General features: G+C 38.3%; 2 protein-coding genes across 13 annotated transcripts; one reads left to right on the plus strand and one right to left on the minus strand.

Moving 5' to 3' along the window:
* Nucleotides 1-18,364: 18,364 nt before the first annotated feature.
* Nucleotides 18,365-53,060, minus strand: ACOX3 (acyl-CoA oxidase 3, pristanoyl). 11 transcript variants are annotated; one of them, XR_013950440.1, is made up of 20 exons: nt 52,858-53,043; nt 50,662-50,735; nt 49,675-49,858; nt 47,346-47,579; nt 46,105-46,176; nt 44,824-44,913; nt 44,052-44,195; nt 43,246-43,334; nt 35,103-35,199; nt 34,488-34,670; nt 32,978-33,100; nt 31,474-31,594; nt 30,864-30,983; nt 30,073-30,186; nt 28,294-28,409; nt 25,393-25,567; nt 24,770-24,837; nt 24,055-24,141; nt 21,520-22,707; nt 19,911-20,049 (listed from the first exon to the last, which is right to left on the minus strand). XR_013950440.1 is itself a non-coding variant. In XM_080590091.1 (19 exons), the coding sequence occupies exons 3-19, from the start codon at nt 49,840-49,842 to the stop codon at nt 19,930-19,932; spliced, it is 2,121 nt and encodes a 706-aa protein (XP_080446217.1). In that variant the 5' UTR covers nt 49,843-49,858; nt 50,662-50,735; nt 52,858-53,043; the 3' UTR covers nt 18,365-19,929. The 11 variants fall into 11 exon arrangements, 4 of the variants coding, with proteins under 4 accessions (XP_080446217.1, XP_080446215.1, XP_080446214.1 ...); XR_013950443.1 differs by having other exon boundaries at nt 47,346-47,574; nt 52,858-52,985; XR_013950444.1 differs by lacking the exon at nt 52,858-53,043 and adding an exon at nt 51,774-52,851.
* A 50-nt stretch (nt 53,061-53,110) lies between these two features.
* TRMT44 (tRNA methyltransferase 44 homolog) lies at nt 53,111-71,798 on the plus strand. Of its 2 annotated transcripts, none has more exons than XM_080590092.1 (11): nt 53,111-53,498; nt 55,501-55,618; nt 56,467-56,686; nt 57,930-57,998; nt 60,317-60,424; nt 61,343-61,414; nt 64,650-64,756; nt 65,338-65,521; nt 66,639-67,029; nt 67,973-68,089; nt 70,151-71,798. In XM_080590092.1, the coding sequence occupies exons 1-11, from the start codon at nt 53,114-53,116 to the stop codon at nt 70,381-70,383; spliced, it is 2,004 nt and encodes a 667-aa protein (XP_080446218.1). In that variant the 5' UTR covers nt 53,111-53,113; the 3' UTR covers nt 70,384-71,798. The 2 variants fall into 2 exon arrangements, with proteins under 2 accessions (XP_080446218.1, XP_080446219.1); XM_080590093.1 differs by having other exon boundaries at nt 64,650-64,755; nt 65,394-65,521.
* Nucleotides 71,799-116,339: the final 44,541 nt, after the last annotated feature.

A 116,339-nucleotide genomic window follows, 5' to 3' on the forward strand; every position in this document is an offset into this window, starting at 1 on the left:
TTTAAATTGCAGAGTAAAGGGGTAGTAAGCCACTAAGAGTAGTTCTCTCATGTGCCTGTAGCTGCCTAAAAGTCTAGTCTTACCTAATTTTCTCTGTCTATAATCGTGGAAAAAGAGAATTAATCTCCTTAACACTAAGATGTTGAGTGCTGCCTATTGCAATTTTACCTCTCTCTACCAGTTAAAAAGCCTGGATTCCACTTCAGGGCAGCTAAAACCAGAAGGGAAAAATCCTAACCTAATGACAGAATAACACATAAAAACTCAATATCAAAAATTAACATCAATCAATAATTAACTTGAAGACATCCCTTCAAGAGAGATTTTTGTACATTTTTCTTTCCAAAATAAATAATTTGGCTAAAAATAACTGCACTGCTTCAGTTCAATCTCAACAAAAATAACAAACAAACAAGAAAGTTTTTCATTAAAGACTGCAATTACTGAATAACAGGATATGACTTTCCACCACATCCTATTTCTAGCTGTAGGCTTTTTGAAAAATGCACCAGCAGAACTGGTGTTGACTGAGCTTGTTGGCAACTGAGCTTTCCAATGACAGCAAGTTTTGCCTTTACCTCTCCATTAAGTCTGCCAGTGGCTGAGTTCAGAATTAAGTCAGGAGAGGCAAAGACATCACTGCATCATCTTTCAGCCCTTCGAAAAAAACAAAGAGCACATACTTGGCAGTACTTTAATTTCTATGGTTACTGATGAATAACAGCACAGCTGGGGAACTGTTGCTACAACCCACTAGCAGAGATAATTTAAGAGGTCACACTTAAGCAGCAGATCCTTTATAAAAACACTGGTGGTTTCTTTCAAAGATAATAAAGCTGAAGACTGTATGTTGTACTCTTTGGATTAGTATCAAGTGGACTACCCGGATAGTCATAAATTTGTCCTCATTACTGTCCTTGTTTAGAAAGTAATAAAAAAAGGAGGGATGGCTCTTTACTTAAGATGCTAAACCCCTGGTGGTGGTCTCTGGACAAAATCTTGACCAGGACCATGATTTTCTTGGATTTTGTCATGCTCTCAGATGGTGGTATCTCCCATGTTAACGCAGGCAAATGCTCCAAGCAGCCTGGAGAACCTGTCTGGCAGGGGAGACCTGTATCAAAGCTTTGCTTGCTACCAGGGAAACAGTGATACAAGTTTCCAGGAAAACACAGAAAAATTAAGTGAGTAAACCTGAATCAGAATGGTTTGGGAGTTCTGACATAGACTTACTGCATGACCTGAGTGAAATGGTTGTTTTGTGCTTTCAATTTTGATCTGTAATCCCTTTTTTTATCTATTAGGGTACTAGTCCTGCAGCCATGGTGACTTCACTGCAATAAAACATATCTGTAAATAATTGAGGGATGGGAATGTAAAGGTCTTTAGGGCAGGGAAAGCCTATTAATTTTTTCATACAATGCCCCATTCAGGAGGGAAATGAAGGCAAAATTCATCCTTCTTTTGGCCTACCATGCCTAGACAGGGCCTTGGCTGAAGAAAATCCATTTGTAAAACAGCCAGTGATAACAAAAAATATTTTTGTTTTTAATTTTGCAAATTCAAAAGAAAAAAAAAAGTATGTAGCCAAGGAATAGAACAAACCTTATTTTATGAGTCTGTAGGTATAGTTAGAAAAGACCCAGTTACAAATAGAAATCTGTTGTTAATGGGCTGAACTTTTGATTTGGTCCACTGAAAAGCACTTTTGCTGTCAAAGCAAATGTTGCAATTTTGCATTTCATTCAGGATTAGTGTTAGAAAAGACAAAGGAAATCCATGTAAGTCCTTTTGCAAGACTTCTCTTTCTACATGTTGTCTACACGCACTGGAACAAACACATCATTGAGAATAAAACCATTGACATCAGTAGTGTTTCACCTGGGATGGATTTGGCCTACTTCTGCTAATTGCGTCATTACCCTCTAGCTACGCTGAACAATTCATTAGTGGCAGACAGCTGAGTTTCTAAAAGTATGTGTAACCTAACTCTAACCACCAGCACAGTAGAAACTACTCTCAGTAGCTCCTCTGGGCAACCAAGGACACAATGAGAGTGAATAAATAAATATAAACAGAGAATGTTTTTCAAGTTGCTCTGCATCTGGAGTACTGGATACTTTTCCAGCTCTGAAACCAAGGCACGTTTGCAGACTATGAACAGCAGTTCTCTTCGCCTTCTCCCGTCTCTGATGATCCCAGTGCATTTGACAGCGTTCTTTCTTTCTATAGGCAAGAGATTTTCATTACGTGCTGCCACTTCCAAAGAATAAGTCAATATGCCATTGGCTACTCCATTTTTGAAAATTTCTGCTGAAATGTCTTTTTGCAGCCTCAGGCAGTCCTCTCCAGCAATGTCCTGGCTGCTCCTGGGGCCGTTCCTGGCAGGTGGTGGCTACAGGCAGCTGCCCTGTCTGGGAGGTGACACGAGCAGACAGGGCTTGCTCTGTGCCAGCTGGCTTGGGTGCCTGACAGCTCTCTGAACTTGCTTAATTTACTAGCAGAGGTGCAACAGAGTCTGCAATAGCACCTTTTGCTGGCAGCTACAGGTTGGCTCTGTGTGCTTTCTTTCTTTTGTTGATAACACATCTCAAAAAGGAATGGAATTGATTCATCCCTCCTATGTTAGACCCTGGATAAGCAGGTTGTGTCCTACCAAGCTTGCAGTTCTGCACTCCCAAAAGTCCAATACTCAATATAGGACTTCACTAAACAAATAAACCCCCACCCAAATAACCTGATCTGTCACCTGAAGTTTCATGCCTTGAGATATACTTGGATTGAGTTAATCTGAATTGCTTTCATCTTCTTCCTCTCTCTCTGGTTCGTGTTCATATTTTTGCTCAGTAAAGGTGCTTCAGGAGTGGAGGGAAGCTCATTCCATCTGTGGGATATGTGGGTGGATATTCAGAGGCTTGTCTCTGGGTCTCTCTGGGTCTGTCTGGCTGCAAGTGCAGCAGATCTGGGGACATGTAGATGTAGACTTAGAGGTACTTCACCTAACAGATATTCCAGTCCAGAAATCAATACCTTTCTTAGTGTCTTTGATCTTCATATGCAGCAGGGAGTGCTATTCATCTCACTCCAGCACAGAAATCTGAAACAGGTGTGACAAACCGTACCATTTAAGTGCCTGTTTCTATTCAGTAATTCTAAAGGGAGTTGAGAAGATCATCTCGGCCACACTATTTGATCAATATCTAAGGTCAGGAGAGGCTGGATCAGATGTCAAATCACTGTGCTAAGTCTACATGGAAGGTTGTTCATCTTGTACCTTGAAGAGGTATCACAGAACTTAGGTGATTTCCTTGCTCCGACACTGTCCATAAAACAAAAATCTGAGATTAAATCTTCTCATTCTTGTAGAAGTCCCTCCACACCCTAGTGTGTTCAGGGCCCTTTGGCCGATGTCCAGCTTGCAGGCCTAACCCAAGTTTTCCTTCAACCCTGACTCGTATTTCAGGAAGACCTCCTTTTTCTTTCCACAGAATTAGCAGTTTTGGCAGTTTTTCAGGAGATGGAGTCATGCTCAGAGCAGCATATTAATTCTGGAGGTGCTGGGACTCGAGTTTGTGAATATTCCTGATAGATGCTGACTAACGTGCACCTGCTGCTCCAGCAGGCCCCAGTTAATGTACTGGTTGTGGTCTTGGTTTGCTGTTGTCTCAGATGTGCTGATTCATCAAAGCCTCTCCCCTTGCTTGGTGGTGCTGTCTTCCCCTTTCTCCTGGATGTGAGTCCAGACCTTACTGCTTCCAATAACCCAGTGTTCCCAGGAAAACAAATCATTCTTCCCGAATCACCTCATAAGGCAAGCATTTAATCATCCTCCACCTCTGGTGATCTACAGAGATTCTCTGTAAATAAATGAGCTGATTAATCATTTTCACAAATGTTTAAATCTCCCTAGTCTAAAAAAAAAAAAAAAACAAAAAAACAAACAAAAAAAAAAGTATAAAAAGATTTTTATACTGTACGTGGCCAGTTTGTCCTGCTTCAGCAAAGTGAGCAAAGTGTATCCATAGGCTACAAAGATGCTCATCAATAAGTGGAAGAAAGCTTGTTCCTTATGTATATATCCTTTGTGTTCATGCATACTATATACCCTATATACCTAAAACTCTGGTAAATCAATTAAGTTTGGTGCCAAAGAAAAGTTCACTAAGGGCCCAATTAAGGAGACAACAGTCTAAAATTTAGTTGAGGCCTCGAGCAAGCAAGTATGCAGGCAGCAACTGCACAGGGACATGCTGTAAATCCTTAGCAAACACATGGTGAAGCTTTATCACCAAGTGTTATCTTTTCATTGAATTAGTGGAAGAAATTGCATGTTGATTTGACTCCTCTTTTCTCATTTTCTTTATATCTCTTTCCTTCCTTTGCCTGCCAAGGATGTAAAATTGCTGGTGACAAAAAGCAACTGCAACGTCAGTTTCTCACTTACTCTAGTTCTAGGAATAAAGGCCATGCCTGATGCTGTCCTGCACCTCCTGCCTGCCCATTCACCCCAGCTGCTGCAAGTCGGTCCATTTTAATGCTTCTCTGCATTTAATAATCCTTTGCCAATTCTTAAGTGCTCAAGCAACACATTACTTCACAGGTGATCAGTGAAAATCACAAAATATCAGACTGAGGCTGTTCCAAATTTTCTGAAATACATGGAAAGTTTCTAGTCTAGAGGAAACGGATCATTCTTCAAACTGCAGTAGCTCTTGCAGACCCTGGTGGGAAGCGTAGCCTCACAGGAGATGTGATGCATTTACACAGCTGATGGCACTCCTCCTGCCAGGCTTCAGCCTGAGCATGGGGCCTGTTGGGAGAGTCTTCCTCGCTGCTGCCTGGGATATTCCTGATCTCTGACACACCAAACACTTAATTTTAGGCACTGATACTGGCTCTTTCCAGTGTCTCTGGATCTTTCCGGAGATCGCTCTGGATCTTTCCTTCTGGTCTTTCCTCTGCCATTTTTGTTTCCATTTTATATGTCCAGGCAGATGAGATGGTTCACCTTTTTGCTCAGATTTGAAATGCTGTTTCAAAAAGGGTGCTCCGCTAAGACAGCACCATCTCATTCCGATTTATAATAGATACATATATATTATAAAAGCACATTTACATGCTTATAATACTTATGTTTGTGCTTTTGCATATTATACCTTTTCCACCCATAGTTGTGCTAAGAGGTTTTGAGTAACATAACTACACTGAGTTAGATTAACACTTCAAAAATAAAGTCAGAATGAGCATTGGCATGTTCAAAAGGTGCAATGGACAGTGTAGGTTGGGACAGTAAACAGCTATCCTATTTAAAGCAGATCCCATGCAAAGCTATGTCAAGGAAATATTTTTGTCTTGCTCTGTGAAATGGCTAAAAGGTTTTTGGGACCCTTTAAGTATATACAGTCCAAGGAGATAAACAGGACAACAGAAAAAAGAGCTCTTCAAAATTCAAGGAATTGTAGCATGCAGTAACGGTAATTTGGCACAGAGCTTGTACAATAGATTTCATTTTTTCTTAACAGAATTATAATTGAAAACTGACTTAGCTTCTTAAATAAACCAGTGACAGCTGGGAAAATCAGCAGATTGGCCCTTTGTGCCTGTTTATAGTAGATTTTGGCAGCAAGATAGTTGATGCAGTCTCTATAGGACACAGCCATTATGTCTTCCAGATGTGCTTGACCTTTATCTTGGATAAAAAAACATCTTGCCATAGAAACTATCAATTTATATACTCCTAGCCCAAGTCATCAGCTACTTTAAGATGCTTGAAAAAGCCCTCTTGTGATGGTTATTCTTCCATTGCCATTCAGTACAGGTGTCTAGTGTACACGTGAATATTTAGGTTTTCAAATGTGGGGATATAGTTTCAGCTCGATGTGCCAGCAGAGCTCCTAATATGAGGAAGATCTGTAATATGATAGGAGTTGTTCAGTGCTTACAGGATATTCAGGAAGTTCTTCCTTGGTTAACTACTCACTGTGGGTGGAAGGAGAAAGAAAAATTGCGACAGCTTCTTCATGTCTTGTCCTTTTAGTATTTACTTATGTGTACAGGATGATGCTACTGTTCTGTCTGCCTCTTTGGGGAAACTATATCAAAGGCAGTTTCCAGCAAAGAGTTAAGGTACAGACAGCTGAATGCTACCATGCCAGGGAAGCTGCACTGAGGCATATGCAGTGTAGCTGAGGTGGCATGGGCACCACCTCATAGCTATTGACTCCAGGGGACTTCAGCAGGAATCCCACCAATGCCAAGCCTGCATCACTTTAAATGTCCTACTGGTAAAACCCCAGAGCCAGGAAACAAAGAAAAGGAGCCTTGAATTGAAAGAGGATTTTCAGTATATTCGTTTTCAATTAGAGAGGGACAGGTTGAGAGGGTCACATCATAGAATCACAGAATGGCTCGGGTTGGAAGAGAGGACCTGCTGTGTTGGGAAATAAAACAAGGCAAAGTGTTAATTAAGTGGTTTGCACTCACTGCCACATGTCCATGTCTCTGGAATGGTAGCTGAAAAACCATGGTGCCCTGCTCCTACTGGAGAGTCCCATGGTTGTTCTGGCGTCTGAGTAGCTTGGTTAACCTTATGGTGAATGAAATTCTTGGCTTTCCTTCTCATATAGGCCAGATGTGAGAATTCCTAAGGCAGAATACATGTTCAAAAACAAGAAAACAGAGGGAAACACTACTCTGAAGAGTCATGCAACCTGGTGAGGACATCCCAGACACCCTCATTGCAGCACTGCAGATATTCTACCACCCCCATATTCCCAGTGTAGTAGATCATAAATCTTTAGACTAACCGAATCTAGCTCTGCATCCTAATGCAGGACCTGAGCATGTGTGGCAAGCTGGTTATGCACTCAGAGATGCCTACGGACGGCACCTATAACATTTTACTGCAGTCCTTCCACCATCACACGAGCCGTATCTCTTGGCCTCCTGTGATCAGACAGACTCAGAGATGTGTATCCAAGGCATAAAGCTCCCCCAGGGCCACCTCATTACATTAATTTGAATACAGATGCCTTGTGTTGGGAATTTGAAGGTCTGGAGCGGGCATGACAGGTTGGGCTACAGTTATGGCAGAAGAAACCTGGCTTAACAAAGTAGAGCCAGGCTGCATGAGTGAGTGACCCACCGGTACGGCCCACAGATGGCAAATGTGGTTGTGACCCTTCCATCTACAAGGCTCTGGGAGCTTATACAAAGCTAGAGTACAGAAATGCTGAGGAGAAAAGACAAGAGAGGGGCTGAGCAGCTTGCACTCGTGTCCACATTTTACCCAGAGATAAAGTTTTTTGAGATCTTGTGACACGAGAGTAGGCCAGTTTCAAAGGAGTAGGAGGATTCTGGAATGCAGTGTCTGGAAGACCACGTAACAGTGTTTCTGCAACTGATTTTCTGAGGAGTTGTTTGTGGGAAATAAGAAAAGAAAAAAACACATTGTAATTGTTCAAATTGGACCAAAATTGCATGCAAAACAGAAATCTTGCTTTTCAGCCTCCGTGGCTGTCTTCTGGCTTTTCTACTGAGACTAAAATGCTAGCTGGCAGCAGATGGACAGTGGTTTATCTGATGTTTTTTCCTGGAGATCGGAATATTTTTAGGCGAGGTGATAGGCAAGGCAGAGCCCTGCTCCATCATACTAAGCCACTGGTGTAATGTCCTCGGAGGGCACGACTTACATTTGCAAAGTGGCAGCTCTGAACAGGGCTTGCTCTCTGTATGTAGCAGAGCCCCCCCCAAGGATGAATTCTGTCTGTTCTTTCACAGTTGAGGAGGATGTAATGGTACACATGGTGATCTATCTATGTTTAAAGCTTTAATCATTTCACAGTATCTTTAAATCAGGAGGGAAATCAGGAAAGTCAGGAAAGCAGAAGGGTAGAGTATACTTAATCAAAATAATGAAAATATTAATATAACCAAAAATAAAATTAACTTTCACAATGTGGGAGGAGAAAACAGCTGTGTCAGCTGTTGCACTGCTGTGTAAACAATTCAGAACAATTATAAAGCTGCTTCTGGTCATACTGCAGCACAAATAAGATTTTTTTTTTTTCATTTTTTTTCCCCATACTTTTTTCCTCTGTTTTCAGAAGCCCTCCTGCCAAATCACAGGCTCTTTCGGTAATTTGGTAACATTTGGTAAACTGTGTTTGCAGAATGATGTGCAGACACTTCAGCTTGAGCCTCCGCAGATGTTGTTATTGTCTGGACCACTGGGGTGGGCAGGTGCAGCCACAGCATGCTGCCAGGGATGCTGCTCTCAGGCCATGTCTCAGCTTTGTGCTTGGGCTGAGGAAAACCACAGACTGCCTTCTCCGTACCCTTTCTGACTCTTCCAAAATCCATAATGTGGCTGCTCAGAATTAGCTTGTATATATGATTTTTGCCAGCTTTAACCAGTTTGAGAACAAAGAAACGACATTTCCCAAACTGTGAATCCACCTGTTAAGAGTCCATGGACACTTCCTAGCTGAAAACTTGGCTCTGGGGCTAATGCCTGAATACAGATTATTCAGCACTTTTTTATTTTATTTTATATTATTTTATTTTATTTTATTTTATTTTATTTTATTTTATTTTATTTTATTTTATTTTATTTTATTTTATTTTATTTTATTTTATTATTTTATTTTATTTTATTTTTTATTTATTTTATTTTATTTTATTTTTTATTTATTTTATTTTATTTTATTTTATTTTATTTTATTTTATTTTATTTTATTTTATTTTATTTTATTTTATTTTTAATTTTTGTTTTGTCCTACTTTTGTTTTGTTTTGCTTTGTTGTTTAACTGTTGACTTGCTTGCTTTCCCACTCACAAGCACTGTAACATGTAAGAGACATCGCAACGTTTTTACTGGTGTATTTTTTACGGGTGTATTTTGACATTTTTTGTACATTTTGCAATGTACACTATTACTGGTGTACATTGCAGTGAAATTCATATACTTAGTAAGGAAGGCTTTTAGAATGAGTTTGCCTTTGAAGTGTGGAAATGGTAAAATGTAATTATTTACAATTAAATGTGCTTAAGTAATTAGGTGTGAATGCATTGAAATGAAGTTTGCATGAAAACTTCGAGCTTTTATAAGCATTCAGAATTTACATAGCTATATGTTAATCCACAGACATTATATAGTTTCTCGTAGCAACCGGAGAACAACAAATGATTTCCCTGGGTTATTTAGGCATACCTCTGCTATTAGGTCCTCTGATTTTTAATTAAAATAAAATAGCTCATTTCTGAGCCCTATCCATCTTGAGGTATTTAAAACTGTAATATCTTCTGTAGGATGCATTTGTAACTGTAATTCCCCTCTGTGACTTTATTACTTAAAAGTAAAACAGCAACTTTGTTGCACAAATGAGATTATTTGAATCTTTTTCATAAACTTAAAATGTAAAATATGCTTGCAGTTCTGCTGCAGTTCTTGAATGTAATAAGAGAATTTCCTCTCCTATTTTTTATAGTATAATTCTTGAGATAATAATCTTGTTAACCTTCATTCTAATTTACAAGTAATATTCCATATCACAAATTGCTCCTTATTATCTCTCTGCCATTCATAATGCTTTTATAAGGAGTTAAATACTGTGCTAATGTTGTGACTCCTTGTTAAAAAAATATCTGATTCAAATCTACACACATACCTAGCTTTACACTTTCACTTCTGGCTGAATTCTGACAAGAAGAAATAACAGCCAGAGGGGAAACTGGCTAAGCCATTTTTGTACAAGCACTTAAAAATTGCTTACTTTTTTGTCTGTACACACATGCATGGATTGAGTTCTGTAAACGTGAGTGTGCGTCCATGTGTGTATGAAATCTGTATCTTTAAAGTAAAAATGTTGCAACATGCTGAAACAAACCACTGAATTTTTAGATGTTTTCAGAGAATAATATTATTCCAGGTGTTGCCTAGATACATATGGAAGCAAAGAATAACTGAAAAAAAAAAAAAATGCCACAGATGCAATTACTTAAAGTAGCGGTTTAAAGAGAGACTTCCATTGTGGATGAAAACCTACTGTCAGATGGTCTGTTCCCTATGCCCAAGCTCTCAATCATTATTTTTTTAAGGAGTTTTCTGCAAAAACTGTTGACTTTACTCTCTCCCACATGTTAAAACTTACTCAGTCTTTTCTGTACCCATTATTTCTTTTTGTCTGGCCTTGATAAAAGCAGCTCTGTCCACATCATTTCCATGCCAAATACAAGAGATTATCTGTACGTTCTCTTAGCACAGGAGCTTGGCACTCTTCCTTGTTCTCTGTGTCTTCCCTCTGTCTTCTGCACTAGATTAAGCATATGTTCTTGGTCTTCACTCTCAAGACTCCTCATAGCCTAACCCTAATCTTGAAATCTTTCATCCACTGATAATATACTTACTCAAACATGATGCCATCCTTGTTGACAAGTTCTGGCTAACTATTTTCTCATAAACTTCCATTCAAATCAGGAATTCTCATAAAATTTCCAGAGAAATCTCCCAGTATCTTCTTTTCCATCTCACATTTAAACTACCCTGACACTCAGTTTATAAAAAAATAAAAAATAAAAAAAGGCCAAAATAGGCAACTGGAACACTAAAATTGCTGTGTATATTGCTATCCCGTACTGACACTTATCTGCTCGTAATTAATTATTTCTTGTCTTCTTTTTAAATTGCAAGGGTTTGAAGATAAGGGAGCCTATATTTGTGAGAGCTTTGTACAGTACTTAGGATGGTGGGATCCTGGCCTGTGACCTCATCTCCCAAGCATTCCAGCAAGTCCTCTCCTCCAAGAATCCCACAAAAACATGTGAGGAAAAAAAACTAGGTTTCTAGAATAACAACCATGCTTGCTTGTTCCAGAATGTTAATTAGAATTTAACATTGAATCTATATTTGAGAATATGTCAGATTTAAGGAGTAACACAGATATAATTAATGCTGTCTTGAAGAACAGTTGAGCAGATGACATCTTGAGTCACCATAAGACTTATGGTGTAGGAACACCTATGTATGAGTCTGTACAGGACCTTTTAATAGTTTTTGTCCATCCATTATCTTATACCTGAATTAGAATTTGAATACAGAAACATTCTGGTCATTCTGAGGCAACGTGATGGTACTGAGACGTGGTATGACACACCCCATTACTAACGACAATGCTACCATGTCCCTCCCAGACAAAACAAACACTAATCCATCATGTTCTAAGCTGAAATCTCAGGAATGTACCTATTTGCAGAAGTTTTTGCTCTTGAACCTCAACTGGAGTAAAACTTTGCATGATTCTTTTTCAACTTTGAGCTTTCTTAGGTCAAAAAGAAAAAAATCAAGAAAGTTTTTTTTATTATTTTTCTCTAAATGTCTAATATCTTGTTTTGTGAGATTAGTTTGTGAATCAAGATTTGGATAATATTATTATGGGAGAAGTCAAGCAAACAGAAAGATGACTCAAACAGTTTAGTGCCAGGACTATTTCTTAACACACCGGAAAATCATCCTCTGGTTGCATATAGAATCCTCCCACAATGAACAGGGAGCCTGGCAACAGAAGTAAAACTGCACATTGCCCAAATTTTGCTGCAGAATTGGACTCACAGTGGAAGTATAATAAGAAGAAACCAGAAAAACATACACTGTCTGAGGACAAGAAACCATGACATGGCTAAGTAATGCTGTGCCTATTTTGTTGCTTGTCAAAACAGACAACCTAGTAGACAGAAAGGCAAAATTTTCTTTAATTCTTCCTCCCCCCTTCCTTCTCTCCTTCCTTCCCTCCCTACCAAACAAATCAACCAACCAACCAACCCCCCCAAAACCCCACAAATGAACCCCTAAATCCAAAAGTGAGCCAAAACCAGAGGGAAATAGCCTTAACTCATGCTCTCCCTGTCACCATGATGGACTACATAGGCTAAGAGTGCAGAACATGGGAGGACAGCACTGCTGCAGCTGGTGACTGTCGCTGGGCCACCCTGAGTGAGACTAAAAGGTGGCTCTGACTGCGTCCATACAGACGGATCATGCCTTGCATGAGCCACACTTGGCGCAAGAGACAATTGGGAAAACAAAGAAACAAACAAAAAAACAACAAAAAAAACCTGTTTCCATCCGCTGTATTGCATAGCTCAACTGAAGGAGTGCTTCTGCATTGAATGAAGAACTGGACTTCTTGTTGCTCAGTGTCTTATGCACTTCAATGTTTCGTCTATGTTCTTGTCAAAAATCAGATGGTGGTACCCTCCCTCAAGTGGTTAAGGAAGTCTTCCTACAGAAGTACTGTGTGAAAATTGCACTGCCACTGCCCCATGCTGCTAGCTGTGGGGTTTATGGAATAACAGCGTGGCTATGGATAAATAGCTTTGGACTGGAACAGAATATACAGTCTCTCTGAAGTTGGAACACATCCTTTCAACAAGAACTTGTAAAGAGATCAAAACAAGCACAAAAACCCAATTCCACCCTATATGTGTCAAAAATAAATTTACAAGTGGGAATACTCCCCAGGAGATATGTTTTTCCTGGCTCCTGCATCATGCTAGTAAAATACAGCCAGCACTCAGTTTTGAACTTTTCAAACAGTCATCATTGATAAACTAGATGGAAAAGCCAAGAGTTTGTGTGGGCTTAAAAAAAAATCATTATTTAATGACACTCAGAGAAGTGCATTTGGGGAGGGCAGTTCAAATGGCACCAGCTGTTCTGAAAAGGAGATTTAAAAGATCTTTGTACAGCATATAACAGAACTATAGACCATTGTTTGGTTGTCCCAAATAATGTGTGTATAAGCACACACTTTCCTTCAAAGTAAACCATTTCCTTAAATCTCTCCCTAGTGATTGGACACAAATTAGATTTGTTTTGACATTCAACATTTTGTTCCAGTTTTGGACAAGCCAATAATACTGTAATCGCATCATATTTTAATCTCCTCTTTGACATGCTAAACATTGAGTTCCTCCAGTTTCCTGTTGTACCACACTTTTCTCCAGCTTTGAAGTCAATATTGTTGCTTTTTTTTTTTTTTGCATCCTTTGCTAGTTTTTAAAAGGAGGCAGCAGTTGTCTGGAATCTGGTATCTGTGAGCACGGACAGACACAAAATGGCCCTCTTCCACCCTATTCTCCTAAGTTAAGCACATCTAAAAAGGGTTACATGAGTCTTTGTTACCACATCACGCTGGGTGATCACACACTAAGTTGCCTGTCTGCCTCGACCGCCTTAAGTTTCTCTTATAAATCTTTGTCTTCCACACTAGTTTCCATTCCCCAGGCAGGCCTGCATTTTTATGGGGTGAACTCTTGATGTGTTCAGGCAAGAAAAAACTTCCATTATGTCAAGGATGTTAGGATCTTTTGTCTTCTTACTCTTTTTCTGACACTCCTGTAACCTTTGAAAAATTGTAAAACACATCCTTCTCTCCCAAATACATCAAAGCAGGTCAGTTGTTGATGAGAGCAATCAGTTAATGTGGAGGGAAAAACATTCACCTTATCTCAGCCCCATCTGACTTAGAATGACAAAACACTTCTCTAGCCCTATATTTCTGAAGGAGCTCTTTGCATAGTAGAAATCAGGAAAAAAGACTGGTTTAAACTTAATAGCTATTTCAGACTATGCTGTATGTCAAGTCTGTTTTCAGCTCTATTTACCAGTCCACCAATTCTGCACATTTTAATAAAAGAGATTTTGCAATTATTTCCAGCTCACTTGTGAAAATAATGAGCACTGGCAGGTCTAGCATTATCCCTAATAACATCCCTAAAGCAACACAATAATTTCTTCACTGATAGCTTTCTAAGATCTTGTCAGTTTAGCAAATGCTTAATCCAATTCATGTATGTGCTACTGATAGATAGAATGCTGAATTTTTATAACACAACTGAACGTAACGCTAACTATAGTGTCTTAGACATGTGTGTGCACATTGTGTGTCACATATACTAAAAAGAAATAAAGAGTTTGGGAACACCTGGGAACTCCTCCAAGAATGAAATCATGTTAGTCTGAAAAAGCCTATTTTCTATGAACCTTTTCATTGATATTTATGGTACTGCTATATGCTACTTATTTTCTTAATTGAATTCTGTTTCAGATTCTACATTATTTTGCTTATGATAGCATCACATTCTCCACTTTTTTGTCCTTTTGAAATATTGATATCATATTCCGCAAACTCTAGTGGAATTTTGTTGATACGCTTAAATGTAACAGAAATCAGTAGGCCACTGATCCTCCTAGTCAAGTCTTCACAAACTTTTGTTGCTGGTTGCATTGGTCTGCTGATTTTGAAGTGTTCACCATAGCACACGTCGCTCAACATCCTCCCTCATTACTACTGGACTGGAAAGTACTCCACCACATCCCAGTGACAAAAGCATGTAAGCACAGTGCAGAATCACTTGAGTTCTTTTTTGCCCTTTTTGACTCATTATTAACAATTATATATATATATATTTATATAGCTCATTTTTGCTATAGGGAATGATGTCTGCATATAAATTCCTGTTTTGAATCTGACATTTTACAAAGATATTATTACATTGTTAAAAGGTTTCATGCTTCATTGCTAATGTACAGGCTGCCCCCAAACAGCTCACAGAGGTGGCAGGTTCAGTGTGCACTATATATTGGGAGGCATGCTAGTAGTAAGTTGCTGCTCTCTGGATGCCTTAGAAGGTGTCCTGGCCTATGGATCACCTGCTGAAAGCACGAGGCATGGCTCTATCACAGTCTGACCAAAGTAGAGCTCCATGTTGGTCCTTACACGGGCTATTTCAAACTCCTGCTTCTCTCTCTGTGGCAAATACACTGCAAGAAATTGCCCCTTTAAATGGAATTACCATTATCAATTGAGGCATTTTCTCTTCAAAGAACTTACGATTTAAAGATTTCTTTGCATAAAAGGAGGAATAGAAATGGGCATTTTAGGATTTGGCAAACCACGAGTTTTTAGCAAAGCTGTGAAAGCAGAGAAGATGAAAACCAGGTGACACGAGTTGGGGAGGGCACTCTGCAGGAGGATGGAAGAGCACAGGCAGACTGGGGGTGATCGACCACTGGCACTGTGTCTTTGGAGGCTTCTGCAAATCCCAGCAGATGCTGGGTACTGACGTCTACCATGGTCAATTTGCTGCAGGAAATCCACTGGAAATTGTTCCAGACACATACTCGCTGGACTGTTCTTTGACACGGTGAAAGAAGTTGTGATGGAAGTGGCATTTACTCAAGACAGATTCATGCTGAGGGCAGACCGAACAAGTGCAACCAGACCGCAAAACTTACGGAGAGAAAATGGCAAGGTGACCAGCAAAACTGTTGCTTTCAGCAAAAAATACATTCATCCCTTGTTCTGCCTCTGAAAAGAAAAGATGTGAAGTGCTCTGCTTGCATTTGATAAACCAGTGACCTGACTTGCTTGGGGAAGGGTGAAGCTTTGTGCTTCTGTTCCCACTGACAGCATTGCAGGCTGCCTGCTGTGCTCGCAGCTGACCCTCCCTGGCTGGAGCTGTCTGTCTCTGATTATGCTGTCACAAGGCTGTCTCATGCGGCGAGCTCCCCTCTGCTTATGGTGCTCCTTAGGCCAGTGAACCGAGCTAAAATGATCTGGAGCCTTACTCTGACCTCAGGCTAATGAGAATTGGGAACAACAAAACAGTACCAAGACCCGTGGAGTTATAATGCTCCGAGAGGAAACACGGGCCCTGGGATGTTCACGTTGTTGCATCTGAGAGGGAACGGTCACGCTGACAGCAGTGTGTGCTAGCATTAAATCACCACTCAGGTCTGAAAACACATTATGTCAGTAAGGAAAATACATGAATAAAAGCAAACAGAAGAGAAACTTGCTACACTGCAGAATGCATGGTAAAACATTTATTACAGTGGGAAAGAGGCTTACAGACAGAAATGGAAGAGCATGAGTCTACGGCTCTATGCAGAAAACAGGCACCTCTGGGAAAGCCATATCCCCAGATCTGAAGCTGTAAAGCTGGTAGGACTTCCATCTGACACCCTGATCCTTTCTTCTGACACCATCGCTCCTACCAAAGGTGACGTGAAATATCCACGTATGTATCTTGCCACACCAACAAGGGAAGTGTGTACATTCAGTGTCCTCATGCACGGGAACAATTTGATTTTTTTTTTTTCCTGATACAAAAAAGACTTTTTGCTCTAATTGACTCACATCAGCAGAAATATCACATCACAGAGGACAGCAGTTTGAAATACCCTTGGTGGGGAGGCAGCATAACCAAGTCACAAGGAAGAAAAATGCCACTACCCAGGAGACAAGCCGCCCTGGGCACAGGGAAACCTTGTCGATCAGGGATCTTGCAGGCGTCTACTTGAATTCAAGTTTCTGGTGACAGACTTAGCTGCCTTCATGTGGCAGCTCGAAAGGACAGATTCCCATGGCCAAATTGTTTGGGGCTGAAGCTATTTGACAGCCTTTGACCCAGCTCCCTGCCCAAGCTAAAATGTCACATCCAACCTTATTTGGCTTTTGAACTGGGAAGGAAATGACTTTTCTGTTCAGCCAGAAGTCTCTTTTATTTAATGTCCTGTGAAGAGGAACAAACTGCATATAACAATGACATCTTGTGGTAAGTGTTGAATTATTGACCTATGATTTAGTAGAGAACTGGATGCCAAATTTCATTACATCTTTCTCCCTCCATGCTACTCTGCACACAACTTCTGCCCCTCTGACATACTGGATATAGAAGACCTCTAGAACCTCTGGCTTGTTGCTGACTTCAGAGGAAAATGATATTTTGCTTATTTGGTTGTGTTGTGTTGTTCTGGCTTAATATACAGACCAGAAGTTCATAGTGGTAACTGATTAAAGAACACTTATCCAGATATTCATGCAGAAAATATTAAGGCTTTGGTAATCATTGAGTGCAGAGTGCCTTGGAGCCACAGAGTGAGCCTGCTGCACTGTGGCTTTGCACTGTGTGTGAGAGTAAATGGACATAGCCTTTGCTGGCAGCACAGAAAGCCCAACAGCTGCCGAACACCTGGCAGAATTTGCAGAGTCTTGGTGAGCTGCCACCATCACCCCCTGGATGGGGTACAGAGATGTTGGGTGTTACAAACTCCCCACGGTCCCCCATACACCTGCTTCGTTTTTACTTATTTCAGCTTTGGCACTTTGTCATCCAAGGTGTGGTAAAATGTGCAGGTGGCCAACTCCTCCCGTGAATGTATGGATATTCAAAGATCCCACAAAGCTCTAAACTTGGAGCAAGCCGCATGAAAGACTTGCACAGTTCATATTAGCATCCATAAGCATGACATTTTACTGAGTATCCAATTCTGCCTGTCCAGAATCATATTCTTGCTGGCAGACTCTGCAGTGCTTGCTTTAGTCAAAGTTAGGAGGTTTTCAGTACAAACAGCACACTTCCCTGTCAGTTTGTAGTCCTTATCAGCACGGAGGGGCTCAGCTTTTATCAGGGATTTTGGATGTTGACTTAATAGTAGTCATAAATAAGATTAGCTGGAACTGTTTAGGGATATATTTCTACAGAAGTGATAGGATTATGTTTTTCCTGTCATGTTTGGTAGATAACTTTGGGGCTCAGCGTGTCTTCAGTTCAGTTCTAATGCAACACAGCTGATTTTTCAGGAGTGGGTTTTTTTAATGAAAAAAAAATGTGCAAAACACTCTTTTTCTTCTGGGCTGCAAAGGTCTCACAAATAAACTTCTAGTCTATACACAAGATTTAAATACAGCTCTGTTATGTTTCTTCTTCCCAGATGTGGATAGAGGCAGGAAAAGACTGCATCGCTCACAAAGAGCTGAGAGGTGACGGTGAAATCCCACACGTGTAAGACAGTAAGACATAACGTTGCTGTGATCAGTTGGTAGTAGTGAATGTGGAGTGGCAGATCAGTGCTGCTGCTTGCTCCATTTTGTGCAGCAGGGCATCTCTTCTCCCTTTTGCCCCTTTTGATACCAGAAATCCTGATGTTCACACCGGATATAAGGCACAATGCGCTCTACCTACTACCATCAGGTCTGCACAAATGCAAGTAGTAGACAGCTGCTGGATTTCCCAGTGACACAAAAAATAGATGAAGATAATCATATGACTCCATAATTCTATACAATCTAATCTAGCTGTAGTGATCTAATATGTTCTATGGGATGATACCACCTATTGGACATCCTTAAAAGAAACAAAACAGTTCAAAGAAAATAAATACTTAATACTGATCTGTTTTTCAGCAAAGATGGCTAAACTTTTGACTGTTTCATACAGATCAATAGCTAGAAAAAGATCTTGTGTTGGGACATCCTGAACTGCGGTATTCATTAGAGAAGAATAAAGAACTGAGACAGAAGAAGAAAGAATAGTTCCAATGGAACTACACAAAATATATTTTTTTATTTGTTTTTTACTAAAGTATGTTGAGGGTGATCTTCTTATAGTTGACCATGAATTGCTCTTAAAGCCTTAAAAAAATCTGTTTGGGAAATAAAGGTAAATAAATGTACCTTGAGGTCCTCTGAGAGATCTTGACACTGCCCTTTCAATGCATTCTCCAGCAACGAAATGTTTCCTGAACTCTGTGAGATTTGCATGGAACGGTAGAAGCCTCTACAGAACTACTTGATCATATTGTACCAGTCTGTGAAGACTTACTTTCAAATATTGACATTGCAGCTATTGAGGAAATTGTAAAACTCCACAAAGACAAGGGTCTGATTCCGCTCAAGTGGAATTCAACACTCAGGTATTGAATTCACATTCATTTAATAGCCTGAGTCAAAAATTATCCATAATTAGCCATAAATACTCAACTTTTGAACTGATAAATAATCTCTTTGGCTTGAAATGATTGTTCATAACAAAAAAAAAAGAAACAAGATTTAGGCGTAACAGTACTTCAGTTCATAGACACAATAAAGGAAAAATTAGTTTTTAACAACATATCTGAAACAAAATATTCTGAATTTTCAAAGCTCTGTTAGTCTTTTCCATTTCTGAAGAAAAATGACAGTTAAAAACATTTGACAGTTAATATAGCTGAAAGTGAAAAATACTAATACATTTAATAATGCCTATCACTGTTGTATGTACTTTTAATTCTTTATTTATAATAATTCGAATATGTTCTGACCTAAAACAGTGCAATTTCTGTGCATCAACATATACAAGACTTGATACTAGTTATGCAGCAGCGAAAATGTTATAATCATCAATGAAAATATATACAAGACTTTTGAGTTTGTACTACTACATCAAAAAAAGATGCATGAATCATGTTTGATTTGTTGTATGTACAGATATACACACAATTCAAAGGCAGATTATCTAAAAACCCAATCCTCTTCTTGCATTGGAAGAGCAATTAAGCAGTTTAACACAGAGGTGCATGAAGTAAATCAGAAGAGCTTCATGGTTGTCAGGATTGAATCCTATCTCTTATTGCAGGTTTACCACTGCTGATGTTCTTGTCTTTTTCCTTTTCTTCTTCCGATTCTCTTTTATTTTGCTAATATTATCCTAGAACCTTGAAAAAAATAATTTGTTCGGTTTGTTCATATGCCCTGGAGGAAATGTTTTTTAACTATTTAACTTCTGTAATATGCCAGTGGTCAAGAGAGCAATTGGAACACTTCATTTACAGAAACTTTGCAAAGCAACGATCATTATGAACCTTCATTCTTTGTATTTAACTGAGTAAATATGAATAGTGTGCAGATGTGTTGCTCCCACTCCTGTCATTATTATGTTAAGAGTCCTTGAGACCAAGTTGGACCTGATTTCAAAGTTATTTTAAAACTTGGCACTTCTATATGAAAATCTTTCTTTTCAGTGTTTGACATATGGTCTCATTTCCTCCTGATGTTTGAAATATGGTATCCATCTCAGGCCTATCCGGCCTTTTACAAGTTGTTTGGTTTACAATCTTGACCTCAGCCTGCCTGTAACAGGTTTATTAATACAGAATTCTGCCCACCACGAAGGTCTGTTCAGAGCTTTGTTGCCTTGAAGGATCTCTGACCACATATTCTTGTATAACTGAAAAGAAAAAAGAAAAAAAATTACACAGAAAATAAAACCAGGAAAATTTCTACAAGATAAATTACCAAACTTACTGGTTGAAACAAGTCTGTGACTGAATTTTTAGGTAATGAATGTGAACAATTATGTAGATGTAAGAATAAATACAAAGACGAAGCTCAAAATTTCAAAGTACTCTTAACATCAAATATCCATACAAATCATTTAGACCATCTTTGGCATAAGAACAGGGAAATAGTAATCTTTATGATTTTTTTGTTTTATATTTTACAGTAGTTGTATTACGAAAGGTAGAAATTTGGAAGCAAGCTAATTAAGCTAATCTTTGCTCTGTCCAAACCTGAAGACTGTCGGAAAGCACTCATGCATGTCTGTTTTCACCTTTATTTCAACACATTTCTGAACAGTACTGCAACTTCTCTCCCAGATGTGCACTGTTCAGTCCAAGCATAAGAAAGTTGTCTCTTATAAGCAGATTGTTAATTTGTCACTCTTCATCAATTTGCAATTTAATGTGGAACAGTTAAAAAAGGTACATGAGAAGTTAATTCTGTAGAAGTGTAAGTTCAGAAACATTTGGCAGCTCATAATTAACTTAAGCTTAAACCTTTAAATAACATTATAGAAAGGTGAGGAGGGCTGTATCTTCAGCAGTAGAGCTGAATACAGCACAATACCATATTAATTTAGTATAACAGCGGTCTCATACAAAGTGAAAAGCCTTTCATCCACATCAAAAGAAGGCTTGACCCTATATATTTGTGGTGATTTAAATAAATACTGACATAAATCCTCTGAGTATTAAATATATTTTCACCTTGATTATGTTAACTATTTCACCCATTCCAAGCTTGGCTTAACATTGTCTAACAATTTTTAATTAACCTTGAAATAAACACAGAGATAACTTCACATACTTAAACTGAGATTTTCAAAGTTTCTTTTAAATAAAACCTGAAATCTTAATCATTGCTTAAAGCTGCCCATAATAGATTTGGAAGCTTTTCTTCTGCTTATGAACTGTGGCTTGTGGTGAAAACCACTCCACTTCAGTGCACCATAGGTAATCCTGAATTAAATTCATTTTCCTGTTATGCTTGGACAATCTATTCTGTATCATACTGTAATTTGTACTAAAATGATTGCATTGGTTTTATTAAGTTGCAAAGATGGCACTGAACAAAGAATTAAATATAGACAGTCAGGAGACAGGGAGCTTTAAGTATTTTCTCTGAGTGCGGGATTGGCAGACTTTTTCAAACTAGAGTTGAAAATATATGCACAAGTTATAAACCACAGACTTTGAGGCAGTTCAGAAAACCTCCCTGAATTCTGTAGAACATGGGTTAGATATCACTGCTTGAAATTACTTTCCCAATATAACTCAATCATTTTAGAAAAAACTTAGCAAGCATTTAGTATACTAGGAAGTCAGTAGGGTTTACAGTCCTAATCTGCTTGTCTCACATTGTTCAAGGTCTGTACTGCAACTGATGCTGTGGGTTGTCTGATGGTTTCCAAAGTCTTAATTGCAGGGCTCTTGAGCTGAAGATACAAAGTTGCTGGAATAAACTGACATCATTCTTTTGTGATAGATTTTCTAAACAAAGGAAATTCTGTAAGAAGGGTGTAAACTGCATTAATTTCAGTGATGTATATGGAAATAAATCAGTTCCAAATTCCCAATATTCATCCTTAATAAGTCTACATGGCTTCTGTATTTGTGTGAGTAATCAATCCAAACTTCTTGTTAGAGTGCACAAAATAACCCCAGGTTATTATAATAATAAATAACCCCAGGTTATAGCCAAATCCACCACATGACAGTTTTATCAGCTAGTGATAAGCAATCTCCAGCTGACTGGTAGAAAGGGAGTAGTATTCTAGGAACAGATCACTGTGTACTAGCCATGTATTCTTGGCTATAGCATCCACTGTCAGCTTCTGTTAGAGACAGAATATTGGGTACCAATGGGCTTTTGGCCAATACAGATATTTTTACAGTCTTAGAGATGATGTTCCTTCCCTTAGAATTACATTGGGAGGTTCCCTCCCATAACCTCTTTCATTAATTTAAGCCTCAAAAATCCACAGGAAGGAAAACAAAGCTTCCTATCACAATTACGGTCCTCTTGTTGAGGTGGCTTGATACATAGAGCAAGCCCTTCCTCCTTTATTTGTAGAGACTGTGTTACCAAAGTAATCATTCTGTGAGGTCAGCGTCTCTTTAGAAACATCTGGGCTGCCTTCTGTATTGCTTGATCACCATGGGAACGATGGACAACTTGAGACATAAAGACACAGACAAAGAATATTGAAAAGCATTGAGTACACTTGACTCAGCAATCCTGTCAAACTTCCTGGCACTCTCCCCAGGCTCTAGTGATTCTCTGCAGGGTCTCTCCACACTAAACCAAACTGCTGTATTGTGACACCAATCTCCACGTAATAGTTATCCCACAGCTTGGCTCTGCTGAGTAGGGCTGGCCAGTAAGCAAGAATTTTTGGTTTACTGAGGCTTTGGAATGAAATACAGCTCCTTAAATACGCCAAGAAAAAAAAAATAAAAAAAATCAGAGAGGAACCATGACCTAGTAAAGCCAAATCCATGGTGCACCCACATCCTGCATCCTGCTTGTAGGTCTGGTGACACCTCTGAAAGGATATAGCAGATATAGGTGGATATATAATTTGTATTATATATATAATATATATAAATAATAATATATTCATTTAAGCAAGGAGAGGTGCTCACAAAACACTGTCCCTCACATTTGTATTGAGATCACTGAGACCCCTTGGGTAATGCTGGGTAATGCTTGTACTGGTTAGCAAGGGACCCAAACTGCTACATACTGCTTGGTACAACACTTGGGAAGCACTTCATGACAGGTTGTTCCTACATGCTCAAAGCAGAGTAGAAAGGTAAGAGTAAGGAGGAGATGCTGGCTTCTACGAATCTATCATAAATGAAGTAAACAAAACCAGAGTTTCGTAACAACTTATCTGTCACCTTGTGACAATTGCTGCATATATTCTACAATTCTAACAATCCTTAACCTTTGGGGCTTGTGTTTCCTAGGCTATGAATTATGTAAACACACACACTTACATTGAAAGGTTTCTAGGAGCTATGATTAAGTGGGATTTTTAATTATTCCGAGATTGCTAGATGAAAGACAGTGTAAAAGTACTTGGTGAGAATTATTGACTACACAACTGCCAAGGGTTAGAAACATACTGAGTAGATGAATTAATCTGATTGCGGTGTGTGCCAAACTCCCCTGATTTACTAGGAGAATGATGGGAAACTTGAGCGTCAACTTCCTCGACCCTCCCATATATGCAAGAAATTCCAAACAGAGCTAATTTTGGCGTCAAAATGTGCTGGCTCTAATTGTACCTTGGAATATGTGACTTGTTGCTGGATGTATGATGCACTGCTGGTGATATCATACCAATTTATTTTTGTCTTGAAAAATACTTACATATTTGAATTTTCAATTTTCCTTTCTCCTATTAAAATTAGTATTTTATGAAAAATTAAGAGAAGGAACTGATTTCTACACCATTTATAGGTACATCACACAAAACTGGGTGTTAAGTGAATACCAATAAATGCAGCACAATCTTATAAAAAGTCCTAGGCAGAATACATCTTACTAGCTCTCTGAGGTATTAAGCTATATACTAAAGATATTTTACTTCCTAATTAATCTTAGAAGATGGTACAACTTTTTTTTTTTTTCCAGTTCAGCAGCACAGGTCCCCAAAAGAGCAAATTCAAACAATACTGTAAAACTTTCCGACTGAAGTGTATCTCCAGCAAATAAATTCAAAACGTCAAGCTTTGCTGATGTCAATTTAACTAATATAATTTCTGCTAACAAAGGGTCATCTTTTCTTGCTTAGCTGTGAAGTGTTTTGAATATGTTACGGCTATTTACAGGACACATCATTCTTAGTGATTAGACTCACTAGTACTAAAACAGGTTTTCTTACCTCACCACTAGCTTTACCAATGGGAGAGTTGAGAATGAAGTCAGGAGGAGCAAAGACATCAACAAGGGCAACTGCATCATCTTTCAACTGTTTAAAAAAAAAAGACATACATTTGGCAACTTCTGCAGTTGTCTATGGCTATCAGTGAACTACAGAACAGCATAAAGATTATTTTCATAAAGTACCAGTTAGTGGTAACTTAATAGAAAAAATAATAGTGTAATTGCCAAAAAGAGACTGTATTCTAAAACATATTTCAACCAAGATCATACTGTTTATACACATAAAAACATAGAATTTAGAACTTTAAAGACATAACTTCTAAATTCTTCTTCTAAATTTTATTTACCTGGGAAAAATATGACCCACTCTGAAAAGCTTTTGTGCTGAGAAAAACAATTCATGAGCTAACACAGTAATGAATTAAGTAGCAGTGCATTACAGTATTTTGATGTCTTTCCAATGAAGACTGCAAGACTACAGGTAAAGAGATCATTATTTTGTAAGTTATACCATTTCTCATTTTCTGGTAAATAAGCTAGGACTAGATTCCGGGTCAATGAGTTACTAATCTCTTTACATCAGGTTATTCGGAAACTACTGAGGCAATGTCCTGCTAATTTATCCCTTCAAGTATGGAATATATGCCACATCTCTTTTTTAGTATCTATATACTATATTTTTTAAACACAACAAATAATATTGATTTGCTTACCCTGTAGCAAAGCTCCAGAATAGCATTCTGAATAAATCTACCAGCTTGTTCACCTGAAACATAGCCACCTGCAAATACATTCACAACAAAATGATCAAAGAAACTTAAAGCGGTTAAGATTACACTGATAAAATCCTTTTAGTAAGGAGTTAAAAATCCTTTTAAAAATCCTAAAAATTCTTTTAGTAAGGAGTTTATCAGTTCAGTATTCAAGAGATCAAATGCTCCTATGTAATTGGATTGACTGTCATTTATTAATGAGCTGACTGCAAAACCATTAGGCTAAGACACTGGGAGACTTTTGCATGAACAGGCATCTACTATAACATCTGGCTTCCTATCCTGCTGTCTCCCCCAAGCACTGGGCCACATCAAAACTTGTGAATCCTCCATCACCTCAGAGCTAAGAGAGAGTCTTCTGGGTTAATTTGTAGCTTCAGATCCATGCTCCTGAAAATTTTGTCCAGAATGAATGTTCTACATTACAAAGGCAGTAAGAAAATGCTGTAATCATGGCGTCCCTCCCCCTGCTAAAATAAAACTTTGGAAAAAAATCCCTAACCTTTAGGTTAGGGCTTTTATAAAGTGACATGTATAATATGTAGTCAGGGAGCTGATCTCACCTTGGTAGAGCACAGCCAGATGTTTACTTAAAGACCAGAGTCCATACAGAGCACTGAGATTCTTAAGCACTGTCTGCAGAGCAGATGGTACGTTGGGATCATGAGTGTAGTCATGGTATCTTTGTAAGACTGTTTGTTCAATAAAAGCAATGGCTAGTGATCGACAGTAGTACACCTTAGGAAAGAGAAGAGAAGGATATTGAGTAATGAAATACAAGGAAAAAATCCTCAGCTGCTGCAAAATGGCATTGCTGTGGTGATGTCAGTGCAGAACTGTTTAGATCTGCTGTTGCAGCTTGAGATTAAAGAAAGTCTAAGAAGAAACTCTAGGAGAAAAAACTCTACAATGTCTTTGCAAAGGTTAGTTATAAAAGACTTCATGAAATGCCCCTTTAGAAATAAGATCCTGATTTTCTACTGTTCCACTTTGAGTAGTCTCTTATACCAATCTAAAGGGAGCACAGATTGTATACCTAAAATATACACTGACTTGGCAGTGCATGTTGCACCGAGACTGTATGGGAGCAAGTAGTTACATTAGACAGAAGACCAAGCAAAATCAGGACTGCTAACTTCAGGGTCATTAATAAACCCATTTAACTCTAAAACGATAAAGGATGGTTTACATTTATTTAATATTATGCAGAATTTTATAACGAGGATAAAAATGTCAAAGTTGTTCAGTAACCTACTGAAAACTTACTACAGTCCATTCAAATAATAAAATCTGATCGTGTTAGCATGAGTCTATTCAGTGCAACATGCTTTGAAAGAACTACCCAACTAATCCTTGCCAACTATGAGATCAGAAAGGCAAAAGTCACCACTTAATAGTCACTGTTAGTATGGAATATGAAACTTTAAGTGATTGTACTCATACAGAAAGGCTTGTCAACTTTTTTGTACTTCACCTTTGCTGTATGATGGTGCATATATGTCCTGTCATCAAACAGACTGCTGGCTGAAAACATTTTAGTTGGTGAACAGAACAGGAACATAGAACTGTAATGGCTGATTTGTTGCACTGATGTAAACTGATGTTTGCTCTTATCCCATTTGTTGAATTTGTTTCATTTAGAATTAGTTGATTAGTTTTCCTTTTTTAAAAAATACTTTTATCATCTTTGCTTTTAAATCGATTGTAGGATTTAAAAAAGGCATATTCCAAAGATCACTGCATTTCTACTGATAACTGTACAGTGACATACTTACGACCAAGCTCGGATACAAGTATAAATTGCAAAATCGCTACTATCTGCAGGTTTAGGGATGACTTCCCCCTTAATAGATAGACTTTTTAATATCAGAATATTGAAATGTCAATTCTTTAGTCAGAATGACATAGGTTTCAATATCCCAAATGCAATATTAACAATTAATTCCCTATTCTTCTCTCCTATAAATTCTATTTCCTTCTTTACCTTTGCTTGCAATTCTGTATTGTTTCTATCAAGCTCCTGGCTGAAAAGAAATGGACCTTCTTGCTTCCTGAAGTTGGTAAACTTCCAACCAGTGTGAGACATCATAGACAAGTAATATAAAGTACTTTCTCCTTTCTGCCTTGGGACCTAAGTTAGGAATCTCTTCCAGATTTCCCATAGCAAGAAAAAATACTATATATTTGTCAGCCAGTGGGCTGACAGAGAAGTGTTTCTTCATGCCCAGAAAGTTTTAAATCAAACATGTATTAAAGCACAGCTTGTAAATCATTTTCAGATACTTTTGAGGCATGTCATTTAAAATAAGAAATCCCTCTGTTCTGAAGATGAATTGTAGGGAGAAAAGAAAACCTAATGACCTGAGGTATATCAAAGCCTATCTCAAAAGCAGCTGTGTGCCTAAATTTCTTTAAATTTTAGCATACTGAAGAGAAGTGAGGTGAGTAATCTTAATGCCGCTGTGCAAACTATCCTCTCTGGCCCTGGCACAAGCCTCCCAGGAGCTGGCCAGCTGACAAGCAATCAGATTCAAATTTCTGAAACTTACCTTGCATTCAACTGGAGGGTAATTCTCATTCTGAATTTCACCCTGACGGGCACCTCTAATAGACTGCTTCTAGAGTAAAAAGAGGAAAGTTTTCCTCTCCTCTACCAGTGGTTTTACATAGACCATCCCTTGTTGAAGCCAGACTGGATCTTTCTAGGTGAAGAGTTGAATTTTCCTTCCTGCTGCTTTTTAACGAGCTTTGCAGATAAGGTAAACCACATTGCCCATCTTCAGGGAACAGATCTCCTTCCTCGGTGACAAATGACAAGTCTTATTTTCTTGGATACAAGCCAGTTTCTCATGAAGGTACCAGAAGAATTTGGGGAGCATGGGGATATAAACCAAAATTTGGAGTTAAGCCATTACTAGCTGTTAGAACTCTCTGGTGAGAGAGTGGATCTGCTATTTGTAGATTGTCAACGTTTCCTTTTCAGGTTCCAATGCTTTCAGTCTGGTATCTTTCATGAGTACTTTGCACTATAGAAACTGGAGATGGAAAAGACCTATTAGGTCATCTAGTCTACCTATCTGCCAGAGCAAGATTCTTTCCTACAGTATGTATTTGGCCAAAAGAGCAGATGGAGATGTAATAATCAGATGCCACAGTAGATTTAATAGTAGCAGATTTAGTTTTCAGAAGTTGTGATAACAAACTTATATACACCATCCAGCACATGCCTGCAACTTTTCTGAAAGGAAATATATCCTGGAAGACTTCTGTTGATCATAATCGTCCTCCTTCAATCATGTTCAATACGATTCATATGGACAGGAATTACATATTATAAGTTATATGACTCGCTGCTTTTTGCTTAAGGAAATTGTACGTCCTGAGACAAGAAGATAAAACTAAAATGATCTGGCAAACCTGGATGAAAATAAGTAAACAAGATAAGAAAGCTAAATAAGCATTACCTGACAGTTGTTTTTTGCCTCAAAATCACTTTGCCCTGACTGCTTCTCCTTTCTCAGCTTTAGGTCACTTTCTCGGAGCAGGTAGCAAACCAGCCACTTATATGCTGCTAAAGGAACTGTGGAAAAGAGAAGAAGTCACAAGCAGATTCTCCTGCAGTCTAGGTGTTTTTTTGTTATTTACCTAAGATGAAAAGTGAAGATGTTAATTGATCCATTAACATGACACTTTGCCCATTATTGTAGCTGCAGTAAATAAATGCTGGGTAAAATAGATTAAAACGATACAGTGAAGACCTACCGTACCTGACCATGCACTAGTTCCAACTGTTCCCAAGTTAAAAGACAAGATATGTCTACAGCTCAATTTAGATGCAAGTATTTTCTGATTCGATCAAATTTTTTACCTTGTTATACTCTCTCCCATATTAAGTCCTAGGTCTATAAGATACTCATTCTCTTCTGAAAATACAAGAACAGAAGAAGGCACACAATCTGTGGGCCCACCCTCTTCGCAGGTGTGATGTTACATGCTTGCAAAACACATGATTTCTAACATTGCAAAGGTGGCCAAATGTAATTGTATGTGAATGTACTACTTTGTACGCTTGTGTTACATTTTTTACAGCAGCCTGGAACTATTAAGGGGAAAAGTACTTCAGCATAAAGTCCTTGTAATAAATCCTGACAGCATGTGTGTCAGCTGAAGATTTTATGTAGGATATTATCTAGGCAATTATGAGGGTTCACATGCTGCCTAGGCACCTGTTTTAAAATCCCAGCTTCTAACAGAATGCAACAATAAACAGATTCATATATTTTTTAAACTGTAATCTGGTTCAGTGGGAAACACAAGAGAAAATGTTTTAAGGTATCGGTTTGTGCTCTGCTGGACTTCACAAGCTGGAGACATACAACAAAGAAGAAAGCATGCAGTCATTCTGAATTAATCTTTTTCTTATAAGCCTTTGTATTTTGAGTTTCTTCATATTTTCCCCATATCTATTATGGTACCATATCGATACTCTGCATCACTACCTAAAGCACAGTTTTTCTGCAATCATTTGAGCACTGAAGTGGTTACTGAATTTTAGGAACCAATATTATTGTCCCTTATGCATTAAGACTGGAGTTTCTTAATCTAGTATGTTCTCAGTTTCACAAATCCACTTTTGCTCATTTCCTTGTCGTTATCTCATTATCTCTTCATTTCTCTGTTAATTTTTGCCTCTAAGGGCCAATCTAGGCTCACAGTGATACAGAAGTGGGAACAGCATGTCATGTCATACTTGATTATAGTACAGTAAGCCAGGAAAACTGCAGGGAGTTTTCTTTCACCATTACTCTTTTTCCTCCATGCACTCCGAAGCAATTGTCAAGAGTGTACACACTTAAAGCCCTTCCCAACACATTTCTAAATCATGTGTATCTTTTCCTAAAATAAGAAATTTTAAAATTCCAAGGTACTAACAATCCGTGTCCCTCACAACAGTTTCACTTGAAAACAATGATGCAGTGGCAAAAAAAACCTAGATTATAAATTATATTTTAGAAGAATGAAAATGGAAGAAAAACAACTGATGCTATCTTTGATTCCAAAATTAAGGCTGGGGATAAAAAAGCACTATTTTGAAATGAAAACTGAAATGCATTTAATACAAAGAAAGTCAGCAAATAGCAATGTGAAAAATATGTAATAAATAGTGGAGAGTGAATCTCCGATCTCTAGATCTGGAAAGAATTTAAGATTCTAGAATGAGTTTAACAACAACAAAAGTCTACCTGAGGAGTCCATGCAGTCTTCAACACTAATGGCTGTGAATTTCCAGCCAAGGATGTGATGGTAGTCTTGCAAGAAGTTTATTGTTCCAAGAGGGGATTCAAAAGGCACTTTATCTGAAATACCAAAGAAAATAAAACTGATTTATGAGAAGATAAATTAGACTCTTTGGAACTAAAAGCCTATTACAAAGCCATGCATACCCTTGAAAGGCCAGATGCAATTAGGACATAATATTTATTTTATTATGGCCTAGTCCAGCCAAATGAGATGGCCGACAAGTGCTGAAAAAAATGACATCACTGCCTATAAGTCCCATAAGATTCAACTCCTATTGCTGAGTTTTCCAGCTGGTGAAAATTACTGCTAGAAAACTGAAACAAAATCATCTGTCTGAAGAACTACACCATGCACCGATGAAGAAGACTGCTACCAAGTTAGGTGGTATGAACTGTTTTAAGTATAATGAACAGAGCATACCCAGACTTAGAATGACTTCAGGAGTAGTTCCATTGAACTAACCTGCACTTCTCAGGGAGTAAAATACTGCTTAACATGATTAAGAATGGCAAAACATCTAGTTAGCTACTGCAAGACACATGAAAAAGTGTATTTCTTGCAGCAAGTATCTGTGTATTTGTGAATGTATCATATGATGGAGTCTGTAGCACATTATTTATGCTCTACAGAATGAGTAAATGACTATCAGTTGCATTCAGTATGAAATTACCTCCTAATTCCATTACCTACTCACTGCTGGGTCCAACACATGATGCCACAATAAAAAACTTACCTCTTATGCAATTCATCCAGCTCATTAAGTAGTTGCTGGTTTGTTGAAGCAGGACATTGTTATCTCCCTCATATGTGCAGTTTGGATCATTGTCATTTCGGATTTCACCCAGACGATTCACTTAAAAAGAACAAGTGAACACGTTAATGCATCAAAATGCAATGCATCAAAAGGAAGCTAAGAGGGATTAAATAATTATACTGTAACAAAATTTAAGAGTTGTCTGTTCCTGTATATACAGGTATTCTTACAAACGTGTCAGCTTGAAAGTTCACTTGTTAGCTTGTGAAAATGTATACTGTGAAGACTTTAGAGAAGTGTGACATTCAACTGAGAAGAGGAACTTTCCTCTATAAAATCTGCATCTTTACTTCTGGAATTGAGACTGAAAAAGACAGTCTTATTTTGTCCAAATGCTGCTGCAGATACTGCGCAGGTTTAGTTCTTTTTATGTGGTATCAGGAATAAAATTTTAAAATATGAATGTGAGGAAAAATCCCTTTCTAAATATATTCCTAAAATTCGGATACCATGATGCAACAACAGTTAAAGTACATGTGAATATAATCATTTTATTTCTTATTAGTGCATGCAATAGTTTGTGACTTACTTGCAAGGTAACCATGTCCTCCACAAGCTTCTCGACACTCCTGGGCTGCCTGCTGAGCAGTCCAAGAAGACAGTGGTTTGCTGGCAGCACATAAGGCATGAATCTCACGTCCCAAATCAGCCTTGTAAAAACAAGCTACAAGTTAGTAATCATTTTCACGCAAAGTAGGTTTGTGACCAATTAAAGCCATAGCTAAGTGTACTGCTTTTGAAGAAGAAAAAGACTAACCTGAAATACATACATACAAGTTTCTGAGATCTATGTAAGCGCAGAACCGTTTTTTTTTTTTTTTGCTGTTCCTCCCCCAAAACAACAAACAAACAAACCAAAACCACACAAAACAAAACAAAAAACTGCCATAAAAACCTTAGAAACTAGCATTCTTATAGGGAACAGGAAAATTTGGGCCAGGTAATGGATACTGAGTACATGGCTCTGCATTGACACTAATGCTGTTGGCCTTCCTTTGAAAGTGTGCTTGGAACTTCCACACTACACAGATTTTCTAGAGATGTTGGGTTAATACCACCAAAATTGTTTGAGAGCAATTCCCCATTTTTTTTATTTTATTTTTTTCAGATCTCCCATACACCAAAAGAAGTTCATAAGGATTACATTCTTCACACTGTTAACAGGCAGATTTTTCTGTTACAATCTGAGTTTTGCCTAAGATTAGTGACTGCACTGGAGACCTCTAGAGATAAAATAACAGATCAAATAATCAAACAGACTCTTCTGTGGTTTGTGCAAAGAGGATAAATTACAATACCCAGCCACTAGCACAGAAATCTATCACAGGCTTTATTTTAGCTGGAAAAAACTGAATGTTTAAGTGAGATCTGAGCAATATGTAGCCACTGTGTAGGCCCTTACAGTAAAAAATGTCAAGATTTAAATATATATATATATATATATATATATATATATATATAAAATTTATATGCTATAAAAAAACATACTGCAGTTATTTTGGCTGAGAATCAGTCCTTGCAGAGACTGATAGATCAAACTACTTTATAAAGGGGTAACTTCTGACGGTCTGTGAGTAGTTGAGAAATTCAGCATTAAAACTCAAAAATATTAACATTTTTCTCCAAAAGCATATTTCCTAATGCATGAATATGAATTGCAAACTCAAGCCAGACTTGCATAGTTTGTCCAGTAATTAAGAATAGCATCATTTTGGAAAGTGTTTGATATATGCCTCCTGCAATATCATTTTTATAACAGTCATGAACTGAATTTACATTATCATATACTTATGATAAACAATTTGCAAGGGGACATAGTCTTAAATCCCAGTGAAACCAATAAAACTTTAACCACTCCATTAAAACTCATTCGGGAGCTTTTCCAAATGCAACTTTATTAATCCATATTTCTGAGACATTGCTCTATCATTCATGACCGTAAGACAGCCTACTTCTAAGTAGGTCCTTCACTTAACAATTTCCAGTCTGTTGAAGTAACAACGCAGCTAAGAGGAAATGTGCAGATATCTCACCTGCCTCTGACTCCTTTGCTTTGTCAATAAGCCTGCAAAAAATTCTACGAAGTTCTCAAACAGTGATTTGGAGAAATAATCTAAGACATACGCAGCAGCCAAATAAGGAAGAAGACGCCATTGCTGGAATAAAAATTAAATAGATTTGATTGAAAACTGATATACACTTTATAGTTATATATATATATAAACTATCCTATAATTTTGAAAAAAAAACATTATTTTTCATTTTGTTCAAATTGGAGATGTATGTGAAGTTATGGTGAAGAGAAGTTAGCAATAATCATTTATAAACATATAGTTACACTGTTTCAGTCCATGGATTTTATGAATTTGTGATAAACATCCTGTTAGGCCAGTGCAGAAGTTCACTGCAGCTTTGGGGACCAATGACATATTTTTGCTCCATGTTTACACGATATCTGGCATACCACAGTCCACCACCATGGCAGAGGATGTAACTGTTCCACTTGCTTGTTCATTGCTGAACGTTAAATTAGTAGTGCTCTTTGCATTTTGTGAGGAAAAAAAGGAAAGGAAAAAAAAAAAAACAGGCCTGCAAAGAAGAGAAAAAGCATCTTTATATGCAAATCAGATGGAAGCCCATGAAGGAGAAGGGAAACTAATTAAAGAAGCTTTTGTAGTGGAGAAAGAAGGGAATGAAGGTTCAGCAAGCAAAGCCTACAGAATAAGCTGAACCTGAACAAAATAGAGGTTCACAAAGTAGTGGGAAGTAGAACCAGGCTTATTTAGATGAGGTGGAAAGAAGGCAGCTTTTGCTAGAGTTTGTTGAAACACATGAAAACTTACAAAATTGCAAGATTGAATGCAAGCCTGGAAAAAAGGCACCTACTTTGCAAGGACAGAATGGGTGGGTTTGTTATTCTAGCACTTCTTATGTAACAACCTTTCTCATTCAACTGGTCTGAGTTTTCACTATTTTCTAGTTTACCATAACTACTCATTTTATTTTTTCAGACCAAAAGTTTATTTTTCATCTGCATATTCTGTGGAAATAAAGGTTGGCTATATTCCTCTCAAAATTAGTGCTGGCTTGAGGTTCGCTACAATGATTATCACTGATTTGTATACTTTTAAAGAATAAGGTCTAAAAAAGAGAAAATGAGGATAATAGCAAAAGATACACTGACATTTTTTATGCTAGTTTCTTCATCAGTACTTCTTTGTGCACATAGAAGACAGCCTTTCTCAGAAACGGTTACTATTTTAGAAGACACATGGTTCTAGGTACTTCAGAGAGACACAAATATATTTATTTATTTATTTATTTATTTCGCTAGTCCAAGAACTTATCTCAAAACTCTGATCAAGCCAAGAGAAGTGCTAAGAGGTCTTAAGCTGCGATGAACACCCAAAACTGCACTGGATCTACACCTCAGATGAGAAAGACAACTTTAATTTCACTAATTTCTGTGTCACTATTTTGATTTGCAGTAGCTTTGAATCTGAGTGTCACTACATAAAAGTTTATAGATGCAAAAGTTTTTACCTGTGTTTGGTATTCAAGAACAGGTATTTCCTCTTCATCAGTTGGTCCAAACTGACGGCGAGTTGCTGAGAAGCGAATGGCTATTGATAAGGCAAGCTTTAAATTGGTCGCAGAAACTGCTGTGATCAGAATTCTGCCGATGGACAAAGATCCAAGAGATGCACTAAAACGCTCTTTAACATCCTAAATGGATAAAAGACACAGAGTAAATGAAGGAGGCTAACGTTTCATTTGCCTACCCCATAAAGATACAACTCTGGAGCATGATCAGAAGCCCAGAGGGCTGGACAGTTTTATTTACTGATACAGACAGTTAAGGTGTTCAGAAAAGATCCAAAGCAGTTTCTTTAAAATACTTTGGGACTGATGAGGTACCTCAAAAAGCAAGAAGTCAGTAAAATCAATAAGGTGAATTTAGACATCACTGAAAGACGATTAGAAAATCAGCATTCATGTTGACACTGTGTCAACAATCATTGAGGTCAAGGTATCTAGTGCTTACCAACATATGAGGCTCATGCTCTCTCTCTTAACCTACTTGTAGCTTTGTATACTTACATTACTATATTAATAGAAAAAAAAACAAAAACAAAAACAAAAAACTTTGATTCATACCTTGAAAGAACTTGAGTATTTCCCCTCAGCTGTGACATCTCCAGCTATATTCAGTATGTTTTCTTTAGGTATCCTGACGTTGTGAAACATGGCAAACCTGGTCAAACAAACACACAAGTAATGTAAAATCTACCTTGATATCATGCATATATCAGTGAACCCATCAAGCCAGGCAGGTAATTTTTGGATAGTATGTATTCATACTCAGGCCAGTAAAGGAAATTCAGTATGAGAGATTATTTGCTGTCACTCTTCAATTTGTTTTTCAAAAATTAAGGTGATGCTTAAAAAAACAAACCCTCAGGGTACCCTTTGAGCAACTCCATAAGAAAATAAGTAAAAAACAAACAAAAAAAACCCATACTAACAGAAGGAAGAGCAATATATTCTCTTGGAGAAGAGGGACAGCTTTCTGTGTAGTTACAGAGGTACAGCTTTCTGTGTAGAGACCTTATACAGAGTCAGTGCAATAGACACTTTCAGCGACAGACCATATACCTCTCTGTCTGCATGAACTCAGGAAAGTGAGTTAGCTTGGTATCTCAGTTATCAAAAAGCTTGGGAAGATGAACAATTCAATTCTCTTCTCCTGCTAGAATCAGGCTGGGCCATTCTGATTCCAAAGAATTCCTTGCCACTGATAATTCTACAAAACCAAATGTCTTACTGGTGTACTGAGGGGTTGCTCATTGCAGTCTGGAGATGTAAATGCATTGGAATAGGGGGACACTTTATTTGTGTGAGTCTAAAATATAGATCCGTGAGGGTCTTCCATGTTTCTTTAATACAAATGAGTACACAGCTGAATTAGTGCACTAAGAAGGAGCAGAAACGAGAACCTTCCTTTGCTTGAACTCATACTAGGACTGCTATTCCCTGGAATGTGGCATCTTAAGAAGGAATGACTGACATTGTCTTTTCTAAATTGTGGCACCTTAGCAGCAATAAAGAAGGAAGCTGTTAGAATAGGCAGACTGTCCTAAATATTCATATTCTTCAGGAAGAAAGTGTATGAACTGTTTCACCAAAACGGGCAGTACAACTTGGCTCGATAGGGGTAGTATCTGCTCAACTCACAAATATCTCAGTATCTAATAGCACTTGAAAAGCTGCATATGTAATCAAAGCAAATTCCTTTTGCCTGCCAATACAGGCTGATCTACTTAATAAGGCCCATGAGAGCCAGGTCTTTCACATTAATAAATTACATAAGGGCTGCATTGCTGCATGTGCTTTAAAATTACGAGTTGTTTCCAAGGAAACATATCTGCATACTGAATTTATTCAGCCTTAGAGATACAGGCTATTTTCAAACTTAGCCACAGAGAAAAGCAGGCTATCCTAACCAAGAACCAGCTGCTTACTGGCCTTATACATGTGCTTTATTAAGTGTGAGTTTCAGTGAGACAACGCTACATAATAGAACCAAATTCAGAATTTCCAAAAATCTCATATACATCTTTGTTTGTATTTCGTCTTATCACTGAAAACAAAAAATCTCATTCCAAAAAGATCTTTTGGCTAAATTCACTTTCTCTGCTCCCTGTACACCAAATAAAATTAATCACATTTAAGAATGTATAGCAACCCTATTATTTTTAAGCAATAGCACGCACACTAGATAGAATCTGAACTTTTTAAAAATTATTACTCATTACTTTAATTACAAGAGAGTGTGTATGGCAAGGTTTAGGTCCCTGTGAGGCAGACACTAACTGCTGCAGAATACTTGCTTGATATATCTGCCGGTCACAGTAGCTAATCATTGCCATTTCTTACAAGCCATTAGAACAAATGAGAATTTTAAGGAAGAATATGAGTGATGAAAGGCAGCCTTGCAGATTTTTCTAAAGGATCCCTCCCAAGCAGGAAAATATGCATGGAAGAATGCAATGAAGTATCATTTAGAAAAGCTACTGAATGGTGATAAAAACTGGACTCGTGAGCCAGGTTACAGGAAAAGTTGACTTAACAAAGATATGATACACTCTTTGGGCACAGTTTTCGAAGAAATTTCAAAAGGCTCCAACTCTTGGGACTTCTCTTTGCAAATATATATCTGGAGTATGTTTAGACCTGTGTATGATGACGGCAAGATTCACAGTAGCATTAACGATGAAGACGATAAATTGTCCTTTACAGTTTTACACTGTAGTGATTAGTTCAATTCATTCAGCAAAGCTGTGCAATTGTAGAAAGTCATTATATTGATGTGTGCTTGAAGCTCTGTATCTACTAACATATACATCTTCCATGTAAAAATAACCTCCTTTTAGGAAATGGAAGCCTACTAATATTGAACATGTTGCAGACGTGTGCCAAACAAAACAGCTAGCAAAATAACCTGAACAGTTTTACTCCATTTCTCCAATTGTAATATAAACCCAAAAAGCTAAACCTAGAGCAAGTCTTTATGGAAAGAGAAGATCTTGTAGAAAGTTTTGTTATAATACGTCAGCCATAAGTATAAGGTAGGTAGTTCTGCACCTTATAAAGTGTTACCTAGAATTATTTTGATTAAAAAGTATACCTTCTTATAATCACTATTTTTCATAGCTAGTGAACAAGAATACTAAATTTCCAGTCATTATATAACAACCTATTTTCTTATTGTGAACATTGATTCAAATAATGCACACTGAGTTTTTAAAAGTTCAGATTTTTTTTTTCAGGTTTTAAAAGTTCAGATTTCTTTCCTTGATATTGGCCATTAAATATACTTTATTTCCTTATTTTTCTGTAAGCTGCTATCAAAATAGAGGCATGTAAAATGGCAAAAACTTTAAGAAGCCAATGAGAGAGATAAAATTAGCAATTAAAAAATCCACAGAAAGCTCCCGTGTGTTAAGAAATATGATATATTGCTTATAAGCACCAATGCCGAAAATAAAAGCAGAACCTTACAGGATCTGGGAGTTAGCCGACGTTACAAAATGACTGCCAACTGCTGTTATGCTCCTTCTCCAAGAATTTTGCTATTTGAAATTATGAGACATGCTGGCCAATTTGAACTTGATATCGGAACATATTAAAAATAAATAGTAAGCTTTAATGAAGTCAATGATTACATTTCTAATGGTTATTAGCCTAGGAAGCATAGTGAATAGACACGGACCACATCTGTCAACGCATTTAGGAGAAAATCTCCTTAAATAATTGAAGAAAAGTAGAAATATCTTACGATAATGGAACTGTATATACAGCCATGGGGATATCAAGTACCAGCAAGTTTGGAAAATGTCTATGTTTCACATGGTGATGACAAGACCATAGGTTTGAAAACTACCCTAATTAGGGACTCTTCTGCACAGCAATTAGCGTGTCTGAGATTAAGACTTCTCTGCAAAAAAGACAGATAGCTGCCACTTTAAATATGTTTCATAATGCTCTAAAGAAACGTGGAATTTTACAGAATCTAGTACACAGGTAAAACAACTGTATTTCATACACTTCTACCAAGATTAGCTGAGCACAGTGAAGCACTATTCCAATAGTAACATTTTTGTTTGGGTTCTTTGGCCAGTGGTTTAGGGAACATTTCAAGCAGAGTTAATCTTACTGACTTTAAATCATGCAAAAGTAATTCATCTGGTGTGCAGTAATGCTGATAAAAAAGAAAAAAAAAAAAAGAGCAGCTGGAAAAGCCATGAGCTCTTTTTGCCAGTACTAAATTAATAAGCTGTTACCTATGGTACAAATAGCTCAAATATGCTTTCGTGAATTTCAGACCCACAAAAATGCCTGTCCTGCCAGCTTTTATTACTGACTATGTTAGAGATGGTGCAGTGACAGTTCCGTCAATCCTTTTAGCCAGAAACAGAAAGCAGGTGAATGGTATTGGAAATCTGCAAGTCAAGTGATCTCACGGCTGTTTATGAGACACAGTAAACCTTGGGAAGAATAACATTTAAGAGGTTTGGTGAAAAACTTGTAGAAGAGAAAGAAAACAGCCGCGTATTCCAGACTGAAACTCACAGAAAGGTTAAAGTTGAGAAAAGTTACAGAGAGGATGGGAAAAACTGAAACACAGTATTTTAGCTCCAGTTTCTATGAACAAGACTAATCTAAGAATGCAGGTCTGTAGAAGAAATGCTCAACAGCAGTAGTAAAACAACAGAGGCCTCCTAATCCTATCTTAATGGACTTCATGGAGACACAAAAACCCACTCACCCCACAGTTCTTATAGGTTAAGTGCCAGTCTGGCAAGGAGTTCCGGATGGTTAGACCCCTGCAAAAGTCAAGAGCAGACACAGCTCTGCTAAGGAAAAAAAAAGGCTGTCTGAAATGTACTACAGATGTGAGGCCCTGTTTCTGCAGGTGATAAAACAACTTCGTGACCAGATCTGAATCCACCTTTCCCCATTAGTACCATCAGTGCCTGTCATTGTGACAGGCATCGCAATGCACTGGCTGTGGCTATGCAGTTTTGAGGTACTTGCAAGTGACAAAAATGAGAAGGGGATAAGGCATTTCTCTTTAGCAATGTGACCACATCTTAGTGATGTGCGCAGCACTGAATGTATCCATACGTCTCACCTTGACCATAGAAACTAAGTGGAGAGGGTGAAACAGGGAAATATCAGTGAAGCCACTGGAAAATCACTGTTTTGACTTAAATTGCGATATACAAGACATGTCTTAAAAAATATTCCTCACAATGACTAACAGTAGAATATTCAGGTAACTTAAGTTCATGTACAGGTATTTTAACAATTATTTGTATTTTATAGCTGCTTCATCTGTTCTCTTGTTTGTGGCTCTGGTCAGTGGCTCAAAGACAATAAAAACCTCAAACAAGCACGAGCTTGTTATTTCTAGATAAGCACAACTGATCTCTATGCTTGCTTTCTTATTTACACCCCTATACTGTCACTTTCCCTGTACTGGAACAGCCTCTACTGTGGCCTTGCAGTGAACCAGACCTGACAAATGATCTACTTGAAAACAGACTTTTTTTTTGGTGAGATTAGTTTTCAGACAGTTCCTGTTCCCTAGTTGAGTCCACTGCACAGCACAAATGTTCGTCCCAGCACAATGAAAAAGGCTGTGTGAGAGTAGAAACAAACAACCAAAGGAGCATAGCGTGCAACTTATCTTCAGCAACTACTGCTTTGGATTGTAAAATGAAGCTCCAAGAGACTACTTAGGCTCCAACAGTGTACTTCAGCTCCAGCCTTCCAAGTGAAATAACTGCAAATATTGGGAAATCTAAGTAAGATTTAAGGGCATAAATTCTGGGAAACAAAAATCCTTTGAAGGACTAGGCTTTCATTTGGTCTACACTTAAACTAGCAGTAGCAGAATATTAATGAATTACTGTCACTGAAACTGAAATACTAACAAACACACAATAAATTAACCGATAAATAAATTAGCCAAACATTTAAATGACATAATACAAAGGACTTGAATCTGTATGATGTGTGACATCTCTAGTATGCAAGGAATTGCAGGGAGGGCTTTCAGAACCCGCAGTCTCTTTCCAGGAGGACTTCTTTTACATCACTTACTGCTTTTCTGCCCAGCAAATCCCCTTTACCCTTTTCCTCTTGGGTGTTGTGTTTGTTTTTTGGTATCCAGAACACTGAATCTAGCTTTGTTGTTAGGGAACACACTGAATGTCGCAGCAGGTTGTATGTGCAGAGAGATCACATGCATTTAATTGTATATGAAAGGTTGTTAAAACTGCTAGTAAAAACCCTTCAGTTTTCTGAAGTCCATCATTAAATTAGATACCACTAACAATTCCTCTTCACCCAGAAGGCCCTTTTTTCCCCTATAACAATTCAGTTCAAATAAACAGCTTTCTCTTTGGCAGTGGTTTGCTGTGTTGTTGATAGCTTCATTTCACTAGTACTTCCCTTATCATAGGTTTTGTCTGCTCAACAGACCGTATACACGCTATCAATGTATACAGCTGAACGAACTCCGAGCACGTTTTATAAAGACAGGCATGTTCAGCACTATTTAAGAAACACAATTAAAACTAATTTTCAAACTCTTTCCTACATAGATTCAGCTAAGTATGTTTTCTTTTTCTGAATTGGGAAAGAAGCAGTTTACAGCTAGTTACAAACGAACATGAAATTGTTTCACCACTGATTTGGTGGCAATCATTTACTGATGTGCACTGCATAATGGGAAAGTTTGGTAATGTTACATTAACCATGGTAGACAAAAACATATTAAAAGGGGGGGGGGGGGGGGGGGGCGGGGGGAACGATAGAAATGCCCATCAACAATTACCAAAGCTCTTGCCTTATGTTCCTCCTTATGTTCCTCTCCTGCACCTCCCATGCATGTTATCGAAAAGCAAAGACCCTGGATCCTAAATACCTTTTTTTTTTTTTTTTGTGCTTGTTTTTTTTCCCTGATATTTCAATTTTGGGACCACAGTGAACAGCGTATTTCACAGAGTGCTAGAGTACTAGCAACAGGTGGACATTTTTGTATTATAAAAATAAAGACTGAAGCACTTGCATCCCCTAGTGGCAGCCCGATTTATTTTTTGGTAACAAAACATAAAAAAGAGTCTAAATTTACCTTAAGAAAAAATGTAGTTCTATCTTTAATCACGTATGTATTTATTACACTAAATTTTGTGAATGACAAAAACAAAGGAAAATAATTTAAAATAATTTAAAGTGATTTTTTTTTAAGGGGTAGCTGAAGTTACAAAGATTTGCAAAAAGCATGATTTTAGGACGTTCTAGTTAAGAAGCTATAGGAATTACTTGGAAAGACAGACTGTGAAGGAGCAGGTTAGTCAGTTGAATTCACACCGCAAAAATTCCCACATTACTTCTGCAATTCTTACTTTACAATTTTTTGCAATTCTTACCTCTTACATTACACTTTGCATTAGCATGAATCAGTCAAACTTCAGCCAAAGGACAGAGGAGATTAATTTTCTACAACCAAAAGGGACTGCTACAATCACCTTCTCTGTTCTCTTACATAGCATAAATCAATTACAATATCCAAGCAAACCAGATTTTTTCTCCATGCCCTACATATATGCTTGCGAGTTTAGATCTGTATACCCACGTCGAAAAGACATATCATAAACTTCTCCAAGTACAGGAACAAAATCTGACATCTCTATCAGTTTCCTTGTACTCTGATCTTCACTCTGACCATTTATCCTAAGCGTAACTCCACAAAAATATATCTGATTTACTTAAATGCCCATGGTAGTTGAACCAGACTTCACACGTACATACAAAAAAACTGGCAAAGTATGAGGTAGAGACTAACGCTTTTAATAAAAGCATAATGGGATCTAATGCTTTTTAGATGAACATATATACAGATTATATGCCAAATTTTCATTTCGTTCTTTTCCCTCCTCATGTTGTGCTTAAAACAATGCTGCTCATTAAGAATGAGCAGCAGAATTTGACTATTTCTACTGAAATATGAAGCTGAATTACATTTGGAATACTCAAGCCCATGTTGCTGTGCCATCTGGTGGCTACAAGTTTGTAATGCAGATGCAGGCAAATAAAATCCCAACAAAAACTCCCAAAGCTCTTTTCCATGCCTCTTCTCACATCTGTCCTCTATAAAACTTCATTTGCTGTATGCTATTTTTTTCTTTCATCCATGTCTTTACGCAACAGAGCATCAATGAGAATTATGTACATACACAGTCAGTGCCATTGTTGACACTACTGGTTATTTGGGATATTAGGAAGAAGCTGGTAAAGACAAAAACTACAGAACAACTACGTCCTGCTGGAAAGCCAGTCAAAACCATTACATTACAAAGAAGGATACCTTATGAGATCTACATTTTGCTTACTGCAATGGCACACTATGTAGGACAACAATTGAACAATAAACAAACTGAATCAACAGAAAGAAGTAAATTGGAGGCATAAAGAAGTGACACCCACTAACACACCCTTTACTATTTCAGATTTATTGTCTTTAAACAGAGCTATAAAAATATTTTTTTTATAAAAATTGCTCTTTTATTTATTTATTTATTATTTTATTTTTTAAGTAACAACAAATTAAAGCCACTAGAAACCTCAGGTCTTTCACTACCTCAGAAGTACAGAGAATTGACACAGGATATTTGCACCACTACACATGATATAATGTAGAATGTTTCTTCATTCAAATGGATGGACTTACCCATTATCCAGACCATTCTGCCCAAGTTTCTTTCCTATGTCACTTACCATGACACCTGGCATAGGTAGGAGAGTTTTTGTATCTCGAATCTGCACAGAAGAGGAAGGAAACATTAGTTCAATTGTGGGACAATTAGAATTCTTGGTTGGACTCTTCAAACAGTGAAAACATTCCCAACCTGTATTCTGTCATTAGTACTAAAGAAAGCCCTCTGATTTTCCAAGCACATAATCATGGATATAACTCATACTTACATATCCTTTCATTCAGGACATAGGTCCCATAATGAAAATTACTTAAGCTAATAACAGTACTTTGTTAAATAAGCCTTAACACATATCAAACTAGCACTGAAACCTCCTTTGGGTGCACACAGACAGCAGGAATCAACCTAACTTCAGCGTAACAATCAGCTTTGAGATATTCCCTGATTTTGTAGTAAATTCCGTTCAGTCTGCAAACAGTCTGTTTTATTATGTACTACTTTTCACCATAAGTATCATCCAAGACTTCCAGGACTTCATACAGCATAGGTTATTTCTAATTATATAGGTTGTGTGATAATCTTTAGGCTTCTTAACTCTTCTGCATTTTCCAGCTGCAGAAAACTGACATAAAATTGTCTGTACAACCACCACAAAAATACAGTGAACATTTAAAGATAAAAAACACTTTTTACAATTGCTATAAATGCTGAAGGCATTAATTAAAGTACTGGTCAGACATAAGAAACAGTATTAACAGAAAATCTTTAACACCCCTCACCCACACAGAAAGACAAAAGATTGGCAATATTCCTATCCTACCTGTACAATAAAGGAATGTAATCCTTGGCATTGTCCATCAGGAGTATAGAGTTGGGCATACACAACTGCATGGGTGGCATGTTTCCCCATATTACCAACCCAGAACTTTGCAGCTTCAAAGTCAGGTGTATTGATGACAAATTCCTGTAGCCAGCAAAAAAAGGAGCAAAATGATTAAAATGATAAAAGCTATTTAATTCTTTTTCACGGACAAGATAATGTTTTGAAAATATCCATTAACTGCCAATATTTCATTCTGTACTGCGCTCCAACAGCTGAGATCTCTCTTACAGTGTTCAACTTTGGAGAGAATTCATGTGGCTAGGAAAACTTTAAGGAGAAAAAGTTCATGACTTGACTGTAAGGCCTAAATTTCAGCCTTTAAATTGCTCATTAAAGCAGTTAAAAAGGCAAAGCAAAGTGATGGACTTTGAAGCATTTCCTAGATCTTGGGTTAAGGTGAGCTGAGTCCACTGTGGGCTGAAACCTGTGCAGGGACCACCTCCTTCTTGTGCATTTTTCTATGGAGAGGAAGGCTGGCTAACAGTGTGAAAGCACATTTTCCAGTTTGGACAACTAAGGGACCACGAGTAGGATCTATTCTCTAGAATACACATATCCCAAAATGCAGACATAGCTTCAACATTCAGATTTTTGATTACAAGTACTGTGTTTTCTGGATGTAAGAAGAAAAAAAGAATGTAAAAGATGTGAAGAAGTCTAACCTTAGATTAACAGTGTTAAGTATTATTCCTGTGCATTAAGGACTAACCTGAGTGCTACGATCAAATGTGGCAGTGGTCCGTATGCCTTTGGTATTAGTTCCATGGCTAAGTTCAGTCAGAGCAAAACATCCAAAAATCTAAATAAAGAGATAAAAGGCACAATTCAAGACTAGTTTATTAGAGTAATTAAAACCATAAGATGATTGCAATTTCAGCTCTTGGATAGTAACTTGCAATTGCAAGGAAACCAATCAGATATAATCCTAAGGCTACGAAATCTACCTGCAGTAGGGTATAAGATTTTTTTCCTTTCCCGATGGCTGATTTATTCAGACAGGTACAGATTGTTACATCCACTGACTGACAGTTTTCAGCTGTCTGGGCTGAGAGAACTCTTTTATGATGAAAATGGGTGAATCATATGAATATATGCATACACTTGATTCTCCATCAGTATTTGGGAACACCAGCTGTTTGAGGTCACACCGAAATGTGCATATTGCACCCTTTTACCCTAGACTGGTTTGGCCTGTAGTATGTACTCTTAGGTACCAAACCTTTGAAAAACAAGTGAAAACAAAAAATGTAGCAGTATATTGCTGTGCCTATTGCTGAGACATAAAAAAATTTCAGAAGATTCGATAAGCAAGAAGGTGAATGGTTGACAAAGAAACAAGATAAAAAATGATAGAGATACAAAAGAAGCACGATGCTCAGTTTGAGTGCACTCAGGAGTATGTATCTTGCACAATCAATGAGGGTGAGGCAATGAGTGAATGCTGAGCAGGAGAAACTGTTCAGGATTGGCTCTTTCCGTATCAGGTAGGCTGCACTTACTGTACAGAGCACTTGGTCCTGGGTCTCCTTTGGAATCTCTGTGGTGTTTCTGTGGCATTAAGAGATTATTATTTTCTGGTTTATAGCATTTTCTATGGAATATTTACAGCATCATGCCAAGGGCTTGTGCTGCACAGTTTATGATGTAGATGTGGAAGTGTCTGAGAGTTCAAAATTTGCTACCATACTGTTAAAAGACACTGGACAAAATTAAAATTAATGTAGTGTCACCAATATTGCCTTTTTGGGAGAAGTTTGCAAACTTTGACTGCATGTTAACTTGGACAGTCTAATACAGACTCAGGAACTGGCATGACAACTAGCAGTGAGAACAGTCAAGGCTCAGTGCTTGAATGTGCTCCTTGGTCTTCTTTTACTTTGCTATTTAGAAGTACCTAGGTACCTAAGTAGATCAGAAATAACAGAAAGGTGCAGGTAATGCCATGGTTCTGACAATGCCCAGTTCTCACAAGCTATTCAGAAAAATTTACCTCCATGTTAAAAACTTTTTTCAGTAAGTCTGCAAACCTCATTGAAGCACTCAAAATTGTACCTGCAAATACCTGTAAAAACAAAGAATAATGAATGAAATCAGTAATCCCATGATAGAAAACACTAATATATATGCAATAGTGACATCCATTAAAGAGACCATGGAAAGGTAGGTTACACAGTAAACTACTACTTAGACTATACCTTGAGGAGGTAAGTCAAGAATTGATCTTGTCATGGACCCTTTGCAGAGGACTGAACACTCTCTAAGAGAAAACACTGAGTAGTGAGACCAAAGACTAAATGGCCCATTGCTGCAATATTTTCAAGACAGGATCAACTTTTCACAGTTTGAACCTGTTCAAGCCTTCCCTGCAAACTCTCATAAATGCTTAATGAGCTCACTTTGCACTTTTACATGTGGATATCTCCTTGAATAAAGCAAAATTTTCAGAATATTCTAGCTTGTTTCACAGCAAATGGTTTGGGAACTGAAGGTAGCTGCTTCAGACCCAGATAAGATTACTGTTTTTAAATCTACCTTCAGTTTTTCTAAAGGGATGTTCACATAACAAAACTCCAGGCCTTCCCTGCAATGAGTAATAATTTATTAATTCAGCAAATATTATTTGACCACCTATCATAGAACGGCTCGGGTGGAAGGGACCTTAAAGATCATCTAGTTCCAATCCCCCTGCCATGGGCAGGGACACCTCCCACTAGATCAGGTAGTGGGAAGTTACCTATGTTAAGTATTCTTTCTTAAGTATTCGTTCTGAAAGACTCATCCAAGGGGGAACTGATGAACAGAAGCCCAGCCACTGATGTCAGTAATAACCTCTACACTGATTTCCATTCCTTCTGGATTCTGCCCTGAATCAACACACCAGGGCACGAGGCAAGGAAGTTTCTGATACTTGTACATGGAGCTGTAGAAGTTCTTTTGGCTGTGTAGGACACAAAAGATGGAACTGTAGGCATCAAAATACCTTTCTGTAGCTGTGCCCATACTGCTTCACCTTTACTCTCCAGGTAGGATTCCAACAGAGATGGGGCTAAATGACAAAGATCTACCAATGTTATCCCACAGTTCTGTGATTCTTCCAAACAGTTAAACTGAATTTGATTTTTGAAAACAATGGACTGGGAAAAAATATTGCTTTAATACAATAGCAGAAAACAACAGAATTATGGTATTATGAGATACTTAAATTCAAATATATTTTTGAACTGTACTTACACCGCAATGTAAGAAATACTGGAGACACGGAGACCAATCATACATTCCTATGCAGATAACAATATTAAATATCTTTAATGGGTTCTCTATGATCTCTTGCTGAGTAAGAAAGTCATACTCAAAGAGTCTTTTACAGCGCAGGAACGTCAGCTCCTGATACTTCTCACGGCTCAAATCTTCTCCAGGATGATGTGCGAAGACAGGATCATTTTCTAGAGCAGAGAAGATTCTGTTCTTGAGGGGGGAAAAATGACATGAGAATGTTAACACAAAAGCATTAACAAAACAAGTTAATGTTCTTCTAGGATAATACTAGGCCTCAAACTACAATAGTTTGATAGATTCAAGTTTATAAAGGCAAAATCCCACAGAATTAAAAATATATCAAAATTATCTGTCATTATATATACAGTTCATGCAGCTGAATTTTACAAAAGCTCCTTTGTCATGAAGTAGCAAGTGTGGGACTGATTCATTCTGAATGTAAGAAAATGGTTTGTTAAAAGTTACTTGCTTTTTATAGCCACTTCATTATTTCACTATGAAGCTGATGGCAGGACTCTAAAGAGCAAGGGCTCTCAATCTGAGAACAAAGGCAAAACTCCAGGGGTAGCATAGAGTTAAAAATACGCTGTAACGGTAAAGGCATTAGGCTACCACAACTGTTCTGTTCCCAGGTGAAAGCAGAAGTGTACTCCATTTAATATCTAGATGTGCACATCTTTTAAAGTTTTTAAAAGATTTTTTTTTTTTTCTCCCCTTAGTTAAAACCGCAGAATCATAGAACTGTTTGGGTTGGAAATGACCTTAAAGATCATTTACTTCCAAACCCCCGGCCTTAGGAAGGGACACTTCCCACCAGACCAGGTTGCTCCAGCCTGGCCTTGAGCATTTCCAGGGATGGGGCATCCACAGCTTCTCTGGGCAGCCTGTTCCTGTGCCTCATCACCCCCATAGCGAAAAACGTCTTCCTAATCTGTATCCATTTTTAGTTTAAAAACATTACTCCTTGTGCTACCACTACATGCTCTAAAGAGCATGTAAGAAAGTTCTCCAGCTTTCTTGTAGGCCCCTTCAGGTACCAGAAGGCTGCTCTAAGGTCTCCCCGGAGCCTTCTCTTCTCCAGGCTCAACAACCCCAGCTCCCTCAGCCTTTCTTCATAGCAGAGGTGCTTCAGCCCTCTGATCATCCTCATGGCCCTCCCCTGGTCCCAAACCAATAGCTCCATGTCCTTCTTGTGCTGGGGGCCTCACAGCAGAATGCAATACTCCAGGTGGGGTCTAACGAGAATGCTATGCTACAGCATTTTTTTCACCTCAAATCTCTGTCTTGATGATATCCGCATCTTCTTAAACATATTTCGTGTGATTTAGAAAAAAAATAATAAAGTGCCTTAGGCAAAATCTTAAAAAAAAAAAAAAAAAAAGTCCTTTTCTCCTCTCTGAAGAGAGTGTTGCAGTACAAAGGAAAACAAAAACAAAAACAGACAATTTCCCATGCTCCTCTTTCAAAGTTAGGGTTATTTTCTCTCTATGAACAGTATGATTTGCTCAGTTTTGAAACTCTCTCAGATGCAGAGAACTTTTTTTTTTTTTTTGCATATGCTTTTAAGTATATCAGTTAGATACAGAACAGGACATTTTTGATTTCTTTGATCTTCCTTCTAAGATTTTAATACCTACAGTACACCTTCAATATTAGCTTAAGTCCACATAAATCTACACCACCATCAAAAAAGGCAGTTGTCGCCTCCTACATCTTCTACATCATGCATTCCCACACCACTTTTTGGGCTGCAATTAATCTTTTTTTTTTTTTTTTGGTAGGCCGAGCTTTCAGCCAAGTAGGCAAGCTGAAGTGTCCAACACATGCCACACAAACATTAATACAAGCACAGAAGACAGTATGAACTTACGTCAGGTCAAAGAGTGGCAGAAATACCATGTGGCATAAACTTATGTGAGGTTAAACTAATTGTAAAGCCATGGGATACACGATTTAATGCCTATCATAAAGGAAACTGATAAAATATAGCTCTTAGTTTGGAATGGACAATGAAGCCCTGTAATGTAGCATTTGTCTTTTTTCACTGTATTGATGATTAGTAATGAAATAAGCCTTAGTTGATAGTAAAGTAGGTTACTTAAAAATTCAGTTCTGCTCTGAAAATTGCACGTGCAACAATAATTTCGTGCAAAAATAATTTCATGCTCCATAAGTACAGAGCTCCATTAGTACATCAAATACTTGGTGCTTGAGAATCACATGTGATTCTACTGAAAAGACATGTACAAAATTAAAACATGCTTACTGTTCTTGCTAAATTTACCTTAAGCTGGATAATATCCTCGCCATCCAGAAACACTGCCATCTCCTTCCAGTTGAAGGAAGCTTTCTTTCGATATTTGCAGAGCGGCCCCTTGGGGAAATCTGGTAGCAAAGTATTCCAGGAACTTTGGTTGCCATCCGCTTCTTTCAGATTCACTGTGGATGCCATTGATAGCTAAACTGTTCTGCACCAAACAAGAAAATATACATCATGAACTGAGGCATTGCAGATGTCTAACTTTTAATAATATAAAGAAATCAAAAGGGTTGTTAATTTAGCCTGTTCAAATGTGTGAATACAGCAGTGCAGAGCAAACTAAAAGACTGGCTGTACATTTTTCTAATTCAACTGACATGGTACAAGCTAAGGAAAAATCAAATTTAATCAAATTTTTTGATCAAATGTAAATGAATTACATGGCCTTTGTTATTAAAATATGACCTGCACATTTTAATATGACCAAAATATGAAACAGGGACAGCATTGGTGAATATTGCATATTAAGAGAGGTTATTAGATAAAAGATCTAGGGAAGAAAATTGCATGTTCTAAATAACATAATGTGAATGATTAAGCCACTTCACTTCTATCTGAAATGCAAAATAAAAAAATATAAAAGCACCCAAACGTGAAGAACAAAACAAAATCCTGTTCAAATACAGCAGATACCAATACTATCTCCACATTACTAGTTAACATTCAAGCAATTCTCATGTAAATGTCATGTTGGTTACGCGTTAAGGCTTATTATTGCGTAAGTGAAGTAATAAGCTGTTGTTCACGCATAAACAACACAAGTCAGAAGACTTAAGGGAAATGGTAGGAACTCTGCCCTTATCTTCCACTGGTTGAATATATGAATGAGTAACCATGCAATAAAGTCATGTACACCACTGCAAGAAACAAACTCCTGTAAATTCTGCACATTTGCAACTCCTTTGTCTGATTGAAATAAGGCAAGCCATTATGAAAGCAGAATTCCCAAACCTCCAGAATAGCTAGCGTAGTCCTTTGTTAAAGAATTAACTCATGACCATCTACTTTCACACATCTGCAAAGTTCTGGAGAAAACAAAAACAACAACAACAACAACAAAACAAACAAAAAAAAAAACCCCACTGACATTGTGTTTCTGTTTCAAACTTAGCTAGAAGATCTATTTTGGAATACAAACTAAGTTCTCATGCTTTTAAAAAAACAGGTAGAATTTTCTTCATGTCTAAAGACAGAAACCGTACAAAGACCGTAAACCCTCCTAAACCTGCTTCCAAATAGTTTTGTAATATTCTAATACAAAAAAATACTGCTTTTGCCCTTCCTTGTATTTTGCCAAAATGTTTCTTAAGGCCTGAAGTACTGAATAGTGCATGTTAATTTTTTGAAACAGAAAATTTATTATTTTCCTCTTAATCTTTTTCCTTAATTGATTTTTATTGAGAATAGTCTGTGAAATAAAGTTTTTCCTTCTAACTTATATTTTTCAAAGTCTATATGATTTCTAGATATGTCAGATGCCACTATATAAACTGGAAGAACTTTTAGATCAGTGTAGGAATGTTACAGCTGAATTTTTCAGGTGCTAGGCTAACATATATTGATTGATTTTAAAATGAAGTTTAGTAATTTCATTTCCAAAATTGGTTGAATAAATCCTGTTTACTAAGACAGGTAACAAAATTTAAATTTGAAAAGTTAAATTTGAAAAGTTAAATTGGAATCTTCCAAGAGGAAGATTCATCATTATTTTCTCAGGAAACAAGGACTTTTCTCCAGCTGGAATTCTTCCTTTATTTGGCAAAAGATGGTGTACTTAAATTCATTAAATAAGAATAAATTTGGGGGACTGAAACTGGTGGTAAGATCAAATGCACTAGTATTTGGCTAATGTCAAGCAGTTTAATTAAGTGAACAGAAAGAACTCCAAAATTATTGCCATAACGGACATTTGACTTAATTAGCTAAAAGCCCAGTCAGTTACCTGGGGTACTAGGAAACGGGGAGCAGGAAAGGTGGAGTGGGTAGATTACCGTAGATAACAGTACTGTAAAAGTACAAAGCAAGTATCTGATCAGGTCAGCATGGAATGATATGGTGCCTACCACAGTTCGTACTCATTTAATATTGTCCAGAACTGGGCTAGCTCTCACAGATCCACTTGGCTATGTATACTATATATGCTAACAGTTCCAGGAAGGAGCAGTTCCTTGCAGTACTGAGCAACTGGTTTGGAAAGGAAAAAAAGAGAAAAATAAAACCCAAACCCCAGGCACCGAGAAAAAGCATTTAAACCTGAAGCCATACCAACAGACATTACCCTTCTACTGGCAAACAAAAGTGAACTGTAAAGCATTTAAATCAGGCTGAAGTTCAAGGCTTCTAGCTCAGAACAGAGAAAAAATGACATCAAAATACTGCAGTTATTTAAATATGTGTGTGTGTAAACATTATTTACATTGTCAATCAACGAGACTGTTCAAATAACAAAACCTAAGCATTCATGAAAAGCATTCTTGCATAGCAAAACAAACAAACAAAAAAGCATTTCCCTCTCTGCTTTCCTACAGTGCTTTGATTTAGTTTCGTTCCAAGCAACAACTTCAAAATTAACTAGAAATCAAACCAGGTATTTATTTACACCAGGAGAATGGCAGTCAAAGGACAGCCCCAAGGTGCTATTTCCATCCTTGAACAACTGTATTCCACTGCCAGTTTGAAATCTGCATACGGATGTGGCACAAAACAACAACACAGATTGTTTTTAACTCTCTGAGAATTGCTGCTTATATAAGTGCTGAGTTAACTTATTTTTTATTTATTTTTAATGTGGAAGGTGCTCCTGCTGGTAATTCAAGTTCATGACTTCACAACCCCCTTTAAGGTTTCAGTTGCACAACCTCTTTTTGAATTGCCTAAATTAAGCACAGAGGGCTCGTTTCTGGTCGGAAAGCAAAAAAATGACTACACGAGATACCACATTTTACTACAAAAGCGTGCTGACATTTGCTTCTTTGAGCTGGAGGAGTCAGATAGCGGGTCACCTACGGGGTTACAGCCCTAAAACCCCGAGCAGCTTTCCCAGTAAGGAGTTTCTACACCGAGGTACGGCAGTCAGCGCAACTTTGACCTTTAAAAGCCGTAAACACTTTAAAAAACCTTCAGCCTTGCTGCTGGGACCAGAGGTACCTCACACCGTGCTGTTTCAGGGAGGACTCGCAGCAGTTGGCGCCCGCTCCCCACACTGCAGGCTGCTAGGAGCCGCTTCCCTCCCGGCTCGGCAGCCTCCCGGCACCACAAATATTCGGGTTTGCAACCCTTACAGGCGAGAAGACGATGAACGGCCGCTCTATTTACCGTCGCCGTCCCCGCCTCAGGAACTGACGGGAGTAGGACGCGCCCCGTCCCGCCTCTTTCCCCCCCCCACCCCCGCCAGCAGGCGGCCATGGGGCCGGTGGGAACGGTGGCGGTGCGAGATGGCGGCGCCGCGCTGCCCGGCGGCTTCTGGGCGGCGGTGCGCGTCTGGCTGGAGAAGCCGCAGGTGGCCAACAGGCGGCTGTGCGGCGCCGCCATCGATGCGGAGGGGACGGTGCTGCTCGGGGAAGGCGAGGAAGGGTTTCCCTGCCTCACCGCCGTGCCGGGAGGAGGGAGAGAAGAGGGGGCTGCGGAGCTGGGCCGGCTGTGGAGGGAGGTGAGCGGGCACCTGCCGCCCTCCCTCACGGCCCGGGGCCGGCGGGGCTCCGAGCTCCGCGCCGTGCTGAGGACGCTACTGCCCCGGGCGCGGCCCGCCGGGCCCCCTGCCCCTCCGGCGAAGGAGCTGGTGGTACAAGGTGAGCCCCCAGCCCTGGGCACCCCCTCTGTTTGACTGGGGAGGTTAGGGCCTGAGGGAGGGGGGAGAAAATGGCTCATCGTCCCGTCTTCCTTAGGGAGGCAGGAAGGGCTGTGCGTCGTGCGGGCTCCTCTCAGAAGCGTCCCCCACAGAAACACTGCGTGTTAATGACAGCCTTCAAGGAGTGACTGTAGCCTTTGAAAATGCAGCTAGTTTTTAAAACTACATAGACAGTTCTTGCATCAGGCTCGTCACGTCCAAATTGCATGTGTCAATTTGCATGCTGTTGGTTTTGCCTCAAGATGAAGCGTGGCTTTTTTTTTTTTTTTTTAAAGGTACTTGCATTCTGTGGTGGAACCACACTGCAGGAAATCCTGCTAGGACTTAGAGTGGTCTTACTGTGTAAAATTCCTTCTCTGTATCTATGAAGCCTTCAAAAAAGTATATGTTTTAGGTTTGTTTTCTTTTGACGTTGTAAGGTGATGTTCCTGAGCCACGCCTGGGAAGCTTATGTGTAGGAAAAAGCCTAGAAGGTTTTTTTTTATTTATTTATTAATATGTTTAAAATAGAAAGAGATACTGGAACACTGAGAGGGGTTTGACAAAGGATAGGCTGAGGAAGCAAGACTTAATGTTTGCTCTATTGCTAATCATTCTTTCTCATCTCACTCAAAAATTTTGGAGTCCACAGGTATTTTGGTTTCTTTGTCAATGTAATATTTTCATAGTTCGGAGATTTGCATTTGTCAGTTTTGATGTTAAGTGAAGGATCAGTTTCAGATAGGGAACTTATGTTATTCTAAAGAAATCCCCTTGGATAAGTATTGCTAAGAGTTTTTTTAACTAGTGCATAAATTAATAATGCATACATATGTGCCATATAGAATAGAGTAAATCCTTTTAGAGTAAGTTTATAGGAAGGATATAGGGAGTAAATTAAGATGGTAAAAAGTAGTAGCATGTGAGTACTAGATTGTATCATGCCTCTTGTGTTTCACTGCAGTCTCATTTGTTTTTATTTGTAAGTTGTTTCAAAAGGATGTATTCTCTCCCTCTCTGTTTTCCTTTGTGTAGGAGTTAACTGATACATGCATGAGTACTGTTAGAAAATGTAACATGTTAAAAGTTGCAGTATATCTTCTTGAAATATTTTAGAAGCACTGAAGGGCATGGCCAGCTGTTACTCTGCTCATCTCAACTTTTCCAAAATCTGTGGTGTTTGGAACTTGAGCATAAGCATTTTATTCCATAGGTGATAGATATTAAGATCTGTAGGGTGGCTGCTGAACATAACTTAGTAGTACGCGCGCCTTTACCTAAAAACAGGTCTTCTCAGGAGGTCTCCTTTCAGAGATACAATATACTTAATTTAGGTATAGATAGTGTTTGTATGTTGTTATTTTTCACATGGCTACATCCAGGAGCTCTAATTGGGAAATCTGGATGGCGCTAAAACTGAAGAGCAGCTATACTTCATAATTTCAGAGTAGATCCTGTGTTTGAACACAGCAAAAGTGATACTGATATTATTATGGAATACTTCATAATACTGCTCTGATTGCTTATCTAATGTAAGGTTGAGTATGTAAGTCTCCATTAACTTGAAATGTGCATCCCAGATCTACAGATTACTGTGTAATAGGGGAAAGCAGCAGTTTTATTCTAGTATTCTAGTTCTATTCTAGTATTTATACTAGAAAATCTCAGTGTCTGTAGATTTTCAGATGTTTATGTTTATAGGTTGTGAATAGTCTCGCTGATCGGCTTTATATCTTTTGGAAAACAACAGGCAGTGGAGTGCGAAGAGTAGATCTGCTTCTCAGTGTGCCTGATGTCTGAAATTATTAAACTGTTTGAATTCTCAAAATTCATCATTGTCCTTGATCTTGCCTCATTAGTATACACTTAATGTAGTAAGAAAACAAAAGTGTTGTGTTTATTTTTTTTTTTTTTGGTGCTAACCAGGATGATTTGTACATGTCACTATTTACATATCTTTTCAGATGTTTACAGTGGAACTGCGACCTTTCTGCCTTTGGAGAAAAACAAGGAAGGAAAATACCAGATTAAAAAGTGCAATATTTATCAAATTCAGCTTACTCACATAAAAGATAAAGAATGGTAAGTGAGAGTGGAAGGAAACCCAAGTTATTGTAAGAATCGCATCATGGTTTAGTGTTGGTGTCCAGGTGATTTGGTTTTTATAATTTGTGTGATTAGCAAGTGGCATTACTGGTGTGATCTCAGTGCATAGTGTTCAGTTAAAAACAATACGTAAAATACCAAAATCAACACAAAACAAATCTATTTCAACTTCAAATGTAATACATTGACTGCACATGTATGTGGTATGTGAATCCTCATCAGTAGGAGATGACAATGTCTGTGGTGGAAGTCAGGTTCTGTGGGTGTTAGTAAGGTTGAAAGATGAAAAGGAATTGCTCTTTGGAACCTGCCAAGCTTCAGTCATTAAAATGTGTGGACACCTTGGTCCTGAGCGTTGAAGATGTAGTTGTTCATGCTGACAGCTTACATAACTAACAAAATCTAAATAAATTTAGAGATCGGGAAATAGTGAAATGTACCAACTGATAATATATTTTGCTCCTAATTTTGGTTTGTTTTCATGAGGTACCCACTGGTTAGCATTTGGAATATTGTGGTAAATCAGGTTGTTTATCATATGTGAGTTTTCGGTCATTGTAGTAAATCTAGCATAGACTCTCATATGGTGTTTGAATTAGGAGATAATGAGCTGTCTAACAAAATCTAGGAAAGACTGTTTTATTATTCAGTGACTTTGCTTTTATTTTCCTTTTGTTTGTGCGTTATGTGTTTACTTATTCCTCAGAGTACTCATATGACTTTTTTGATCTTCCAATTTTTTTTCCACTTTATTATTTTCTCTACTCTTGAGTTAGTGAGGTGTGAATACACTGCATGTCATCAACGTTTATTTTATTTTTAAGGTCTGTGTCTATTGTAGCTCCCTCTTCAGAAGATTGGTTCTCAGATGGAATTACATACCCCAAACTAGCATGGCTTGGAAATGAACTTTTGCCCAAACTGGCTAAGTGGTCTGTGGAGCAAAAGCACAGTGAGTTTAGAAGTACACTCTCATTCATTTCTATAGCAAAGTACAGCAAGGTTTATCAAGAACTTAAAGAAAAATACAAGGAGATGGTAAAGGTAAGTTTAGCAATAAATGTAGTAATAACATGCTTTCCTGCCGTTGTTTTTTGTTTCTGTTATTTGTTTCCTGAAACTGCTTCTTCCAATTTTTTTAAATAAAGGAATCAGTTTAATTAAAAATTATGCAGTATAGTTCGTTGGATTGTTTTTTAGTCTTTACTGCATATGTGGAGAAAAAAGTAGTTTTTATAGTATTTGGAAGAACTGAACTGGAAAATTTTGAGCCAAATTCACACTAAATATCTGGTGGTGTTAGACATGTTCCACAATGTTTGCCTTCAAAAAAGAAATAAGCGGTAGGTCAGTGGATGGAAATACTAAATCATCCACACAACAAAGCGTAAGTATAGCATGTCCTTCTACAAAGCATCAAAGAGTCAGAAAGCAACACTGGTTAAATGTCTATGGCTGTATTTACATTTAGATGCATTAATATGCCTTTCTGAGTCAGAGCAGCAATGTTTTAGTCCTGGGGACTCCTAAAAATGACAATGACCATCTTGTATGATGTAATGGGTATTATATCATACATGTAATACATAATTATGCAACAAACTTAAGATACAGCCAAGGAAATGGGTAAATGCTTTTGTAAAACATTGTGGAAATGTTGAAAGTTTTCCCTCTTGATGTTTCTGCACTAATAAAAAGGTATGTGTGACAGGTGTTTTTGAATTGTGGGTGAGGTAGTGGGTTTGTTTTTTTAGCTCCGCAGTAGTTTTGTAGCGTTGAACGTTTTAATCTGTCTCAATTTTTTGCTTAGAAAATAGGGATTATACTTTCTCTGTATTTCTGCTTCATGTTTTGATTCTTCTGTTGTGCCAGGATAGTTCTGTCTCATATGTTTGGAAAATAAATTTATGAATACTGTAATTAACAATGATGCACTTAACAGGAGGAATAATATTTTTGCTCTGAGAATTAGAATAAGCAAAAGGATGCCCGCCCTATTGCAGACCAGATGCAGCAGGTTACTTGCGAGGTGTGCATATGGAGCTGTAATGTTCTTGGAAACTCTATTGACTGAAAGCAGACGTCCTTTATACCAATATACTTCTGTGTGATTTACAAAATCTTAGTCTTTGTTTACATTTTTTGTGTATATTTTTACTCAATTCAAAACGCATGAAGTGGAGAAGTCTATTGAAGAAGAGTATCCAGATCATTCTGAGCTCTCTTTGCAGTATTTTAAGATGGCACAGAAAGTAATAGTTTTTCTTTTTTTTCTTTTCTCCTGAAGGTATGGCCAGAAGTAACAGATCCTGAGAAGTTTGTATATGAAGATGTTGCCATTGCTACTTACTTGCTGGTAAGTTTTTATTAGTGTTTTCAAGCATAACTTGAACCCAAAGTGGAATTTGTGGCTCAAAGTCTATTCAAATTGAGCTTGTATTAGGATCTTCTTTGGTAGTACCCTCAATGGTATTTCAGGGATTTATATACAGTAACTGATTACAAAAAGTAAGCATTTTATAACAGAATTTGAAAAAACAAAACAAAAAACCCTTTAATATGACATATCAAGGGGGGGGGGAAAGAAAAGCTTTTTTTTATACTGTGGCATACCACAAAAAATAAGCACAGTAACAAAATTAAAATTAGAGGAACATTAACACTTTTTTGAAGACTTGCAGTCTTCTGTCATAGGATTTTTATGTCACACAGGCAAGCTGTAGTTTTTTTTGTTTTAAAGTGGTTAGAACAAAAAGCACTAACGTACCAAAGAAATAATGATTAGACTGTCCAGTTTGGAGATGAGAAGCTACTGTCACTATGTAGGCACATCAATATTTTGACTGCTATCTAGAGTGCAGTAAGAGTATATCTACCTAGAAGTATAATGCAGACACCTGTTGCATCTCCTCTAAATCAGTATTTGTAAACAAGTTAACTCACTTACAGATCTCATTGAGGACTATTTTAGTTTACTAATTGTTTGCTTAAACTTAGAACCTCAGTTCCTTACCCCATAAAAATTTTTTAAGATTGTCTGAGGAAGCCTAACTGACACAGGCTGCTCTCAAAACCTTGAATATAACATTGATGTGACAGAAGATACTTCGCTGGATAAATGATCATCATGACATTGGCTTGTGGAAAGAGCTATATAATAGACTTTTATCATTTTTACCACCATGACAGTAGTAGTAGTTGTTGAATGTTGAAAATTAAGTCATGTACATGAGGAATTATAATAGTTGTAGCCCCAGGAAAATTCTGTAATGACACTGCTGAAGAAGTTGTGCATAAAAAATTGCAAGACAGTGTTTGTTTACGGTCATAATGTTTTTTAGTTGAAGTAGAAGTAACTTTCCAAAAGTTATTAAGGTGATCCAATAACTGGCTTGTATAAATGAAAGCTTAATATATTGATAACCTAACCTCCATAACCATAATCAGATATGAATATATAATAACTCATTACTTAGAAATGTTAAATGAGTGATAAAAGGTCCAGTGTTAAATTAATACGGATTTACAGTACTTAAATTGATATGATGAGAGGAGGGGTCATCTGACCCCTTTATTATACTCTGCAGTCATATAAACGTTGCTTATTGTCTAGACACATTACCAGAGAAGTACCTGTTCAGTTTGAATTATAAGAAACTCATCAAGGGATGGAGGATGGGTGTGATCTGAGTAGGAGGCGATTAGAGTTTTCTGGGTTAGTCTGGAGTGCAGAAGTGCAATGATTGCTACATTTAAAAATATAAACACAACCATATAATCTTATGGTTTATCTGGAACTTCTTTTTCTCTGTCTAAACTGACAAAATAACAAGTAGCAATGTTACAAATACTAATTTTTGTGGTTAAATATTCTTGACAATTTGTGTTATTCGTGGGGAAAATAAGAATCGAGAAGCTACAGAGGACACTCTCATTGAGCAAAAAAGAGTTTGACAGGAGTAAAAGGAGACTAATCCGTATGCTGCAAATATCCTATTATTAAGATTAGCAATTTCCAAACTGCATAACTATGTAGGACTAACTACTTATGTACAGAGCACGGGTTAGAACTGGGCTAAAAGCTTTGGGGTCCACTTCAGCTGATTCAGAATTTGGGGCAGCTGACTCTTGCAAAGTAAATTACAATTTCTTGCCTAGGCTGTAAAAAGTGATGTTGCAGTTCATAGCCAATTGATTACAAAGGACATCTTGCTTTTTATTTTCATCTCTGCACCCAATTCTTTCTTTTATACAGTGGATGTAAAGCCTTCTGTAGTGTCACATGTGGAGATACTGTTGGAAATTTAATTGCTGTTTCCTCATGTTAATCTCTTGTGCCGTTTATTTCAGCAGCTTATTTTTACATTTATGCTTTCCCTAGCCCAGCCTATATTAATTTCAACTTCAGGCACTCAGAAATGAGTGGAGGATGCTTAGCACTTGGAAAATGCTCGATACTTTGAAACAATCTTACTCCTTCTATTAGCAGTTTGAATATATTGTGTGTTTTTTTTTTTCCTTCTCAAGTTGCTTTCTCTTTGAGTGCTGTGGCTGTCTTCTGTCACTTCTTCATTGTCTCCCAGCATTCTGCTTTCATTTCATACGTCTTTTTACTGCTTTCTGACAGGGAAATTTGAGAGTGTAAGTCTAAAATGTTTTCTTTTCTTGTCTTAGATTCTCTGGGAAGAAGAGAGAAAGGAAAAAGGATTGGCCAAGAAACAGTCATTTGTAGATCTTGGATGTGGAAACGGTCTACTGGTTCATATTCTAAGCAATGAAGGGGTAAATAGAGTGCATTTTAAAACAAACAGGCAAAAGATATCTTCATTATTCTTGTTTTGCTGTCCTTTGGCAGGCAAATAGTCAAAATTCAGTTAATTCTTGTCATTAGAACAAGACTTTGTTACTCCTCAGTTATCAAAAAAAAAAAAGCAGAGCTTTAGAAACCTTTTATTATTAATTTTTTTAAGTGAAATTGATTATCCTGAAGGCTATTTATTTTTCTGAGGTAAGAAACTAAAAGAGAAAAGAAAAAGTAATTATATGATTTAGTCATGTTGTAGATTTATTAAAAAGGAATGGGTAATGTTAACATAAATATTCTTATTTGCAGTAGCCTTTAGATGTTTTTCATAAAGTTAGTTTTATCAAAACTGAAATCTATTCATCAAGGACTGAAAATGGATTTCTATATCTTTTAAAGCAATTCTAGGATTTTTTTATTTTGAAAAGGCCTAACAACATACTGTGCTTTTGGAAGTGAAAATGTGGCAACGGCAAAATTCAATCTCTTGAGGCGTAGTTTTTGAAAAGAAAACAGCAAAGAAAGGTCACTGAGAGTCAAGAAAAGTTGGGTCAGTCAGTTTCAGAAAATGTTATTTGTTATTTCTTCCACTTCTGGGAAGATACCATAAAAGTTGAGAGCCAGATTTTCAAGAGCAATTTAAATAGGTATGCCCAGATCAATTATCAATGTAGTTATATCTGTAATGTATCCTTTTCTTTCCAGTCTCTTGTAGGAGGGAAACAAGGATTAGAAGTATTCAATTTATTCGTGAAATGATGAAGCTGTGTTTCATTATGTGTCCAAATTTTAGTGTGACTGAAGTGGTGTATGCTAATATGTACATTTAGTCAGCTTGTTTGAGAATTTCTAATAAAATTGGTACTTACAAATGATACTTTGTTCAAATATTTCAGCACTCTGGTAGAGGAATTGATGTGAGGAGAAGAAAAATATGGGACATGTATGGACCAGAAACTCATTTAGAGGTATTACGCAAATGTATGTCAATCTCATTCATTTGTAACATTATTCATTTGTTCATTGCTTCAGACTGTGTTGATGCAAATGTAATTAAAAACACTGGGTTACTGACAATTGTCTAAAGCAATGTGTGGGTTTGGTATGCTGCCATTCATGTCCTAAAGGATTATAAAGTATGATGTAGAGGGGATTAATACAGCAATGCTATATCATGTGCTTGCTTTTTTGCAATGTACTTTGTTTTTCAGCTGAGAACACTAGCATGGTTTTTTATTGCTTGTGCAGACATGCACATTATGAAACAATCCTTGATCTTTATGGAAGTTCAATAGTGAGCAGCTTTATTTGCACTTTCTGTACATCACAAAAGATGTTAGTTTCCAAAGTTGTGAGTACTTTATTCATGAATTAATAACAGAATCACTCTGAAAGTGATTCTGATCTTATAGTGCTCTGTACTCTTTTGGGACAATATTGTTGAACCTCAAAGGAGCCAATTCCTCTGCTGTTCTGACTTTGTGGTAAGTCGTTGCAATAACAGCCTTCAAAAAAATGGACAGAAAAATGAGTCTGAAAGAGGGATTGTATTTCAAGTTCTCCATTCTTGTTTTTATGAGGACAGGAACAATCAGAGCACAGGCACATTTGCTTCAACTCTAGCTGGTTTTCGTTTGCTCGTTTAAGTGTGGCAGTGATGAACAATTGCCCTTTGGTGGTGAAGTGTTCCTGGTTTCTTGTTCTCGAGACTCCTGGAGTTTCTCACCTTATTCCCTCAAAAATTGTCAGCTTCCAATACACTAAAATACTTTTCTGTCCATAGCTATTCTCTAGTAGGTTTGGTTGAAAGTCAGTTCAACAAATCTTTAAATGCTAACAACTTAACTTTACATCAACAAAAGAGCAGCATCTTTCCTGGTTGGGAGGTGGAACAGTCATGTTGTGCAGCCTTCTCTCTGCCACCCTGCCATTTTACGTATAGACTGCCAAAACTTTCAGATTCCTTTCTTGCAGTCTGCAATCAGATCTTCTTGAAAGGCTTCAAGAAACAATCCAAAACATGAAGCTTTAGTACTCCTTCATTCCTATTGTGCTATATCAAGTCACTTGAGATCATACCAAACAGCACTTTCTCTTTTTCCTTCATGTAACATACTCCTTTTTCTGCCCCTTTTTTTTGTATTGTGGAAATCTTTGAATTTTGTATGTTTGTTTCATTTTAGAGTCTCACTATTTACAGTTCCTCAAATTTCTTTGCTCACAGGGAAGCTTCTGAGCATCAGCTGTCACTCTGCAGCATGAGGCAACAACAAAAAAAAAAACTTTTTTTTTTTTACTTTTTATAAAACATAGTTCACACAGAACACTTGAAAAAGCCAGACAAACTGTAAAAATATCCAAAATACGTATAGAAGGAAACTATAAATTTATTTGGGAGGGAGTTGGATAACAATCAGGAAGGATGATTATGCAAGGTTCCCATAGCCACAGGAGCCACAGAAGGAGAAAGCACCTGCTCACAGCCTTTTGTTACCATCAGAAGTTAATTTTGTTTTGATCTTAATTTAAAGCGTGAGTTGCAGCATGGATATTGGCATTTGTGACATTCAATGCCAATACTAACGATATAAATGAATGTAAGAGGTGGCACTCTGGATCACCAAACTGCTGTCAGATATAGCAAATACAAATGTGATTATGGGTTACTGTCAAAATGTGGAGTATAACACTGGTAATTCACGGTATGCCTAAATTGAATAATCAAAACTGAAATACAATGTAAGAGTAGCTTGCTTAACCATAAGAAAACACTTATCGAGCAGTTGTTTTAATATATGCCAACCTTGCAAAAGGAAATTTGTTACGTATCTGGAAATCTATATACATAAGTAAAAATTGAGAGGGATTTGGTACTTCAAGTAGATGATTATATACCATATTGATACTTAAAACACCTAAAACAATGCTTTCTGAAGAGGACAGTTGGGATGGAATTAGAGCTAGTCTGAGAACAATTGGGATGGAATTAGAGCTAGTCTGAGATTTCTGAAATTCCCTATTAGCTTTTTTGAATTCTTTTACAGATAACTGTTTTGCATATATGTGTGAATTTGGCATACATGCTATATATAAAATGAGAGTAAAGGAATCATTTTCAGAATTATTATTAAAGTTATCTAGAGACTTGAATTTGAAACAGGACTGTCTATTCTTCAAATCTGTTCAGTAATTATTGTCAGATTTTTACGTGTTTTTAGAGAAGAACATATTCTTCCATAGTATAAGGAACTTCAAGTATTTTCTTTGCTGAACTTATTTCCTAGGCAGGAACATATTGAGTGTGTGACAAAGACAAATGTTAAAGGCACTCTGGAACTTTTAAAATTTAGCCTGTATGAGCTGTTCGTGCTGTTTGTTTGTTTGTTTTTGTTTCTTTTGTGTTTTTGTTTTTAAAGAATATGAGAATAGGGTATTCTTAAGAATGATAACTATCTGTGAGTCAGTATTGTGGTGGCAAGACTCATGTGCTGTCTCCTTATTCCATATGTAATGAAACAACGCAAGCAAAATGCTATAATAAAGTCTACCAATGAAGCCTTCTTTCTCTGACCTATTGCTTCCCTATTTCTACTCCTGATATTGCATGTGTCATAGGGTAGCTCTGATACAACTTGGATGAGAACATTCTGGCAAGGTACACAAGAAAAAAAGTGTTGGGCTGGATTAGGTTGGTTATAAACAAATGGTAAGGTTGAAAAGTGGTGTTCTGTATACTTGGATTTAATTTAGGAAATGCCTGTGAAAGAAGAGAAGATAGCAATGAATCAGAACACAGCTTCCCTACTGTGTGAGACTGAGACATAGCAAATGAAGTGAGTCTCTGAAAAACTGGGCCCAGAAATACATGTGATAGGAGAATGGCAAGAAATCATAATCAATGTATAAGATTTGTTAACGTATACTTAGGATGTCAGATACCTTCATCAGACTTATCATTCCACTCTTTGTCTGACCAACATGTTGTGGGTTGCTGTTGCTAAATTAATTCTTTGTAGCAATAAAACATACTGCCTGGCAAAACTGTAAGCTGAGAATAATATTGACGGCTTCTGTGGGTTCTCATTCAGCTTGTATTTTTCCTGTTGTAGGATTTTATATTGTTGTTTAGTGCTTTATTGGCAAATAAATCTAAAGAAACCTGTAATAAATCTTACTTCAACTTTTTTTATTTTTTTTTTTTAGGAATCATCTATCATGCCGGGTGACAGTCATCTATTTCCAGATACTGATTGGCTGATAGGAAACCATTCAGATGAATTAACACCATGGATACCTGTAATTGCAGCCAGGTACTTGGTGGAGGTGGGGAAACGGGGGAAGGAATAAAAACATAATTACCTGTACGTGCTTGGTGAAAATTGCTGCTTTTGCAGCCACATCAGGTGTTCTCACAAGTTTTGCTTCTTGTGATGCCAATTGATTATTTTTACAAAATGTTTTTTTTGCTGTGGAAAAGCACAGTATTTATTTTCTCATGGAATTCAGTACAGCATTTTGCTTTTGAAGTTCAAACTGAATTTTGTATTTATTCCTTAGACATGAATCTAGTTTTAAAAAAAATTACTGTTAGTCCTACCTTTCTTTGAACCGCTCTGCTTATCACAACCAGCTGCAATAGTATGATACCTAGAGATTTAGTCCTGCAGACTGTGTTGGTACAGTAGTTTGCTATAGCAAATACTTCATGAAACAGTGACTTTGATTATACTAATAAATTTTCTGAAGGAGGAACATATAAATTGTACTTTGTGAAGCTCTGTCACCTTCATAAAAATTTCCATCATTGCCTGTGTCTGGGCTATTTCTTAAATTTATGTGTGTTATCTGAAATAACTTTCCATTCAGCAGTTATCCGTTATCCTTCCCATAGGTCTTCCTATTCGTGTAGCTACTTTGTGCTGCCATGTTGCTTCTTTGATTTCCATGGAAAATACAGCCGAAGACAAAGCAAGAAGACTCAGTACAGAGAATATCTTGATTTTGTTGCGGAAGTGGGATCTGTATGTGGTTTTCACGTGGAAGAAGACTGCCTTAGAATTCCATCAACAAAAAGGGTAATTTTGGACTCTGTAGGGCTTTTATCTTTACTTTTAAAGATGCTGTCTGAAGTGGGGCTTGTTTTTTTTTAAAAAAAAAAGGGAGAAAAAACCAACAACTTTTTGCTCAGGCAGCTAGTGATAGGACACAGAATCACAGAGTGGCCGAGGTTGGAAGGAACCTCTGAAGATTATCTAGTCCAACTGCCCTGCCGAGCAGGATGAAGTGAGACAAAGGAGGATGGTTTTAAAGTAAAAGAGGGGAGATTTATCTTAGATGTTAAGAGGAAATTCTTCACTCAGAAGGTAGTGAGGCCCTGGAACAGGTTGCCCAGAGAAGCTGTGGATGCCCCATCCCTGGGAGTGTTCAAGGCCAGGCTGGATGGGGCTTTGAGAAATCTGATCTACTGGGTGGTATCCCTGCCCATGGCAAGGGGATTGGAACTAGGTGATCTTTAAGGTCCCTTCCAACCCAAGCAGTTCTATGATTCTGTGATATTTCTTCATTATTGTTTTGTGAGATTGGAGCATAGTCAGTTGCATTGCTTCAGATAATATGCTTTGAAGGTAGATTAAAAATACTCATGGGTTTCTTGGGTAATCTGCTATATTAAAGTTAACATCATAGGTTACAATCCTAAATACAAGAAAGAGTGAAAGGATTTATGGTTATTTATTATACTTGTCTGTAAGATGGAAAACTTTTACACTGTCTTTCTGCCTTTGTTTTTCCATCAGCCTATGCTGGTTAATTTTATTTAACTTTGCTGTTTTTCATGTCACATGGAATTCAAACTGAAATGTTTCTGGAGTAGAAAGTGGTGTTCAGCTCTAATTTTGTAAATAATCTGAGAGTCAGGAGCTCTCTCTTTGGCCTGTGCTTGTATGGCCAAAAAGATGCATTATGACTTGGTTACCAGATTTCTTCTGTAGCACCAGTATTTGAAACCTAAACTTAAAAATGCCCTGAGGCGTTAATGAGCATTGAGTTCTAGTGGATATCTCCTGTACTTTGGTTTAGAAGTCTCATAAAACATATGCTGTTTTATGTCTGGTTGGGGGGCTGTATGTAAGTATGGGACTCTGTTTAAATACTATGATACAAATAGTGATTTACCTATTTCTGCCAAGATAGGTGTGCCTTATTGGAAAAAACAGGACCTATCCAGCTACAGAATGTGCTTTGATTGACAATCAGATAACACGGTATATTCATAATCGTCAGACTTGTGCTGTGGTTACATGTGACAGAGGAGTTGGATTTAATCATAAAGATTGCTCTGATGATGTATGCAAAGAAGCAGCCTCAGAACTTCCTGAAAATGAAATGGAAACTGCTGGTAGAATTTGGATGCCTGGATTTCAACCCAGAGAAAAAGTAGAACAAATCAGAAATTGTGCTGCCCTGCCTCGAGATTTTGTAGATGATGTGGTTCTGAAAGTGGCAAATTTGCTATTAAATGCAGTCCCCCAAAAATCATGTTCTAATACTCACAGTGGAAATATGAATACCTGGAATCAAGGAGGTGAGATTGTCTTTCTGGCAGCGCTTTCCGTTACCTTTTACCTTTGCTGGTGGAGGGTGTTTTTTCCAATGAATTTACATGTTTGTAAATTTAGTAAGTGAAATAAACTTTAGGAAATACCATGACCTGCAAAAAAAAAAAACAAAACACTTTGATTGCTACTATGCAATGTTTTATTGCACTCTGGGGTGCAAATAAGGTGCATAAGTGTATTTTGAAACTTGTGTCTTTGCTTGTTTTTCTTTTACTCTATACTTGAGTACTACGGCAGAATCAACTTAAACAGAACTTCTCCCTGTTTCACAAAACATAACTCTGCATCTCAGTATCTAAGTTGGGGAGGATCTAAGTTTATTTTTGGATTGTGACAGAATAACTAGCTATAATTCTTGAATAAGTGCTCTGAAGTGCCATTTAATTACAACATGATTAGGAATTTTTAGTTGGCTTAGCATTAGAATGAAAAGGAATGGAAGTTGCAATTTATTTTATAGGCACTCAGTAAGTTTCATTTTTCTGCACCCATATTTATTATTTACTCACTGTAGTTTGTTATATGCTACAGGATATGCTATGTTATATGCTATTGTTAAAGGAGAATGAGTCATTTTCTTTCTACTACATGCATGTAAACTTCCTACTACGTGCATGTAAACAGTGCTTAGCACAATGAGGATTACTGAAAAAAAAAAAAGCGGGGAAAGAAAATACGTCTTACTTTGGAAATCCTGACTTGAGACCTGTAGAATGAAAACTACCATTTTACAGACAATATACATATAAAATATACAATTTATGTTTGTGATATTGGGAACACAAAGTTGTTACAGTACTTGTATATAATTCATAGATTCTGTTCATAATCGTTAATTTATACAAAAGTTAGGGTATTCAAGGATTTTAGATATACACATTTTTATAGCTACACCATTATTTATTACAGAAAGCCTTTCCTTGAGAGAAGTAGCAGAACATTTAAATAAAGAGACTTTAAAGAGGCTGAAGAGTGAATATGGAGGCTTACAGACACTGCTCAAGAACAATCATCAGGTATTCGAAGGTAAGGAGTAGATAGGCATTATTTGTTTGGCCTATTACTACTGTAATATTAAGTTACTATTACAAGTTACTATTGTAGTGTGGAAAAATTAGTATTTTTCTCATTTGAGAAATTGAGAAAAATGAGCCCCTTCATTGCTCCGAGATACAGTTAGTAAAGCTTCCTTTTGAATAAGACTGGTAAGGCAATCAGCAAAGAGCTTTTCTAGATCATTTTTGTCTGAAAAGACAGCCCTTCAGTTAAAGTGGCTAATCTAATACTGTTGTTTGACTAGGGAGATTTTTTCCTTTTCTTGTAATGTATTGATGATTTACGGGGCAGTCAGATGCAGAGAAAGTTTGCTAAAGCGTTTAATCCAGACTTGGTCTGGCCTTACCAAGCCCTGTAGTATAAATGCTGATGACAGGATAAAACTAGCCTCCTGTAACTGTGAAGCTTGATGTATTTATATAGTCTGTGGTAGTATGGCTCAAAGAGCTCAGTGGCACAATTTTGTGGCTGGCTTGCTTTGTTCATAGCTGTGATGGTGGTGGGTTATTTGCTTTTTTTTCTTCTCTCCACTCTTGTCCCCTCTTATAATGTGGTATGGGGGGTGTTTGTGTGTGTGTTTTTTTTTCTATGTTTGTTTTCAATTTGTCATGGATGTTATCTGCATGTTACCTCTGAAGAAAGACTAAGATTAAGACTACATCTTTCTCAGTAACTTGCATCGTGTGGAAAGTGCCTGGGACTTCAATAGAGACCAACATTTGATTGTTTTCTTCAGTAGTCCGTCGTTGTAACAAGGGACTTCTGCTAGTGTGTGTTGTGGAAGGACCTTGCTCATGCCAGAGACCAGAGAAAAACATGGGTAGAGCTCTTACTTTCATCACAAATAGATGCATGCATTCACAAAAAAAAAACCACAAGAGTAACTGATCTATGAGTTCTAATAATCTAATGAGATCTACTGATCTCCTTATTTTAAGTCTGAGAGAGATTTTAAAGCACTGAACCCACTTCTGGATTGGCCTTATATGAGTTTAGAGCTATTTCTGCGTCACAAGGAAACTTGGAAGGATAAATTCATCCAGGCTTGAATGTGTGATATTAAACTTTTGCCAGACTCATTATTTTTTTTTTGAACCATTTTTTTTTTTCCAAAATGGTATCAGTTAACTATTCCAAGCTATAAGACTGTGATACAGAGTCATACTGAAGCAGAATATGAAAATAGAACATGGCAACTTAGAAGTGGCAGATTCTTCCCTCTTCACTTTCACCATTGTTTGTCATCTTTTTTTTTCTCTTACTAACTTTCTTTTATTTTATTTCCTTATACATTTAAGGAGTTGATAGAGGTTCAGAAGTTTGTGTATGCAGTTTATGGTCCTAATTCATTAAATTAATTTACTTTTTCATTTTTATTTTTTTAAACAGTACTGAATCTTTGTTAACAAACCATCATGGCCAGCCATCCCATTTATATGAAGGATTAGACTTGTCATTTCTTTGGTGCAGTGCTCTTTTGTGCCAGTTGAACCATTGTCTTTGCATTGTCTTTGTCTTTGAACTCTTGTCTTTGCAAGAGCATTTCTGTGTAGTGACAGTATTAAAAGACTTAAACTAGTTTTTTGCTGGTAATTAGAGTTTGAATATAGAGTAATGAAATGTTGAACAAGGAAAGGATTATAGTTCATAAAGTTCAAACTTTTTTCAGAACTTGCAATCTAAATTCTGAGGATTTTGGTAGAAATTATCTTACCTGATATATTTAAAAAAAAAAACAAAACACATCTCTATGAACCCTCTATGAGGACGATAAAAAGGTGCCTCAAACTATTCAGCATGATGGTAAAACATCTCACAGGGCAATTGATCAATTTTTCTTTAGACCATCTCTATATTACTTCAGTTTGTTGTGCACATCTTTCTATTTCTGTACAAATGGTACATTTGGTTTTGCCTGAGTGATCCATTTGTAGAAAATGTTATTTGCTGACTGTCACTATGCATTTTTTCCAGTATGATTCCCATGGCTGTCTATTAACAGCTGCACTTTTGTTTGTTTTTAAATCTTAGTTCTAAATGGGAGAGTTCATATTCGTGACTGGAGAAAAAAGAAGCCATCAAGGAAAACTAAGCCTGAAGTAAAACGATGCCTTTCAGCTGAAGCATATAAAACACGTCTCTGTTGGTTTTTCATTCATCATCCGGATGGTTGTGCTTTGCCTACTGAATCTTGCCCATATGCTCATGGGACTGAGGAGCTAAGACAGTCTCAGACTATTAAAAAGAAAAAACATATACAGTGATAAAAATCTGCCACTTATGTTTAGGTTTGTGTGCATAACTGAATTTGACTGACTTTGGGACCACTTAGTGCATGAAGACCTGTAAAGTTTGGAGTTTTTTTCTTATTCCTATGTATCTTATTTTTCTAGTTGGTTTACAAGTTCTCCTGTATTTTAATTCTTTTATTATTGACATGGAAAAGTTACAGTAAAATATATACATACTTCTGGATTTTGTTTATTTTCTTTAAAAGAATGGCTTGTCTGACATGCATTTGTGTAAGTGCAAAAGTTTACACTCTTCACAGTCCTTGATCACATCAAATGTACATGATGTATTTGCAAACCCTAACATTTAGTTGTTTTGTTCAATACTTTGCAGGATGATTTATGGTTTCTTGCTACTCACAGTGTCTCTTGGGAGTAGAAGTGGATAGGCTTCACTCACTTCTGACTTGTGACAGCCTCTTTACTGTGGAGTAACACTAATTATTATCCTTCCTTTCTTGGCCAGAGCTAGTCCAACAAAATGATTGTTGGATTGAAGAATAACTTCCTGGGAAGTTATGGAGGTTAGAGAAATTGCATAGGAACTGATTACAGGACAAGTAGGTTTAGGACTACGGGTGACTAACGCATGTAAGAACTCTGTAAGAGCACAGGGACTCTGAATCACAAAGAATGGAAATAATTGAAGACCAAGCAAATGAACAGTGAAAGATGACACTGGAAAAGGGTTTCAAAAGTTTCAAAGCCACTTTATTTACTTCCTTTGCTTTCAGCCAACAGATTGCAAAGAACTCTCTGAAGTGTCATGTTCCTCTCTTCCATTTCTCTTCTGATCCTGGAAGAAGTGGCTCTTGGTAGATAACAGCTAACCTAGATTGGTTTTTAATTACATTTTTCTAATGAAAGGGGAATGAAATACATGTCTGACTCACTGAAGTCACAAATACACACGTGGTAAGACTAATGTATTAAATTTAAAACTAACTTTTTCTTTGTGCAATGCTATGATAACTAGTATATTAGTATAGCACACTACTTCTATTGTATAGACCCAATTCCCTAAACTCACCAACATAAAGCTCTGTCACAGATTCCTGATGGCTGTTCTTTCAGTTTGGCATCGCTGCAGGTGGCAAGCCATCCAACAAATCTGTACTTTCCTGTTCTTTGGAAAAATGGTAAGAGAACATTCTTCCCCCTCATTTTTGGGTAGAAATGTTAGCCTTGTATAATTTCAAATGTAAATCTCAAGGTAATTGCCAAAAGCTTTTAAAAAAGTTCTATTTTATATCAATGCTGTATCTTGTTGCTTTGTCTGTGATCCACCATCTTAGAATGGCATTAATATAATTGATTTTGGCAATAGATGAAAGCCAGTAGTGAGTAAGGATCAGTTTTATTCTTAATAAAAACCTGTTTACCCACAAGGCATTCGAGCATAAAATCTCAATCATTGATGTGACAGTGTCACTTTACTGCTAGGTTTGTTATCATCACTACCTATTAGTTAATTTAGCCTTATTTGAAACCTTTCGTTGTAGAGGGGAAACGGTTGCTGTTGTAGATATTTCATGAGAGTGAGAGCATTAGAGAGACAGAAGAGTTGGATGACAGATTGTAATCATAGAAATACTGGGATCTAGAGATTTTGTAATTGCATCTGTAGAAGAGTTACAGTTTCAAATAGTCTACAGTTGAATATTCTAAATAGAATAACAAAAAATCTGAGTTCGCTTTCTGTCTTACACCTCAGTAAAGGACTGAATTTTTGTTTTTCGTCAAGTCACTAAAACTGAAATGAAATCACAAGACAGTATTTTCCTTATGGAATGTCTGAATGTATCTTCAGGACAGTCTATTTTCTGGCACATTTCAAACCAGTTCAGTTTTCTGTGTTTGTATCATTTGCATTGTCTGTTTATGAAGTTACTGAGAGTTACTTCATGTTATGTTATTAGGTTGCCTGTAGCCCGTCGAGGAGTTCTTACAGCTTGTCTGACAGCAAATACAGGCCTCTAGGCATGCTTTGTAATAAAGTCATGCTGGTCATGAGTTTGGGGGCTTGTTTGTTCAGATTCAAAGTTGTAAATGATAATTAACACTTAAATGATCTTAAGGGCATGCATTTATGAGCTGAAATCTAGCTTTATCTAGCATATAAAATAAGCAAGAGCGAGCAGTCATCAGCTTTGCTGAAGGCATCATAATGGCAAATATTTCAAAGTCAAGAGAGATGAAAAAATCTGAGTCTTACCAAGTGACAGCTAGAACAACTGTTGGGACAGGTGTCCAATGAAGTATCTAAACGTTCAGCATCAACTAAAGTCAGACACTCGCACCTGCTCTATTATCTTTTGTTATTGCTGGTAACTTCAATTTGTATAACTGAAAGAATATTTTCATAGAAAAATTGTAATTACTTGGGAGTTGACCCAGAATATAATGCCATCATGTTACTACAAGGAATACCCTTCACAATCACCTTTACCTGTTGTAGTATCACGCTGAACACGTAAGGAGCATCTTTTTCCTTTGGTGTGTTGGTGCATTTCATCTTCTGGAGCTTGTTACAGCAGCATACATGGCAATGGTTTCATGACTGGTCTTTGTGTGTTGTGAGTAATTTTTAGTGAACACTGTTATTTGGACCTGCTGAGTTTTTGTGGTTCCTTCCTATTATAATTTAACGTTCATATTTTTCAGGTAGAAATACTTAACTGCTTTAGTGCTCAATTACCATCTTCCAACTGCTGCTTTAAGCCACTTCTAAGGGGCTGCTACTAAAATACTGCCAGATGAAATCTGCTTAGCAATGACAATCCACCTCTCCTCTTCCCTGTCCAGTTTTGTTATAACAGGTTTCAGCAGCTCAATATAGGTGAGTTTAGCTTCAGGTTACTTCGCAGTGGGAGCATTGTAGCAAATTTTTGCAACAGGAAAGATAGATGTTAATGTTTCAGATACCTGGGTCCATCTGCATTAGTTTTCCAGGTAGCCGCCCTGCCCATGTATGTGGTGCTTGTGCGTGCTCAAGGGCAAAGCGTTGGCTGCTGAAGCTGCGTACACCTGCCACGTTTTGGAAACACTGTCATCCAAGCTGCCAGTCAGTCCTGTTGTTTGACAGCTAGCCAGGCACCGTGTACAAAGACAAAACAATCTTCTCCCAAAAAGATTGCCCTGGATTTTGAGTGCTTTGGTGATTGTTTTGCTGTAGCAGCAATAAGGAAACTGCCTTCACAGCTAATTGATGTTGTGTGGGGGGTGTACACAGAGGTATGACAGCTGTGTATGACTGTCTTTTTCCTTCAAATTATAGGCTTCATGCAAGTATTTTTTTAATGCAGTGATTGAATGTGGAACTGAATGAGGAAGGGAAAATTGGCCTTTTCTCAGGGACAAAATATTGAGACAGTAGAGTTTTCATGGTGCCTATCTTTTGGTACTAAATCATACTTTTGTCTGTTTGTTTTCTCTGAATGTGCGACCTTCCCAGAGACAATGCTTTTACTCTGCAGCATCTGTGCTGTCTTCACTGGTCTTTGGTCCATCATGAATTACAGTACTGATATTGCTATCATCATCTCTGTTTTATTATGGAACAGTACAAGTTTAATCATTTTGGTCCTTTTTTTTGTCTTCTATTTTATTATTTGTTTTCTCAGATTGTTTCAGAGACTTTACATCTTATAGTGAATCTTATCATATATTATCAATGATCTGAACATAATGACCCTTTCTGTTCAGTTTAGCTCAGCAGTCGTATCCTTACTTACATTTGGAATATAGGGAATACTCTCAGTGAGTGTAGTTTAATGTTTTAATGACCAGGTATTTTTGCCCTTTCATTTGGTGTTGTTTTAGTGTTTTGTCTCAAGGTTGTCTCTGATCTCACTTTTAACACTGAAAAATAGAATAGAGAAGCTTCATTAATGGCCTGTGGAAGTACCTTGGTGTGAATCATTGGCGTCAAGTGTTTCTGCGTCGGTGCTGTGCTGCTTTCCAGCATGGCCAGCAGGTGGAGAAACTGAAAAAGAAAGCTGCAGAGAAAGCTGCTCCTTGCAGCAACTGCAGATACCCCGGCTCAGAAGGGCCTGGGATTGCTGCTTGCAGTGTTAGGGAGAGTAGGCTTGTGACTGCATTGCATTTTGTTAGATGTTTTAGGCAATTGGTTCCTTCATCATTCTTCCAGGGTATTCCTGTGTTCTGCTCTTCAAAATCTAACATGTATTTAATTGTCTCTATGATTTTTCTTCTGTGTAAATTTAATTGAAGTACATTACAGCTAAATGGTGTTATTTTCATAATTGTCCTGATCAGATGGAAGACACTAGGTTATTTCAAGTCATTTCTTGGCATCTGAAATGCAAATTGTTGTTAAGAAACTGTGTATGTAAGTAATGTTGCACTTCTTTTTTTTTTTTTTTCTTCTTCTGAAATACCATTTTCTTTTCTAAAAATGCCTGTGCTGTGCTAGGTCTTCTAGTGGATGGGAAAAGAAGGGCAGTTCTTACTGACCCTCCTCTACTAGTGAGTAAAAAGGTCCTGAATTGTGCTATGATCGCTCCTGATAAATAGATAGAAATGTCACAATGTTCCCTTTTCAAAGGCCTCTTGGAGTCTCCGTAGTGGCCAAAACAGGGAAATGCTGCACAGTGATACAAATTACTGTCTCCTTAGGAATCCTTATGTGAAGAAGCGTCTTTATGGTACAGTTAAGGGCTTTTGTGAATTCTTCCTTTTTTTTCATGTTAAGTCAACTTTACGAGGTAAATGAATGTTGTGATAGAAAAAGTTGTTTAAAAATATTTATGAACTTCATTCCCCCAAAAGAGTAGTATAAAACTCAATGAGTAGCTAACTACTAAATACCAGGTGTCTCATTAAAAATAATAGAAGTGCTGGTTTGATTACAGATGTTCAGCAAAAAAGGGTGATTAGCAGGGTGCTGGCTGAGCACAGCCAAAGTTACCTTGTTAATTGTGTCTCAGGCATGTAATTACTAGTAGCTCAACTTACTGCATAAGAGCTTGTCATCTTTCCTGCTCTTTGCTACATTTATTGATGTTTAACATCAATTTGCACCTGACACATAGCCTGTAAAGCTTATTTGTGTGGTGTCTGTCACTGATACACTCCTCTTTAAACACTGATGCTTTACCCAGAAAAATGTTTATTTGGATTTGTAAAAAGGAGTTCCTTCAGTTTGTATTACCGTGGTTTCTTTCTGATACTGCTTCACATTGGCTTGGAAAGGGTTATAAAGAAAGAGCTTTGGGGAGAGTTATAAAGAAATTAGGAAGCATTAATGGTGATGATGGGAGTGAAAGAAAATGGATGGTGTTGATGTTGTAAGAACAGCCAACCGAGCAGTTGGCTTGTAGTCGGAGCAATAGGAGAAGGAACTTCTACTGACACCACTTTAGCAATACCTCAGAGAAAGGTTAGAGAGATTCTAACTTTAAATACTTTAAGCCAATATAAATGCCACCTGATGGTCATTCAAGAAAGCTCCAGTTCTGGTCTATCACATCGCTATCAATCTGGAGCCAGGTCCGTGGACAATACTTCAGTGCATCACACTGGAACCTGACCCTTGGTCATTGCTCTGCCCACAGGGCAGAGGTACCTCCGAAGCTGGAAGGGAAGCCCCACTGCTCCCATGCCTCATTTGTTTACAACCACCTTCTGGTGTAATGGAAAAAGGACAAATCACCTCTTTTCTCCACTGGGTCTGGAACCCAGATTGTATACCTTGCTGTGGTAAGCTTTACACAATGCTTTGTATGATACAACAAAACATATTATTAAGGCCCTGCAAAGGCAATGAGCTATTAATTTTTTTGAGATACAGGATCAAGCCTTAACACAAGTTCAGGTCCTTTTGAACACTTTTGCTGCCATTGCTCATCTATCACAGCACTCCACCTCTGCACTTCAGTAGATTATAGGCTTAACTTTGTAAAATCCAGACATATTTTGTAATTTTGTCAACAGGCAATCAGCTTTGGCTGGAAATACTGTTCTTAAATGTGCGCACTTAATGGAAAATCGCTTTTTTGTTTGTTTCCTCTACAAATGATGGTTGTCACTGTTTAATCAGCAGTGGAACAGAATCCAGCAGCTCCACACTCTTTTGATGAATAGGGGACTGATATTTGTGATGAAAGAAACAGGATATGCCCCAGCTCATTCTTTGAAGTACTTTCCTTTGTGGATCATTGTTACGCCTTCTGTAGGGTCAGGATGAGTATGCTGCTCTGCATAGGAACTAATTTCTTCCAGGCATCGTGACATTTTACAGATAGCAGCATCTACATCTGTGTAGAATACAACAGGGAGTCAGCTGTGTGTTCCTGGCAGAGAAATGTATAGGTTGCTTTTAAATCTCCAAGTACATGTTGAAGAGAAAGGGAGATAAGATACATCCCGGTAGGAGAGCACAACTAAAGGTTTTTAGAGAGGATGAAAAGCAGGATTACACTTGTACTCCTTGGATCTTTCAGAAAGAAATAATTACTGCCTGCATCGCACAGTATATGTCCACAGGCATAGTTCTGGTTGCTGGCTGACACTGAAAATAGAGAGACTGCACTTTTTATTATTGAATATGTCAAGCAGTTCAGCATTTTCTCCGAGCAAGAGGAAGGCGTGCAGGCAGAGATGAGATCCGTGTGCTCAGTTCTTTTTAAGACTTTTTTATAGCATACGTCAAGTAGCTTTGAACAATTCTCCTTTGACTCATTAGCTGTCAGAAGCAAATGTAGACTGCAGGCATAAAACTGTTTCTTTCAGAAAAGAAGAGTGTAGCTGCAGTATAGTCTTCCTCTTTATAGAAGCATCCTTCACATAAATCCAGGCATAAGCGAGCACCAACGCATTAAATGACGTATTTATGATAAGGTAGGGAAGTTTAAAAAGAACAATTCAGTTGTCTAAACATGAAGTGCCACTTGAGATACTGTTATCTCATCTTCTGGTTTCTCACCAGGTGTCCAGCTACTGGCCCAGAGGAATATAAGACCTTCACTGGGTCCTTTATAGAGTCATAGAATGCTTTGGGTTGGAAGGGACCTTAGAGGTCATCTAATTCCAACCCCCCTGCAATGGGCAGGGGGACACCTCCCACCAGCCCAGGTTGCCCAAAGCCCCATCCAGCCTGGCCTTGAGCACTTCCAGGGATGGGGCATCCACAACCTCTCTGGGCAGCCTGTTCCAGTGCCTCGCCACCCTCTGAGGAAAGAATCTCTTCCTTATATCTATGTAATCTAAATCAATGCTTTTTTTAATTTAAAACCATTCCCCTTTGTCCTATCAGTATGCCCCCTGACAAGAGTCCTTTTCCAGCTTTCTTGTAGGCTCATTTAGGTACTAGAAGGCCTCTGTGAGGGGTCTCTGGAGCCTTCTCTTTTCCGGGATGAACAACCCCAACTCCCTCAGCCTGTCTTCACAGGAGAGGTACTCCAGCACCTTGATCATCTTCATAGCCCTCCTCTGGACTCGTTCTAATACATCCATGTCTTTCTTGTGCTGGGGGCCCCAGAGCTGAATGCAGGGCTCCGGGTGGGGTCTCACGAGAGCAGAGCAGATGTGGACAATCCCCTCGCTCACCCTGCTGGCCACGCTGCTTTTGATGCAGCCGAGGACACGGTTGGCTTTCTGGGCTGCAAGCACACATTGCTGGCTCATGTCGAGCTTCTCATCAACCAAGAACCCCAGGTGCTTCTCAGTGCTGCTCTCAATCCATTCTCTGCCCAGCCTGTATCGGTGCTTGGGATTGCCCTGGCCCAGGTGCAGGGTAAGGGTCTTTATGTGAATTTTGATGACTGTATTAATAACAAGCAATTAAAGATAGGGATGAGCTGAAATAGCCAACTAGATCTGACAATCTTTGATTTTGAGCTTTGGAATAGTGAGTCCCATAGGTAGCTGTATGGCCAGCAATTTGCAGTATTGCACTACTTGTTAGGCTCCTTGGATAAAATGTTTCTGATGCAGAATTGAGTTTGTAGGTAGAAAGGATAGTCCCTGGCTGGTAGGAGGCAATTCCTGGGGAAAGAATGAAAGTGAAGGACACAATTGTAATTCAGAATGATCTTGATTAATTACATAAGTGGTTTGAAATCAGTGAGATGAAAGCCAGTAAGTTTGAGTGCAAAATACATGAAGTGTTTGTAAGCCAGGAGGGGGCATTATTAATACAACATGGGGAGTTTATGACTGAGTGATGATGGTCACAAACTAAATAGGGATCAGTAGTGTTTGCTGCAAAAAAGGGATAAATTTGATTTGGGAATTTAAGAACAGGCAGATCATATATAGGAAGCAGGAGGTGAGACCTCAGCTGAAGTAGAGTGTCCAGTTCTGTACTCTGTGGATTAAGAAAGATGTACATACATTACAAGAAGACCACAGGAGATTCATAAAAATGATTAGATATTTAAAGATCAAAGGGCATGATCTTCAGGTGATATAAATCACTTCAGGCTCAATAACTCCCAGAGAACTAAGCTGATTCACACCAGCTGAGGAGCTGATTAAAAGAGTTATTTTTTAAATTTTCTTTCTAATCTAACCTTAACAGGGGCAATTTGCATTAACTTCTCAGTGCCATCAAGTTTTCCCCAAGGCTTACAGGAGAGAATTGAGTGTCATAATTTAACTCACTCTTTTTTCTTTCGTTTTTATCTTAAACTGATTTTTTTTTCCAGTTTCTATTTTAGCATTATTTAAAAATGAGCACAGTTAAAATGGAAAAAAAGGAAGTACTTTTTTAAATACAAGGCACAATTAACCTCTGAACCGTGCTGTCTCTTGATATCACTGAAACCAGAACCTTAATAGGATCAAAAAAGGGTAATAGATAATGAGAAAATCTCATGACAAATTAGAGGAAATTAAAATTTGAAAAAAGACTTCAAAATAGAAAAGACCATAAAGCCACACACTTAAGGACATTAGACAGCCTTTTTATAGTATGACATCCTTTCTGAAGGGAGGAAACTGGTTTCTCTAAGACCACGTTGTCATATAGTTGTCCTTAATGAACTTGTCTTACTTTGACACATCTGCTAGCCCTTGTTATATGAAGGATACTGAAGCAGATGGACACAGGTTTCAACATGTCTGGCAATCATATTTTTTCATTATTTGATTTCTGTACAAAATTCTATGCTACTGTAGCTAAGCTCTTAGCAAGGTGGAAAAGTGCTGTGAAAGAGCTGTTTAAAAAAAAACAGTATAGCTTCTTTTTTTTGGTTTGTGTATACATGTCTGTCTGCATATTAATATCATATTTGTATTCACCACTACATTGTTTCAAAATCCTTTAGGTAAGTATGTTTTTGCGTAGTTGCAGGAGACTGCATGAGTGGGATGAAGAAAGGTTTCACCAAGGGTTGGTCTAGGAGGAAGGTGGACAGCAACAAAGAAAAGCAGTGAAGGAAGAATGTAAAAGCACCGTTTGAGTACTTAAGGACAAAATCAGAAGTGACAATGTCTAGCTGTATCTAAATCTAGCAGGGAACATTGAAAATTGTAAGAATTATAGAATCATGGAATGGTTTGGGTTGGTGGGGACCTTATAGACCACCTAATTCCAACCCCCCTGCCATGGGCAGGGACACCACCGCACACTAGACCAGGTTGCCCAAAGCCCCCTCCAGACTGGCCTTGAACACTTCCAAGGATGGGGCATCCACATCTTCTCTGGCTCATGTTGAGCTTCTCACCAGCCAACACCCACAGGTCCTCCTGAGAGCTGCTCTCCATAAAAATGGATTCCAAAAAAATGTGCTAGCTGAAAAAGGAAATTTGAAAAAAATGTGCCTGATAGTGAGTGAAAAGCTAGTGACAGGCAATGGAAAAGATGAAATTCTCAATAACCTTTTTCCTCCCTGTTCATAGGGAAGCTTGCTTCCAGGCTTCTGGATTTCCAAACTCTTACAGTTTGGAAAGGAGATTGTGACCAGTGCCGGGGAACAACATGTTACAGGCTATATTCACAATGAATTTCTTAAAAATCTGGGTGGGGGTGGATGGGATTCACCTTAGGGTGTTAGTGGAGTGACTATGAGGCTGCTGTCAGTCTTTTATCAAAACTCCTGTTGTTTCCTGATAACTGGAAACAGTGCACACAAAAAAGGCATGAAAGGGGACTGGTGAGCTACAGTTAAGTTAGCCTCATGCTTCTTGGAAATATAATGGAGTGTATCCTTTTGGAATCCATTTCCAAGCACGTGAAGGACAAGACGGTATCTTTTTTTTATTATTTTTTTTGAAAAGAACAGTCAATGCATATTTACTGACTGGAAATTTCTGACCATTTTCTTCCGTAAGAAAATGACTAGCTGTGTGGTGGATGGGATGATAGTACATGTAGTATTTCTAAACTGCTAGCATCTCCTAGAAAGTGCAGTGAGAAGTATTAAGGATGTTTCTGCCTAGGGAAAATTGTTCCTCTTCCAATAGGAATATAGAACTAATACGAACTTGCACTGCTGAGGGCTCGTACATAGCACCACAAGCCCCAATAAGAACATCTTTTATCTCCCAGGAAGGTCTTTTCCCAGCCAGGTATGGGCACTTTGCAAAGCAAAATTGGGAACCCCCACACTGTGTTGCAGTCAGTAGCTTTCTCAGGAAAGGTTTGTGCTTGTCTGCTTGCTCGGATCCTGAACTGAGCTGATTTAATACCATGATTAATTTTTTGTGGTACTTTTCTTCTCCCAAGCGTACATATTGCTCTTTGGATCTGTCGGTGACTCATTCCTAATAGCCTAATACTGATGGAGCTATGTTCTGGTGACAAGATATGTGAGCTTTGGTTGATTTCTCCTAAAATTGGGTAGACCCGGGAAATAAAATCTTTGAAGGGAGAGACTAGAGTTTCACCCTTACTGGCTCTTTACAGTAATCTTCATTAGATCTTTCCTCAGAATTAACAGTTTAATATAATGATTATATAGCCCAGACTGGGATGCTGAGAAGAGACTTAACTCTTGCACCTTTTAATATGAAAGTTAAATATTAGATAAGTGGTGTTTCTAATGTCATTTGGGCCTTAGGGAAACAAGAAGTGGTTAACTGAGCTGGACTATTTGGTTGAGTTAATAGATCCTATATGCATTTTAAACATTTTTATAGCTTCTTTCACACATACTTACGTGGAAAGTCTTTCCCAAGCCTCTTGAACAGCAGCACAAAATCTTTTTGTGGCATTTTACAACTACTTGAGGAATGTGTTAATGCTTATTCTAGGTTGTGTGAAAACCATATCTTGCCAAATCCCAGTTTGGGAAATTGCATCTTTTCCTGTGAGATTGAGACAGAGCAATATGTCTACAATGATTTATGGTGCTAGGGGATCTGGCCTAATATCCTAATTAATAATTCTGGTATACACAGGATACAGTCTCTGGGTCCTTTATGATGTGGTCTGACTGTTGGCTTTGCTTAATGCTCTTTGCAAAGAAAGGCCCAAAACCACAGAAAAAAGTGGACTGAGCTGAAGAAAATGAGCCTTCAGTTCCAATTTCAAGCGTTAGTTTACAGGTTTAAAAACTTCACTGTTTTACACTTAGAAAATGTCACTCTCTGACTTTTTGAGGTCCTTAGTTCAATTGGAAGAGTCTTCAGGTGGCAACTCCAGGCTGGATCCCTGTTTCCTTTGATTGCTTGTTCATTAAGCTATACTAGATTGAGAGAACTAAGGGCTGTGACTTTCTTCAAAAGATGTACTCTGTCTCAGTTTGAAGGTCTTGTTTAATTACTCTTGCAGTTGAAACTGAGTCTTCTTTCCAACTTAAAATTGTTTGACTTGATCTGTCTAACACTACTTCTTGGTTTGCCTCTGCTTGGCTACAGACCCTGCTTGGATTCAACATCCCTGTAGGTCTCTTCTTGTCCGTTTTAACTCTAGATTCATTTTAAGTCACTGCTTTGTCGATACACCCCCATTCTGTAGGTATGATTTGCATTTTTCTTTATGGATATATGATGTGAGCTTGATTCTATTAAAATATTTTGTGGGCTTGAATTATTTTCTATGCTGAGGTACTCCAGATCATTCTGTAACCGTTCTATCTTTGCTCTTTTTCATTCCACCTGTTTTTGTCATCTGTAATTGTTTTAAGATTGCATTAGCCTTACTTCATAATAATTTATGAAAATTTTTTATATTTTGAAGTCCAGTGTCAGCCCTGGAATCATAGTAAAATTACTTGATTTCCACAGTGTTTCCCCTTTTGTGACTATTTCTAGATATTTGTGGGCCAGTTTTTAATTCATTTAATATGTGCAATGTGTAGTGCTATTTTTAGATCAGGTTGTCATATGCTGCTAAGTCAAGTGCCTTGTAAAAGTAAATATAACTTCAGTTATCTTTTTTTTTAAGGAAAATTGTGACCTCATCAAATAATAAGATCTAGTCAGTAAGATCTGTTTTCAGTGAAATCATAATCAATGGCTGTAATTATATTCCAGCATTTAGATTTTTAATTGGTAAACTGGTACAGGATTTAATTAAGAATCTGCCCATGTTAGATTAATTGGCTTGTAGTCATGCAGGCTGTCCTATTTGCCTTTCTTGGAAGTATGTGCACCAATTAGCAATCTTCTGAATCTGTTAAAAATAAACATCAGCAGACAGATATTGCTGAAAGTAGCTGCAGCATGTCATTGGTGTGTAAGAAAAATTTTGAACATCATCAAAATATTTTATCATACTGTTTTCAATGGAAGAAAAAAAAATGAAACATAACAATTAGCTAATATTTAACATGTTGCTTAATACCAGCTTAAGCAAAGCATCTCCTCCTCAAAATGAAATCCTTTTGTCGTGCGTATTTACAGAACATTAAACATAGTTTATAGCAAGTTACCCGTAAAAACAAGATGACAAAACATGGAGCAGGATGAGGATATAATTATTATTTTTGTCCTTATTCTCATCCTCCTTTAAAGTCGAATCAACCTGCATATGCTTGAGATTCAGAGCATGTATCCTTGATTCAGGGATAAATTGAGCATCTGGTAAGAGCAGCAACCTCAACCTCAGTCTTTATATTGGCAGATAATAAAACTGAATCTACTTTAACCAGAAAGGGGCAGTGAAAATCAACAGCTTATGACTGAGAGCCAGAGAGACAGCAGGGAGATCTTCAAATCCGAGCCCTTTGAGGCATCATCAGATGCAGATGAGAGGCAGCCTGGAACTGAGGGGGAATGGGCAGTCCCCAGAGAGGGCAGGATTTGAGCTGCAGCTGTCACATAGGTGGAGGAGGAATTATCTAAGCCAAGAAAGAGCACTGAATGGAAATCCTTAAAATAACAGACAAAAGAATAGCACGGCAGAAGTGTGTGCTAGGAAGATTAAGAGGGAGCTGATACATATCGGGGAGAAGAAAATGAAGCTATGTGTGAAACCACAGACTTCATTTGATATTAACGCAAAATTAATCTAGCAAGAAATCTTGATGGAGGCTTCCCAACAGGAAAGGGACCTGTTAAAGGGACAAGCAGGTCACCTGTGTGCACTACAATAAGAAGAAAGCTCTGATGGCATGGGGGGCTATGCGATTGCAATGCCAGGATATGGAAACGTGTATGAAGCTATCTTGCTGGCATGAGGAAATGGTAGTGTCCAAGAGAAACAAACCCACAGTAGCCCAACCCTACAAAAATTCCATGGCAGAAAAGAGAGATGGATTAAGATCAGTGCTATGCCATAGCACTATACATTTCACTGTATCTTTTGTGGAGCTATGTGATGTCCAGGAACAGGCAGAGACTTCTGTTTACTAATAATTTTGAAGTTGTTTATTCTTCTGTTGTACATGTAGGACCAGAGTTTTTGAAGTATGTTGACACAAGTGGCTTTTGAATTTATTGAGGGGCTTATGAAGGGACTTATCTGTTCAAATACCTTTACAAATCTGGTCTTTCAGCTAAAATTTATTTAAGTTTACAAGCCTGTTTCCCTTTATTTCAGAGAACTTCGAATTGGGCCTAAGTTCATCTGCTCGATGATCTATTTTAACAATTTTTGCATGCAGGGCATTTATTTAATTTTATTTTTTTTAAGTCAGACTGCAAAAACAGTATTTTATTCTATTCAGTGCTCAAGGTAATTTGATGACAGATAACACCACTGTTTCTGAACTGACATGTACCTACTCCTCCTTCAAAGAGAAGAATCTGTGTCAACTCTGCAAAGTTGCTAGGACAACACGAGAGAACTTAAGAATTCTCCTCCTCAAAGAGCAGCACTTTTCTTGCTGCTGCATTAATTACATTACTCTATATTTATCGCATAGTTCAGGAGAAAAGTGACAATTAAGCTATGACACTTCTCTGGAGAATTGCCATTGTATTTATAAACAGAGTGAAGATGGGGGCACGTAATCAAAAAGAAATAGAGACCCTTGCCACGCTGTGCTATCAATTTTATATTAGATATAGAGATATATATTTTTTTTATGTTAGTTACCTATTTAAGAAGTAATGTAGGACTTGCTTTAGAAGTGATAGGAGTTCTGGCAACACAAAGTTTGGTTTTAAACAGAGCACAGAAACCAGAAGTAAGAGTTGCTTAAGAGTTGCCTTTTACTTTTGTGGAAGGAAATACAGGATAAGATCCTATTGTCAGGTATGCTTGAAAATGTTCTTTGAAATTCCATCTTTAATGTTCTGCCATCATAAAGTGTCAGTTGATCAAAAATGTGAGAAATTTTTCAAAACCAATATTTTCCAACTTGAAAAATACAAGTTTTTCATGATACGTCAAAATATTCCATTTCACTTTCTTAATTTCTGAAATCAGCACCTTGATTTATTTTATTTTTACAAAATAAGGATTCATTTCACCTCAAATATCTTTATAATAATATTTTGGATAGATCAAGTATTCTGAATGTCTCAAAAGAGTCTTCAGGTGATTAGTTGCAGAAAATGTGTAGATCAACTACCTCATCTATGCGCCCAATAGGGAAAGAAGGAAAAATGCGAAGGGTGGATAAACTCACTTTTCTTAGTCTTGCCCCTGTAGACAGTCCAGTCTGAGCTAAGGAATCGTGCTCTGTGATTGCTAAACACATCCCTGGGATAAGCACAGGTGGTGCTCTATAATACCCTTAATTGAAGGTTATATATGCACCTGCTTACGCTCTTTCTGGAGCAGCATGGCATGGAAGCAATCTTCAGAACTATTGTGACAGTAGGGGTGTACCTTAATTTATTGCCGAGCTGGCTGGCAGATAACTCTCTCTTCCCGGGGAGCAAGAAGAAAGCAGGGAAGGAAGTGCATTTAGATGCTTCCAGAGCTGCTCTTCTAAAACTTGAAGCACTAAGGCAATTAAATTCACTTTGATGCAGTTTGATCATAATTAAAATGGCTGTAAGTATAATTAAACGTAACATTTTTTTAACTTGAAGCATTAATAAGCAGGTACTTACTAAAAGAAATCAGTATCAGAACACATTTTTTCCCAGAATCTTGCTCTGTTTCTCCTACACTGCCTGTTAGATAGCACTGAAGGTGTTATCGAGTGCACTGACTATGCTTTTAGACTGTTTGATCAAATTTGTCATTGTACAGTATTATATCAAGTATTGCTTCTGTGCTAATTGTGTCTAGAGGGAGATGACAGGTTTCACAAGTATCTGTAATGGTCAAATACCTCCATGACCCATAAAGATCAGTACAGTTTACTAACAGATTCTAGTTTACATTTTTGGACTATTTCATTTCAAGACAAGCCCTGTTGCTATATTATATTTCTCCAATTAACAACAGGAGATAAAAAATCAGCACTATGCAAATATTCATCTGGGTAGTACTATGGAATTGGAAATAACATAATCTTTGTCCCTACTTGACTTTAAGACAAAATTGTTTTTTTTTCTTCATGTCTTCAACTTGCATTTTGAGGTTGGATTGCAACACTAATTATTCATGAATAATAAACTTCAGGAATTAGAAATCTAAAACGATATATTGGGATCATACATAAAGTTTCATACAAACATTTGTAACTAGTTTTGTGCTCTTAGTTTTGCCTTACCGATTTGTGACACAAAACAGAGTCCTTTTAAAGTCCACTTCAAAACAAATGTGATTTGCACTGCTTAGTTTGGCATCTGAGAATTGTAAGCTTTGAAATAAGACACAGCTACAATAAATGACATCAGATTCACTAAGTAAATGTGCTTTCAATATTTACTATTTTTTTCTCCCTCTAATTCTTTGAACATACGTGCTGATAAATGTAATGTATTACTCCTTAGAATCTTTGAATATTTTTGTGTTATGAAATCATTTCAACAGATGGTTAATGTATGACCCCAGAAGTTCAGTGGATGTCAGCAAAAAATTACTAGATTAGGTTTATCCTTGGCTTAAACCCACTGAATCAGATCTTGCCAGGTAAGAAATGGGTCTGTGTAATCTACCTAATTGTGGTGTGGTATCAACAATTTATGCATGTGCAGTATTCCTGTGCGGTAATTCAAATAATTTTGATCGGTGATATACTGCAAATAGTTCTGTTGTTGTTTTGTTTGTTTGTTTGTTTTCCAAGAAAGCTATTATCATCTATGGTTCTTTTAAAAGGCATGTACTTCTGTCCTGCATTTATTTATTTATTTTTACAAACAAGGAAGACTGCAACATTAATGATATTTCCAGATGACATGAAACTTGAAAGATTTTTAAAAGCGTCAGACTCAGGTAAATAAGAGTCAGTAAATCAAACAGGAAAATGAGAGTGATTCAAAATATCGGCAGAAGATATGGTCATGGGCAAGACAAAAAGCAAATAGCCCAAAGAATGCGAAGCTCAGTGCTAAGGGGAAATCTTAAACTAAATGACAGAATAACAAGTTTAGTTATTTTATTAGATTCCTGCAATGCCTTTCATGCCAGTACTCATGAAACTTCAAAACAGTGGAAAACTTATCCTCATAGCACATTACATTAATACACCATGGCATTGCAGTTGAAAAGCTGGCACACACTTGTATTCTTCAGAGAGCAGAGCATTCTCAAGAGAAGCAATTTTCTGGCTTAAACCAGACAAGCTGCTCCAAGAGGTGTTCATCAAGTGAAACCATGGTACTTCCTCCAGACTAAAGCACATAAAGGTCCTCTCTGGCATATCATGAAAAGAACTTGTGTTACTTTAATCCTGATATGAATTTTATCCATAAAAGTGTTCAGCCTCTCTAAAAGAAACAAAACAAAATAAACCAAAACAACAACAAACTGAGTGGACAATGAATTACGGGAAGAAAGACTTTTTGTATATTTCTCCAGTAGTAAGATGTAAGCATATTTAACTTCAGATTGAGAAGGTATGCCTCCTTGTTCTGTAGATTTTGGGACCAGAAGAATTCTGTTTTCAATTCTGGACATCATGTTACCAAAAATTCTGTTTTCAATCACAATATCAAAAATAGACTGTTTTTCAGTAATTAAAGGGGAAAAAAAGTCAGAATTAAACAGAAGAAACTAAAAGTAGTAATACTAAACAGATTTTGTGATACTCAAATTTCAGCTGCATAGTTAACAGGAACAGACATTTGCCCAGGAAAAGGGCATCAGCTTTCTGTCTAGAGCATTTTCCTTTTTGGGTACCTAAGTGACTGGACCTGGTACATTCAATTAAACTTGAATTTGCCTTGTTCTGGGAGTAGGGTCACTGAGCCATCTTTCTACTGGTATTCTTTCTCTTAGTCTTTCTTCTTGGAGTTATTCTACTTTGCATTAAAAATGTGCAGGTACTTTTCAATGTGCTTTACCTCTGAGGAATTAAAAAGAAATCATCTGCTGTTCTTTTTTTTCCCCCACAGAAACTAAATTTGATTTGCTCTATTTTAGATCAACTTGTAAGAAAGCTCACAAAAAGGTATTTAAAACTTAAAAACAAAACAAAAATAAAACTCACTGCTGATTATTTTTCATTTCCACTTGCCTTCTTGCTTTGACCATTTTGTCGGTGTAGCAGGACAGGATCTACCAGTATGTCCCAGACATGCCATGGCCTCCCTTGCTCCTTCCCTTCTCCGTCCAGCGCTTAAATTAAAGACTAACAATGAGATTGAGCTGAACTTCAGCTGCAGATTTATGACCAGACTACCAGAATGAATAACAGTGATATGCAGAACAACTTCTGAAGCACGGGCTGCTTTGTGCCCTCAGGCACTGCTGGGAATGCAAACGATACCGTCCTAGATTTAGCCCAGAGCTGCACCAGAGCATATCTTCCTTCTCCAGAAGCAGGTTCCTCACCTATCAGAAAATTCTTTCAGCATGGAGAGTCCCAGGCAATGTTTCTGCAAGCACTGCTTGCGTTTTGCAAGGTGAGTGATTATTGTCAGTTTGCATTTTCAGTCAGCATCTTTTGTTGCTTTAAAGAAAGGCAAACAAACAGGATAAAAAATCTCCCCAGATGGCAGCCTCACAGATGAGAACGTGCTGCCTTTTCTCACTTTCTCATTTGTTGAAATTTTCTTACCCTTTTGCTGCTTTAATTTCATCTTGTTGGCATTTTCCCAGTGAGTCTGTTTTCCCCATATGTGAATATTCTTTTTGCTAAACCAAGGTAACACTGTTGGCAAATGTCCCTGGATATAAAGGGCTTGTTTCTTTTTCTATCATGATCAATAGCACTTGTTTTATCCATCAAACATGTTTTTTTTTCTGTGCAGTCCCTCAAAAGGCCAACATAAAAGCATCATGCTATCTGACATTTTTGTTCTTGTGTGTAAATAATTACTAATCAAGGATCATTCCTTACATCTAGGGCAAGGAAGGTAACTGTAGTTCACATCTCTTGTCCTTCCAAGGCTTCCAGATAACAGATGTATTCCCAGATTTATGAGATAAAATTTTCACCTGTTTTTGTGCAATAACTGTGCTATAGCTGGATAATGGCTGTGCATCACAGTTTACTATCTGTTTAATTATAAAACTAATAAACTAATAAAACCAATAAAACTAAAAGGAATTAAAAGTTATCTTACTGTACAGATGATGAAGGAAGGCACAGAGCTAGTCAATACTGTTTTGCCACAGATACTTATCTTTTGTAGGACTGAACTTCTAGATAACCTGTTGTCTAGTAAAGCGAGTCTGGCACAGTGTGAAATACCCAATGAAAGACATGCTTTCGCTGGTTTTGCCTGTTCTAATAAACAAGTGTGCTAAGGCTTTTTTTGTGGCTTTGGTGGCAAATGACATGGCATTGTTTGCATCTGGTTTTTTCCCCTACCCAAACAGAGTGGCCTCAATTATTTCCCAACCTGGACGTTTCCTGGGAGGCTGGTGGTTGGCATAAGTCAAAGCTGTACTAGAGAAGCTAACAATTTAGCAATATGAGCAATCATGGCAACCTTGGTCTATCTTAAATTATATTTTATTATTGTAGATGTAGTCTCACAACCAGTTGAATTAACTTGAACCATATGGAGTGCTGCTTAAAAGCACTTAAGAGGTCCAGACGGAAACCACTAGATTCATTCACTTTTTATCTTGGCCAAAGTCCTGCTAAAGTTCTGCTTAAGTCTTGTTTTTCCTTCCATAAGGAGAAAAAGAAAGACCTCTTGGGATAGCTATTAACCTTCCATTTGGAGAACTTCTGAGAACAGTAAGCCTGGGTCCAGCCTGGATGGACTAATCTGAAAGAAAGGTTTGAACCACATCTGCTTCCACTTCGGAGGAAGGAGATGAAGTTTTCTTTGTGTGAAGTTTATGTATTGGAGCTCTTCTACTTTATATTAAACAATTATCCACCTAGCCAGAGAAAGTGAGAGAATAAGAGAACAGTTGGAAATGTTCATGTAATCGGAAACAGAGTGGTGAGCCTACTTAGTTGGATCTGCAGCTGAGACACGATCCTTCACGTTGGTAGTCATTTGTGATACAGAGCAAATCAGTAACAAAACTGATTTATGTTCATTCTTCTGCTCGAGTACTTTCCTAAAATTTGTGAATTTGATAGCTTACAATTAGGTGGTTGATTAACTGATTGTCAACATTTATGTTAGTTTCTTCTTCAGTGGACATGGATGTGGGAAATGGAACCATTACTGAAGCTGCATCCTCGTTGATACTGATGACTTCATTTAGAGTTAGTTTTGCTGGTTCACTGTGTGCGTTTGTCTGAATACTCATAATGTCATACGAATATGTTTCTATATAAATAACCGTGGAATAGATTTTCTGACTTCAGGCCTCTGCACATTTACCAATACTTCCATGAGGATTCTGTCTGATTTTATTTAAATATCTCTTGTAGACAGTTAGGGTACAGAAAATAAAGAAGGTTGAGAGATGTACTTTCTTTTTCTCTCGTAAATTCTGTTGGACACATAAAGACTGTAAAGTAATTAACATTGATTTAGAGTAAATATAAATGAAACTCATGATTTCTTAGGTGAAATGTTCAACAATGCTCTGGGGATAAAAGCTTGAGAATAGTGCTAGAAAAATGTTCAGATTTTCCATGGATATAAATTTTATGGTCAAGAAATAGGGGTGAGAAGGAGGGTTATACATCAAACACTGACATTCTCTTTTATCTAACAGGTTTCATCTTTCTTGCTTTCAACATCAAAAGCTAAAGACAGACCCTAATGACTGCGATTAAGATATGCCCTCTTACATCAGGGCTGAAAGTTGTGCCTGGTTATTTGAAGGGGAATAATAAAAATGACATAACTATATTTTACTTGGCTAGAGCTCTCCTTACATTAACCAACATACTACAGAAAAGTTATGGGCTAATGAAATTTTATATGAGGGATTTTAAACATAAAACAAGTGTATATTACTGAAAATTTATAGATCGTTTATTCAACTACCATAGTGCAATTCTGGCCAGATCAAACATTAAGCTAGAGGACTGGAGACTTAAATTTTATTTTTTTTTTAGAGGACAAAAGAAATCAATAAGAAATAGTGTTGTTCTCAGGGTTGTAGTCAACACGACCTCTGTCTGTTTTAGATTCTTCTGTTCAGCTATAAAAGAATCATGAGGCTAGGTTGTGAGCCTACAGGAAATCTATTTGCTTCAGTGGAATAAAGAAGAAGGGACAACAATTATTTTTTACCGGTGTATTAAAGCACCTCTTGTTAATTAAAATCAGACTTGAGCGAGCCTATGCATAGAAAATTAGGCCATAAGGTCTAGTCTATAATATTTAAAATATCTTGCTCACAGATGAAGTATAGATGAGAATCACTTGAAAAAATAAAAGTACCTCTTTGCGTATTGGTGATTTCCAAGATCTGTCTTTCCAAGATAAAATTCTGAGAACATAACAGACTTAATTTGCAGATCTTTTGATCAGACATTAAGAGGGACAAGGCAAGTATTAGTCTAAAGAACTCTCTAGCTCATTAAGACTGTGGTCTTAATGGATGCATTGGGATGGAGGACAATAAACAAGACAGGTATTCCCCTGTTCTGTCTTCCATCTTGCACACATCCTAATCTGTCCCAATTCGTGGATTTCTAGTAGCTATTTTAGCTATTACCTATCAGATAGCTATGAGATTTATCCACTAACTATAGTGGATATAGAGCTTATGGAGATTACAGACCCCTTCGTGTAGATTTAAAGCCATAAACCATCAGTCTTCACTTCCATTTCTCTTCAACAAGGTAAGATGCTGTATTCCTCCCTTCTTGCTTCTCTCTTTCAGCCCTCATCACCTTCTTTATGAGGTACGCTGGTGAGGTGACAGGAATGGCTTTGGCTCATGTGTTCCTGCTTCCCTCTGCCAGGGGCTCACTGGTCACTGAATCACATCCCAAAACAGGTTGAATTTGAGTATCACCCATAACAGATGTGTGAAACTTTATCACAATACATAAGTCCCATCTCTACTGATGGTGAGATGGGTGGTTCTGCACTGGGTGTTGGACTATGGCAGGTATTCTTCTGGGCCTGCATTATCCAGGAGCAGAGCATTCATATAGCCTAGGTGCTGAAGTATAATGGAAAGAAAATTCAAGAAGGAATTTGTATTGCGGGTTGTGTGAAGTGGCAATTCTGGGCCACAAAATATAAAATAATGTGTGAAACAGCACTCAGAGTCAAACTCTAGGGTACAGCTTGTGCCTATTCACTGCGAAACCTGACGTGTACCTCAGAGAGTCAACAAAATGAATATGCCTGGGTGCATGCAGCCACATAAATCTCTGCCCTCATGGACAAAACGGCGCTCCTGCAGTCCAGGCTGAACCAATATATCTAAAATAAGGGAAGGTGCTCTTCCTGTGCTAGTTCTTTGCCTGTTATACTTCAGTGAGGTTAAGTACAGCTCTATAGCCAAATAAAATAAATTTCTGGCAAGCATGACTAAGGATGTATGGAGGCAAAAATATTTTGATGTGTCTACTCTAGTTGTGTATAAACTTTACTGAAAATTTAATTTGTTTAAGCATCAGAGGCAAATCACATGGGATCAGGAGCTCTACATTTTGAAGAAGTTCATGTCAGGACAAACTTACTTTCCAAATATTGTTGCAAACCTAATGCAAAGGTTCAGGTTGATTCACCTTCTCCAGGACTCATGCTGGCTTGACTGGCTTGCAGCTGGTGACTGCACTGTAGCTACTCCCATTTTTTGCTAGCAAGGGAGCACTTTGGAAATGTCACAGACAGTCATAATATTTGCAATTGCTGGCGTTATTAAACATGTGGGATTGATTAAGGAACATATTAGACACCAATAAATAGCTTCTGTGCAGTTTGGGACCTGGCTGAAGCAGAGACCACATGCTTAGCACAACATCCTGAGATTTTAATGGCTGAATGTATGACAGAAATAAACATAACTTTATGCAAATAATTTGTTGGTCAGGTGGTCAGTTTGAACCAGAGCTAATATCTGTCTACTGTTGGAGATTATTGTTTTTCCATGCTGTGTTGGCTCCTTTGCTTTTCCTCTCTCCTCAGACTCTACTCCAAACAGTTTTCATGAGGTCTGCCAGAGTGGCCCTCGGCTGAGTGCTTGTAAAAGGTCTTTTGTGCATCTTTTCCTGCTGGATTCATCCCCAGACGCTAATGCAATGAAAATATTGTTAATGCTGTGTTGTGTAACGGTGCTCTCAAAGCATGCCCTGTGGAACGCTTGGTGGGGCTCAGTGTTCTTATTCCCACTCGCTACAGAGGTGCTGAAAAGCAGCTTAGAATATGTTGCTGAGAGAAAGTTTCTATTTCTTCACTAGGACCTAATGAAAATGGGTAACTAGGCTAATTAAATTGGGCAGTGGAGCTGGGAATTCACCAGGCTTAATTTTTGTTGTCCACAATTTAACTGCATGAAGTTCAACAAGGCCAAGTGCCGGGTCCTGCACCTGGGCTGCAACAACCCCAAGCAGAGCTACAGGCTGGGAGATGAGTGGCTGGAAAGCTGCCTGGCTGAGAAGGACCTGGGAGTATTGGTGGATAGTCGGCTGAATATGAGCCAGCAGTGTGCCCAGGTGGCCAAGAAGGCCAACGGCATCCTGGCCTGTATAAGAAGCAGTGTGGCCAGCAGGTCGAGGGAAGTGATTGTGCCCCTGTACTCGGCTCTGGTGAGGCCGCACCTTGAGTACTGTGTTCAGTTTTGGGCCCCTCGCTACAGGAAGGACATGGACGTGCTCGAGCGAGTCCAGAGAAGGGCGACCAAGCTTGTGAGGGGTCTGGAGAACAAGTCTTACGAGGAGCGGCTGAGGGAGCTGGGCTTGTTCAGCCTGGAGAAGAGGAGGCTCAGGGGCGACCTCATCGCTCTCTACAGGTACCTTAAAGGAGGCTGTAGCGAGGTGGGGGTTGGTCTGTTCTCCCACGTGCATGGTGACAGGACGAGGGGGAATGGGCTAAAGTTGCGACAGGGGAGTTTTAGGTTGGATGTTAGGAAGTACTTCTTTACCGAAAGGGTTATTAAGCATTGGAACGGGCTGCCCAGGGAGGTGGTGGAGTCACCATCCCTGGAGGTCTTTAAAAGACGTTTAGATGTAGAGCTTAGGGATATGGTTTAGTGGAGTACTTAGTGTTAGGTCGGAGGTTGGACTCGATGATCTTGAGGTCTCTTCCAACCTAGAAAAATCTGTGAATCTGTAAAATCTGTGAATTTAGCCCCCCCAAATTCCTCTTATAATGAATGGGCAGCAGTGAACACTTTAAAGTGGGGCTTGTACGATCTGGTTTAGCTGTCTGCTATGGGATGAAAGGAAATGTATGCCAGAAGTGCCTGCTTTTCCTCATTACCTCTAAATTACCTGTTCCATGGAAAGAGTAAGGAAACAAGCCCAGAGCCAGCAACCAATTTCTGTTTCCCAGCAGATTCCGCAGTAATTTTCATGCTGCAGGGACCTGCGTGAGCCTGCTTGCTGAAGACAGGTGTGCTGCCCACCACCTTCACGGGGATTCCCCCACACTTCGTATAAACTCCCACAGGGAAGCCCTGGCAGAGCCATGCCAGTGTCTCAAGCTGGCCTCCCTGCCCCCGGGTGTTTCTTCCCTAGAGGTGCTCTGCAGGAATGGGAAAGGAAGCTAACTTCATAGCTACAGATGGCTTAGGACAAAACTGAAGTCCTCATGCAGAGCAAATGCATGTTGTCTTGCTGTAGAATATCCTCTACAAGCTTAATAACATCCAAAGTACATATTTTCAGGTCAGGTTGTGTAAACAAAAAGACGGAGTCTTAAAAAAAGAAAAAAAAGAAAAAAGAAAAAAAAATTAGTCATAGCACTGTGTTGCTCAGTTCTGGATCAGGAGCTAATACTGGGATCCATTTCGAGAGACATCTGTATTTTTACATGCAGCAGCAAACATGGCTTTTTGAAAGTTCATTTTCCTGAAAGCACACAGCACATTAAAGAACTGTAAAGCCTGCAAGAAGTGCTTCATTTTAATTTTCATTAGCATAGATATTTGCAGACAGTTTTTCCCTGTTTATTATAAACACTGATGAAGAAGTTAGTGTTTATAAGTCTGAAAATCCTACAGAGAAAAGAATCAAAGGAAAATTACACAGGCATTATGCATTTATTGATGATTATCTCTGTGTGATTTTTTTTCTATTAAAATCTGAAAACAGGTCAGTTTGTTACACAGACTGTGTTTATGTGTGCTTTTCTCTTGGTGTTGCATGTATATATGTATATATATATATATATGCATAGGTAGTTTACTTAGACATGCACTGTGAGTTATTCTCAATTTTGTTGCTGCTACCCATCCAATTTTCAAGCAATCACAGGACAGCACATCATAAAAATTATTGATTTATATTCCGATCATAGGAGCATCTACTCCATTTAAATACATTTGCTGTATGCATTATGTATACAGATGTATACATATTATGTTTACAGAGATATATATTTAACAAATGTGCTCCATTGAAGTACATTTATCTGCTTTCTTTGCTTGTGATATGCTTGCATACAGGTTTCTATAAGCAGCTTTTCAAGGGGAAATGTTGAGCAGCCAATACTCTGTGAAATGTCTGAAACAAAACTGATCTCTGCTTTTTATTTGTGCAAAGCAAAGGCCAAGTGTTTGCTGCGTGGCCTGTTCAGATGTCTTCGTAAGCAGACTAAAGATCGGCCTGCATTAACATATAATAGCCCTCTAGGAACAAAGTCAAGTTATTAACAGCATCCCATTGTCTGTTGCATGAGAAGTAAAGCTGGTCTGAAAGCTATTGCGTTTCAGCAGTGGGGTGTTTGTACCGCAGGCTGGTTTGTGTAGGCTACTTGTACCCAGCGGGGAGCCCCTCTCTCTCAGGGCTTTGCTAAGGCACAGGGAAAACAGTATGGATATTGAAATGAAAGGGTCGTCAGCTCTTCCCCTCCACGTTCCCTCACAAAAGAAAGCACAAAACAATGATTTTCGAAGTGTTGTGCTCTGCACGCCATGTATTCATTCTAGCACAAAGTCACCCCAATATCCCTTCTTCTGCATGCGAAGGATTTTCACTTGTGTGCTGTGTTTAACTGGCATGTGATGGCAGGTCAGAAATGTACTTAGGCAGCACGAACCACCTACTGCCTCACGCAGAAGAAAGCACTGCACACAGGCAGAGGCTGGGAACACTGTGTCCATGCTGTTTAAGCAGCTCGAACAGAAGAAAACCAGTTGAAAATAAAATCTTTTATCAGCTGCAGGCTGTTGTTGTGAGTGACAAAAGCAGATATGCCTAGCTGCCTTGTCTGGCCGGTAGCAGACAACACCGAAGCATTACGCATCGCTCTGTTCCGCTCGGCATGGGTAGGATGCGGCTGGGATTGATGTGGACTGGTTGTTGTGGCCGGAATTGAAGAGCCCTGGGAGCTCCCGCACGCTGTGCTGGCACGGCCCCAGGGCAGGGATTTATCACAGGTATAGAGAAAATTAAAGTTTTTCACATGTGTGGAGGAAACCTGTTCAGCTGCCTTCAGAAATGCACTGAAGAGATTGAACCACAGTTATCTGCCTGTGCTGATGGAGGGAGCCCTGCCTTGCCATTTAATTTTCATCTTTTCAGCCCTATAGCACTGAGAAATGTAAGCTGACAGCGCAATACAAAGAGTTCTCAGAGGCTTAATGTGTTAGTGTCAAATGAAACAAAACCTGAGATTAGCTTTTTAAAGGATTTTGTCTGCTACAGATAAGAAGTGAAAGGCTTTTATAGATCAGGTTTCTGGAACATGGCTGGGGAGGGGAAGGAGGAGGTGAGCACCAAGAAGAAATAGCAATGGAGCTACCAAGGGGATTAATGGATAGTGACCATAAAATGGTTATTAGCCTCCATAATTAGTACCTGCTTGAGTTACAGAAACTACAGGTAACTTACTGAGACTGCAGAACATGCCTCAACTGGAGGATAAAAAAAATAGCTTTCTAAGGCCTAGAAAAACTTGAAATTATGATAGCAGTCTTCTGAATTCTGGGTGTGCTGGTCCTTGGCTTCTACTTGTTGAGTTGCTTCACTTAATGTTATACAACTAAATATTCATTTAGCCAGAAAAAAAAAAAAAAATATATATATATATTGTCATATAGAAAAAAAAAACACCTTTCAGTTGGAATGGAGGAGGACCAAGAGTTGACTGACTGTGCCTATAACGTAAAAGAGGAAAGTGTGGGAAGAAGCTCACACAGAGCAGCTGGGTGGCTGGGCTCGCATCTTTGAGCAATGCAGATGGAAACTGCTTCCGGCTGGCTTGGAGCTGCATGCTGCTGGTCCCTGAAGTAGATATTGTCCAGGATATGTGGGGAGTTGCTACCTTCTTAACTTTAATAAGAAGGAGCACTGGGAAGCAGATTGTTCAGATCTGAGAAGGGTTTTCTTGTCATGGGCCTGTTGATGAGCCATGCTAGAATGAAGGAAGTGTCCCTCGGTAATGCCATTCCCATTTCAATTGGTGGTTGTGTTTCAGTAGGAAGCTTGTTTTTAACAAGTAGACATCTTCCAAGCAAAAACTGCTCTGTTAGAAAATCCCCAGGCAGTGACAGTAGTGGCAGCATGCACTGAATTGCTTACTATAGATATCATCTGTAGCGTGTTCTGAGGAGCAGCTGGTGGTTTCACCACGGTGTGTGTGCCCTGGCACGGGCTTAACAAGTCACCCTGTGGGGAAACAGTGATTTCATAAAGGCTGCTGCATCTTGGTGTCTGATTATACACAGTGCAAGTCTGTGCTGAGCAGATGGCTTTCCAGACATCCCTGAAGCGAAGGACTGACTCCGTCTTTATGGAGGGTGGACTCTTCGGTAATAGCTATAAGGTTTAAGAAACCACCAGTGAAAGCATTTTCAATGATAATAGTGCTTCTAAAGTACCTGCATGCTTCTAAGAATGCCAGGGAACAGTTTATATGACAGCAAACAGAGGAGTTGTGATGAAACATCACTATGTGTGCCTTGGTCTGTCCCCAGTCTCTTCTTAAAGACTGGCTCTCCTGGCAAGCCAATGGGAAGGGGAACCCTGATGCCCCCTGAAACAAGGACACCTGGACAGGAGGGAGACCTGCAGGCAGGCATTGAACAGGCACAGAGGGCTGCTGTAAGCTGAGGGTTAGGCTACAGGGGTGTCCTCACCTGGCACAAGTGCCACCTTGCAGAGGCGTGCGTGGCTCTCCTGGCGCAGCTGGACACCCACGCCTGGCTCCATTTCTCCAGCCGTGTGCATCTTCCCAGATAAAACAAGAGAGGGATGCTTTCACCTAAGTGTGGGAGAACAATGTCATTTCGTTTTTGCATCACTTCATTTTTCATCATCCTTCTGGTGCTATCGGGATATTTTGTAGAGCTTGCTCTCTGGCTTGAGTAGTTACCAGATGATGCCATTTACAAAATTCATAAAAGCTTAACCTGGGAAAATACCGCAATGAATAAAAATAACCTTTATTGCATTTCTTTTTCATTTGATATTTACTTTTCTTTCTTTAACCTTTATTTATCCATCTGTGGACTAGACCAGGAGTCCAGAGCTCCATAGCCAGTTTACACTTAATTAAACACTTGAATAGGAGTCACTATGAGGGTGTCTCACAAATCTACTTCTTATGTAACTGTCTTAGCTGTCAAACAAGGTAAAATAATTTGATGAGACACCGCAATTTAACAGATAACATGAGGGATCTAAGCTACCACACACAACTTGCTTGTTCTTCTGAGTACTTGCATGTAATGACTTCTGAGTGCCTGATTTCTGAGGGTTTGTCTGCAGCAGATCCCTGTCTGAGCTGGCACTTAATGCTGATTTCATTAAAAAGCATTTAGTATTTCTGTGAACGCCTGAGTTCAGAACTGAAGTGGCCTTGGGTCAGTTTACCATTACTGTTAATTATGCTAAACTGCAATAATATTTTAATCCCAATTAAAACACACAGTTTCAGCATTAAACAGGAGTTTAATGCATGGTAGCTTTTCTGCCACAGATATACATTAAGCATATGTACAGATACATTCATTACTACTAGGTGAGTGAAGCTGAATTTGCAAAGCAGTACTAACCAGAGGTAACTGCTTGCATGCATGCTTTAGGAGTTAAACACTGGATAAGAAGGGTAAATTAGCCTCCTTTTTCTGGGCAGGAGGATGCATGAACACAGCTGCAAGATTTGTTAAAGTTAAGCTCTCCTCCTTGTAACTTGCTCATGTGTCGATAGCTTTCTCTAATTTATCCTGACTTTCTTTCCTGTTCCCAAATAGATGGGCTTTCAATCTTATCATTTTCATTTGTTTGTTTATTTGTTTGCTTTCTTTGTAGGAAAATGTTATTTCAACTGCCTGGTGTAGGTTATTTCCCCTAACAAGCAACTGTCAATCAGATACTAGTTGAAAGAGACAGGTTATCCTAGGAAAACACAGCTTCCCTTGGATTTCTCTGCTCAGACCTCTTTCTGTGCTGTCTCTGAGGGGGCTCAGGGTTGATTGGGACCTGAATTTTGAATGAACAGACCAGGGGAGCAAGCACCCAGTTCTACTGAAAATGCTGAAGCTATCTGCTCCTTCTTTTAGCATAGCAGAAGCCCCATCTGCTTCCAAAATTAAAATATATGCGTGCTTCTTCATAGAAAATGCTACTTTAGTAAAGGTTGATATAAGGGTTTTGTAGCCATGAACATATAGTTAGAAAATATGCACTTCTTTAGCAAAACTTGCAAAAATTGTATTTTGAAATATAAGCTCTCTACATGTCCTTATTTTAGTGCTGGAGCTTAGTGTTACTGTATGTCATGGTCACTTCTTATTTGATTCCCCGTGTGTCATACAGTACATGTGAAATGAGGAGGCTTCTGATTCTTTCAAGGTTTTTCATTTGATGCAGGAAACGCTTTCAATCCTCTTTAGTAAACAGATCTTTAAAAGGACATCTCTGTAAGTTATGTCTTTTACTGTAGGACATCAAACTGTTTTAACTCCACGATGGCATGCAAGGGGTAACTGCAGCTGGCTCATGATGTCACCACAAAGGGAGTTCAGTGGCAAAACCTTTTGCTAAGACCAGAAACCATTTCATTCCCTCCATGGTTCCTCCTCTCACTTGCAGGATAAATCAGTGCTACTTTAGTTAAAGGTGAGGGTGTTCCTGCAGCAGAAAACCATTTTAAGATGGGGGTAGGGTGGGTAGAATCAAGGCCTAAAATTGTATTGCACGCTTCATTTGAGGGAAGCAGTGGAGAAGGAAGATAATCCATTCAGTTGTCCTGTTCACCCATAATGGAAGACTATTTACATGAACCAGATAATTTTTTTTCCTTAAATAGTCTTTTGATGTTTCAGTCTTCTCATGTTTTACTCAAGAAAAAAGTAATTATGAAAAGTTTAAACTTTCCAGGTATATTTGGCAAAAGAAACAAAAATATTTTTCAGAAGTTTCTTATGTTATGAAGCACCTCGCTTGCACAGAGCATAGTTAGCCACTGGCAACTAGTCAAAAATAGAATATTGGGAAGCAGATGAGAAAAAAATAATGGCAACAATAATTATAAAAGCAAAATAAGCCAGTATACGTCAAAGCAGTTAAAAGAACATGAGGAACGTGGACAAACAAAACTGAGCCTAAAACATCTGAGAAGAAAAGCTAGAAAGACAGGTAAGTTAGCAAAGTTGTAAATGGCTCAAAAATCTGGATGGATTTTAGGAGAGTGTCTGTGAACAAGATTTAGCAGTCTGTTCTTGCCTTTGCTTTTGTTCTTTAGTAACACTTATGCTAGATACAGTGAATAATGCCACTTAGTACGTTTATCTATCATGATACATAGGCTTCACATAAAAAATTTAGGTCCAAAGTTTTACATCTGCTCAAGTCTTTCCACTGTCCATTACTGGAGCATAGGTAACTTCCCCTCAGTTGCATTTTCTTCAGTAGATTTTCTTCGAATGTGGTTGAACATTCAAGCATCTTCATTTCACCTATATAATTTTTAAGAGCCTGGGCTGTGTTGGAGATGCTTAGACTCCAGCAAAGGAAAGGAGCAAAATCTTAGATTGCACTTTGGGCTGGAAGAAGATAAAAGCAGACAAGAAGCACTGCCATAATCTGGTCATCCTGCTCAGATAGGGAGGCCACTGTGCTTTGAATCAGCTGTAGGAATCATTACCAGAAAAAGAATAATTTTTCTACTTATTGTTCCTAAATTTCAGGTTTAAAATCCACTAAATAAAGTTTCCTTTTCTCTCTTCTCCCCATGTTGTTCTTCGTTTCTTGTCAATTTCATGACAGTTTGTGTATTTCAGTCTCACAATACAAGAAACACCAAGGACATTGTGGGGTGTTAGAGTATAATGAAAAGGATTATTATGGGTTGCTGCTGTTGTTTCTCTGTTAATAAAGAATTAGCTATTTGAAGTAAAGGACATTGTATGGAGATTCACTATGTAACAGAGTTATCAAGGAGAAATAATGCAGCAGACAATGATTGTTTCATAACTCATACAGAAGGCTATGATTAAATCTCATGATATGATTTATTGAATTCTGAGAGAAAAAAAAACACTAAGGCAAGGTACTAGAATAAGAAATACTGAATGGACGATGATTTACAGACAGTAAGAAACTGCATCTGTGCTTCTGCCTCAGATGTCAGCCTCGGTCATCTTACAGATATGCATTTGCCAGTATCATTAAAGGAAAATTAAAAGTCACTTCCAGTTTCTTCAGTATAGTGGCTTTGCATTTAAAGAAGCTGATGACTCATGCAGTGTTTACTTCATCAGGGAGTCTGACATTTAGAAGGATGCATTTAGTAAGAGTGGTTGTATGGAGGAGGAAAATTCATTTCTCTTAAAGACACTTATCTTATATGTTAAGCATCAGCAATATGTTTAGATCCATGCTAGAGATTATGTCTAATTTTCTTCTCAGTCACACCTGTGTTAATCAGAAGTGATTCTAATGGCAGGCAGTGAAGTGACTTGGTAAAGTGTCAGGGAATGGGAGCTTTCAGTTTATGTGTTGTTGCTGCTATTGGCAACAGCCAAATTTTGATACATTTATTTTCATTAAACAGAGACTCAATGCATTAGGTGTACAAATAAAAGATTTTATTTAACATTGGAGAACTTTTGCCCTAAATTTTCATTTATTATAAAGTGAAATAAAGGACTGTGGAGAGGCTGGCTACAAAACACCATTTCCCTCTTTTTGTGGTTTGGGAATAAGAATTGTTATTCTTGACTTTTTCAGTCACACATCAGGTTGACATTTTAGTACAGCAAAGGGGACATTTCCTTCTACTTTTAAAGATTTAGCTGGTCGGTTTCTCAGGAATTGTTTTTTTATTAGTACAACAGCAGCAAGGGCTGCAGGACCGATTTGTTTTAGAAGCTAAAAAATTCCCTGTTCATGTGCCAGAGAAGCATATTTTCAGCAGCAGAGAAGGGAGACATCAGTGCCAAAGCTGGGATGGACAAGGACTGCATTTCTGGGAGTATCATGTTTCCTTGGTTGTCACTGCTTGCAAGAGGAGGCAAAGCTGTGTGAATTGTGACACATTCATCTGTTGTAGCAGTTTTCTAGCTGCTCTTTTTAGTGATCCTGAGATGGTCTTTACTGATTCCGGGGAAGGAAGTTTCTGCCATGCCTTCTTCTGCCTAGAAACATAATCAAAAAGTCAAAAAAGAAGGGCTGTATTTGTGTAATCTCTAAACACAGGTGGAAGTTTTGATGTTACAGCGAGACCCAGGCCTGATCAGTCTTCATAACAGAACTACACATTTAAAGTTCGTTGTAATTGTCTGTTTTCCTTTCCTACTTTCTGCAGAAAAATCTCTCTCTCTCTCTCTGAGGAAAAGAAACCGTGTAGTTTAACTAGCTTGAGTTCAATTTTCTGGTGGATCAAAGAATATCTTTCTAGCACACTAGGGAGAAACACAGGTGCTGCTGGATAGATTATGCAAAACAGCCATGTAAAGAAACACAGTAAATCCTTTTGCAACCCTAATTGCTTTCATTTAACACAGGTTCTAGAAATCGAACAGCCAGAGGACTTGGTGGTGATACCTACCACATGCCCTCTCGGAAAACCATGGATCTCCTCCCAGCTCACCTGTCTTCACACCTCACAAAAAGTCTGTCAAAAGATCTGCCAAAAAGATCTGTCTGTCAAAAGTCTGTCAAAAGTTCTGCCCCAAATCATGGGCTCCTAATGGATTCATTGGTTCAGAAGCAAGATGTCACACCACTCATTCACAAGAACTATTCTGAGTAACCTAATTAACCAAAAGAAACCATGCTCTGAGTGGCTGCTCCTTTACTGGTGTTCTTGATGGCCATCTCACTTTATCCCACATTTTCACTCTGTCCCATACATAATTGATAAAGTATTATTAAATCATGTAAGAACCAGACTCTTCAGCATTAATACATTTCTACATGAGTCACTTTAATTTTCGGCTCCCTAATGATTTCCTTTACATTACAAGATCGTAGTTTCTGCAGGTTGTGTTGTATATGTCTTCAATTTCTTAATATGTACAGAGTCCATATGGTCCTTCTCAAGTGGATAAATAAAAACAAAAATAAAAATTTTTTCTGATTTGTCCCTGCTGCATTGAGACGATGGTTGTTCTAGGAGTGATCTGAAGCTGTGGGTGGTCTGCAGTGCCCTCCCATGGAGCCACATTGCCTTTATAAACCTGAGTCTGGTTGCTCTGAAAGTGGGCACTGCCAGTCTGCACCAAGTTCAACCTCAGGTTGCCCACAAAATGCTTGTGGACTCTCCTACAAGGTAAGCAATTATTTTTGGGTCTACACAGCCTGGACAGACAGCCTTTGTGCTAATTTTCAGCTTCCATACACATTAAATTTATCTAAGATGCAATATGCCTGTCCACACCACAAATGATTTTTTTCCCCAGGGATCGTAGTTATTATGTACCTACTCAATGTTGTTGTTCTTCTCCAGCGAAACAAGGGTCTTTGCTGAAAAGCAGGAAATAATCTGTATAGCTCTTCCTCTCTTTCAGCTTTCTTAATCATTTCAAACAATGAAACCTGATGACTTCCTGAAAGTGCTCTTTCTCCCCCCTTCTTTCCCTTCCCTATGTAGCTTACATGGCTTTCATCATGTACTTTTTAGGGTGAATGGAAACATCATATAGGAGAGAGCTGGGAGGGTTGCAGGCAGTGCCTGGTAGCTGTCAGCAGGCGGACAAGTGGGTGTAAGGACTGACCTGCCAGGGGTAGATTTGACATGGAAAGTCTACCCTTTTTAGGTTCTGCCTGGATTAGGTAGGTGAGAATAAATCGTCACCTGAGGTATAACTAAGAAACTGGGAAGAAATAGTCAAACTGGAAACTTCATAGAGTGGAGCTGGTTCCTTAATACAGCTGAGAGAGGTACGTGGGAGAGCGGGGAGAATTAGTTTGTTGGTAAACATTTAATGCTGGAGTTAAGGATGGAGGAGGATGGAGTTTTAAGCTAGCTAAAAACTGCCAAGGGACATCAAAACATATTTTATAAATTGAGAGCAGGCTCAGATTTGTGGGATTGAGACAGCCTATGAATCTGACTGCAAGCTTGCTTTTCCTATATGGTGTAGACGAAGCCATGATGTCTGCACTAGGGGTTGTTCCAGGACAATTACTCAGACAGTGAGGTCCTCCAGTGAAATACCTCCAGGTATTTATTCTGTGCAGACCAAGTTTTGGAAATATTTCTTGTTTTAACTATGTTTTTCAGGATTCTTTTTTCTTTAATGATGTGTTCTGTCTGCACAGTGCTGGCAGCCTAACTTGTTTTTTTGCTCTACCCTATCATGGTTTCAGCAGAAGTAAAGAGCAATACAAAAGTCAGCAATAACAAATAGCTCGGGAATGGAATGGCAAGAATGAAAGCAGTTCCCATTTGGCTGTCAAGCACAGAACATGGATCAGAGATAAGTGTTTGCCTTTTTTTTTTTTTTTTTCATATAGCTGTATTAGAGTGCAGCACAGAGAATTTCATGTTTGCCTGTAAAAATTCATGCCTTAATTAGAAAAGCAGCCCCCCTCTTCCTCCTTGGTATTTTGGTTTAAATTGCAAGGAGTGATGATTTGAATCTGATTCCTCTTCATGAGGTAAACAGCTAAATGAATACTAGTCCAACAGTATTGAGGAGTTACTGCCAGAGTGGAGATGCTCAGGGTGGATCTGTAAGATACAGAGAAAGTAACCCAGACTGAACAGGGTGTGTTGGGCAGCAGCAGGACAGCTCTGGGACAATCCCTTCAGGTGTGTTTTTTATTATGGGTACAAAACATCAGATCAGTCTGCAACCCCACCAAATGCAAATTAAAAAATACTTCTCACTCTGTAAAATGTAACTATTGACAGCTACCACAAAACCAAGGAAAAATATAAAGTCATAACTCTTCTTAAATAGCTTTCACTTCTAGAGATTTAAGGATATATTCCTCTTTTGATCTTGAAATCTGGAGAAGAAACTCAGTCTTTTCCCCAAATCCCTTTTTCTCTGGGATTGCATAATTTTTTTCCCGGTTCACTGCCTCAGTGTACCAGTTAACTTATAGACAGGAATAGCTGCTGCAGTCACGTCCTGGCTGCCTTATAAATATCCACTGCATCTTCAGTGTTACACTTAAGATCCCTTTCTGTGGGTGAAGAGAAAAAAAACCCTTCTACCCAAAGCCAAGGGCTTATTTTTAGTATATTTATAATCTTAACAGTCTAATCAAAGAGTTATTACTAGTCCAGAAGTCATTGCTGAGTCAGAAAACAAACATGTTAGACGCACACTTCTGACCCTCTGCCCCTTCCCTGCTGTACACTCACCACCTCCCTTGAGCCCAGGTCGCAGGTTGGTGGCTTCAGCCCTGGGGAGGTGGTGGTGTGCTGGGGAACCACCTCCCAGGCCCTTCCCAGGGTACTGTGGCACTGGAGGGGGGCATTTCTTCACCTGCTTTGCCAGCAGAAGAGTGATGTTGGTGATTTCTTGTTCCTCACTCCAGGCTCCCAGCGGGGCTATCTTTGTGCATCTTCTGCCGTGCTTAACCCCCGTTTCTGTCTTTGCAGGCTGTAATGTCACACCATGTGTGCATATCCCCTACATTTAGTATCTTGCCATGTTGGATACTTGCAATTTGTTCATTATGCTATAGCTGAGGCCAGTTTTGCACAGTTCCCAATCCAGGTCTTTAATGTGGTCATGACATGAACCAGTGTGGGAGGCTCACATCCTGTAATGTCCAGCACTAGCCCGTGACCTCTCTGTTGTTATCCCTTCCAGCACTGCTCTGCACCCATCCTGGTCATTCCTACGGTCACATCGTGGCTGCTTTCCTCTGCACAACGTGGTTAGCTTGGGGTCATGAATATTTCATGCTACACCAGATAGCTACTTATTACTCCCAGCCACATAAAAATTACTAGACATGGAGATTATTCAAACAAGTTGGGAATTAGCCACCTGGTCGTTAGAAAAATTGCTGTTACAGCTACACAAGCTACACCAAAACTCAGATAAAGCCTGATAAGCCTCATACCTGCAATCTTGCAAGGTTAGGGGGAGGTTTGTGGCCTGTTAGCAGCAATGGCAACATGGCATTTACTGGGCTACAGGGCTGCATCTAGTCTTTCAGCCAGTATTATTAGCTCTTGCTGTTTTGCACTTTCTTTTTCACAGCAAAATGTCATATTGGCAGGTTCATCCAAGAGCCCTTAAATAATTCAAGAATGAAGTGAATGTTCTGTTAAAAATACACACATGCAAACTCATCTTAAAGGCAACTACTTTCTCTGAAGACTGAGGTCTGTGATCATTAAAATCCAGTTACAGTGGTGCTGGATGACTGTAAGACAGTGATAATATTGCTGTTGCGGAGGCAACTAAAACCTTTCAAACTTCTTGAAGGGGGTTGTTTGGGTAATTCACGATATCAAAAAGCCTCTTGCCTTAACACTGAGCCACAGCAAGCCCCACTCACAGCAATCTGGGTTAGAAAATGCACAGTAATTCTGCTAAAGCAATGACAGGTCAGGTTTAAGGGGCTCCAGCTACCACCCACCATCTGTAATGGTATGAGGATGCTCTTTCCAGACCTTGGCCGAAAGTCATCCTCCTCCCCTAATGTCTATTTTTCTTTGTGTAGTTTTATGGCATACCCCAAACTCTGAAATGACTGGTATTAAAAACCAAACCAAAACGACAACAAAAAAGCCACCATAACAAAACAAAACAACAACAAAACCCCACCATCATTTAAACTGAGGAGGTGCTAATCTTTGGTAGGAAGGCAGGGTGAGAATGGTGATGGGGAAGGAAAGGGGCTAGGGCTGACCACTGCCCAGCCTGGCTCAGCACCATGTGGGTGCTTTGCTTGCTGCTGTTAATGTTTTTTAGCTGAGTCTGATCAGTTTGACTGAATGAGGTCAGGGAGCAGCCAGCTGAGTAGTGTATGCCAGGTAATTTGAAAGGGTGCCAGCTCTTCCCAGGGAGGTGATGGGGAGAAGGTAATGCTGAGCTGGGGGACCCAGACGAGCAACAGCCAAGGAGAGATGTAACCAGACCCTCCAGCTAAAATAAAAAGTCATCAATTAGAAGCTGGGAATACAGGGGTCAAACAAAATACAGATTTAGTAGAAAATGTTTAAATTTCATTGTTCTGCAGCAGGGTATATTTTCTTTGTTGTGGACAGTTGTTTCTCTCTTTCATCATGAAGAGGCTACAGCACATCAAGAGCTACACGGCAGTCTCTGCAATCCACTTAGATGGAGACACAAATTATAATTTGTAATTATATAAACTCATAATATTAGCCTGCACAGGGTAATCACATGCCTCAGCAGCTGGTAATTGGTACTTGTCGCGAGCCTCCAGGTTGCCGTTGGGAAATGGGGACTGGCATCACTCATGGAGCAGCTGCAGCTCCCATGGAGATTTGGGGTCAGCTGAGATGCTTTTAAGGGGCGGATGTGCTCCTGTGCAAAGGCAAGGGCAGGCTCCAAATCAGTGAGACCAATATGCCTCAGAAACATTTAGAAGTCAGAAAGCAGTCTCAAGAGCAAAAAAAAAAAATGTGTGCTCATATAGTCTCTTCTTTCTCTCTCCCTCCCTCTTTTTTAAAGACAGCCTCCTTTTCTAGAGTTGATTTATTGCTTTTGAACCTACTAAACTGTGCTGAAGCCTAAATTCAGGATGAATTTATGAGATTGGAAACATACTTGCTTCAGTTTTCAAGGTGTTAAACCTCAGTGTTTTATGATATAAATATACTATATACTATCATATCTGTTCATAAAGTAACAATGTGATATAAACATTCTACTTTTTAATATAATGATTTAGATTACTTTTAATTTTGTGTAATAAAAATAATTTTATAGATATGTAAACCTAGATACTTGCTTCAAATTATTTTTATTATTATCAGCCTCGAAGAGGTGAATTTTTATTTCCCCTTTTACCATAATTCTATTAAACTGTCAACATGAATTACTGGGAATTAACAATTAGATCATTATTTAAGTAATGATTTTTCATTCCCTCTTTCTCTCCCTCTTTTTTTTTTTTTTTTTTAAGAGAAAGCTATCTATCTCAACATGCAGCGGAATGTGAGAAATAAATCTCAGATGTATTTATTAGGAATGAAAAAGCATTTTAATTTCCTCTTTCTGCTGTATACAATCTTGAAGTTTGCTGGAAAAGCTGCATGACAAAAATAGCAGTAAAAGGAAGATGCTGTCTGGTTAATGTTTGTAAAGTATTCTAAAGTCCTCTTGAACAATTTTGTTCATTTTATTGAAAACATAAAGAACATATTTTAATGCATTTCCATTAAAAATTAGTTAAACCATCATTTTAGTTATCTGTGGTTTACCACTTCTACGACAATACATTAACAAAAAGAGAACGCTTTCTCTGCTTCTTGGATAACCTTTGCTGTAGTGAAGACCCATATTATCTTTATAGCAGAGGTAATCGGCTATGACTGCAGGTATAACATACAACTGAACCATATTTTTCAAATCTTCATGAAAGACATGCTTGATGGGTATGTGAGAAATCAGGAAAAGCAGCTCTGTCTGGTGGTGCCAGCAGTGCAGGTCAGCTTTGGCAGCTGGGCTAATTAACTGCATTTAGGGCACACCTGTCCTAGTTCTGCCATCCAAGCCACCACCCCACTCTGTCACATATAGAAATGCGTTGGACATCTCTGGCCAAGGCCACCGTGCTCGCTGCTGGCACTGCACAGGGTAGTGTGTGTGTACAGGGAGCAGTGAGTCTAGAAGATAAAGAGCTGGGCCGGGGTCAGATTAGCATTTCTGCTTTGAGATTTTATATGAGTTGTTACTCACATATATGATTTAGAGATTTATACTGACGGTTTGGTCTTCATAGCTGATGAATTAAGTGGCAAGAGATAGTCACAGAGGCTGCATTCATAGTTTGTGAGATGCACCATGAGTATCTTTTTATTATTTTTATTTTTTTATTTTTGTCAGTGTTACTGTCTGCTTGGATTTCTGACAGTTGTTTTTTGATTGTGAGGTATCTGAAGCGTAAGTTATTTTAGCATCACAAAACAATACCAGCTGCACCCTCAGTAAGCTGAACTTCTGATACGTTATCTTGCTTTTTTTCCTGTACCATTGCTGCAGTGTTATCTCAGCAGTGAGGCAGATTTTTCTTTTCTTTTCTTTTCTTTCCTTTTTTTTTTTTTTTTTCCTTAAAGCGATGCCTTTCTGGCATTGTGACAAGCATTCTGTGAAAAATGCAGAACTGATAAAAGAATTTATTTACTGATAAGCCTGTTTCATTCTTGCTGTTTTACCAGAACAAACAAAATTACTTTGTGAGCTTGAGAAATAATATGTTATTTAGTTCCTGAAAAGTAGAACAAAGTAGAGAAATCACTGCATTAAACACAAGTCGCTATGAGAGAACTGGGACCTGCACTGAAATATTATAAAACTCAGCTGCTTTTTAGTCACTCAGAACTGGGGAATTTGACCAAGACATTTTTGTTTTGGTGTGTTGCTGATCAGGAGGGCATTACTCATGTCTGCATGGCACGCGTGACTCCACATTGCCTGTGCCAGTCCCTTACCTGGGGACCTTCCACCCTTTTCTGGACAAATTTAGGAAAAAAGAAAAAAAAAAAAGTGAAGTAGTGTTAACAGAATCACAGAATATCCCAAGCTGGAAGGGACCCACAAGGATCATTGTGCCCAACTCCTGGCTCCACACAGGACCACCCCAAAATCAGACCCTATATCTGACAGCATTGTCCAAACGCTCCTTGAACTCCCGCAGCTCGGTGCTGTGACCACTGCCCTGGGGAGCCTGTCCCAGTGCCCGACCACCCTCTGGGTGCAGAACCTTTCCCTAACACCCAGCCTGACCCTCCCCTGTCCCAGCTCCATGCCGTGCCCTCGGGTCCTGTCGCTGTCCCCAGAGAGCAGAGCTCAGCGCCTGCCCCTCCGCTCCCCTCGTGAGGGAGCTGCAGGCCGCCATGAGGCCTCCCCTCGGCCTGCTCTGCTCTGGAGTGAACAAACCAAGGGACCTCAGCTGCTCCTCATATGTCTTGCCCTCCAGACCCCTCACCATCTTTGTAGCCCTCCTTTGGACATTCTCTAATAGTTTTATGTCCTGCTTATACAGTGGTGCCCTGAACTGCACACAGTACTTGAGGTGAGGCCACACCAGCGCAGAGCAGAGCAGGACAACTCCTACCCTCGACCGGCTGGCAGTGCTGGGCCTGATGCACCGCAGGGTTAACAGCTGGTCCTCCTGCCTGCCAGGGCATGCTGTTAGCTCATAATCTAAGTTTCCAAATGTACCCAATCAATCTGCTAATCCAGGACTGAGGGGGTCCTCTTAAAGAATCCATGTAAACAACCTGAGGAAACCTGTCTGTAGCTGATAGTTTGTGGGTGTTATTATCTTGAGGCTAAGCCACATACTTAGGTCACGTAATTTTCCTCACCTACTTTGTGGAAAGACAGCCCAGCTAAAATAGCCCTGAAATAGCTCAGATTATCTCAGCTGCCTGAGCACTGCAGGAGATGAAGAGTAATTAAATGATCCATTAATAGATTTGGGTTGTAATTAAAACCTTATTTGGATATAACTATGACTATGTGATTGTGTCTTTAACTAACATGTCCTAGCTTATGTATCTGAGCCCTGTGATGCTTTGACAGTGAAGCGTCTTTCCAAATCTTGCAGAAACCCGTGTGTCGCTGCTGGACACCACTAAAGCTGTTATTCCTTGTTGAGCTATGTCCCGTACCTCCTTCACTGCTGTCTGACGGGTTCTAGCAAAAATCCCAATTCGGTGCACTATCTTGGGACAGTAGAAGCCAAAATCTGTTTCTTGGCATTTGTGTCTATATAGCATGACAGTCTTATACAAAGCTGGAAGAAATGCTGTCTCTAATGAGACACTGCTGCTCATACCCCGTGACTTCCCACCACAAGAACACATCATTCTGTTTTTACAAGGCAGGGATTTCAAAGCCCATTGACTTCTTGGTTTCCTTCTATCTGCTGCTTTATTCTCCCGAAGCTCCCCAGGGACTGATGTCAGTCGTTCATGGCAATGACCTTCTCGTTTTCAATTTTCTGCTGCACGAAATGTCAGTATGGGAAAACCTGGGCTTTGCTGGTACTGTTGTGCAATTTATCAGGGGTCCATAGCAAGGAGCCTGCTGTAAGCTGGAATGGTGGCCCACAGCAGGACCACACAAAGGAGCATCCCCAGCCATGACTACTTTTAGGCTAAATCATACTGTTTCACACTGCAGAACAATTATTTATATGACTTTTTTTTTCTTTAGTTCTTTTATTCTGAAAATTCCATCTATTCAAAAGAAAAAAAAAAGACAAAAAGAATGCCTTTGAAGCTAACCAATGGTATTCTAGTTTTAACAGAAAATTAGTGCATGGTGAACTGTTGACAGCAAATAATTTATTCCTTGAATTGAGCTCTTTTATGTTTCCCACTTGCCAGTAAACAGATGATGACAATAAAATCCAGAAATGTGTATGTCACTCATACACAAATCATCAAAAGAGTATTTTATGTGGATAAAAAACAACCCAGAGACTGATCTGGCCATGAACTGTATCCTGCAGGACTGTTTTGCATGGTTAATATTCTCAGTTACTATGATTTTTCTTAGAGACACAGGTACCTTACATGCTGTTCCTGACGAGCATTACTTTTAGGAGCAGGGCCTGATGCAGATAGGTGTAGCTGGAGAATTAAACTAATTGCCAGGAAGATGTGCTGAAATAGCAGCAGTAGCTAAGTTAAAATTCATATGCTAAGAAGGCTTCTTGAAATAAATCTAAAATAATGTACCTCATTTAAGTTTTAAGTGATTTTTTAAAGTATTAAATGCTTAACTCCTATCAACATGATTACAGCACCTATTATAAATGCAAAGTTTAACACTGCTGTTAATAATGAGAGAAGAGTGTTATTACTGGTGTTATGGTTAATGGGACTTCTATTAGGGAGATTTTCAAGAACTGGCTAGATAAAAGCCTGTGAGGAATGATTTAGGATGGTCTTGCCTTATCATAGAGAGATGCACTAGGGAAATTTCTGTTTTCTGGGAGTCTTTCTGCAGAGAGGAGATTTGTATACAGAAGGTCAAATAACACAAAGCCTGGACATGGTGAGCCAAGTAAACCATACTGAGACTGCTAATAGTCAGCCCAGCCAGAAGGGCCAGTTGGGCTTAGGATCGTGACAACTGCAGACAGTCCTCAGCCAGAACAAATGCTGGGCGCCACTACAATGAGTTCAGTCTTACTCTCCGATCCTTTGCAAAGCTCTCAATGAACTTTTCATCCCTTCGTTTAAAAAAAAGAATCAACATGGCCAATGAAATAGGATGATTTTTGCATGTAAAATAATAGCTAATACTGGCATTTGAAGGCAAGATTGTTATCAGATGAACAACTACTGCAGTGTTCATACTACGTTTCTCATTATGCACTTATGTACATTTAATATGGATCTATCGGGCTATGAAATATGCCTATAGCACTAAATATGTTGACCAGGATTTCTCAAAAGAGTAATTTTCTACAGAGTTCTTCAAAAATGCAGTCTGAAATCACTTTGCTGCTCCTATTTAGAAAAAGGGACAGACTTTTTATTTCATAGAAGATTAATGTGTAGTCAGAAGGAAGAGAATGCTTATATTTGGATCATTCTTCACAAGCAAAAAACTGACTTTGTTTCGTGGTGATTGCCTTTGTTTGATAAATAGTTCCTGGCTGAAATGGAATACGTAAATATTTAGGGACATAAATAACTCTGTCATGGTAATGACTTGTAGACAGTGATATATCAATGCTATTATGGAAATTTGTGTTCAGCATCATAAACAAAGGCTAAGCACTATAATGTAGGAGGGTATTTCAGTATAAAAATTCCAGGGAGCAAAAGTTTTTATGTACATGCTGCAGATTAGTGTAAATTTCCAAACTTTGAGGTGGTGTCAAAGAAACTGGGTCTACAAGTGTGCATACTGCACCTGCTCAGACCTTCCTTGGAGCTGCTCTGAGTATGGCTGTGAGAGGACAGAGTAGGGATAAGTCCTTAGTAAAGAAGTTATATCAGATGGGCAAAGAACTGCCCCAGGGAGAGATGGTAACAGGTAGTCTTAGGTTTATGGAAGACGACCCCTTTGAGCAGCTAGTGCTCATTGCTGACCTGGGCTGGCTTTGTGCAGATGAGGCAAAATCATGGGGAAAACTAGTACAGAGGTGGATTTGGGTATCAGTTGAAGAACTGGCTGGCTTGTCATTCTAGGGAAATGGGAAGGGATTTGTACTCCATCATGAAGAATCCAATACCACAGGGCTTGCGAGACTTCTGCAGTAATTATCCACTGGAAAAAACAAGGTGAAGAAGACATATTTTTGGCTGAGGGTGATTGAAAGCTGCTGTTGTGAAAACACTCGCATTGCCCAGGAGAAAAAAGTATTTTGATTAGGGATAGAGATCAGAGATGTTGTAGGTCCTTGTGAAACCTCTTGTACATCAAAAATTCAAAGAATAAAAGGGATGAAGAGTGGATGTGTGAGGTCTGTCCTTTGGAGGGCTCTTCTGTATTTTAGCCATGGAAAACTAATATCAAGAAAAAAAACAAAAACAAAAACAAAACAAAACAAAAAACAGCAGAATTACTGATGAATTTTAGTCAGTACATAGCTGGAGGATTAAGTTAGGAAACAGATAAACTTATTTTAACTTCAGTTTTTGATGAAAGGTCTGCCTTTTAAACAGATATTTTAAAGATCTCTGTGACAAAAAGAAAAAAAAATAGCAAAGAAAAGCCAACCTTGACCTGGAATTAAAATTATTTATAATTTAGAATGTTTAAAACTCCTCATTTGAAGCAGTCTAATTTATGGGTATTCTGTGAATTGGCTACACTATGACACTGCAGTCTCACATTCTTAACTTCTGGTGCTTGATTTTGCAAATGTTGGAATAGTTTTAGCACAGGTTTTGTTTATTTGTTTATGTTTTGGGTGTGAATGTATGCAATGTCTTTAAATGTATGTTACCATCTGGAAAGAGGGATGAAAGCCAAAAAAACACAGACGGCTCTCTTAAAAACTCCAGCCAGGACTTTTCAAATCACATCAAGGCTTACTGATTTATAGAATACACAATTGTTGAATACTGTGAAGCACATGGAGCCTGAGGAATGGTGAACTTTAGAGGAGATTTTAAAGATTCTCCAGGGATATTGAAATGAAAGTGCCTTCCCTACCCTGTTCAGCAAATTGTGTACACTGGGTTCAGACAAGTATTACTGACTGTGTTTGACCTCTGAAGATTACTGGTTGTACTTGGGATGTATTTTCACATTTCCAAAAGCCACTGTGAGCTCTCTTTCTTGTCAACAAACCTTCTCACTCTACTTTTCAACAAAAATTAACAGGGAACCCTAGAGTTATATACATTTATCTGAAGAAAGCAGATTTTTTTCCTTTCTCATTCTGAGAGTACAATTACCAGAATATATGATGCATCTTAAAAATCAGAATTATTTTATTAACTAAAATAGAATAATAAAAAAAAAAGAGGATAGCAAAAAACCAGGATTTATTTCAGCTTATCTTAAAACAATATGTGCATTGTTTTCCAGCAGCTGTATGCACTCTGTGGACAATCCAGTAGCCAAAGAAGATGTATAGAATATATCATACAATAGTCCACTGCTAAAATAACACTGCTTGAAGTTGCCGTTATGTCTCTTGACTTACCAGAGCTGAGCAGTTTAGATAGAAGACATAGGTCTCTGTTTATTTGGAGCATAGGAATATGTCTTTCTTTTTTTATAAAAGCAGTTTTGAACTTTGGTTGCTAATTTATTCATGTGTCATATTGCCTTTCCTCTCCAGTGAAAGCAACATGTGTTCATCTTCTGAACATGACCATGTGCTGTAGGAAACTGTGGAGAATATATGTATACAGTGTCTTTCAAGAATTTCTGGGCTTTTTTTCACATGACTTTTTTTCTTTTTTTTTTTTTTTTTGTCTCCACCTCTGAAGAGAATAAGCGGTTTTGAGTTCAAATAGCCAATTTCATTTACTCTCCACCTACACTGTTGGCACAAAGCTTCTTTTCTTTTTTTTCCCCACACTTGTGCTAACCTGAATAAGGAATCCCTGCCTGAGCAGAGGGATCTGTGATTAACCTTCTCAAAAAAACAAAAAACAAACAAACAAAAAAGCCAACTAAAAATAATTTGATGAAAATTTATTTAACGGAAACTTCCTCCCCTTACAGGAGCAGAAGGATAGTGTGCCAGAGAAAGCACACCATAGGGACATAGGGGTGTGGACTGGGATGGGAGATCCAGTATCATGTGGGGCACCACAGTTCTCAGCCCCAAATAGATGAGGATATGTGTGAAAAGTGCCCAGCTGTACATAAACAAAAGGTCATATTTTTTTCCTCTCTCCTCTGCTTTTTCTCACATGGTGGGGAGAGGAGCGCATCTGGACCA

The sequence above is a fragment of the Anser brachyrhynchus genome (genome assembly GCF_964034855.1).
Source record: "Anser brachyrhynchus genome assembly, chromosome: 4".
Taxonomy (NCBI): Eukaryota; Metazoa; Chordata; class Aves; order Anseriformes; family Anatidae; genus Anser; species Anser brachyrhynchus.

Bases quoted from the DNA above. Each gene is read 5' to 3' on its own strand.
- ACOX3 (XM_080590091.1), bottom strand. From the start codon at position 49,842: ATGGCATCCACAGTGAATCTGAAAGAAGCGGATGGCAACCAAAGTTCC. The intron at 31,595-32,977 runs GTGAGATATCTG...TGTTTTTACAAG, and splicing joins AGCAAAGGAGTCAGAGGCAG to GCTGATTTGGGACGTGAGAT. The intron at 24,838-25,392 runs GTGAGATCAGCT...ATGTATTTGCAG, and splicing joins TCTGGCTGTGCTCTACCAAG to GTGGCTATGTTTCAGGTGAA.
- TRMT44 (XM_080590092.1), top strand. From the start codon at position 53,114: ATGGGGCCGGTGGGAACGGTGGCGGTGCGAGATGGCGGCGCCGCGCTG. The intron at 55,619-56,466 runs GTAAGTGAGAGT...TTTATTTTTAAG, and splicing joins CACATAAAAGATAAAGAATG to GTCTGTGTCTATTGTAGCTC. The intron at 61,415-64,649 runs GTATTACGCAAA...TTTTTTTTTTAG, and splicing joins GACCAGAAACTCATTTAGAG to GAATCATCTATCATGCCGGG.